Source organism: Papaver somniferum, unplaced genomic scaffold (assembly GCF_003573695.1).
Source record: "Papaver somniferum cultivar HN1 unplaced genomic scaffold, ASM357369v1 unplaced-scaffold_128, whole genome shotgun sequence".
Lineage (NCBI taxonomy): Eukaryota > Viridiplantae > Streptophyta > Magnoliopsida > Ranunculales > Papaveraceae > Papaver > Papaver somniferum.
Genome location: NW_020621936.1, coordinates 3,706,148 through 3,850,326, shown reverse-complemented (window position 1 = coordinate 3,850,326; position 144,179 = coordinate 3,706,148). Strand labels below are relative to the sequence as shown.

The following is a 144,179-nucleotide window of genomic DNA, read 5'->3' as shown; positions in this document are numbered from 1 at the left end:
ATGAAAACTCTTGAAATTCCCGGATGGATTGCTTATATATAGTCTTTTTCATGCAATTTTTCGCTTTTCCAATTCTTTAATTTTTTTGAACTTTTCTTTTCGTGAGATTTTGGCTTTATACCCACTCTTGTTTTCGTTTTTCTTTTGTTTTATTTATAGATTTTATTGGTTGAAAAAATATATAAGAGAAATGTCTGAAAAGCTTGTGAGAGAATTGCCGAGACTTCCGCTGCCTCAGACGGAATTAACTACATGAACTCTTGGGGTAAGTCATTCTCCCATTTATCCTTTTCAAAAGCATAATCTTCTTCATTGACCTTATGCAGATATTCTTGTCAAGGGATCGAATTGCAACCTAGACGAGACCGAAATCCGAAATTAACTACTCTCACTTTTCGTATACGTGATTAATTTTTTCTCACAAATGAAAAAAATATCAAACTATCCTTAGACTTAGTCCTATGGACTAGATATCTAGCTGCTAGATTGGCCATCCGCGTCAGCCTGAGCAACCTCCTAAGTCCTATAGTATTGCTAATCTAGTAGCGAAACGCTGAATAAAACAGCGCTAAACGCCGAATGGTTCGGCGCTACATAATTTTATTTTATTTTAAAACTAATCATTATCTCTCTCTCCACTTTTTCCTCTCTCTCCAATTTTTCTCTCTCTCTCCCTTTTTTCCTCCCTCCATCACCTTCTCCCTCTTTTTTCCCTCTCTCTCTCCCTCTTTTTCTTCTCTCTCCATCATATTATCTCTCAAAAATTAGTAAAATATACAGAGCGCCGAATGGTTCGGCGTTTATGTCACTTTTTGAGCGCCGAACGGTTCAGAGTTTCAATCTCGCTGATAGTTGGACTGCGAGCACTTGCTAGGTGAGAGAACTATCAACTATCACTGTTAACTTTTTTCTTGATTTGCAACACTTTTTGGCCGATCTAGCACTCCAATCTAGCCCATAGGGTTTAGCCTTAGATCCTACCATCATTCCTAATGGACGATGATTTAAGTCTAAAACCATTTATTCTCCAACATAAATTTGTATAGAAACCAATCTTTTTCCGGAGTTGCTCCAATTTTTTCCGAAGTTGCTAAAATCATTTTTTTTTCCGAAGTTGCCCCAAACCAATATGGTAGATCACTCGTTCTCGTCGTGGTTTATTTGCGTTTTGTATCTTTTTTTACACTTGTTTCGTGTTATGATGTACTTGTTTTCTTTTAAAATACATATGTAATCGTTTTTTTATGGAATGAAATGTTTATTTGGCAGCTCAAATCATCTCAGCCTGAAAAGATTCTTTAATGAGAGGGGCGAAAAGTCACGCGATTTTCTTGCGACGCTGACTAAAGTCAACAAAATTTAGTTCTTTGATTCTTCTTTTGATTATGATTTAATCTCAAAAGTTCATTAAAATTTTCTTATTCTCCAATTGATTTTAACTATTTCCCATAGTCTTAATTTTGGTTTTGGTTACAATTCATATGATTATTGAAAACTATCAAATGACCTAATTTCTTAGTTTTTGTTTACGATTTCTTACTCTTGTTAATCTTTATTGACTTTCCATGGATTTCCAATTAATTTAGCTTCCTGTGAATTTCTTAATCGATTTAACTTATTGTTGTTTGTCTTCTTCAACTAACCCTCCTTTCTCCTTGTTTTTATTATAGGTCATGAGCTATTGAAGGGGCAGACATAGTTTTCTTGGCTATCATCATGAGATTCTTAAGGCAACAAAGGCTAATGGAGAAGACAGTTCACATATGATAAAGGGTATGGTTTTAAATCTGGGTTTTCATTCAGAAATTTGAAGGTTTCTTTGGTTTTTTGTAATACTTCACACGGAAAGTTTGATAATTTCAATCAGTCTGTATTTTTCACTGAAGTGTTATAGAGATCCTACCTAGTGTAGGGATTTGGTGATGTTTATTAAGCAAGTGGGTATTCATTCGGAAACTTGAAGATTTACTTGGTTATTTGTAATACTTCACACAGGAAGTTTGATAAGTTCAATCAGTCTGTATTTTTCTCTGAAGTGTTATAGAGATCCTACCTAGAGTAGGGATTTGATGATGTTTATTAGGCAAGAGAGATGGTTTATCTCTGTTGTTAATGAGAATCAATTAAATTATCTGGTTGAAGTTTTATAATCAAATTAAAAATTATGTTTTTTTGGATAAGTGGGTTATTAAAGATGGAATGTTCATTGTTCTTTCTCTTAATGGATTTGATAGCAGAGGGGGATTAGCTGCTTCAATGCATAAAAAGTTTTGATTACATTTTTTAATCTTATATTAGTTTAGTTTTTTATTTAAAGCTGAAAATCGTGATTAGTAAGATTATGGAATCTTTGCAGAAGTATTGGTTAATTCAGTGTTTTTTTTACACTTGGCGTCTTCTCATCTCTGATAGTTAACTGAATGATCTCCTTCTGATACTTGAGAATAAACATTATTCACTGTTAATTTCTGACATTAATTGTTATATCTTAAAAATGGTGTTGTCAACTCTTAATTACAAGCATGCAGCCTTAGTTAATGTGCCTTTGACTTCTTACATTGAGAGCAGTGTTTAATCAATTAAAACTACTCAGTTGTCTACTATTAACTGTCATTCTCTCAATACAGTATTGTCACTTCAGGTTCTTGTTTTGTATTATCAATTTCTAGTTCTCTTGCTTTCCTTTGTTTAGTTTCTATTTATGATATACTTGAATCAATTTCTCCTCTCAGTATCTTCTGTTTCCTTTTATCACTATTTCTAGAATTTCTCTTCTGTGAGTGTTTCCCTGATGGCATTACCAGCTGAAAAAGTGAGAGTTCTTGACCTTGATGAAGATATAGAAGAATATCCTCATAGATTTTCTGCTCTTCTCTGTGATAATAGTCGTAATTACCATAAGTCCTCAGTTAAGCACCATCTTAATAGGATTTGGCCTATTACCTCAGCTGACTTCAAGCTTGCCAAACTTTATATTCAGGACATGGGTAATCTAAACTTATTTGTTGTCATGTTTAAGAAGAGTCAAGATAGAGATATTTCTTTCCTAGCAGGACCAAACTTTTTAGTTAGTAAGCTCTTTGCTGTCCAGCCTTTGGGTGATTTGGAATCGATTTTTGATCTTGTTTGGGAAGTTACTCTAATGCAAGTCCAGATACCCATTCACTCAGATCTAGTTAAGAAAGGCAAGGTTCGTCAAGTTTTCGACCAGATAGGTACCTTTGTTTCATCAGGACCCACTTCAGGTAATTGGTATGAGGCCAAGGTTATGGTGCCTTTGAAGACATCTATGACTAGGAAGGTTGTCATTAACACTTCTAAGAGAACTTATAACATGTCTTCTTTTTATCCTAGCTTACCTTATCGTTCTTGCAAGAAATGATTGGTTATGTATCATGATGATGTCAAATGCAAGGATATTCAGTCAAGGCTCCATGTTAGGGCTCTTCCAGCTCCTACTCCTCGGGCAACTCATGTGGAGGTTACCAGTGTTAAGGCACACTTTGAGGCGGGTGAAATATCCAGATCTACTATCCCTGTTAGTGGTCCTATCACTCTTGATCAATCCAAACCATCAGCCTTCTCGGCCAGCCTTCATCTGCTGGGTAATACTGGTAACAAGAGTTCTTCATTCTCTCCTCTTGTTTTGTCAACTGATTTGCCTGTTGTATCTGCTCTTACCATTGAGGAACCCTCAAACCCTCCGTTGTCTTTACTAAATGTTTCAAATACTGGTTTTACCTCGTCAGGTTTTGTTTCTCCATTTGAGAACTTTTCTTTCGGAGATATCGGGACATTGCATGATAGAAAAGGAAAGAGACCTAGAAAAGCTTTTGAGTCTGTGTATTTAGAAGCTAGCACCTTCTCATCGTTTACCATGATGTCGACGCCTCGTTGGCCTCCGGTTTCCTCGGTGCCTCCTTTTTCGCCTCCTACTGAATCTTTCAGTATTGGAAGTGTAGGAATTTCTTCTACTCAAGCTTCGGTTAGTAATGTTATTTGGGCTACCACTAGTCCGTCTCTCACTCAGACTGTTTTTTCGTCATCAAGTTTCTCTTGTAGCTCAATTTCAGATATGAGCTATTTATCTGAGGTTATAGTGCCACCAGTTTTTGAAGCTGAACTCTCTAATGCTCCATCTATGGCTGAAGAGCTTAAGGATGGTATTATTTTGGAGCATATGCCTTTAGCCTTTCTTCCACCAGAACCGGTTATCACTGATGAAGATTTCGAGAAGGAAGTGGATCTCATGATATTGGACCAAGATACTATGACTGATGCTCCTGACATGGCTCATGACCCAGTAAGTACATCTTATCTTTCTATTAATTTTATTTATTTTCTATTTCAAACTTCCCCCTGTTTTGTGCTTGTATTCCTCAGTTTTCTTGAGTCCTTTGCCACTTTCTTTAAATATGATGATATTGAGCTGGAATATTAATGGTTGTTGTTCTGATAAAAAATGGAGACACCTATTTAGTCTTGTAAGAAAACATAAACTGAATGCTGTTTGTTTATTAGAAACTATGGTTGGCGTGGAAACAGTTAGGAAATACACTCATCATTTACCTTTCGAAAAATGGATTATAATCCCTTCTGTAGGTAAGTCTGGTGGTCTTGCTTTTGGTTTCTTTGAAAAGTCATCCATTGAGATTCTAGGGCATTCTCATAATATGATTCATATCCTATGTGATGTCACACCTGCAATTAACAACTGTGTAATATATTTCATATATGGTTCCCTAAATCTGAGTGGTATGAAAGCTCAATGGAGCTTTCTTAGTGACATGCATGATAATAATAATAATCCTTGGATGCTTCTTGGAGATTTTAATTTTATTTTAACCGATTCTGATAAGCAAGGGGGTAACCCATCTGGCTCTTTCCCTCCTAAATTTGTAGTGGATAAACTTTTTGAGATGAATATGAATGAAGTATACTCCTTTGGTAATCGTTATACTTGGTGCAATAGAAGATTTAGAAATCCAAATGAACTGATATTTGAAAAGTTAGATAGGGCTTTTATGAATGATAAATGGGTCTTTGTGCTTCCACAAACTCGTGCCATCAACTTAGGGAGAATTTATTCGGATCATTGTCCTGTTTTGGTTAATTTGTTCCATGGAATGGGTAAAGTTAATATTCCTTTTAAGTTTCTCAAATGCTGGCAACTTAATCCGGAATTCAAAGAAGTTTTAAATAATTCTTGGACTAAAAGAGTCATTGGGTCTCCTTCTTTTTTTGTTGTTAATAAGCTCAAGACTGTGAAATCTGATCTTTGTAAATGGAACATCAATTCTTTTGGGCATATTAAGACTACGATAGCTAGGCTTAATTCTGAGATTGAAATATTACAAGCTCTACCTTATTCACCCAAAGTTGGTCAGTATATTCTTAATTATTCTACCCAACTTGATTACTGGTATGAAATAGAGCATTGCTTCCATAAGAACAAGTCTAGAATTAATTATTTTACTCAGTATGATAGGAGTCGGATTTCTTCCATAATTCGGTAAACCTAAGGAATATGTATAACACTATTCATACTTTGAAATATGATCAAGGCAATTGGCTTGAAGAGAGAACGCAGGTAGCTCAATTATGCTCAATTCATTTTAAGAAGATTTTCACTACATCTTGTCCTTTTAATTCTGATATTCAGGAAGCATTATTGCTAATTAAACCTGTTATTACTGATGAGGATAATGTTTCTTTAATTGCTATTCCCACTCCTCAAGAAGTTAAAGAAACTGTCTTTAACTTGGCTTCTTGGAGCTCTCCGGGTCCTGATGGTTTTCAGACAGGATTCTTTTCAAGTTAATTGGGATATAGTGCAAACTGAAGTTATTTCTCATGTGCAAATTTTTTTCAAAAATAGGTACTTACTTAAACAAACTAACTTTTCCTTTATCTCCTTAATTCCTAAAATTAAAAACCCTGCTTCCACTCATGAGTTTAGGCCTATTAGTCTATCGAATTGCATCTATAAGATTATCTCTAAGCTTTTAACTAATAGATTGAAACCTCTTATGAATTCTCTGGTGTCGCCATTTCAGTCTGCTTTTGTTGCTAACCGTCAAATTCATGACAATGTGGTAATAACTCATGAAATTATGCACTCTTTTAAAAGGAAAAAGAAGAATAATAAAAATGGTTTTCTTGCTATTAAGTTAGATCTATCAAAAGCTTTTGATAGGCTTGAATGGCCTTTCATTCTTGCTGTTTTTGAGAAACTAGGTTTCTCAAAAGAATGGTGTCAAATGATTTCTCAGTGTATTGTTACTGTGTCGTATTCAGTTTTAGTGAATGGTTCGCCTGGTGATGCTTTTTTCCCATCTCGTGGAATCAAGCAGGGGGATTGTCTTTCCCCTTACATCTTTATTCTCTGTATGGATGTTTTGTCAAAGTTACTCTTGAATGCTGAAGAGAATAATTTGATTCAAGGATTCAGGTTTAAAAAGGATAGTCCATCCAACTCGCATTTATTTTTCGTTGATGATTGTATGCTATTTCTAAAGGCTTCTGTTACTTATGCTAGAAATCTTCTTAAGGTCATAGATATTTTTTCTAAAGCTTCGGGCCAGGCCATAAATTTTGACAAGTCGGGTTTTATTACAAGTAAGAAGATGCATCATAAACATGTTAAACTTCTAGCCAGAACTCTTAAAATGAAATTTTTGTCTAATTCTGAAAAATATTTAGGATCTCTTCTTTTTGTTGGTAAGGACAAATCGAACTCTTTCAATTTCCTTGTTGATAATATTTACTCTAGATTAAGTACTACCAAGAAGACTAATCTTAATGTGGCAGGAAGGACTATTGTTACTAAGCATGTTCTTTCTAGTTTAGTTGTGTACCATATGGGTTGTTTTCCTCTTCCTAAGAAGATTACTTCGAAAATTGATTCAATACAGCGTTGTTTCTGGTGGTCTAAAAAGAACCCTAATAGAGCTGCTTATTTTAGGTCTTGGGGAGATACTGACAAATCTAAGTCTAATGATGGTTTAGGAATTAGAAATACTTATGCTTTGAATGGAGTTTTTATTTGTAAGCTTGGTTGGAGATTATTGAAAAATCCTCATATCTTGCTATCTATCTTCATGAAAGACAAGTATTTTCCGAATCAGAATTTACTAGAGATAGACAAAGCGGCTAACACCTCTTTTTGGATTTGGAAAGGGATAGTTAAGGGAATTCAGTTTATCAAAGCTAACACAGTGATTAAAATAAATGATGGGGCTTCGACTAGTATTTGGTCTTCTAACTGGATACCAGGGAATTTAAATCCTCCTGTATCCAGTCATGCTTCCTATACTGATTATGTTTTTGTTAATGATCTTATGGATTTAAATAACTGTTGTTAGAATGAAGGAGTTCTTTCCAATCTTTTTTCTGCAGATGAAGTCTCTATGATTAAGGCAATTAGAATTAACCTTAATCAGAGGGATTCCTTGATGTGGTCTCATACCGTAAACGGAGATTTCACAATAAAATCTGCTTACAGAGTTTATATGAAGGATTTTCCTTCTCCTGAGGATGCTTGTTTCTGGAGGAAAATCTGGGCAGTCGATTGTTTACCCAAAATAAAATAGTTTTTATGGAAAATCTTTGCTTATATGCTTCATGTTAATTCTCTAGTATGTTTTTACGATCCTGAAGTTGATGTTCGATGTCCTCTCTGTCATCAGTATGAAGAAACTGTTATCCATTTGTTCATACACTGTTCTGTTGCGAAACATATCTGGTTTGGACTGTCTCTACTGCACTTGGTTTCGGTAGACCTGGATTGGATTGATGACTATTTCTTGTACTGGCATGAAATTCATTTAGGTACTTCCCCCTTTAAGGTTAACTGGCCTAGTATTGGATCGATCGTTATGTGGTATATTTGGAAACTCAGATGTGATGTGCTGTTTAGGAATATTTCTATTGATTTGAACAAGGTCATTTTGGAAGTGCAGAGGATGATTAATACATATATCTCTCCTCGGCATTTTTCAAATGCTTCTCCTATTGTTGGTCTGAGCTCTAGAACTGAGGTTGAACATTTCATGTTCATTGATGGTTCTTACAAGGATTATAACATGGGTTTGCGTGTCATTTGGTGTGATATTGCAGGTAATGTAAAGGGTTTGCGTTCAGACTTTGGTTTGATGACAGATGCAGTAGGGGCTGAGGCTGCTGCTCTAATTTTGGCCACCTCTTGGGCAGAAAAGATGAATCTCTCCAAAGTTGCTTTCGTTAGTGACTGCCTTCAGCTTGTGCAGTACAGCAATGGAGACAATATCAGTTTACCTTGGAGAAGCAGTGATCTTGTCGAACATTGTCGGAGTTTTATTTTCAGTTCTTCGTCTTTTAAACTCTTGTATATAAAGCGTGCAAATAATCCCTTAGCTGATAGGCTTGCTCGTCATGCTAGGAAAGTTAGTCTTAAGGGTTCTTGGGTCACTATTCCTCCTTTTTCAAACTCCTTTATTAGGAATGTGAACCTAAATGTAATTTGTAACTCTTTCTTTGCTTAATATATGGTGTGTTTCTCAGTAAAAAAAAGAAAAAAATGTTTATAAATTATGAGGATATTTATTTACAATCATTTTTTGAATTATTATCCTGCTGATTTGTCAAGAATCAGGATAGAGTTGTTCTCTCTTGGCTTGGCAAGCAGTAGTGTAGATGTTACTAACTGCAGTACGTTGATACCTGATACTTCTTATGTTAAACAAATCATATAAACAAAAATCTAAACCTCAAAATGCACCAACTAGTTGTTGAGTTTTTTTTTCTCCTTATTTTTCTTCTTATTTTTGATCGAGTTGAGCTTGTTCTTGAATATATAGTATTTGTTTACATAAAATATCTAGTTTCTCCAAACAAAAATGTATACATTCATGATTCGTCGACATATAAGCCAAAGGAACACCTGTACTTGCTGCAATTCAATTCGTTAAAAAGAATCATACCAAATTAATAAGACACGAAATAATGTACAGGATATGAAATAACAATATGCCGCTAACAAGCATAATTTCAGATTGGAAAACAAAAGCATGGAACCAAATAAAGAAAAAACTAATCCATGAACCCGTGCCACCTTGCTGTCACTCTTAGCTAAAAGCATTTAGTTCGTTCTCAAGCTTGACTTCAGAGTTCTTATTTTTAGAATATTTTTATCGATGGTATACTGGTAGAACATAAAGATCTATTTTCAACCCCCAAAATCGGTATCAAATTTTTAGATTGAATTATTCTCCCAAATCAGTTCAAACATTACTTCACCAAAATATGGATGGTGCACAAACAATTGGTACTTTATTCCCAAATGCAAGGTCTAGTTCGGAATCCTTTTCCTTCTGATACCCATGCTTGCAATGTTGTCATGTTCATTTGTGACCCAAGAAGAGGCTGACTATATAAAAGAATGGTCAAAATCTATAAAAGAATGGTGAATCTTTTTGAAACCGGTGGATTCCCAGGAACAATGGATAATACGTAAACGGGTGAAACATTAGTGAAAGATTTTGGTGGAGAAGTTTTAGGGGCATGAAGCATTTTCCAAATCAGCCGGGTACAACGCTGCCTGCTGTACCAATTGCGGCAATTGCTCTCAAGGCAGTACCCACTTGGGTCCTTTTTCATGCAATTTGACTCATCGACTTGTAATGATCAAATGTTTAACTTGTAATGGTTTTATTCACCTACTTTCCACTTTCATGCATTGTCAGCGTTGATTCTTGATAGCCCCTCGAAGCTCATCAGTTCCTCCCTTGCAAACGTTTTCTTTAGGTTCAGCAATTGACTCGTGATAGTCGTCAGAAACTCATATTTTCCCAGGTCTGGATTTGTTTTAATCAATGAAATTGAGAGAGCAATTTTTCTTTGTGGGTATGCGTATGCCAGGAAGTTGTAATACTTGCACATTTTCATACTTTTTCCTCAAAAAAAGGACACCGACACAAATAGTTGCACAAATCGTACTTATAGTGAAGGGGATAAATCAAGATCGAAAGAGAAAACTGCACGTTTTAAATTCCACTAATTATCGTTATATCATATCAATCCAAATTTGATCGATCCTTGATATGTTGCTTCCTTTTTGGCTTTATTAGGTTCTTAAGTTCTTATGGTGCCTAACAAATAAAAATCTTCAAAAGCCATGACACTTTTTATTTCTTACCAAGGCATGTTGAGGCATGCCCAGAGCAAAAGAAAAGATCGTTAATATATGCCATTTGGGCAAAGAATCTCTCATTCATTTCTGCTGTACTATGTAGTAAAAAAAGAAGAGAATATATTACTATTTACCTCTATCTTCCTCTTTTTTCCTTTTCTTTTTTTAAATTTTTTTATAGAGAGGATCAAAGATTTTATCTACTTGGGGAGTATTTGATTCTTTTGTTAGACTTAGATAAAGGTTTTGACTATTCTATTTTGAACGGGTTGAGTTTTGATTCTTCTAGGAAGTAATACTGCGACTGTGAGTCTGTGAGACCAAATCTTGTTTTGCCTATTTTTTTTATTTTTTTTCTTATAAGAATAACAAGAAAGGAGAGGAGATTTAGAATTTTGTTTGCGCCGACATGCATCCTTGTTGATTGGTAAGATAAAACCCACCTCAAATTATTTGAAAAACAATATGTTTGTAAATTTTCATTGCTAGACCTTCTACTTCATCGGCAAACCTTAGAAAAATATGCGATATATAAATACAAATCTCTCTGGCCAGTAGTATACTAATCAAAAATGTCACTGTTAATTGAAAGGAAGGTTTATACATGATAGTGATCTTCCCACGGCGCACACGTAATTAGTATGACCCTGGGCTCGTATTGGTTAAAGCTTGCAAGGTTTCTATGCAAAAACCAAGACCAATAAGAAAACCCGGTGCTTGTAAAATATGTTGGATATTTTCAATATTGTTTGCCGCTGTGTGGGGTGTCCGGGGGTAGCCCCTCCCGGCTAGGTCAGGTCTTGGGGTTCTAGGGGGCAACGCCCCCTAACAGAGTGCGAGACAACGTCTCGTAGAAAATTTTCTTGGTTTTGAAATTCAAAATCTAAATCGGTTATCAGAATTTTTTACAGTCGCGTCTCTTTCCATTAATGGATGACGACCTTTGATAGCGTCTTTTGAAGATGAAACGACATCTCCAAAAGGCATGAAACCCTTTATAAATAGCGAAGGATTCTTCCCATTACAATGATCATCAAAAACTCTTTCTCTCTAAGCATCTTCAGAAACAAATACATTGTGCTCTTGGTTGGGTCAAGGGAGTACAACCTTTGAATCCAACAACGTTGTTACGGCTTCATTGTATCCTGACAGCAATATTTCGCTGACCGATTGTACTCGTCAATTTATTGGGAAGGGTCGAAATAATTGCTAAAAAGAATCGCAAGGCCTTGAAGCTCCAGTGATACAACATTCTTTTCTTTTCATTCTTGTTTTCATCCTCTATTACCCTGTTATTTTTCCAACAAAATACAGTACTGTACTATGGACCGATTACCATCTTCCAGGTAAATTTAGAGAATCCGAATGACAGGCAAGGGACGAGAGTGTGATCGCACGTAATTGACGGAGTATAAGTGAACGGAATGATAACATTAATGAGACCTGCAACTGACCTATATGGCGGTGTCAAATCAATATCATCATCCCTACTTAGTTTCCTTTATATGGTCCCAACCGCAGTTTTGGGCTTGTATGTTTGGACTTTATCAAGTGTTCAGTGCTCAATCAATTTTGAGTTAAGTTCATCGGGCTTTGGTGGTGTAGCAATGGGTTCGCAACTATCTTGAGTTGATCTATATTCTGACCCTAATAATAAAAAGAAGTGGTAACTATATAAACTAGATTAGTGTCCGTCCTATGCACCGAGCATTTTTTTTTATCTAGGAAAAATATTGCTTGGTCCTTTTTTATCTGCGATCACAACAGTTTGGTTCAGCGGGAAAAAACGTTTCATGTTTGGTCCATAATTATTTGAGAATATTTAAATGCACACAAATACCCTTTTGCGTCCTACTTATTTTTTTGTAGAAGTTCATTTTGTTTAATGAACTACAGTCTAACCTCGATAAACGACTGTTTGATAAATGAATAACCTCGCCAAATGAACAATTTTCTCCGGTCCCGATTGGGTCAAGGTGATAAATGAATAACCTCGCTTAATGCATTAATGAATTAAAAAAAATGGAATCCTTAAAGGCCCTATGAAAATATAAACGAATAATCGCTAAATTATATATAAGAATAAACCAAAATACATAATCAGTAAATTTTACATTAAAAATATATGTAGAAATAAGCTCAAAATAATTCATCTATGGTTGAGTGTTTTTTTTTCTTCCACCCAAACCAAAATGCACCGCATCCTTAATTTTATGCAATGGTTCCATAATTTATGGTATATTTTACTCGTGTTGTAGCAAGTAATTTTTTAAAGTGACCACCGCTTGAAAGGTATATTTAGATGACACATTTGGTACAATGACCATTCTACTGACCCACTAATTTCTTCGTCTGTTGGAGATTCCATAAATGCATCATTCTCGTTAGGGTAGTTTAAAAGATGTTCGACGTCAATCACATTTCTACAACGTAAATTAGAAATGACACCATTTAATCCTTGGATATGTTCTTTTAATTGACCATTTTCTGGTTCGAGAACATCAATATCTTCAGACTGAATCTTACAATGACGGAAACAATTTGCAAATGTTTTTGCCATCAGATTCTTCCTTTGTTGTTTGGAATACGATACAAAGGACTTGCTATTCACGCGCGTGACTCTAGAAGTCGAAGGCGTAGGGATACTAATGGAATTAATTATCTAGGGGTAGTCTGCTTGGTCTCAACTATACGAAGCTAGTATTTGATTTTGTATAGCGGCTTAATTCTAAGAGTATTCAAAACTGGACTAGGTCCCGGGGTTTTTCTGCATTTGCAGTTTCCTCGTTAACAAAATCTTGTTGTGCCATTTACTATACTTTTCTGCATTATAATTAAAGTAAATTGCACTTCACGTTAATTCCTAATCACTTGATATTGATCCTAAAGTAAATCGTTTTTGCACCGTAATATCAAGTGAATATCAAGTTCTCGTATTATCTCGACTTTGTCCATAAACGATCACACTCGAAATCGGACTTATAGGTTGAAATAAAAAGATAGTAGTGTATTTGGGTACCCTCGTCTTTTCACATGCCTCCAGGACTTGATCAGGCCTGGGAAGTCACGAAGGTTGGAGTCTCCCTTTGTTATTGTTGTCGCGCTAAGGCTGGAGCAAGAAATTGAATTGAATTTGAAGCCTTCGTTGGCCTCTGGGATCTTGAGTCATAACTGGTGTTGATGGGGAAAAACGATTTGCTGGTTTTTTAGGAAAGTGAAGAATCGAGCGTGTGGACAAGACTCCTCAACCGAGCAAACTGCTGAACCTCACACAGATGCACTGCAAAGGGAGTGCTTAGATTCGAGAGATCAATCTGTAGGACTCCGGCCTAAACCAAGTCAATGGCCGTTCCAGAATCAATTCGGTCACAAAGAGGGAGATGAGTTGATCTGTAGGAGGGAATCTGAGAATTGTGTGGGATCAATGATGATCAAGGATTGTGGATATGTTGAAGGTTTCTGCAAATTGATGAACTGTTGAAGTTGAGTTCTGTGAATAAGTTTTAATCTACTTGTTGACGAATGATGATTATATGTTGTCCTCGATTTGGACTTATTTATATTGCAAGAATGATGAACACACCGATCCCTGTAAGTGTGACGGTTTCTTGAGTGAAAGATTGGGAAAATGGAAGATCGTGGTGAAACCAGTTCCAGGTCGTGCAGAGACTTGGTTAACCGTCCACCCACTACTTTGCTAACTCCTTCAACCGTTGCACGATTTACTCACATTCTCATCGTGGATGAATCCACGTGCCGTAGGCTGCCAGACCAAAACCCTAATTGATATCCCCCATGTGACATGATTGATGTCTCACGAATCGTGGAGTCTGCATGACAGACGTGTATTTGATTAGTCACGTTGACTGATTAGACAATGAGTCTAGGTTTTGTTGAATTGAGCATGAATGACGAATTACTCAGTAGAACATTCGAGTAACTGAGTAAGTATTGCTCGACGAATTACTGGATATCGATGGTTTGGATCAATATTCGAGCAATTGAGCAAGTATCGCGAATTACTGAATATTGATAGTTGGGCAATTGAGCAAGTATTGCTTAATTCGACAAATTACTGAATATTGATAGTTGGATCAATATTCGAGCGACGAATTATTGAATATTGATAGTTGGATTAATATTCGAGCAATTGAGCAAGTATTACTCAATTCGACGAATTACTGATAAATTACTGAATATTGATAGTTGGATCAATATTCAAGCAATTGAGCAAGTATTGCTCAATTCGACGAATTACTGAATATTGATAGTTGGATCAATATTCGAGTAATTGAGCAAGTATTGCCCAATTCGACGAATTATTTATTGGTGTGTGACCCAATAAAATATTCATTAAAATATTGGTAGATTACCGAATATTATATAATTAATCCCCGTGTTATTTGCTGGATCAACATAAATTTATTTAGTGTTTGAACTTGCTCAGAATGATGATTTGTTAAGCGTTTGTTCGAAACCCTAATTTTTGATCAATTGCTCATTAATTGACGAATTGCTGAAAATAGGTCATGAGCGAAGGAGGGACCGACCACATGGGACTACGGACGTCCATGTGATGCCCAATTGCTCGAGCGTACACCAGGGTCCTGAGTTGACCGGTTGGTGAAGCAATGACGATTAAATGTCGGTTTCATCATTTATTGAAATAGTGCTCGATTCAACATTGAGTGATAAATCCAAAGTATGAAAATGAGGGACCGACCAAGAGAGCATGAGACTGGATCTTGGTGGTCACGGGACCAGCTGTTGGTCGTTTGAGCAATCCCCAGGTTAGTTTTAGAGAATTCGGGCCCAATATGAGCAATTGAGCAAATTAGGTCAGAATTATGAAAACGTGTGGGACTGGCTTTGTGCAAGCCCAAGGGATGACCCTGGTCGGTCAAGAAGGAATGCACATGTTACCATGGTGTCGTGTTTCCGTACTGAGAGTTTCAGTATTTTCTGATGTGCGTTCGAGCAACATTGTGAATTTTCAGAAGAGTTTCATCTTGACTGAAATTCTTGATTTTGTTGGAATAAGCATGTATGCTCAATTGATCAATATTTTGTGAATATTAAAATAAGAGTATTTTAACAATTAAAATCTCCATGAGAGGCTAGACGGTTGTGTGACCATGTTGGCTTTTGGTTTTTCATGATTCGGGCAGAATTTGAGAAATTACGACGAAATCATGATTTTTGCTCAAACCAAGGAGTTTCATGAATTGAGGAAAATAATAATTATAAAAGACTAGAGATTGAAAGTTGTGGGACCGGCCACGCTAGGGCATGGTCGGCCGGCTATGTTGCCCGGTCCCACAACACTTTCCCTAATTTTATTATTATTTTTCATGAAACCGTGATATTATGGAAAATCCATGAGTTTTGTTGAAATGGAGGAAATTCATGAAATTGGAAAATAATAATTATAAAAGGCTAGGGATTGTAAGGTGTTGGACCGGCCACGGCTTGGGCATAGCCGTCCGGCTAGGTTGCCCGATCCCGCACACCTTTCCCTATTTTATGTTATTATTATTTTTCATAAATCCGTGAAAACATGGAGAAACCGTGAGTTTTGCTCAGACAAGGAAAGTTGCTGGGATGGAGGAGTTTTCATGAGTTCATGAAAAATAACAAGATAAAGAAAAATGATGGGAGAGGCATGGGACCGTCCACGGCTAGGGCATTTCCGGACGGCCGGTGGACCCGGCCCATGGTGCCTCTTATTATTTTATTGTTATTTATTGTTTTCTCCTGTTTTGCGTGGGATTCCTCATCTGTCCATATTTTTGAATGCTCGTTTGTGCATCTGGGTGCTCAGTCGTGCATCATTGTCGAGTACACTTGCACCATTTTTGTGGGGCTTACTCAGTGATGGTTCAGATGCCCGGTTGTTGAGTATTTATTAATAGTTTATGATATTCAATGGAGAATAATTCATGAAACTGAGTAATAAAAGTGAGCAGTTGTTTATTATCAATCCATAGGATCAGCCGTGGATGCGACCATGAATTCAGAATAATAAAACGAGCATTACCATTCCATGGGATCGTGGATTCGACCATAGAATAAGAGTAATCATTGTTTATTACCATTCCATGAGATCAGTCGTGGATTCGATCATGAAATCAGAGTAATCTATTACCATTTCACGAGATCAGTCGTGGATTCGATTATGAAATCGGAGTAATAATTTATCTATCACCATTTCATGAGATCAGCCGTGGATTCGATCATGAAATTGGAGCAATGAGATAAAATAGATTATCTTCTAGGAATTCAGTGGTGAATGTCATGGTAGAATTAATCTATACAGAAGGGATATTAGCCAGTTAAAGCGTTATACCCGTTCTGAAAGGTGCATAGTCATGAGACAACGAGTGTTGTCGAAGTCCTGAAGGCGTTATTGCTCTCAATCTTACGGAGAACCTCCTGGATCTATACACGGTCTCTCAGCATAGTCAGGGAACAGTGAGTGTCACTGACGTCCTGAAGGCGTTATTGTTCTCAATCTTACGGAGAACCGCCCAATCGTTCTTCTATGTAGAGGGGGGGTCTCTCTCATGTATTCAGGGAACAGTGAGTATCACTGACGTCCTGAAGGCGTTAATTCTCTACATCTTACGGAGAACCTCCCAATTATGTTATTCTACATAGAGGGCATGATGAAATGCGAGGTATCGAACGCTCAGCTAGTGGAGGCCTTTCGAAAATAAATTCACCATGGATCGTAAAATATGAATCATCACATGCCTGAAAGACGTGTCAGAAACATGCAGTATCATGATTTTACGATTTTTTTCCTTTTTTGAAAATCCACCATCTACAACTGGGATGTTCTCCGACCTTGTGAGCATTGAATGAATGAAGTCGTGCATTATCCTGGTCCTTATACTCATAAGATTATTTTACTCTTTTGGGTGAGATGATGGGATGCTTGGAACATTCATAGGGACAAATTTCTCTGGAGATATCAAGGATGAAGATGACGAGATTGAGGTATCTCCTTGCTTCACCGGAACCGTGAGCGTCCTTAAGGAATATGTTTTTGTAAGCATATCTTGAGTTATCTTCTGAATATTTGATTGTTGTAGAAGATGGATTGCGGGGAGCAGTCCCCAGTCACACCTCCTTTTAGTTACTGGAATTGCGTTCTCTGAAGTGGGCTTCCGATACGTCTCAGCCTCGTCTAGGAGTTATAGGTGCCTATAATATATTAAGTAGTTGAGAGAGGTGAGAATATCCTTGCGATGTTCCTTTAAGGAATATATGACCTCATCAAGGTTGTCACTCTTTGGTTGACCGTCTCTTTGGGATGGAAAAGTTTTTTTTTTACAGTGAGGAGATTTCGTGTAAACCCTCAATCCACAAGTGTGGTTCACGTGATTCTATCATGTGTGATCAGTAAGCATTGACTGTCAGACAATTCTATGTCCCCGTCTTGTATCTATACTTCCACTAACTCTATAACCTCTTTCATGGGGAAAGTAGAATATGGGAAAACATGGGATGCCTTCAGATGTCGTGGTTATTCCTGTCATGAATCTTTGGATGGAGTATGAACAAGATCTTGTATTTCGGCTGGTGATTGGGTTAAAGATGGAGATAAAGCTGACCCTGATGCAAAGTGATTAGTTTGTGGGAGAGTCGAAAAACTTTCTCTTGAGTCCTTCGTTGATGACAACATCCATTGATGGTTGGACACTATATTGTTTGTTGACCAGACGCGTGTTGTCATGGGTATCTACAAGACTCTCTCATTTTACAGTCCTAGGCCTCTCCAATAGGGAGGGAGCGGTTATGGTTGGTTTCTTGGCGGCCTTATGAAGCTCAGAGAAGGTATGAAAACATAATTTTCTAACAAGGCATGATGGATTAGTAATCATATATTGATGCAGAGTTCCACCGACTCGAGTTCACTCATGACAGTCTAGAGCTTGAGTTCTGAGCTACTTCACATAATCGTTGTGGTGCTTATTGTTTATCTGAAATATTCTCCCCAAATGGTGTATATTCTCCCGATAAGAGACTTTGAGAATTCCTTGAGATGTAACACCTGATTACAATCGCGCTCTCCTAATGATTCCAAGTGTATAAGGAGGTTGGTGCTAGGGAAGTGGAGACAGACCCTCATTTCCAGGATTTAGCATGAGCCTTTTCAGATCTCCAATGGCGATGAAATTTTGTTGTTAACTCTTTTTTATAATATATTGTTCATCTCCTTGTCGTGAGCCCTTAAGGTGATAGCATATGGACAAATTTGGTGGTGTTTCCGTCTTGCTCCATATGATACTGGTGTTTCTCTGGTGATGATTACTCTGTTAGGGTCTTGAGATAAATAAGTATCTCCTTCTAAGTGGCTTCTGTATCGACTTGGCTTTTGACGAGAGTCTTCATTAAATTCAGAACACATGGTAGATATGGAATATTAAGATATTCTTTATGAGTTTGATTGGAAGAGAGTTGGTGGTGGTCGGAGTAACACCATGAGTGACGGAAAATGCTATCAGGAATAACCTTGGTGGTGTATTCGATATTGACAGACAAATAATTGGAAGTTTCTGAGCCTAACCTAATTTTAACCATTTTTATTTTGATTTTGCAACCGAGAGATTGATCTTCTACAGTGGTTGAAAATTATTTGTACCTAAATTTTGTTTCTTTGGTAAAACAATATAATGTAAAAGTACTTTAAATTTAATAGATCAAAATCGTACAAGGCTTTCCTAAACCAAGAGATGGTCATTCATACTTGCTCGGTCACAGAGGAATGAAAAGGGTTGATCTTATGGGAGGGAAGCAGATAAATTTAAGGAATCATCACGATGGTGATGTCTTTGCAGTGTGAAGTTGTTTAACTATTGTGTCTGATCACCTCTTCGCACAATAAAAGAATCCATCTATGTATAGTTGTAATGAGCATACATTGATTCCTCGTAAGTATTGGAGGTTGTGAAGGAGTCGAGAAGTCCATAAATAGAGGTAGTAGTGAAGTCATATATGTTATGTCAGGAAAGAGGGAAGACTGTATGACCACTGCTCTATCACTCTTCTATAAGTTCTCTTAACCGTCACCACAACTTTCTACTTTCTAATCATGGAGTGTTGTCACGCCGCATGTTGATGTAAACCGCCAGACCTATACCCTAGTTAGTATCCCTCATGTGACATTAGTAGAGTCATGGACTACCTCTTATTTTGGCCGAGTCATAGCCATGATATGCTGAGACTAGATGTCCGGAATTTAATAAATGAACTTGTGTCAAGTCTTATTGTAATTATAATAATGATATGTCTATGGTAGGTAGTCAATGTCGGTTGTAATGGCCAATATTACCGGTATTTATCAGGTATCGGGAAAAAAAAACCTTTACGATATAGAAAATATCGGCCATACAAAGACGAGATGATAAAATGCGTCTACCGTCCGACCGATATATCAGTTTCACTTGTGCGCTGATAATATCAGCTAATCTTATATGCATAATTCACTTACCGTTTAATAATTACCCAAATCTCATCAGTGTTTTCAATCCCATATCTTGCACTATAGCGTCGTGTTTCACTCCCAAATCTGCAGCCGAGAAGTAAGTACTAATTTGCCTCATATTTTCTTGTCATTCAAATTTGTGCTACGATGTAAGATCTAATTCAACTGGTAATTTTGCTATATTAATCATCTCTCGGTTCTTATCTTTGATTTTTGACTTAAGTATTGGATTCAACCAACTCTTCCTTAATATGTATGATAAGTCACAAATCAATCATAGTTATAATAGTAAATAACACCTAACTCGTATTTCATCTTGATTTTTGCATGCATGTTCACCCAAATAACATCTTGTTAGTATGTTATCTTGATTCAGAATCATAGTTTATATTGATATTTGATTGTTATTCAACTGCATGATCACCATCATAGTATATTTGGTTGAACTATAACATGTTTCTACATCTGCATGATCCTTGGATATTACTTCATGTCTTCTACTAAAGCTATTTCTAACTGAATTATGTAGTTTTTAATTTCAGGCTAGACATGGAAAATGATTTGTTACCCTTGGACATAGATCCTGAATCTTAGCCTGCCACTCAATCTCAGGCTCCCGCTCAAGATCAGAAGAAATATATTGGTTGGGAATGGGCTAAAGCAAAGGTCCTTATAAAAGAAACACTCTAACTTGTAAGTTATGTAAAAAAGTAATATATGGGGGAATCACTAGATTCAAGTCTCATATATTGAGTAGGCAATAGGAAGCTAAAGGATGTCCTAGAGTAATTATAGGAATTATTGCCAAGATTAGATATTTTGATATAATAAAGAAGAAGCAAAAGGTTCGTAAAAATCAGACTGATTTGATGTGTGCAACTGTTGATTAAACAGAGAATCTGGAGATGACGAAGATATTTAGGTAAAGGAGGTTAAAGCGGATGTCATTGTTAAAGGTGTAAGTAATTAAGGTGTCCTATTGTTTGTGGGTAAAAACTGTTTCTGCTGGTTTTGGTCAATTTGGGTGTGTGGATGAGAAACGAGCCTAAACCTTAAACAAATGCACTGCACGGGAGTACTTTAGATTCGAGAGATCAATCTGTACAATCCTGGCCTAAACCAAGAAATGGTCATTCCAGGCTTGCTTCGGTCACAAAGTGAAGGAGGAGGGTTGGTCTTAGGGAGGGAAGCGAAGAAGGTGTTGAGACCAGAATGGTTAATTCTGAAGGTGTGGCTATTTTATGACTTGTATCAGAATGTAGAACTGGCTTGTGGAATTTAAGCTATCAGTTCTTTGGTGTTTTCTGGATACTGTGTTGTTGTTAACCAAACTGTTTCCGTTTGGTTGAAATAGGCAGAACCTATTTATACAAGTCATATTGAACGCACCCTGATCTCGCAGAAAGTGGGAATGACTGAGTGATGGAGAAGTGGGGTCTTGTGTAAATGCCAGAAAACCAGTTCCTATTATGAAGGAGATGAGTTAGTTTACACCCACTACTTATTGCCGCCACAAACTGCCCTGCTTTCTGATACTTTCTTATAATGGGCGTGTTACACGCCGCACGCTGTAAACCGCCAGACCAATACCCTGATGAGTATCCCCCAGTTTGTGACATGTTTGATGTCTCGAGTGTTTTCGTGGAAAACGTGTAGCAGGTTGCTACGTGTGGCAAGTCAAAGTCAGGAGACTTGGCGAAGGAGAATAGCATCTGATGCTATTAGGCTTGTCTTGGCTGGTCGCCTAAGATTGCCACGGGTCTGTCAATTCTGTGGCGAATTTGGACGTCTAAGATTGTGACCCATTAGAAAGGGTCGCCAGTGATTATGGACACATTCTGTTGGCGCCTGATAATGACACAATGACGTGGTTGGCATAGTTTTTGCATGCCAGTGGCACGATGGTGCGACTAGCGCCCGGCGTAGCCATGGCCGCTAAATTTTGGAATATTGGTGTTAGAACCAAATATGGTTTGGCAACATTAGTTCTAGTTGGCACATCAATCCCAATGCTCTGAGTAGCATGATTTGGATTGGTTGGCGTAGAAACTTCGCCTAAATTAGGGTTTGGCATGTCGAAACCCTAATTAGTGTGTGTGGCATGCGGCCGCGGCATAGTGCTTTTTGTGCGAACGGCGCCATACTCATGCCAAAGGAACTATAGTAAGGCCATAATGTGGAAACGGTCACAAGAGCAAGAATTGCTATGAGTGACTATGATGTGGCGCCATTCCTAGGGTTTCCTGGGTTCCGCATGGCCCGTGGCATGTTGTGGGGCCCAAAGTGGCGTAACTTGAGCCACAACTGAAAATTAGGGTTTTTGTTAATGCGCCTAAAGCAGAGTCGTGCTTCTGACTAGAAACTCTAATTTAAGCACATCATGGCGTTGGCCACAAATAGGAGGTAGGTTAGCACGTAGGGAGCTATTTACAGCACGTTGGCATGTTTTGGCATGCTGCACGTTTGGTGTAGCGGAGTGGCATGTTGGCATGCCGTTCAGCCTATTGGCGCAACATGGCACGTTTGGCATGTTGGCGCGGTTTTTGGAAAACCAATGGCTTTGTGACTATTTGGCGTAGTTTGCCGCTTTTAACACTGTGGCAAGTTTGGAGCAACCTGATTAGTTAATATAAGAGAGGTCGGCCAAGCATGGGCGTGGCCACACTTCTGGTATGTGTGTGGCGGATTTAAAGCGACCTGATTGGTCGATGGGAAATAGGGCCGGCAAGTACGGGCCCAGCCAGCATGGGGCGGGTTTAAGGCGATCTGATTGGTTGAAGGAAAAAAGGGTCGGTTGGCCAACATGGGGCGTTCCTAAAGCATGGCCATACCTCCATTTGCTGTTGCTCCTATTCCGCGACTCCTTTCTGATTTTGGGTAGGATTTTGCACCTACTAATCCATGGCGGATTAATTGCTTAGTTCGCCTAAGCTTAATTTCGACCAACGGGGTCTAATATATTGCGCAAGGCAGAAAACCCTAATTTTTTCAATTTATTCAGGGTAATATTCGAATCTTGTGAATTATCATAAAATTGATTGAATTCTATGTGTTGACACAGATTTCCTTAAGTTTATTGCTAGAGAGAAGTATGCTTTTTGATTGAGTACTTTATGCAAGGACCTTAACCTTGATACTTGGAAATTCGTGTTACTCTGCTGCGAGTGAACACAAATTGTCATGCCATATCAATATTAAGGGTTCGACCGGGGAACATAGCACAGAAAGCATTCAAAGAAACTTATAATAAAGGGAAGGCAAGGTGCCGAAATTTACAGAATCTCTGGGATTGTTGCTACATGCACCATTCTGGATAAATTTCATATGAAAATATTGAATTGCTCAATAAATGCGCCAGTGAAGAGGTTGGATCACTCATCACTTTTATATGGCTCCGTTTCTTTGCAGAGTGACGGCATATTAAATGCAAGGTTTACAATTTTAACCCTGAACTAAAAACCACCATCAACATTAAGTCCCCTGCTTAGATCGTAACAGTGGCATTGTTGCGGGGTAAGCATGGGATGGTGACATACAAGGATAAAATCAAAAGGGCCAAAACATGCGGAGATTGCCGGGAAAAATTCGACTGACCTTTGACAAGAGGCATGGGTGGTCCATGATATTTGTGTTGGCGTACTTCTGGCTTGGCCACAGGGTACTGATGTTGGCGCTGCGACTTCGGCCACGGAGTGCTGATGCTGGTGCTGCAACTTTGGCCACGGAGTGATGATGCTGGCGCTGCAACTTTGGCCACGGAGCGTTGTAGGTTGAGCGGCTGCCTTGGCTACGAAGTATTGCAAGTTGAGCGGCTGGTGCCCCTCGTGCTGGCGCGTTGCTGGTTCGGTCATGTAGCTTCGTATCCTGGAGCATTGGCACTGATTTGGGTGTGGCTGAATCCAAAATGGATTCCTTTTCCTACCCGAACTCTCAAGGTTTCGTGCATTCAAAAGGGGTTACCCTCTCTTCTACTCTTGTTCTGTTGGCTTTGCTTCCGTAGCGGCGAGCTTCCTTCCATCAGCAACCCAGGTGAGCCAATTATCTCAGATAGATAAGTATCTAATCCAGTTGACATCCCGTATCCCGAGCCTTCATATACGGCAGGTGAAAGAGTTTATCCTTTTCAGGTTTTGTCAATCTTGACAAGAGGCATGAGTAGTTTATGATCTTTGCATTGACGGCTTTGCCACAAGGTGCTGGCGCTTGGTGTACCTCTACTTTGCTATGGTACTGGCGCCTGGAGTACTTCTGGCTTGGCCACATGATGCTGGTCTTGTGGAGCGTTACAAGTCTGAGTGGCTGGTGATCTTGGCACACTGCTAGTTAGGTCGTGGAGCGGAGATCTTCGTGCGCTGCTTGTTCGGCTATGGAGCGGTGATCTTGGCGCTGCTTTTTTGGCTATGGAGCATGAGTGTGGTGCCCCCAGTCATCTATTCCCGTTCATGGAGCAAGGAGGAATATTTCTTATGTTCAAACTCTATAAACTCCGTTCGTATGAAAAGGGGTATCGACCCTTGTTAATCGTGGCTCCCTCTGTCTTTTCAAGAAAAATGTTTCAGCTGCGTCTCTGGAGTTATCTCATGACTGCTTGATTGTTGTCGGGGATGGAACGTGGTGAGTAGTCCCCAGTCGCACTTCTCTTTGGTTACTGAAGTTGTTTTCTCTGAGTAGGCTTGGGATTCGGGCCTCGTAGAGTGTTGCAAGCGCCTTCTAGACGGAAAGGTGATGATATCCTTACATTACACCTTTGAAGAATAGATGACCTTGTCGTGGCTATGACTTTTGGGTTGATCGTGCCTCCCGAGCTTTGACAGTGAAGGGATTCTGTGTAGAGCCTCAGTCCCCAAGTTTGGTTTACATGTATCTATCTTGTATGGTCGGTGAGTTGACCATGATAAAGATATCATCTTGCATCCGTACTGGTGACTCTATTACTTATACCATGTGAAACTAAAATATGGAGAAGTATGGATTACCTTTGTAGTGGTTGTTGTTATGGTAAAGCTCTGGCTAGTATCAAAAAACGATCAACAACAGTTATTGGCAGCAGAAGAGACTACATTGTCGTGGGAACCCAAAATAGGTTGGCTGGAATTGCATGGGCATCCATGGAAGCAAAGGGATTGGCTGGATGCGTAGGCGAGTAAACTATCCACGACCACGAGCTTTGGCGAGATGGATCAAAAAGTGGACACAACTATGAACCTTGGTTGGTTGTGATCACGAACCTTGATATGGAGGAGTGTGGCGGCTACGGCACGATCCTTGGCAGGGAGGTGTGTGGCGGCTATGGAACGATCTTTGGCAGGGAGGAGTGTGGTGACTACAACACGATCCTTGGCAGGAAGGAGCAGCGACTTCTGGAGAGAACGTTGAAACGGAGCGGCTCCTGGAGCGAAACGTTGAAGTGGCCCCTAGAGCGAAACGTTGAAGCGGAGCGGCTCCTGGAGCGAAACGTTGAAGTGTCCCCTGGATCGAAACGTTGAAGCGGAGCGGCTCCTGGAGCGAAACTTTGAAGCGGCGCCTTCTGAGTTGTGGCCATGTCCGTCTGAGTTTTGGTAAGAACTTCCTGTCTCTCCATTAAATCGATAATCATAATGGGAAGGTTGGTTTCTATGGATCCTCCAGTCTCTCATCCTGACGAATAAGTGGTGGCAGTCCTGGTGATGATTGGAGGCAGTCCTGGTTAGGAGTAGCGGCGGCTCTGTCTCTGGTAATAAGAGGCGTCACGTCAGAGGGGATGCTTCCGGTGCTGCTGGTGTTGGTGGTAGAGGATGTAACGCCATGGGACGTGTTGAGTGCGCTTGCGGATGGTACATTGGTGTTGTCCATTCCCCTTTTGCTCTCATCCGATACAACCACATACTCTATTCTCTTAGGGGTCTCTCCACAAAACTGAATTTTCAGGTTGCAAATCCAAGTTTATTGTGTGACGCAATCCTGGTCGCGAGAAGTCCCCAGTGATCCTTTATTGTCTCTGTAACATCTCTATGTCGATCTGCGGCAAGGCGGAGAACCTCCAGTCCCCAGGCGTAATTCCCCTGAATCAATCTTTTCCTGGACAATGCGCTTCAGAGCGTTGCATTCGTTGGTAGGATGATGAATAAACCTGTGATAGTGGCAATATCTTGTATCTAGCATCTCATGATCAGTTGGTGGACACCCTACCGGGGGTAGTTGGACTACTCCCTCTCGTACCCAAATTTCCAGTAACTCTATAACTCTTCTGATAGGCAACGGGAAGCGTGGATATTTTGAGTCTGGCTTCTCCCGCATTAGTAGTTGCTGTGGCGGAAATTCTTGCAGGCCATGGCATGAAGCTCTCTTTGAGGGTGGAACTGACGCTTGAGCGATCATTGATTCATGAGCGGACCGTTTACTTCTACCGTATTGTTGAAAGGTAATTTCTCTTGAGGGGTCTGGGTCAGCGACGGCGACACGTGGTGTCTGAGATGGATATTTTTCATTGGCGCAATGTTCGTTTCCATAAGCGTCTTGGTATTTTTCCCCCTCTTCAGGTGCTTCTCTTTTCAACAAAGCAGTCGTGGTTGCGGACTGTTGGACAACTCTTTGAACTTTTGCGAGGGTTTGGAGATAAATGTTTTCCAACAAGGCTTCATAGGAAGGCTCTTTACCTTTTTCTTTCAGATGTTGTGGCGCACCTGGCAAGTCTCCTCCCCCGGTCTTGTGAAATTGTCCTGGCTCTCTGTGTTGGCAGAATTCAATTGGCCGCTCTTCTGCCGCTCCTTTATGATGTGGCTACGTGCTCCGTCAGCATCCTCATTGGTAGAGTCGCAGGCTTTAGACAAATATTTAACATACGTCGTATTACTCTTGAAATTGGCGGGATCCTTCAGATAAGCTTTTGTTGATTCTTCCCACAATCGGCTTATTATACTCTTCAGGATACGAAGCGTCTCGTTTTGCCGCCTGATAATATCGACTTGGCTGGCAACCATATCCTCCAGCATTTTTGTCATGTCTTCCATGGTAGTTGGCTTCCATCTATTCATTGCTTCTACAAGGTTCGAATGACCCGAATACATCTGGAAAGAATCTTTGACTGAAATGGGTTTCAACTAACGATTGAATTGGGCCTAAGACCAATTGGGATGGAAATGAAATTGAAAATTGAAATTTGCAACCGAGAGATTTAGTCTCCCACTGTGGTGGCCATTTGTTTGTGAGTAAAAACTGTTTCTGTTGGTTTTGGTCAATTTGGGTGAGTGGATGAGAAACGAGTCTAAACCTTAAACAAATGCACTGCACGGGGTCACTACACCAAATTCAGGGTTTAGCAACTCAGATTCGCAACAGTTTTATCGCGGTTGCGAATTTTCTGTTGCTAATTTTAGTTGCCAAATTTTAGCAACAGCTTTATTCTGTTTCGAAAATCGCAACTCCCAATGTTCTGTTGCGACTAGCAACAACCAGGAGTATAAGCATGCGAGTCACATGCATAGCAGGGAACACTTCTAACCCTATTTCCACCCATATGTTGGAACGATTTCAGATCGTGTTGTTATTTCACCCCTTTGACCAGTTGACTTCTTGACTTTGGAGAACAATTTCAGATCGGGTTGCTTCATTTGTATCCACAAATTCCTCTTCTTTACTCTCTCCTTTATCCTCTCCATTTCACCCCTTCATCTAGATATGAAGAAACAACTCTGCTGCCGTTAATCTCTTCTACTACCTAATAACTATTTCGACGGTGATAATGAATACCCTGCCATCTATTTTTTATTTTTTTGCCCACATACAGCTTCTCTTCTTCTTTACTCTCTTTTTCTTCTTCTACGATAACTCCACAGCCACAACCCACAATCCTTATGCTTGAGCACCACTACCATCACTGATTCAACCGCCACTAGGATTACCTTCTTCTTCTTCTTCTTCTTCTTCTTCTTCTTCTTCTTCTTAGATTCCGATCTCTTGTTGAATTTTTTTTAGTAGAAGCCGTGGATCCAGTATTTCTGTTTGTTATCTAGGGTTTCATTTATAAAGATGAGCAAGAGATCGCTTTGATTGATCTACATGAGGATTCAAATTGAAAAACACATTTAATTAGCAAACCATTTCCCAATTTAAAGTCGTTCTTAATCAGGTGATGTTTCATTGTTGTGTTTATTTTTTCTTATAAACTTTGTTTCATTCCTGGGTTTTGAGTTTTCTTTTTAGAGAGGAGAGATTGGATTTTGATGTTAGGTTTTAATCTATTTTGTTTTTGATGTATCAATTGATAGAAGACTTTCAGGTTCAGTGGCTTAAATTTGTATCCATTGTTCTTATTTTTCAAATTTAATTTCAGATGCAGGAAATCCCATAGGTATTTAAATTTGTGAACCTTCTCCCTTTGCGTGAGTGTTTATTTCACTTAAGTTAGCTCCTTCTAATTGTAGTTATACCATCATTTGTTATTTTCTTTAAGATTTCAATGGACCCATAAAACACCAAAAGTATTATTAGCGAGTCGATCTGTATTGAGAATTTTGGTGATTGCATTATTACTAAGTGCAATATGTTTGACATTCACAGCTCAGCAAATTGTAGAGTTTTTGATGAGATTTTTGCGGAAGTATATCTACTCACCGTTGCTGAAAGCTTTGAGTTTAAGGACAGAGTTAAGAACATTGGTGCCAGCCTTGTACAGCAAGTAGCGAATGCCACCAACAATGTAGCTGGTGATGGTAAGGCTTTATCATTCATTACTTTGAAATGTTTCGTTTAAGATTGTAATGTGATGTTTCGATCTATTTGATATAATAAGTAGTATGGGGATTTGTATTAGTAAGGAATGGGTACCGGATATGAGCTAATTCTAAGCTGATGGTGGTGGTGACTTGTGGTAGTATGGGGATGATACTGGAGATAGTGGTGGTGAATTGTATTAAGGTGGTGATACTGGAAATGGTGGTGGTGACTTGTAATAGTTTTGGCTTGGTACTAGTGGTGACTTGTAGTAAAAAGTAGGTTCTAGAGATGGAGGAAGTGGTGATTTGTAGATGTGGCAGGTGTAAGAGGTGGTGGTGGTGACTTGTAGTACAATGAAGTTGGTACCGCAGATGTTATGAGTTTTGGTATCTTGTGACCAGGACACGTATGTATGCTGTATTGACATGTAAACTGAGTATCTTGATCATTTTCTCCCTTGCTAGCTCCCTTCTTTAGGGGTAAAAGATGGATTGTATTCTTCTTTTATTCCTACCCATCTGTAGACTGTGTTATATGTGCAGGTTTGTTGTGACCTTCATTACATCATTTGTCAATGTCTTTGTTGGTAATTAAGAGTATAGTTCTGACTTTGTACCAATTATTGAAGGAAACTACACTATTGCAACTCAGAAGCTGAAATGGATGACAACATCAGAAAAACCAGTTTACAAATATTGAAGGAAGCTACACTGCTTCATTCCTGTCATTGTTAACAATCTCTGTGTCAATGCCCTTACTCTGCAGAGGAAGATGCTGACATCGACTTCTAACAAACTCCCCTTAACAAACTACAGTCTGAATTCAATCACTACATCTTACTTCCTTTGGTTGACAAGTAAAACTTGCATCGAGTCTGTGATTTTTTTCATACCACATCTTACTTCCTTTGGTTATGAATATGAAGTTGATATAATGGTTTTAATATTTTATTAATTTGTTTTTGATGTTGCAGTTGTGTAGAAGACCTTAAGAATCAGTTGCTTGAATTTGTGAACAATTTGAAGCCTTATCCATTGTTCTTATGCCGGGTTTGTTTGAGGTACTTCTATACTAGCTTCCTTTTGTATCAGTTTTTGTGTTGGACTAAATTAGTTAAATAGTTAAAGTTGGAATGAACCATAGACAAGCCTTAGTATGTTAGAAAAACACTGGCACTGGCATTTCATCATCCATCTTGGGGAGGTTCCAACTGTAGTTGATGTACGCTTCAGTTGTGCTTATGTCTGTTTAGGGGGTCGGGGGAAAATATTAAACCCCAAGGGATGTGGCATTTGGACAGAGTAGTAGCATTAGGTCTTTGATTCGAAAGTAGTTACATATTTGTTTATTTATAGTCGTATTTGTAGCTTCACTTGGCCTTCTTCGTTTGACCAGCAAAGATAAAAGGCAGGAACATTGAACATTCTTGATTGGCTAAGGGCCTATATATACAATCAGATATACCAAAGGAATTATATATAATTTAGTGGCTAGTCTCTGTTAAAAGCATTAACTTCTTATCCACGATGGTGTTTGCAGTAAGACAATGTTAGGAATCATAGGGAACGGAAGCCTTGCAAATAGTCATATACGGCAGGTACCCAAGCTTAATCCCCTTAACAAGGTATATGAATTTTTTCCTACTCACATGGTTAGCGTTGCAATGGTGAAGTTTTGACCTAGCTTGGTGATGTGAGCATAATGCTTCGAATTTGGTCTAATATCCATATAAACTTTGTTATTTAACGAGTATGGTTATGTATCTTACCCATGTTTCTGTCTTACATGGTTATAAGTCGTGTGTGATTCACAAGAAACACCCAAAAGTTCTGTTACGGAGTTTCAATATTGACTTTTGGGAAAAATGTATATGTTGAGTTACTATACTAAATTTCTATTGGCCCACACATATTTCAGAGACTCACTGATTTTCATTTATGTTCACAGGCTCTTTAGATCTCCACATTCATCAGTACCAAATCTTGTGTGTTACTTTGTTGTCTTATGAAATTCAATAGGATCAAATGTTTTGTATTATGTCAATACGGGATGCGGAAGTTTGCGAAACTCTATTCCTAAATCCATTGTTTATTGTTATATCCATTGGCTTCTTGATTACAGTTACCAGGATTGCTGAACAAGGACCTAGCAATGATAGAACGTCGAACTGCTTTAGAGTTATACAGAAGTGCACAAGCAGATATTGAATTAGCTAAGAAGCAAATGGATTCAGGTAATCATATTACTGCTGGTACTCTTAGATTTTTTTTGTATCAACACCGTCCTATCTATATATTTCTTCATTCTCGCGTTGAAGCTTGCTAAGGAAAATGGCACCGCAGAACAAGCTTCAACTTTATGTAGGTTTCTAAATTTGGTTATTGTGAAGTCTGCTTTCAAGAGATTAGTAAATTCTAAGCAATTTATGTTGAAATTTACTGCATTGGAAAGTGACAAAATCAAGATAGCCTGAATTCTGTTTAACTTGTATCTATGTGAAATCGTTTGATATTTGATCATCTTTCATTATTCTGGCTCTATAATAAGTGAAAGTTGCATTAAAAACCGAAATCGGCGTATCTGATTTTACTTGAAATATTTTCATTGTTAGTTAAAGAAGACACCGAAAAGATGGGAGGCGCAAAAGTTGTTCAATGGACTTTGCTGGTGAAGCCCTATGATAATTTGGTTTGGTTCAACCTGTGGGTAAGCACTCTGATAAGACTAGTAGATAGAAAGTTCTTCACTTGGAATTCTTTAGTTTTCTAACTACTGAGTTTAGTTTCAAAATCTTTTCTTTCTTCCATACTTTCAACTGGATGCACTATGTACTTTCATATGTAAATATTTAAGATTTATCGAGTTTGAGTCAACTGAGGTTTTTACTTATAGTTGGAGTGTTTCGCTTGTATGTGTAATTTCAAGTTTGTGTTGTTGTAACTGAATGTAATTGTTGCCAAATGTAGGTGGCGAAGATTGTCGCACACTGTATGCGTAATTATCTGCTATTTGAGCACTTGTTGCAAGTTCATATTGTTCCAACAGAGAAAGTCCATCCTAAACTGTAAGCAATTCTTTTGATTTATATAAGTATTGTATGCAACAGACATAGTTGCACCAACACAATGTAAGAAACAACAACATATATAAGAACATATTTACATATTCTTCTACCTCTGAATTCTTTCAGTTGTGCTCTGTTTTAGTACATTTTACACCTGATTTCTTAATACAACTCACACCCGTCCCTGCTTTATTGTCTTTGGTTCCCTTCCTGTGTAGAATGTCTTAATGTTTAAACTTGTAACATGGAACATGTAAATGCTGAGAATTTCAGCACATGTTGCTGCATTTTTTTCTTGTTTAAATTTTTAGATGTGTGGGAATGTAGAGTATGAGAACTATAAGATTGAATTACTGGATATAGGATGAATCAGGGTTTTGCAGCATAAACTGGGGGGAATCAATTTTGACTAGGTCAACGAAGACTTTGACTTTCTTTTGTGTTGCTAAAATTTAGCAACGAAGTAAACCTGTTGCTAAATCTGAACCAGAACAACTATATCCTATTCTAATAAAAACTATCCCGGAATAACTCGAAAATTAGAGACAGAGTAGCAACAGATTATTTCTGTTTCTAAATTTTTGTTTCGCAACAGGTGCTTTCTCTTGCGACTTCCGTTGCTGACCGAAATTAGCAACAGAGCTAAAGCTGTTGCGAAAAACTGCGACAGGGTGTTTAGCAACGGCAAAATGAATCTGTTGCAAGCCCAGTCAGTAACATATCTCAGCTGTTGCTAAACGTTAAATTTGGTGTAGTGAGTACTTTAGATTCGAGAGATCAATCTGTACAATCCTGGCCTAAACCAAGAAATGGCCGTTCCAGGCTTGCTTCGGTCACAAAGTGAAGGAGAAGGGTTGGTCTTAGGGAGGGAATCTAAGAAGGTGTTGAGACCAGAATAGTTAATTTTGAAGGTGTGGCTATTTTATGACTTGTATCAGAATGTGGAACTGGCTTGTGGAATATAAGCTATTAGTTCTTTGGTGTTTTCTGGATACTATGTTGTTGTTAACCAAACTGTTGTCGTTTGGTTGAAATAGGTAGAACCTATTTATACAAGTCATATTGAACGCACCCTGATCTCGTAGAATGTGGGAATGATTGAGTTATCGAGAAGTGGGGTCGTGTGTAAATGCCAGAAAACCACGTTCCCATTATGAAGGAGACGAGTTAGTTTACACCCACTACTTCTTGTCGCCACTAACTGCCCTGCTTTCTGACACTTTCTTATAATGGGCGTGTTGCACGCCGCACGCTGTAAACCGCCAGACCAATACCCTGGGATGGATGGATGAAATATGTGGTCGACAATGATCATGTCAGGGCTAATATTGGATATTGTGGTTGCGTTGTTGGTCCATCCTTGACTTTAGGTTATTTGGTGCCAGAACTTTCTGATTGCGATGATGATCTGTTGCGGATGTTTGTATGGTCGAAATCTTCCGGAGCCATTGGGTGAAATAGATGAGTTGAGAGGCGTTTCGTTGTCGATGTGCTGCTATCAAGTCTTCAAGGACTTCGTTCCAAGCGACATCCTTTGAACCATTTTCTGAATCTTGGACTATTGTATGGAATGAGATACGATGAGCAGTCCCCAGTTATACTTCCGTCTGGTCATAGATCCGATGGTATAGCCGGATATGTGAATATCTCTGTGGCGTGCTTTTGCAGTCTTTGATGCACGTGTACGGCTTCATGTTGAGATGTGATGTTGGGATGCTTATAACATCACATGGACGAAACATTTTGGACAATGAAGAGGTAGAAGTGACAGAGTTATGTCGTTAATCGTGACTCCCTCTGTCTTTTCAAGAAAAATGTTTCAGCCGCGTCTCTGGAGTTATCTCATGAATGCTTGATTGTTGTCGGGGATGGACCGCAGTGAGCAGTCCCCAGTCGCACTTGTCTTTGGTTACTGAAGTTGTTTTCTCTGAGTAGGTTTGGGATCCGGACCTCGTAAAGTGTTGCAGGCGCCTTCTAGACGGAGAGGTGCTGATATCCTTACGTTACACCTTTGAAGAATAGATGACCTTGTCGTGGCTATGACTTTTGGGTTGACCGTGCCTCCCGAGCTTTGACAGTGAAGGGATTCCGTGTAGAGCCTCAGTCCCCAAGTTTGGTTTACATGGTTTTATCTTGTATGGTCAGTGAGTTGACCATGATAAAGATATCATCTTGAATCCGTAATGGTGACTCTATTACTTCTTCCATGTGAAACTAAAATATGGAGAAGTATGGATTACCTTTGTAGTGGTTGTTGCTATGGTAAAGCTCTGGCTGGTATCAACAAACGAACAACAACAGTTCTTGGCAGCAGAAGAGACTACATTATCGTGGGAACCCAAAATAGGTTGGATGGAATTGCATGGGCGTCCATGGAAGCAAAGGGATTGGCTGGATGCGTAGGCGAGTAAATTATCCACGACCACGAGCTTTGGCGATATGGATCAAAAAGTGGCCACAACTACGAACCTTAGCTGGTTGTGATCACGAACCTTGACAGGGAGGAGCGTGGCGGCTACGACACGATCCTTGGCAGGGAGGAGTGTGGCGGCTACGACACGATCTTTGGCAGGGAGGAGTGTGGCGGCTACAACACGATCCTTGGCAGGAAGGAGCAGCGACTTCTGGAGAGAACGTTGAAACGGAGCGGCTCCTGGAGCGAAACGTTGAAGCGGCCCCTGGAGCGAAACGTTGAAGCGGAGCGGCTTCTGGAGCGAAACGTTGAAGCGGAGCGGCTCCTAGAGCGAAACATTAAAGCGGAGCGGCTCTTGCAGAGAAACGTTGAAGCGGAGCGGCTCTTGGAGCGAAACGTTGAAGCGGCCCCTTCTGAGTTGTGGCCATGTCCGTCTGATTTTTGGAAAGAACTTCTTGTCTCTCCATTAAATCGATAATGATAATGGGAAGGTTGGTTTCCTTTGGCTCCTCCAGTCTCTCGTCCTGACGAAGAAGTGGTGGCAGTCCTAGTGATGATTGGAGGCATCATGCTCAAAGAAATATTAGGAGTAGCGGTGGCTCTGTCTCTGGTAATAAGAGGCGTCACGTCAGAGGGGATGCTTCCAGTGCTGCTGGTGTTGGTGGTAGAGGATGTAACACCATGGGACGTGTTGACTTCGATTGCGGATGGTACATTGGTGTTGGCCATTCCCCTTTTGCTCTCATCCGATACGGCCACATAATCTATTCGCTTAGGGGTCTCTCCACAAAACTGAATTTTCAGGTTGCAAATCCGAGTTTATTGTGTGACGCAATCCTGGCCGCGAGAAGTCCCCATTCATCCTTTATTGTCTCTGTAACATCTTTATGTCGATCCGCGGCAAGGAGGAGAACCTCCAGTCCCCAGGAGTAATTCCACTGAATCAATCTTTTCTTGGACAATGCGCTTCAGAGCGTTGCATTCGTTGGTAGGATGATGAATAAACCTGTTATAGTGGCAATATCTTGAATCTACCATCTCCTGATCAGTTGGTGAACGCCCTACCGGGGGTAGTGGGACTACTCCCTCTCGTACCCAAATTTCCAGTAACTCTATAACTCTTCTGATAGGCAACGGGAAGCGTGGATATTTTGAGTCTGGCTTCTCCTGCATCAGTAGTTTCTGTGGCGGAAATTCTTGCAGGCTTTGGCATGAAGCTCTCTTTGAGGGAGGAACTGACGCTTGAGAGATCATTGATTCATGAGCGGACCGTTTACTTCTACCGTATTGCTGAAAGGTAATTTCTCTTGAGGGTTCTGCGTCAGCGACGGCGACACGTGGTGTCTGAGTTGGATATTATTCATTGGTGCAGTGTTCGTGTCCATAAGTGTCTTGGTAGTTTTCCCTCTCTTTAGGTGTTTCTCTTTTCAGCAAAGCAGTCGTGGTTGCAGACTGTTGGACAACTCTTTGAACTTATGCGAGGGTTTGGAGATAAATGTTTTCCAGCAAGGCTTCATAGGAAGGCTATTTACCCTTGTCTTGTAGATGTTGTGGCGTACCTGGCAAGTCTCCTCCCCCGGTCTTGTGAAATTGTCCTGGCTCTCTGTGTTGGCAGAATCCAATTGGCCGCTCTTTTACTGCTCCTTTATGATGTGTCTATGTGCTCCGTCAGCATCCTCATTGGGAGAGTCGCAGGCTTTAGCCAAATATTTAACGCGTCGTATTACTCTTGAAATTGGCGGGATCCTTCGGATAAGCCTTTGGTGATTCTTCCCACAATCGGCTTATTATACTCTTCAGGATACGAAGCGTCTCGTTTTTCCGCCTGATAATATCGACTTGGCTGGCAACCATATCCTCCAGCATTTTTGTCATGTCTTCCATGGTAGTTGGATTCCATCTATTCATTGCTTTTGCAATGTTCGAATGACCCGAATACATCTGGAAAGAATCTTTGACTGAAATGGGTTACAATTAACCATTTAATTGGGCCTAAGACCAATTGGGATGGAAATGAAATTGAGAATTAAATTTGCAATCGAGAGATTTAATCTCCCACTGTGGTCGCCAATTGTTTGTGGGTAAAAATTATTTCTGCTGGTTTTGGTCAATTTGGGTGTGTGGATGAGAAACGAGCCTAAACCTTAAAAAAATGCACTGCATGGGAGTACTTTAGATTCGAGAGATCAATATGTACAATCCTGGACTAAACCAAGAAATGACTGCTTCAGGCTTGCTTCGGTCACAAAGTGAAGGAGAAGGGTTGGTTATAGGGAGGGAAACGAAGAGGTGTTGAGACCAAAATGGTTAATTCTGAAGGTGTGGCTATTTTATGACTTGTATCAGAATGTGGAACTGGCTTGTGGAATGTAAGCTATCAGTTGTTTGGTGTTTTCTGGATACTATGTTGTTCTTAACCAAACTGTTGTCGTTTGGTTGAAATAGGTAGAACCTATTTATACAAGTCATATTGAACGCACCCTGATCTCGTAGAAAGTGGGAATGATTGAGTGATGGAGAAGTGGGGTCGTGTGTAAATGCCAGAAAACCACGTTCCCATTATGAAGGAGACGAGTTAGTTTACACCCACTACTTCTTGCTGCCACTAACTGCCCAGCTTTCTGACACTCTCGTAGAAAACGTGTAGCAGGTTTCTATGTGTGTCAAGTCAAAGTCAGGAGACTTGCCACAGGAGAATAGCATGTGATGCTATTAGGCTTTTCTTGGCTGGTCGCCTAAGACTTTCCACAGGCCTGTCAATTTTGTGGCGAATTTGAACGGCTAAGATTGTGACCCATGAGAAAGGGTGGCCATTGATTATGGCCACATTCTGTTGGCGCCTGATAATGACACAATAGCGTGGTTGGCATAGTTTGTGCATGCCAGTGGCAAGGTGGTGCGAGTAGCGCCTGGCGTAGCCATGGCCGCTAGATTTTGGCATATTGGTGTTAGACCCAAATATGGTTTGACAACATTAGTTCTAGTTGCCACATCAATCCCAATGCTTTGGGTAGCATGATTTGGCTTGGTTGGCGTAGGAACTTCGCCTAAATTAAGGTTTGGCATGCCGAAACCCTAATTAGTGCGTGTGGCATGCGTCCGCGGCATGGTAACGCTTTTTGTGCAAACGGCACCATAGTCATGCCAAAGGAACTATAGTAAGGCCATAATGTGGAAACGACCACAGGAGCAAGAATTGCTATGAGTGACTATGATATGGCGCCATTCCTAGGGTTTCCTGGGTCCCGCATGACTCGTGGCATGTTAGCGAAACAAGATATTGTGGAATCACAAACGATGAGACGAACATTTTGTGACCACTTTTTATCTTGCTTATCGGAGATTAAATCTCGAGAAAATCTTAGAGAAGATAATACTCAATCACGATAGAAAATAGCAAGATCAGAACACGCAACTACAGAGAAAATAGTTGGGTCTGGCTTCAAAATCCCAATGAAGTCTTTAAGTCGTTAACCTACGAGGTTTTGAAAAAACCTAAGGTTAAAGGAGAATCGACTCTAGTCGCAACTAGTATCACACGAGATGTGTGGGGATTAGGTTTCCAGTTGCTAGAGTTCTCCTTTATATAGTCTTCAAATCAAGGTTTGCTATCAATGTTACCTTGGTAACAAAGCATTCAATAATCATCGTTAGATGAAAACATGATTAAACTCAAGCTAATATCTTTCAACCGTTAGATCGAACTTAGCTTGTTACACACAATTGAAAAGTGACTTCATTTAGATATGAGTAGCCGTACCTAAACGTGTACAACTTTGTTGGCTCAACAATAGTTAACTGAAGTTATTCATATGAACACTTTCATATCAACCTCATTCTTCTTAACCATAACTAGTTCAAATGACTTAAATGAAACTTGAAAAAGTGGGGGGTACAACAACCTCACCCAATATTTCGATTAGCAGTCTGTATGGACAAACTCCAGTATACTTTCAAGAGAATCAACTAGACTCAATCTTAATAAAGTATATCAAAGAGTTCTAATATCTCTATTTCACAATGTAATCAGCAAATCGAACAGATAGAAATCCGTGAGCCTGATTATTATGTGAAATAACTTGAACGGTACCAAAGACCAATGTTCAAGTATCAATCAATGTAAATCAACAACCAAAGGTTGGATATTCTAATTGGTTGATCTTAACGCACAACTTGTGATATTTCAATTATATAAAAAAATATAATGCGGAAAAGAAATAACACAGACACCATAATTTTGTTAACGAGGAAACCGCAAATGCAGAAAATCCCCCGGACCTAGTCCAGATTAAACACACACTGTATTAAGCCGCTACAGACACTAGCCTGCTACAAAATAACTTCGGTCTGGACTGTAGTTGAACTCCAATCAATCTCACACTGATCCAAGGTACAGTTGTGCTCCTTACATCTCTGATCCCAGATTAAACACACACTGTATTAATACTGCAAAAATCATTTTTGCCCTTTGAAGGTAGAATCAATATTTTTCGCACGGATTTACACCAAGAGTGGTTACCAAAGGTGTATAAAAATATTTTCTTAACAAAGAATAACATACAAAGTCATTAAAGACCATGCATCATAGTTCACATAAGATGATTGTGAACATTCAAGAATCCCATATCAATGCGTACTACTGCCTATTCTTGAACTTTCTTCTTTGTGATTCACCAACATCATTCTTGTAAAAGCTACAAATGAGCTTATAAGAGAATTATTCCAAGAATCCAAGTGCCCAAGTACAACAGAAGTAGAACAAATGCGACGAAACGGAGCAAATTACTCAAAAATAAGATACGGGACAAAGACCAGCCTCAACTCATTAAAATTTAGGATTTTTCATCATCATTTTGAATAGAATTAAAAGAGGAAGAGAATTCAAAAAGAATGAGGTCATTCCGAGTTCGGACGAAGAAGTTACAGCCAAAACAAATTTACCGAATATCGACGTCAAGTATGCATACAGGTTTGGAAACGAAATTTCGTATCCTGGAGCAGTATGCAAGCGGGTATGCGTACTTAAACCCCTGGATTTTGATTTTAAATGATGTTATGCATACCTGGTATGTGTACCATGTAGTCCAAACATCCCGAACTATTATTTTCAAACCTAAACATTTAAGAACCTTAACACAGATCAATTTAGGTAGAAATGAACAATAAGCAAGGTACATGGATAATTATAAGTACTCTAAGAAAATAAAAACACAAATCTTGCTCAGGTTTATAGACATACCTTTTTAGAAGAATCCAGTCGAATTCTACAACCTTACCGAAGATAATCTATGTGCCCCAGTAATCGTGTTTCCCTCACCGTATACATAGCAGGGCTTTCCTTGGTGAGGATGCACTTACAACACAATCAAGTTTTGTTGGGGTGAACAATGTCTTTCTCACCACAAGTGACCTTTGGATTATCATGAAAGAGATCGCTTTTAAAAACTTTCACATCCAATTCCATTTTTCCAAAAAACTTGTTAAGTTCCAACATCATGGTAACTGCCTTCTCCATGGTCATGGAATTTTCTGGAAGATCATTCCTTTTCACACTCATAGCATCATTGGCTTTCTTTGGTATCCACTTTCCAGTGCATTTAGGAACGACCGGAACCTTCTTCCTGTTACTCTCTTCTAGATTTTTGGGAAGAGAATTGGATTGGCTATTCTTTTGTAAGTTAGCCTTTATCCAATTGGGAGCATCAGATCTTGTCTTCATCTTTGAGAAGTTATCCTTTTGATAACCATTACGATTGTGAAAAGGATTCGTATGACGTTTATAGGAAAATCTAGGCTTATCATAGCACTGATTTCTTTGCCTAAAGGTAGGACATTTACAACCTGTAACGTTAAGGGGATTAGTCTTAACATATGATCTTGGTTTCACAACTTCTTGTGATGCAAAAATAAGAACATCATGAAGTTTCCCATTCCTTATACGTAAACGACATCTCCTTTCCAGGTGACCTTTATTTCCGCAATAGTGGCAAACATAAGGAATGTTCTTACCTCGATCCGTGTGTGCTGACTTTGGAGGTTGGTATACTTTGCTCTTTTGAACCTTAACTGCCGATGAAAGTATTTCACTTTTGTCATCAGTGGAAACCTTTTGTTGAGAAGAATTACTAGCCTTGACAAATTTTACCTCTTTGCTAATACTTGGAGCATCTATTCCCTAATAGCCCAATCCCCGTGTATCACGATGATTTTTACTTGCTCCTAGCATAGTGGTTAACTTGCTTGAATTTGTATTGAACTTTTTCAAGTCATCTTCCAACATCTTGACTTTATCAAGAGCAGCAGCTAAATCAGCCTCAAGACGTTTTTCTCGAGCGAGAAAAGCGCCTTCTCTGTCATCAAAACTAACTTGTTGAGAGTTAATCCTTGCTTCAGATTCTGCAAGTTTCTCTTCCAAGGAAAAGCACTTTTGATAAATATTATCACATTCAAATGACTTTATACATATGTTTTCCTCAGAATCCTTGAGGATCGATTCGTTAGAACGATTCGAAACATAAACACATGTGTAACATCTTCTCAACTGCTTGTTTTTTCGACTGATAGGAGTCATAAGAGGTGTGACATGAGAAGTTGTCATCTTCTTCTTTTCCAACGAATTCAAAATCTTAACATACTCTGAGACTTCCTCATCAACCTCTCTATCAACATACTCTGAGACTTCTTTTTTAGGATTGTTTCCCAGTTATCAACAATTTTTACATTAAGAGAATGTTTAGATATTGACATAGATGTGATAGTTCTCTCAGGTGAATCCAAGCTTTGAAAAACATCTGGTAATTTCTGACCTTGTACGTTATTAGAGATAGACTCGTCCATAATCAGATTGCTACAAACACAAACTTATAAGGTCTTTAAATGTGTTTGCCTGCTTTGATACCAATTGAAAAAGTGGGGGGTACAACAACCTCACCCAATATTTCAATTAGCAATCTGTATGGACAAACTCCAATATACTTTCAAGAGAATCAACTAGACTCAATCTTAATAAATTATATCAAAGAGTTCTAATATCTTTATTTCACAATATAATCAGCAAATCGAACAGATAAAAATCCGTGAGCCTGATTATTATGTGAAATAACTTGAACGGTACCAAAGACCAATGTTCAAGTGTCAATCAATGTAAATCAACAGCTAAAGGTTGGATATTCTAATTGATTGATCTTAACGCACAACCTGTGATATTTCAATTATATAACAAAATATAATGCGGAAAAGAAATAACACAGACACCAGAATTTTGTTAACGAGGAAACCGCAAATGCAGAAAAATCTCGGGACCTAATCCAGATTAAATACACATTGTATTAAGCCGCTACAGACACTAGCCTACTACAAACTTACTTCGGTCTGGATTGTAGTTGAACCCCAATCAATCTCACACTGATCCAAGGTACAGTTGCGCTCCTTACGTCTCTGATCCCAGCAGGATACTACGCACTTGATTCCCTTAGCTGATCTCACCCACAACTAAGAGTTACTAAGACCCAAAGTCGAAGAATTTAATAAACAAATATGTATCACACAGAAAAGTATACGATAATAGATAAATCTGTCTCCCACAGAAATACCTACAAGTTTTGTTCCGTCTTTTGATAAATCAAGGTGAACAAGAACCAATTGATAAACCGGACTTATATTCCCGAAGAACATCCTGGTATTATCAATCACCTCACAATAATCTTAATCGACGCGGCGAAAGAAGATATTGTAGAATCACAAACGATGAGACGAAGATGTTTGTGACTACTTTTATATCTTGCCTATCGGAGATATTAATCTCAATCCAATCATTATGATTGTATTCAACACGATAGAATTAGCAAGATCAGATCACACAACTACAAGAAAGTAGTATCAGTCTGGCTTCACAATCCCAATGAAGTCTTCAAGTCGTTAACCTACAGGGTCTTGATAAGAAACCTAAGGTTAAAGGAGAATTGACTCTAGGTAATGCAACTAGTATCACACAGGAGGTGTGGGGATTAGGTTTCCCAGTTGCTAGAGTTCTCCCTTATATAGTGTTTCAAATCAGGGTTTGTAATCAATGTTAGCTTAGTAACAAAGCATTCAATATTCACCATTAGATGAAAACCTTATTAGATTCAAGCTAATATCTTTCAACCGTTGGATCGAAAACTTAGCTTGTTACACACAAATGAAATGCACGATTTTAGGTTTGTGTAACCGTACCCAAACATGTACATTTGTTGGTTCAACAATAGTTAACCAAATGGTTAGATATATGAGCACTTTCATATCAACCATATTTTTCTTCACCATAACTAGTTCAAATGACTCAAATGAACTAGTTAGAGAGTTGTTCAATTGTATGAATCTTACAGAAGTATACAAGACACAATTGAAGCAAAAACGATTTGATTCACTCGAATCGATTCATGAACTTTATAACCACAGTTTGCAAATTGCATTCCTTAGTTAATATAAATATAAGTTCACAAATAATGGTCTTTAGATATAACCAACTCAAGTACGCGGACTTAGTTCGCGGACTTAAGTTCCCAAAAGGAGTTCACAAACTCCAACAGATATTCTCGGAATGAGAACCTCCGCCAGTTCGTGGACTGAGTTCACAGCTCTTGTTCCGGTTTTCCTGATCAACAAAGTACGCATACTTTAGTTCAAGGAATAAGGACTTATACATATATGTGTTACCACACAATGCTTATATCCAACAATGGTTATATATTCTAAACTCTCATTTCAATCATTGAAACATTCTTAGAGGACGTTATATAGTTGTTATTCACAAACCATTTTTCGTCAAAGCAATTTTCAAAGTGATTGAAACATAACATGACTTTCGTCACTAGGTAAAGACGAACTTGGCCAAAGCGAAAGCTTACCAACACATATTTCGAGGAATAGATAAGCGAGATAAACTCGGCTCGAAATAGCAAATGTGTATAATCAAAGTCTATATAGCAAAATGATTTTTGTCTCAAGATAGGAGATAAAGTAGATAAACTTTTAAGTGATAGATAAGTTCAAGTCTCCACATACCTTTTAGTCGATGAAGTTCCACCAGTTCCTTGAGTAGTTCTTCGTGTTGTATGATGATTTCCATGGAGTTCTTGAGCTCAACTACACTTACTATCCTAGTCCGAGACTTAGCTATAGTAGACTAGAAATCAAGACTTATAGTTTTGATCACTAACATTGACAAACATGCTTGAGATAGCAACGCATGCGAGTTTGACCGAGCAGTGCTCTAACAAAACTAGTTCTAGAGTTGTTCAATTGTTTATATTCTCATAGAAGTATACAAGAAACAATTGAAACAAAATCGATTTTGATTCACTCGAATTAATTCATGAACATTATAGCCACGGCTTGCAAAGATTGCATTCCTTATTATATATATATAAATGTATTAGTTCATGAACAAACCGATTTAGAATATTATCCACTCAAGTATGCAAACGGGTACGCATACCTTAGTGGTCGGATTTAGTTTGGGTTCGCCAGTATGCGAACGGGTACGCATACCTTCCAAATTCAGCAGAAATTCCTGGAATTGGACCTCACGCCAGTATGCGTACAAGGTTCCTGGACTTTCACTAAACCAACCAGTATGCATACGGGTATGCGTACCATGGTTCCCAGACTTGGACTACATATATGCAAGTATGCATACTATGCTTATATCCAATTGTTATAAATTCTCATTTCAACCATTGAAACATTCTTGGAAGACGAAAATTGTTGTCTCACACAAACTATTAGCTTTAAAGCAATTTTCAAGTGATCGAATGATCAATACGAAACATTCTGAGTCCACATCAAATGACTGCCTCACACAAATGATGTAAGATGTTACCAGGCGATTTTCACATGATCATCTTTTGACTTTCGTCAAGAATATAAGATGAACTTGGTTAAAACGAAAGCTTACCAACACATATTTCGAGAAATATGTAAGCGAGTTAAACTCATCTCGAAATATCAAATGTGCATATTTGAAGTCTATATAACTATACGAATTTTGTCTCAAATAGGAGATAGAGTAAATAGACTTTAAAGTGATAGATGAGTTCAAATCTCCACATACCTTTTGTTAATGAAGTTCCACAAGCTCCCCTTAGTAGTTCTTCGTCTTCAATCGATGAAACCCATGAAGTGTAATGCTCAACTACACTTTCTTTCCTAATCCGAGACTTAGCTATAAGTAGACTAGAAATCAAAACTTATAGTTTTGGAAACTAAACTTGACAAACAAGCTTGAGATAGCAACGCTTGAGAGTTCGACCTAGCAGTGCTCTAACAACATCTTCCTCACGCATTACTCTCATTCTATGTCTAAGATCTTCTAAATATCTGTGTTTTCCGACCGGACCAGCAATTTTTTGTCGGCTACTAGAGGCACCACGGGAGTCAGGAATGAAAGGCTCTGATTGTTTTACCATTGGAAAGGGGGTGAGATCAACGATAACCGATTTATTACGGTAATCATAGGGGTTCCATGTGTCCCCCACAACCGGTGTGTTTGTTGCGAATTCCATTGAACTTTGATGACTAACGTCCGAGTAAGTATCTAACACCGTTGCAAGCTCGTCTTCATCAAAACCTTCCCAAGAATCAGCATCGCCCATATGTTGAGGATGAATATGGTATTACTAATCCAAAAAAAATGAGTGAAAATATTTCTTATTTGGGACTTTTTGTCATTGGAAGCAGTTGTGATTCTCATTGTCGACGAGTTTGGCTATTTATAACCAAAAAAGAAAAGATAGGTAATGTAGACATTGATGAAGATTCTGTTAGAGCACTGCTCGGTCGAACTCGCATGCATTGCTATATCAAGCATGTTTGTCAATGTTAGTGATCAAAACTATAAGTTTTGATTTCTAGCCTATTTATAGATGTCTCAGACTAGGACATAGATAGTGTAGTTGAGCTTAGATTTCACAGAGTTCATCATTTGAAGACAAAGAACTACTAAGGGGAGCTTGTGGAACTTCTTCGACAAAATCTATGTGGATACTTGAACTCATTTATCACTTAGAAAGTCTATTTCTACTATCTCCTATATTGAGACATAAGTCGTGTTAAGATATAGTTTTCTCTATACACATTTGAGATTTCGAGCCGAGTATATCTCGCTTACATATTTCTCGAAATATGTGTTGGTAAGCTTTTGTTTCGACCAAGTTCATCTTATATCATGAGAAAATTGTCGTGTAACATCTTACATGGTTTGTGTGATACAATCATTTGATGTAGGCTTGGAATATTTCGATAATGATTATTTCAATATCCTGAAAATGGCTTTGATGCTAATAGTGTGTGAAAATGGCTATTGTCATTATAGAAGAATGTTTCAATGATTGAAATAAAGAGTTGAGAATGTAACCATGTTCGGATATAAGCATATATAGTGTGTTCGCACATTAGTGTACCCTAATATTTCACACTAAGAATGGGCTTACTTGGGATTGATATGCTCCTCTTATTAGCCAAGTATGGCTAACTAGGCCTCACAAACACCTTACATAGAAGCCCATGTGCCTAGATCCAAGTCAAGGCAAGGAGGGACCAAATCAGCACTGCCATGTCAGCACCACACTGTCACGTCAGCTTGCCATGTCAGCACCACACTACCATGTCAGCTTGCCACGTCAGCGATGTATTGCCACGTTATCTCGCCACGACAGCAATTGAGTGTGCCATTTCAGCATTGGCTTGTGACACGTCAGCAGAACAATGCCATGTCAGCTGGCAGTCCAGTCAGCAAATCCTGTTGCTGTTGAGAATATTCTATTATCGTCAGAATATTCCGTTACCGTCAGCATATTCATAACGGCGTCAACATATTCCCTTACGAGGTCATTATTGCGTCACCATACCGGCGTGTTCTTCATCTCCGGCGACGGCGACAACAACATCAACAGCAGATTTCCGGCGGCGGCGGCACCCGACAGCCAAATCCGGCCGGCATAGTGATATGCTCCTGTACTTCGCGGCTTACTTTACTTCAATATCCCCTGATATTTACGCCCATCTAAGTTATACTGCAGGATTTTTGCGCCCCACTGAGCCAAGACGAGTTGGCTCAGCCAACTGAGATTCTAGCCAAACCGAGCCAATGGCTCATCAGATGTTTCCACCCCATACTGATTTGTCTTGCGGATATATACACCCACTATGGTCTTGAGCATACCTTTCCTCTTGGGATTGACATTTGAACACCTTATTGTTTGGGCCAATCCTTTGCACCTTTTGGTTTAGTCAATCCCACAACCCTAGAGGAAGTTTCTGGAAACATGCAGGGCAAGTCAATGTAATTTATGCCAAGGAGTCATGCAGGGAAAATAATTACTGGGAGGCATGCAGGGAAAATAATTACAGGGAGGCATGCAGGAAAAATTATGTCATGTACCTAAGGGTTATTGTGTTGAGTGCCTCTACTTGAAATAAACTGGTGGATAGCCCTGAATAATTAGCATGAGGTAGTTAGTATTCTTATCATCCTTCAGTAGGATTACTACACGTGTCTAACACAGATTGGTCCTTGTCTTGACCAATATTTCTTCTTCTTTAAATGTGTAAGAACATACCCTAATTGGAGGAGCTTAATGAATGTATCTGAGTGTTGATGTCTACCAATTTTGGATAGTTTCTCATAACTAGAGGGCTCAAATCGTGAGGTTTGAGAATTTATCCTTTCATTTCATGTTTGATTAAGTAAGAACATAACAATTGGTATCTAGAGCCATTTCTTTCCCGATTCACCATGAGAGGAAGTGGAAATCCAACCTGCAAGGAATTACAAGATAAGTATGATACACAGCAACGACATACCGTTACGATTCAATCTGATTTACGTTCAATCAAGGAAGCAATGATAACTAAAGAATATTTGAAAGCACAGATTGAGGTTTTTGCAGAATTTTTTTTTCAGCTTACAAAAATCAAGACGATCCAAATCGAGCAGAGTCTTCTCACCAAAGACATTCCAATGAGGATGATCGATCTACGTTTGGCGTACACTATGGACATCGAGATTTTCATCCTTCACCTCGTTTGCCTAACCTTTATTTTCCGTGCTTTAATGGTGAAAACCCACGGGGATGGATTTAGAAGTGTAATCATTATTTTCAACTTCATGACATCAGGGATGAGACACAGAAAATCAAAATGAGGTCTATGCACTTCGAGGGTAAGGCTGAAAAATGGCTCTATAACCTTCACTTTTTCGTACTGTTATGACTTGGTTTGAACTCAGTGAACATGCTTGCATCCTATTTGAAAATCCTGCTAATGAGAATATAGTTGGTAATTTCAATAAATTGTTGGATAAAACTACTGTTGATGAATTTTTTGAGGAATTTGAATATGATAAAGATCTTTTACTCAGCATACACCCTGATCTACCTGAGAGCTTTTTTATCAAAAGTTTTATTGGTGCTCTCAAGGAAGACATTCAACATTCTGTGCTGATGTTCCACCCAACTACCCTGATGAGAGCTTTCTCCCTAGCAAAGATGCAGGAACAAAATTTTTTGGCCCAACAAAAACTTTATAATCCTACACCCAAGCCTTACTATAACAATTATTCTTCATCTAAGACTCTCAATTCTCCACAAGCTCCAAAACAGTCCACCAGTACTCCCTCCTCAATTAAACAATCTTCAATCCCACCACCATCTAAACCAAACAATTCCTCTTTTCCACCCATCACTAGACTTACTCCTGAGAAAGTCAGAAAGAGGAGAGAACAACGTCTTTGTTATAATTGTGATACAATTTATAGGCCAGGCCACATTTGTACTACACAACAGCTTTTCATGGTTGATACTGCACCACAACTAGACCATGAGGAAATTTTTGAAGACCATCCTTCTGAAGATATTGTTTCTCCAGTAGAGTCTGATATGGAGATTTCACTGAATGCTCTCATTGGACAAGTTAATGGGGAAACTATCAGGATTCCAGGCCTTCTCAACAAGCACTCCATCTCAGTTCTCATTGACACTGGCAGCACTCACAGTTTCCTTAATAGTGATCTGGCCAAGAAACTACAATGCTCAGTTGAACCCACAACACACATGTTGGTCACTATGGTCAATGGAGACAAAACCATTAGTTCTGGTGTTTGTTCTAAGTTGAGCTAGACTATGCAGGGTTACAAATTTAGCGCTCCACTGAGACTCTTACCACTTGGGGGCTGTGACATGGTGCTGGGAGCAGACTGGCTCAAACAACTAGGTGATGTTGTGTTCAATTTCTCTAAACTTACCATTTTTTTAAACACAATGGGAAGAAAATTACATTCTCTGGGTCTCATGGAAAATCTTCTTTATCTATGATGAGTGGTAGTGCTCTAAAGTCATTTTTCACTAAGCATTCACATGGTCTTTTTGGTCAACTTTTTTCTATTTCCTCATTTTTATCTCCCACCCCAGTACCACCTCAGATATCAGCAATTTTAGTGCAATTTCAAGATATGTTCTCAGAACCCACTAAGCGTCCACCTTAAAGGAGTTTAGATCATACTATCCCTCTTAAACCTAATTCTGAACCACCAAATCTTAGACCCTATAAATGCCCCTATGTTCAAAAGGCTGTGGTAGAGGACTTGATCAAAGACATGTTGCAATCTGGTATCATACAACATAGCCACAACCCCTTTTCTGCTCCTATCCTATTGGTCAAAAAGAAATACAATTCTTCGAGGTTTTGTGTAGACTATAGAAGGCTCAATAGCATCACTATTAAAGACAAATTTCCTATTCCTGTTATAGATGAACTTCTAGATGAACTCAAGGGTGTTCTCTGGTTTACAAAAATTGATTTAAGGTCTGGGTACCATCAAATCAGGGTCTACTTTAAGGATATTTACAAGACAACTTTTAGAACACACCAGGGCCATTATGAGTTTAAAGTAATGCCTTTTGGACTCACAAATGCACCAGCCACTTTTCAAGCTCTCATGAATGACATATTTAAAAGTCACTTGAGGAAGTTCATCCTTGTGTTCTTTGATGATATATTGGTTTTTAGTTCCAGCTTGGAGGATCATATCAAACATTTGGAAATCACTTTGAGCATTATGAGGACTCGTCAGCTATTTGCCAACCTCTCCAAATTTTGTTTTGCCCAACAAGAATTGGAATATTTGGGTCATATCATCTCTTCTGAAGGTGTCAAAGCTGATCCTGCCAAAGTTTCAGCAATGACCACATGGCCTACACCTTCAAATATCAAGGAGTTAAGGGGTTTTCTTAGCTTGACTGGCTACTACAGGAAATTTGTCCAACACTATGGGATTATCAGTAGACCTTTAACTAACTTACTCAAGAAAAATGCATTTCAGTGGACTCCAGCTGCTACTCTTGCTTTTCAGCACCTCAAGACAACAATGCCTACTACTCCAGTGCTGGCTCTCCCTGACTTCACAAAGGAGTTCATTCTTGAGGCTGATGCTTGTGATAATAGAATTGGTGTTGTCTTATTACAAGAATGCAACAAACCAATTGCTTTTTTCAGCCAACCTTTGGGTCCCAAAGCAAGTGCTCTATCCACATATGAGAAAGAAATGATTGCCATTGCTCAAGCTGTAACTAAATGAAGGAATTACTTACAAGGCCATCACTTTTTCTGGCCTAACATGAAACAAGATGTTTTGCTTTTTGTCTCCTCTTGTGACATTTGCCAAAGACACAAAGGGGAGCATACATCACATGCTGGCTTGCTGCAACCTATCCCAATTCCTGACTCAGCATGGCAACACATATCCATGGACTTCATTGAAGGATTACCTGCAAGTGAGAGAAGAACTGTCATCCTGGTGGTAGTTGACAGACTGACTAAATATGCCCATTTCATTGCCCTGATTCACCCATACACAACCATTACAGTGGAAAAAGAACTTATCAACCAGATTTCCAGGTTGCATGGCTTACCTGCTTCAATTGTCTCTGATATACACAAGGTTTTTACCAGTTTATTTTGGCAAGATCTTTTCAAAGCTCTCAGCACCAGCCTCAACCTTAGCACAACTTATCATCCTCAATCTGATGGCCAACAGAGAGAGTTAATGCTTTCTTAGAGAATTATTTGAGATGCATGACTGGTCATAAACCCAAGAACTGGTTTAGGTGGCTTCCACTAGTTGAATGGTGTCATAACACTAACTTCCACACCAGCATCAAGATGTGCCCCTTCAAGGCTTTGTATGGCTATGATCCACCTCATCTTGCTTTCCCCTCAACAGCCACCACATCTGTCAAAGTTGTTGAATATTACTTGAAGCAGAGATATTCTACTTTGGATATTCTCAAGGAGTCACTACACAAGGCTCAAGAACGGATGGTGCACTATGCCAATGAAAAGAGGATTGATAGGTCTTTCCAAGTAGGTGATGCAGTCTACCTCAAACTCCAACCCTACAGACAATCTTCAATAGCACTTAGAAAAAATTTGAAGCTCTCTGCCAAATACTATGGCCCATTCTTGGTCATTTAGAAGATAGGTGCAGTGACTTACAAGCTTCAACTGCCTCTTAGCTCCAGGATACATCCTGTTTTTCATGTCTCCCAGCTGAAGAAGTGCATCAGCAAGACACACACTCCTTCCACTGAGTTACCAGTTTTGGATGATGCATGCCAGATTCTTCTTCATCCAGCTGCTATCCTTGACACTAGAAGCATCACCAGACATGGCAGACTTGTGGAATAATAACTCATACAGTGGAAAAATTCTTCAGCTGAAGATGCTACTTGGGAGGATTCTACAAATGTCCATGCTCATTTTCCTGATTTTAATCCTTGAGGACAAGGATTTGGTAGAGGGGGTGGTATTGTCATGTACCTAAGGGTTATTGTGTTGAGTGCCTCTACTTGAAATAAGATGGTGGATAGCCCTGAGTAATTAGCATGGGGTAGTTAGTATTCTTGTCATCCTTCAGTAGGATTACTACACGTGTCTAACACAGATTGGTCCTTGTCTTGACCAATATTTCTTCTTCTTTAAATGTGTAAGAACAGACCTAATTGGAGGAGCTTAATGAATGTATCTGAGTGTTGATGTCTACCAATTTTGGCTAGTTTCTCATAACTAGAGGGCTCAAATCGTGAGGTTTGAGAATTTATCCTTTCATTTCATGTTTGATTAAGTAAGAACATAACAAATTATTACAGGGAAACATGCAGGGGAATTGATACAATTTATATCTCGAAATTAGGGTAAGACCCTAATTAGAGACATATAAATACAAGGGTTCGCAACCCTAAGATGTAAGATATATTCTCTACACAAACCCATGTGAAAAACTCTAGCTAACTTAAGCATCAGAGGGTTTTTTGCAGGTACTCCCCCCCCCAACATTGTTCACGTACAAGAGAAAGGCAGTGGTTTGATCATCAACAAAATCACCATCGGATTCGTGTTTGGGGTAGAAATATTTTACCTTACAAACATTGGCGCCGACTAAGAGGAATCGAGAAAAGATAATCGTGTTTTCCCAAATCGAGCTATGGCAGTAGTCAAACAAAATGCGTGAAGGATTGATTCAGTTAGCAATCCTCGACATCACAGGAGCCGCGAAGCTGAAAGCCATGAGATTGAGGTTCAGTCAGCACCGGTAGTACCAACTGGAACACTACACCATTTTTCCAAAATAGCAACTAAAATTTGCAACAACGCTTACGCAGTTGCGAATTCGCAACTGATTTTGCAACTGCTCTAAAATTCGCAAAAGCTTACTGCAGTTGCGAAATTTGCAACTGCTCAACAGCTGTTGCAATTCGCAACTGCTGAGAAAACCACATGTGCTGCCTGTTTGTGTGCCAGGTAACACCAGAACTTCCCGTGTGCGACCTGGTTGTGTGCCTGGTAACACCTAAATTTTACACGTGTATTTAGGTGTCTAAATCTCCGCTGTAGATACAGTTTTTAGAATAAAATCTAAACCATTAAATTAAACCCTAACCCATATACACTTACCTCGCTTCATCTTCCCTCTTCACTTCACACTTCTTCTTTCTCTAGCCGACTTCTGTTTTCCAGTCCAAAAAACTCTGAAGTTTTCATTCCCTCTCAGTCTGAAAACTCGATTAACAACTCAATCTTTAGACAAAATCTCGATTCATTTTAAGTGAAGAAGATTTCTCGATTAAATCAAGCAAACTATTTCGTTTTAGGTGAAGAAGATTACAGTGTTCGCTTAATCTAGGGTTCTTAGAAAAATTTCTTTGTTTTGTGAGATTTTTTCTATAATGGAGAGACTTTACCTATGGGTTTTATTTAATTTTTGTTTTGCTTCTTAGATATGGGTTTTAGAGTTCTCTGATGATGATTCCTTGATGTTCTCCCTTAACAGAAATACCCAGAAAACCCAGGTTAGGGTTTCTTCAAATCAAGACCTCGTTCCGTTCATTTGTATTAAGGTTTCTGGTTATTTATTTTTTTTTGTTTTAATTTCGGTTTGTATTTTAATTTTAGCCAACTATGTCCCCACCATGTAAAGGTAATTTTATTAGACTTTAGGGTTTCTGTTAGATTGGTAGTTCGAATTTTGATTTGTTTGTTGGGGGTTTCAGTACCCATCCCTCAATTTCTTCACTCTCTGTATTAGTAATTGACTAATGAATGTCCATGATGATCTATTGTTGTGTAGGTATGAAGGAACAAGATGATTTAGCTCATAGAAAAGTGTATGTTGCTCAAAAGGGGCTTGTCAAGTATCTTCAGTGGTTACAGGTATGAGGACTAAATGGTACACTCAATTTGTTGTTGTGGTTGATATGAGTGTTTAAAGGGTTAGGAATTATGGGTTTGTTTTCAATTCGTGAGTAGTTGTAGGGAAGGAGATGAGACAGGGGTTAGAAGAATACACTCAATTCATCTTTGCAAACAGAAAGTCGTGCGCACAACATGTTTGAGGAAATGCCTGAGTGCTAGCTGAAGTTGTTATTACTATGAATAATGGATTGAAAGTTTTATTTAATGAAATGGTCTTTCTGCAAGCTATTGTAGGGGTATATGGATTGCAGTGGAGGAACTGGTGATTGATGTTGGCTAGAAATGGGGAAGATGCAAGCGCAATGGCTATGAATTCATAGCAATTCAACTGGTCTGGTCACTTCTCCCTGCCTTTTCTGTTGTATGTTTTGATCAATTAATAGTCATTTTACCACAGTTCTTTGAGACTCGTCAATTCAGATTAACAGGTTCCTGGTGATGAACTAAAATGGGTCAAAATCTGCACAGATGATGGCCTTGTCGCAGTTGCCTCTTTAAAGAATTGGACAACCAAACTCGTACTTTCTAATCCATTTTATCGTAATTGTTCGGTGTGTTTTATTTTTATATTGATTTTACATTTCCTTAAACTTCCTTTCTTTTATTAAAGTGTTAGATTGTTTGTTTACTTTCTATGGTGATCGAATTCTAATTGGACATGATCCTAATGCTCCAATTTCACGCATCAATCTAAACGTCATTTCTTTTGGTTAGCCTATTACGAACCAGAAGCCTAATTTCTAATTTTCAATGTCCCCAATTCCTATGAACTGGTTAAGAGCTATTACTAATGTGATTTTGGCTTTACAGATGCCAAGCGTTTGATTGGTAGGAGCTTCTGTGACACCGCTGTCCAAGGTGGTATCAAGAACTGGCCATTCAATGTTCTATCTGGTCCAGCTGACAATCCCATGATTGAGGTCTCATACAAGGGAGAAGAGAAGCAGTTCGCCGCTAAGGAAATCTCATCCATGGACTTGATTAAGATGCATGAGATTGTTGAGGCATACCTTGGTTCTATAGTTAAGAACTTTGTCGTTACAATCCCTGCATACTTCAACGAATCTCAGCGTCAAGCTATAAAGGATGCTAGGTCGTTGCTGGTCTTAATGTTATGGGTATCATCAATGAGCCTACGGCTGCTGCCATTGCCTGGTACTGTTGATGGTGGATTTTCAACAAAGGGCAAAACCGTAAAATCATGAGGTATATTTTTGACACGGCTTTCAGGCATGCAACGATTCATATTTTACGAAGCGATGATGAATATGTTTTCGAAAAACCCCACCAGCTGAGCAATTCGATCCCTGGTATTTCATCATGACCTCTATGCAGAATAACATAATTGGGCGGTTCTCCGTAGATTGAGAGCTTAACGCCTTCAGGACGTCGGTGACACTCATTGTTCCCTGACTGCATGAGAGAGACCCACCTCCACATAGAAGAATAGTTGGGCGGCGGACTCCTTCAGGACGTCGGTGACACTCACCATTCCCTGACTATGTGGAGAGACCGTGTATAGATTAAGGCGATTCTCCGTAGATTGAGAGCACTAACGCCTTCAGGTCGTAAACAACACCGTGACTCCCTGACTATACACCATTCAGAACGGATGTGATGCCTTAACTGGATAATATTCTTCTGCAATAGGTTAATTCTGCCGTGACATCCACTACTGAATTCCCAGAATAATCTATTATTGCTCCTATTCCATGGTCGAATTCACGTCCTGATCCCATTGAATGGCAATAACAACTGATTCGATTCTATGATCGAATCCACGGCTTGATCTCATAGAATGGCAATAAAACAACTGTACTATCTCATTTTTCCGATTTCATGATCGAATCCACTGGTCTCATGAAATGGTAATAGATAGTCTTAATTACTTTGATTCTATGGTCGAATCTACGATCCCATAGCGTGGTAATGCTTGTTTTATTATTCTGAATTCGTAGTCGAATCCACAGTTGATCCTATGAATTAATAATGAACAATTATTCATTTTATTACTCAGTTTCGTGAACTATTCTCCACTGAATTTCATAAATTAGTAATAAATACTCAACAACCGGGCATCTGGACCATCACTGAGTAAGCCCCACAAAAATGGTGTGAGTGTACTCGACAATGATGCACAACTGAGCACCCATATGCACGAACGAGCATCCAAAAATGTGAAACAACGAGGAATCCTTCACAAAACAGGAGAAAATATTAAATAATAGTAAAATAATAAGAGCGCTCAGGGTGGGCCCACCGGCCGGCCGGCCGACCGTGCCCTAGCCATGGTCGGTCCATGCCTCTCCCATTATTTTTCTTATTTTTTTGTTATTTCATGAACTCATGAAAACTCCTTGGTTTTAGCAACTTTCCTTGTTTTTGCAAAACGTGAATTCTCCATAACTTCGTGGATTCACGAAATAATATTATAATATAAGGAAAGATGTACGGGATCGGGCAACCCAGCCGGTCGGCCATGCCCGAGCCGTGGTCGGTCCCACACATCACAATCCTTATCTTTTATAATTACTATTCCCTAATTTCATGAAACTCCTCTGTTTCAACAAAAACTCGTGGATTCTCCATAACTTCAAGGATTCATGAAAAATAATATTATAAAATAGGAAAAGGTGTGCAGGACCGCGCAACCTAGCCGGACGGCCATGCCCTAGCCGTGGTCGGTCCCACAACTCGCAATCCCTAATCTTTCATAATTATTATTTTCCTCAATTCATGAAACTCCTAGGTTTGAGCAAAATTCATGATTTCTTCATATTTTCTCAAATTTTGCTCAAATAATGAAAAACCAAAAGCCAACATGGTCACACGACTGGCTAGCCTCTCACGACAATTTTAAATATTAAAACACTTTTATTTTAATATTTTCAAAAATATTGATGAATTGTGCATACATGCTCATTCCCACGAAAAATCGAGAATTCTCAGTCAAGATGAAACTCTTCTGAAAATTCACGATGTTGCTCGAACGCGCATCAGAAAATACTGAAACTCTCAGTATGGAAACACAGACACCACGGCAACACGTGCATGCCTTCATGACCAACCATAGTCATTCCTAGGGCCTGCACAAAGTCGGTCCCACATGTTTTCATAATTCTGACCTAATTTGCTCAATTGCTCATACTGGGCCCGAACTCTCTCCAACCAACTGGTGAATCCTTCAAATGACAAACAACTGGTCCCGTGATCACCAAGAACCGGTCCCATGCTCTCTTGTCGGCCCCTATCTCTCATCTATAGTTTTTACCATCTAATGCTGAATCCAGCAATATTTCAATAAATGATGAAACCGGCATTTAATCATCGTTCTACCACCAACCCTCAAACTGACTGAGAACCCTAGTGCGTGCTCACTCGAGCACTGGTCACCACATGGACGCTTATCATCCCATGTGGTCGGTCCCTCTTCACTCATGACCAATTTTTAGCAATTCACCAATTGTAAAAGGATTGATCAAAAATTAGGGTTTCGAACAAACACTCCACGAATCACCATTCTGAGCAAGTTCAAACAAAAAATTATGTTGATTCAGCAATCAACATCCAAATTAATAATATTCGGTAATTCACCAATATTTTTGATTAATATTTTATTGGGTCACGACACCATTAAATAATTCATCGAATTGAGCAATACTTGCTCAGTTGATCGAATATTCATCCAACCATCAATATTCAGTAATTCATCAGTAGTTTTTCGAATTGAGCAACACTTGCTCAATTGCACGTCAAATTACCAATATTCAATATTTTGTTGAATTGAGCAACACCTGCTCAGTTGCACGTCAAAATTATCAAATTCGTCGAATTGAGCAATACTTGCTCAGTTGCTCATCAAACTCTTAATATTCAGCAATTCGTCGAGTTGAGCAATACTTTCTCGGTCGCTCTGGTCAGTAATTCATTGACATCTCAGAGAATTACATGTTCAATCCATGAATCGCTAAGCATTCACCACTTATGCTCGATTCAACAAACCTAGACCCATTGCCTAATTAGTCAACAACTGACTAACTAATACACATCTGCCTTGCATACTCCACGATTCGTGAGAAATCAATCACGCCACAAATGGGGGATATCACTTAGGGTTTTGGTTTGGCGGTCTACGGCACGTGGATTCATCCACAATGAGAAATGTGCGTAAGTCGTGTAAACGGTTGAATGAGTTAGCAAAGTAGTGGGTGCACGATCAGTCAAGTCTCCACACGACGTGGAACTGACTTTACCACGATCTCCCACTTTCCCACTCTTTCACTCAAGAAACCGTCACACTTATAGGGATCAGGGGTACATCATTGTTGCAATATAAATAAGTCTAAATCGAGGACATCAGGATATGATCGATTGTCATCTGTCAACAACTCGATAAAACTTATTCACAGAACTCAACTTCAGCAGTTCACCAATATTGCAGAAACCTTCAACACACCCACAATCCTCGATCATCATTGATCCCACACAATTCTCAGCTTCCCTCCTACAGATCAACCCATCTTCCTCTTTGCAACCGAATTGACTCTGGAAAGGCAATTTTCTTGGTTTAGGGCGGAGTCCTACAGATTGATTTACTGAATCTAAGCACCCCCTTTGCAGCGGTGCATATGTGTGAGGTTCAGCAGTTTGCTCGGTCAAGGAGTCTCGACAGCACGCTCGACTCTCCACTTTCCTAGAAAACCAGCAAACCGTTTTTCCCCATCCACAGATTGGCGACCACAGTGGGAGATTAATCTCTCGGTTGCAATCTCACATTCTCGCAAAATGGCTGGTCTTAGGTCTGGGTTAATTACAAATGCAAACGATACTAGCACTAGCAACAACGATAACAATAAAGATATTCCGGAAAACATTCTCGCTTCCAACAACGATGGTGGTGACACTACTCCTCCTCACACCAACAACGAAAATCATCCTCTCTTCAGCCGGCGTCCTGAGGAAGTCAGGGAGAATCCGCCTACCGTAGCTGATCCCATGAAGGTGCAAGAAACCCTTGCCAAAAATCAGACCGACATGGCTGCAACACAGAAGGAGCTGTTCAATTTTCTCAAGACTCTCACTGACAAGATTTCAGAGAAAACTCAAGAGAAAGAAAAGTCCAAAGAAACATCTTCGACTGATGATCCTGAAGCCACTCGGATCCATGTAGTAGACGATGATGAAGTCCACAAGGCTGCAGACAATCCACCAACGAAGGAACCTGCAGGCTTCATCACCCGTGAAGTCCTGGAACGCTTTCTAGAGGATCAATGAAAATACAAGACACCGATTCATCGTCATCAACTTCCATATCCTGCTGCTACGCAGAATATTCCTCTTCCGAAGAGCTACACTTCCCCAACGTCCACACTACAACGGAATAGGGAACGCTCGAGAACACGTCTGTCGATTAATGGAGGCATTAGGAGAGCATGAACATAACAGAATGATCCCAATCTAAAGAGTCTTGCTGAGAATCTGCGATTCCATACTTTCTCAGAACTTCATGAAGCAGCCAAGCAATCAGTAACTACCGCGCATGCTTTACTGGAAAGAGAAAGACCTAGACTGAGAACCTCGTGATACTCAGCGTCTCTTCAACATACAATACAACCTCCAACCTTCCATGAACGTTGTTGCTGAAGCATACTTTTCCAATCTCCCAGGATCCTTCGGAAGCGCAAAGAAAGGATAACCAATCCTGAAATGCACAAACCTCAACCCTGCATCAACAAACAAGGAAATGATCAGAAAGACTCAAACTTCTCTCTTGTCATTGAAGAAGTGATCGAATTACTAAAAGTCTGGATTCAAGATGGTGCAACCAAATTGACATTCATCAGGAGACAACCAACTGAAGAAGAAATGAATAATCCCAGGGGAAAGACATGTTCAAAGCACCAAATTACATTGTGTCAGACGTCCGTCCATCTCGAAAATACTCCTTGAACCTTCATCCACAAACAAGGAGATGAACAACTGGGGACTGCTTACCAGTCCATCTCAGAGGAAATGAATTCAAAATAATATTGATCGATATTGACACCGTCATCAACATCGTTCCACTGAAAACCCTGAGAGCCGCTGGCAAACTTTGACGAGGTTGAAGCAAGAACCTGCGAAAGATGCATAGACATTCATCAAGAGGTTCCACACTCAGGAAAGTCTCATTCCTTCCATGTTTATGCCATTTATTTCCTCACATGTTATCCTAGCATGGGGACTCAATTCTGTTAGCAACTCTGCAATACGTCATGAATTGTAGCTTCACCGCATTAGTATTTCACCAAGTGGTTGAATCTGACACCGCTTCGAATCGAGCATCTCACGGAGACATTCACTACTGAGAGATGACGGAAGCATCGAAAAGAACACTTTGGGCATTTCTCCACAGACTTGTAGGAATGTCCACGCGTATCAGAAATCTCTGATGTCTTCACAAGTGTTGAATCCCGCTATCGCAGCGGAATGCAGAATCAACAGAATATACACGGGCCGAGACGATCAAGCCTAAGACATTGGACACTTCAGCGCTCAAGCATCTAAGAAGCCTTCGAATTGTACTCCCAATCAAAGAGTACACCTTCGATAATAACGCCTCTAACTTCAGCACAGTATCTCAACGTGACACACTGGTTCGACATGATCAAAGTATAAGTGAATTACAATCGATAAGCCTTCACTATCCCATGATAATACTTCTGAAGAAGATGCAACATCATTCATCAATGGATGCTACAAACTCCGCTAAGTGAATGAGGGATGCACTGGAGACTTGATTTTATTAGAAATATCAATTCAATATATTTCAATAAATGTTATCCACATAACAAGTCATTGCAACCTAATTCCATGAAACATCGTCAAACGGAGCCTCTCTACATCACATGCCCCTGCACGACCGGGAACTTCCTCTCTTCACCAATCATATCCAGAATGAAGACTGTTGCTGCTATCTACCGCGCAACAACATCGATTCCATGACGAAGACACTTCATAGTAAAGTCATATCAGGAGAATTTGGGTTGAAATCCTAATACACCTCATCTTAGGAATGCTCAACTCACCAATTAGTTTGTGCATGTAAATGCTCACCGGATGGAAGAGCAAAGACTATCATCTTCGGTCTTTGTATCAATTCAAATCATAGTATCAACATCAACATGTGTAAGAACTCTATTTATGGTCTCAGAATCAACAAGAATTTATGGAGAAAATTCAATTGTGGTCTCATCAGCCTCAGACACAACATCCGGCTTCATCAACTATCCATTCTCTGAAGCGTTAATCTATGGATCGTACTTCTTCAAGCTCTAATGATTCATATCAAGATGTTTATACCTGAAAATATGGTAACATGAACGTCTTCCCAAAGCTTACACGACAGACGGGAATAAACCAAAGTCTTCTACAAGATGTTCTCATCGCCTCCACAAAAGAGATACAACACATTTCAGGCCATGGGTTTACAAAAACGTACCAGTGGGTGAGTAATGGGACGATGCTTCCTGAACGAAAGATGTTTGCATATGTCTCTTATATAACATACCAAAAGGGCGCATCAATCGTACATACGAGCTGAAATATATGGCCTTTACCGTCAGGTCTACAAAATCTGAAAATTTTGTACGGGATTACAAATTACAAATGTGCACGCTTCGTTGGCTGACCTCTGCAACTCCAAATTGAGTGATTATTTGCTCATGTGATGACTCAGCCTCTTAGCTTAAAAATTTGGGGTTAATCATCGAATTCTGACGCCGGATGAGGTTCCTACATCTTCCAGAGCATACAACATGCAAGCAGCAATTCTCAGACGGGATTCATAACTTCCACAGTCGATCGGTGTTCACCAGGTCTTTCCGCTAAGTCCTTCATCAAGGTACCTCCAACTTCGACCACCTAGGTCTTTAAATCAGTTTTTCTACCTGAGTCCTCTATCTAGGTCTCGCCAGAAGAAGGGAAAACGAAAAGGAGAGATTTGACAAAATACTAGGGATTGACGGTTCACTGATCATGCCGATTAGTTTCACAGTCCAAAACCCGTGGCAGCAGAATCTCATGTGCTGATCATTCATCATAAAAGTAATTCTACCACCGGTACATGCAACCATGGTCATTACATCACCCTCTCTTGGGAGCAACCTCAGTTATGGTCCCGTGACCAGGGTTTCAGAAGCGATGTTTCTACGACTGAGAGAAACAAGATGGCACTACAAGCACCATGTATCAATCAAGGTTTCCTGATCTCAAATGAACCAATGACATTATAATCCTTCACCAACCGTTCAAGACACAAGCGAATGGTCCAAAGACACAATATGAGTGTTTTGCGACAAATCCGTCTGAAGTAATTTTACACTGCCCTGTACAAAGCGACGAGCTGGGAGCAATCGGTGAAGAATATAGGGATGGGTCATATACCGTTCTCTTTGTAGGTATGTCCTCTACAACATATCCAAAATTCACAGCAATTGTAGAAACGAGCAAAGAGATGTGGCCAAAACATTGGACTACATGCCAGCTGAAAAATTTCTGGAAGTCTCCTGGAAGTTTATTGTTTCGCCTTTTTCATGCCCTAAACATGCTCAAAACTCAAAAATCTTCTTACACAAAGCTTGGAATTTTTCTGGGCTTGAAGATACATATGCAGATCGCGAAAATCCGACTTCGAACGAAGATTCTACGGTGTTTTGGTTAAAAGGCTGAAGTCTGAAATTTTCTGGTGACGTATTTCAGCAAAATTACTCGTATGCTCACATGGATTCTCATTCATTCATTAACAAATCAGCAATTTCATACTCTATGAAGAGATTACAGGAGATATGCTTACTAGGGGAGTCTCTAAATCATTTGAAGGCTCGGCAATGCCGGAATCTCCATTGGCAACGCCGCTATCTCCATTCGGTTCTGGATTTCGGGAATTCTCCATATTCCCATAGACCAAAGAAGAGCACGCTTCATCAATGTGGTTCTTATCTACAATAATTTCTTCCTGAATTCATCAACAACAATTAGTATTATTTCATTCAAGGAGATGCCACAATCACCTGCACGTAAGAGATACTTACATCGATTTCTTCATCAGATTCCTAAATTGTTTGGCCGGGAACAAGTTGAAGACCGTAAATCGATGGAGCAAAAGTGTGAAAAGAAATAAAAAACCTTGGTCTCGTGATCCTAATTGCACGGTCAAAGTCATGACACAAGGAGCGGTAACAACTCACCAAAGAAACGGCTGGGGACTGCACGTCATTTACTAACCTCCTGTAGTCCTTACTTCTGGGTTCTCCGCTCCCATAGACGTTCTTCCTCCGTGGAGTCTACATTGATCCAGGATCTCACTATACGATCATCCTGGGGTAAAGCTAATGAAATAACCAGAAGTACAACTCAGTATGAAGGATCTCTCACCATCACTCAGAGGTCCCAGGGGTACCATTTCTTAAAGTTTCATCCATAGAGATGTCATCTTTGGAAACACCATCTTTGGAAGTATCATCCTGGGAACCAGTCATTCTTGCAAAGTGGCTATTTCAGCACATCGTTCATACAAAGCGCAGGATTCGACAAAACAATGAATCAGGGAATAAAAGTGCTCACAAACACGCAATAAAAATGGTAATCCTCAACTCTTACCCATTTACGGTTTCACGAACTTAGTGATAATAACGTAAAAACCTCAAAAAACTTGCTCGCTTCTTCAAACTTTCCAAGACAAGCAAAGTTCATTATTTAAAGTCAACACCTGACTTTTCATGAAACTATAAATAATTCACATAACCTTTCATGTGAACATTCGCTGATTTTCTACATGTGTGCATACACTATAAAATCGCCAAACTCATACATACATTATGTCATCACGTATACAATTATTTGCTTTCAACAATTGCTCAAAAATCATAAATTGATTTTCATAAAACCGTGAACAACCCACGTAAAATTTTTACTGAGTGAACATCCACTGGTTTTCCGAAAATTGGACAGACGTCCATTCTACAATTGCGAAAACTCACATACATATATTATTTCACCGTGAATAATTGTCTACTTTCAATAGTTGTTCAAAATCAAAACATTGATTTTACAAAAATATATAACGTGAAACTCACGTAACTTTGAAAATATGTATTTTCTTGGTCCCTCTCGTGAGCATCCGTCTTTGAAACGAGAGTATATTTTCAAAAATAAAATTTTCCATGAAAGCTCATAGACAAAATTTTATTACTAACAGACGCACGTCTATTAAAAAAAACAACTTTTCTCTCGTACGAGCATCCACCTTTGAAATGAGGGTTTATACACTTTGTGAAATCTCACATATTTAAAAAATAAAATTTTAGTTTTCATGAAAGCTCATAGACAAAATTTTATATCATTAGACTAAGGTCTATTTGGTTTGTTTCTTAAACTAACGAACGAACGCTTGTTCTTAAAACAAGGATTTCCTTTTTGGGGTCGAGCCCGTAAACGCTAAACTGACCAAAACTGAACGTCCGACCGACCAAATCAAATCAACAGTGCCTCATCTCTCCGTGCTCATGGGATGACAATCTATGTAGCGGACTGGTGAATTTTTCCTTCTAACGGGCTAGATTTCAACCCGTCCAGCAAGGCCAAATCCCAGTCACGCCACTCAGAAAAATAAAAATAAATAAAATGCAAATGAGGAAGACAAATAATTCACACTAACTCTAGATTTTTGATAAATATAGTTCAATTAAGTTCCAAATTTCAAGTATGAACAAAGAAGTTCAACTAAGGTTACCAAACTAAAAATTCCGTCATATTGAATACTGAATAATAGTACAAAGGATTCAAATTCTAGAAACACAATACTTAAAATACGAGAGTGAGCGTGCATGAAGACATTTACAAATTTTCTCACCAACTAGAGAAAATGAATTAGAATACTTCCAAGAAATCACCAGCACATACAGTTGAGGGAGTAGAGGTTTTGGCTTGATGCAAAAAAAAAAAGAGTAGGTAAGGTCATTCAAAAGAAAGTAAGAAAAATGATAAGGGAACAATCATTTCATGTCATGACTGAAATGTGCACTTCTTTATTTCAAAAATCAAACATAACCAAATTAATTAAACCACATGGTTTTAAACATATGTATATACAGTACTCCCATAAAAGTTCCAACAAAGTCTGATATACATGGAAACATCTTGAGTTCATTGTATGGGACATTTTAAGTACCCAGTTCATAAGAAAAAATAAAAAAAGAGTATAATGCATTAAATCAATACGTGATTCGCATGGGAGTTGCAAATTTGGGAAACGCAAGGCAGAAAACTAAAGAGAGTAACGTGTGAAAGAAACTAGACAGCTATGTTAGACAACAAGAAATTCCCAGCAGAAAGATATATATACATTAAGAACTGCATGTATCCAGATATGATGATAAAAAGGTTTTAGATGCAGTCTAATAAAAACATCCAAAACCAGAGCTTACATACCAGACCATAGCTGATGTATTTACACAACAAAAATAAGTAAAGCATAAGTTAAATACCGATACTTAACTATCCAGATACCCCTGTGATATACGATATCATAAGCTTACAAAATACTAACTTTCAAGTGCTAACAGCTTTCCGTAAGCTCTGCCCGGCTTACTGCTGCAACTTCTCTTCGTACTCTGAGGGGAGGAAAAACAAAACAAAACAGGGTGAGCGAATGCCCAGTAGAGGGTATAACAACAAAACGTAGTGCAAGTTCAAACATGAATAAATAGACAAGAGAAACGGCTAATTCAAAATGCAGAAATGTAAGTCTTTCGCAAACATAACTCATAAAAATATTCAGAGCCGCAAATAATTTACTCTACTATTTTCATGGCCAGTGCCACCGTCAGGATAGTTCTGGTTACCAGCCATTGTTGCCGCAACGATCTTCCGAGTTGTCACCGAGGTGGTGGGGTGCCACTTAGGCCCGACGTTCCTAAAGTAGAGTTCTCTAGTTTACGAATCCAATTACCACAAAGGAAATATCACAACCAAGTTTCTGAAGAACCTCATTAATCCAAAACTGAAAAACTTACTTACAAGTATTGTCAATATTCACGAAATTAGTAAACAAGTTCTTCTGAATCACAAAAACTCAACACGAGAACGAAACTAACTTACCGGAGAGTACAATAATCCATTTACATTGGCAAGAAAATAAATTAGCAGAAATGGTAGGTAATCCAAAATGCCACACAATACTCAAAGCAAGGAGTAAAAGGAACTTCATAAATATAACAACATACATATTTTAGGTTGGAGTAAAAAAATAGATCTGTTAAGTTTCCGATCAAGTCCTAATTGCCGAGAGAGGGAGAGTTATCAGTGAAATGGCATGGGAAAAATACTCAAGTGGGTGTAAGTAAATTAAAGAGAAATTCCGCAAAGATCTGAAACTAACTTGTTGATCAGCAAATTTTAAAACCAAATACCCAACCAGTTAAAGTTCATTTGTATTAGAACAACGAAATCTTAAAGTGAGATTTAGTGTATGTAGTGTCCAAAATAAATAACAAAGAAGGAGGCTAAAACTGAAAGTGGCTTTTTGATTTCAAAACATTTCTACTGACCAAAAATCAAATTCAAGGTTTAAAGCAAGAAACCAAAATTAAGTAAGGAGCATAAACTAAACGGTAAAGCTACGGGTCTATTTTATAAGGCCGTACATTTCCTTCAAGTCGAAGAACAACATGGATTTTAAAATCTCAAGTTAGCAATACAGGAATAATCAATGGCTTAGAACTTGAAGTTTCAAGGTGGGAATAAAAAACAATCCAATAAATGAGTTTCAATTTCTCGTCCATCGGTGGAGTTTAAATGCGAAGTCCATTGAATCATTTTAGCAAACTGAAACAGGGCAAATATAAAAATTCAGTATAAGGCTCAACTTATGAAGAAAACTAGTACTTGCATGGCTACAAATCATTTCTTATTTCCCAAAAGAAAACCTCATCTAAAACATTCAAACCGTACACAGTTCAGTAAGCAAGGGTTATCATGGAAAAAGGGTGGGATATAAAAGCAATAACGTTCAGTCATTTTAAGAGAGCAATGAATTCACAAACTACAAAATCTGTAGCCTGAAATTGAGCAAAATTTTGTTAGAAAATACCCAATCCTACTCCCTCGGCAGATTATTAAATACCCATTTAGTAAATTTCATAAATCATGCAAAACATCATATGACGAGGTCAACCAAAATCAGTTTGATTAGTATAATTAAAACAAGAAATTTAAGGCAAAGAAAAACCCCCTACGAAAAATATACGTGTCGTTACACTCTATCACACTATCAGAGTCCTCACCCGAACATTTGCTCGTCCATGACACCATTTGGGCAAATTGAGGATTCTGAAAACACCTTTGTAGACTGAGTTCAACCACTGATCTCATCGACTGATAATCACCATTTAATGCTTACTACGGAACATGACTATCCCTCACTAAGCAGGGGACTTAATGTTCATGGTGGATTTTCAACAAATGGCAAAACCGTAAAATCATGAGGCATGTTTTCGACACGGCTTTCAGGCATGCAACGATTCATATTTTACGAAGCCATGATGAATATGTTTTCGAAAAACTCCACCAGCTGAGCAATTCGATCCCTGGCATTTCATCATGACCTCTATGCAGAATAACATAATTGGGCGGTTCTCCGTAGATTGAGAGCTTAACTCCTTCAGGACGTCGGTGACACTCACTGTTCCCTGACTGCATGAGAGAGACTCACCTCCACATAGAAGAATAGTTGGGCGGCGGACGCCTTCAGGACGTCGGTGACACTCACCGTTCCCTGACTATGTGGAGAGACCGTATATAGATTCAGGCGGTTCTCCGTAGATTTAGAGCACTAACGCCTTCAGGTCGTAAACAACACCATGACTCCCTGACTATACACCATTCAGAACGGATGTGACGGCTTAACTGGATAATATTCTTTCTGCAATAGGTTAATTCTGCCGTGACATTCACTACTGAATTCCCAGAATAATCTATTATTGCTCCTATTCCATGGTCGAGTCCACGGCCTGATCCCATGGAATGGCAATGATAATTGCTTCGATTCTATGATCGAATCCACGGCTTGATCTCATAGAATGGCAATAAAACAACTGTACTATCTCATTATTCCGATTTCATGATCGAATCCACTGGTCTCATGAAATGGTAATAGATAGTCTTAATTACTCTGATTCTATGGTCGAATCTACGATCCCATAGGGTGGTAATGCTTGTTTTATTATTCTGAATTCGTAGTCGAATCCACAGCTGGTCCTATGAATTAATAATGAACAACTATTCATTTTATTACTCAGTTTCATGAACTATTCTCCACCTAATTTCATAAATTAGTAATAAATACTAAACAACCGGGCATCTGGACCATCACTGAGTAAGCCCCACAAAAATGATGGGAGTGTACTCGACAATGATGCACAACTGAGCACCCAGATGCACGAACGAGCATCCAAAAATGTGAAACAACGAGGAATCCTTCACAAAATAGGAGAAAACATTAAATAATAATAAAATAATAAGAACGCTCAGGGTGGGCCCACCGTCGGCCGGCCGACCGTGCCCTAGCCATGGTCGGTCCATGACTCTCCCATTATTTTTCTTATTTTTTTGTTATTTCATGAACTCATGAAAACTCCTTGGTTTTAGCAACTTTCCTTGTTTTTGCAAAATGTGAATTCTCCAAAACTTCGTGGATTCACGAAATAATATTATAAAATAAGGAAAGATGTGCGGGATCGGGCAACCCAACCGGCCGGCCATGCCCGAACCGTGATCGGTCCCATACCTCACAATCCTTAGCTTTTATAATTATTATTCCCTAATTTCATGAAACTCCTCCGTTTCAACAAAACCTCGTGGATTCTCCATAACTTCAAGGATTCTCCATAACTTCAAGGATTCATGAAAAATAATATTATAAAATAGGGAATGGTATGCGGGACCTGACAACCTAGCCGGACGGCCATGCCCTAGCCGTGGTCGGTTCCACAACTCGCAATCCCTAATCTTTCATAATTATTATTTTCCTCAATTCATGAAACTTCTGGGTTTGAGCAAAATTCATGATTTCTTCATATTTTCTCAAATTTTGCTCAAATCATGAAAAACCAAAAGCCAACATGGTCATACGACTGGCTATCCTCTCACGGTAATTTTAAATATTAAAACACTTTTATTTTACTATTTTCAAAATATTGATGAATTGAGCATACATGCTCATTCCAACAAAAAATCGAGAATTCCCAGTCAAGATGAAACTCTTCTGAAAATTCACGATGTTGCTCGAACGCGCATCAGAAAATACTGAAACTCTCAGTATGGAAACACGGATACCACGGAAACACGTGCATGCCTTCATGACCGACCAAAGTCATTCCTAGGGCCTGCACAAAGCCGGTCCCACATGTTTTCATAATTCTGACCTAATTTGCTTAATTGCTCATATTGGGCCCGAACTCTCTCCAACCAACTGGGGAATCCTTCAAATGACCAACAACTGGTCCCATGATCACCAAGAACCGGTCCCATGCTCCCTTGGTCGGCCCCTATCTCCCATCTCTAGTTTTTACCATCTAATGCTGAATCCAACAGTATTTCAATAAATGATGAAACCGACATTTAATCATCGTTCTTCCACCAACCCTCAAACTGACTGAGAACCCTGGTGTGTGCTCACTCGAGCACTGGGAACCACATGGACGCTCATCATCCCATGTGGTCGGTCCCTCTTCATTCATTACCAATTTTCAGCAATTCACCAATTGTTGAAGGATTGATCAAAAATTAGGGTTTCGAACAAACGCTCCACGAATCACCATTCTGAGCATGTTCAAACACAAAATTATGTTGATTCAGCAATAAACATCCAAATTAATAATATTCACCAATATTTTTGATTAATATTTTATTGGGTCACGGCACCATTAAATAATTCATCGAATTGAGCAATACTTGCTCAGTATTGATCCAACCATCAATATTCAGTAATTCATCAGTAGTTTGTCGAATTGAGCAACACTTGCTCAATTGCACGTCAAATTACCAATATTCAGTATTTTGTTGAATTGAGCAACACCTGCTCAGTTGCACGTCAAAATTATCAATTCGTCGAATTGAGCAATACTTGCTCAGTTAATCATCAAACTCTTAATATTCAACAATTTTTCGAGTTGAGCAATACTTGCTCGATCGCTCTGGTCAGTAATTCATTGACATCTCAGAGAATTACATGTTTAATCCATGAATCGCTGAGCATTCACCACTTATGCTCGATCCAACAAACCTAGACCCATTGTCTAATTAGTCAACAACTGACCAACTAATACACATCTGCCTTGCAGACTCCACGATTCGTGAGAAATCAATCACGTCACAAATGGGGGATATCACTTAGGGTTTTGGTCTGGCGGTCTACGACACGTGGATTCATCCACAACGAGAAATGTGCGTAAGTTAATCGCAGTCGTATGCATCAAAAATAATTTCACTTTCTTACTTAACTAAAATAAATAAAGTATGTGATAAGAAAGAGTTCGTTTCCACAGAGAGGCAATTGTTGTTTTGCAATTTTCAGATTCTTAAGTAACCAAGGGGGGATTTTTGTTTATCAATGCAATAAAAATAATTGGAGGCAAAGTTAATAATTGGAATAATTAATGGAAGAAGATATTGGTCAAGGGATAGTATCATTCACAAATATGTATTTTCATCAATGACTAGAATTGAAATTTTAATCTCTCATTTACAAAAAGTCCTAGGATACCTTGATCGCAAGTATATCCCGTTAATTCCCTGATTTTATCACAACCACATTAAAAGATGTATATATGAATTCTTCCTAGAAAGCAACCTAAAGTGTAAAAGCATAATTAAGTTTAACTCCCTAAAAGCACTAAGTTCTATGGAATAAGACTAATCAAGGCAATCAAACGTGTAAAAGCACTAATTCGATATAACCAAGGTTATGATTCATATGTGACTAGTAGGATATATCACTACAAGTACTACTCACATTTATGCTACTTGTAATCAGGAATTTATCACTTTTTCGTATAATAAAACCTAATCTAGCAATAGATATGAAGACCAATCTAATTGATTCCAGACTCAATCAAACTAGCACTCAAATCATGCAACAATATTAACAATGAATCAAAAAAAATAAAGTATTGAGACAAAACTAATTCATTGAATTAAATAACATGTTGGATATCAACTTTATCCCATAACTAATAATATGTGTTTAGCAACTCATAGCTTTTGAGTTCATCATAATCATGATCAAAAATAAATTGAAGAAGATGAAAAATAAACGAAAGCAAACCCTAGTCTCCGCTATCCTCCAAACTTCCAAGCAGAAAAATACGTGATTCCCCAAAAAAGTAGAAACTTTCTCCTTTTGTAGCTTTTCATCTTTCCAAAACTAGGTCTTCAAAGCCCAATACAAAGATGTCCACCAAGCCCATATGTGAAAACACCCATGTAGAAAATATGTCCCAAAGGCGGTCGCCGAAAACTGGTAAGATGGCCGAAAGAGCGTCCGGAAAAGTGTCTCAGGTGACCGGCAAAGTCCACCCGGTCACCGAGTCAACTCGGTCAAGCTCAGTGAGTCACACCGAGTCAACCAGGTTAAGTGAGTCAGAGAGTTAGACAATGAGTCAACAGAGATCTTTAGGCTGAATAGCTTAGGCCTGAGCCATTTGCGCAGGCCAAAGTTGTGTCGCACCATCATTGCACTTCACCAGTTCATATCCAGCCATGATGGCTTATCATTCTTCACAGCTGCAGTTTCAGCTCTTCCACTGCCAAAGTCATTCATTCATCATCAGTTGTAAACCACAGTCCCGTTTTCATCGACTCGAGCTCAATTTCCTTCGCCAATTCTTCCATCCATTTCTATTTCCACCAGGAGTCAGCCTTTAGTAACACAACAACTTACTTCCCTGCAACCGCAGACAACTCCATCTCAGTTCTTTGCCAATAAAACATCCTCAGCATCTCTAATTGCACAACTGCACCATTTGTAGTTGTAGATGGGGAAAAACGATTTGCTGGTTTTTAAGGAATTGAGGAGACGACCGTACGGAGGAGACTCCTCTAACCGAGCGAAATGTTAAACCTCACACAGATGCACCGCTGCAAAGGGGGTGCTTTAGATTCGAGAGATCAATCTGTAGTACTCCGGCCTAAATCAAGACAATGACCGTTCCAGAGTAAATTCGGTCACAAGAGAGGATGGGTTGATCTGTAGGAGGGAAGCTGAGAAATGTGTGGAATCAATGGTAATCGAAGATTGTGGGTGTGTGAATTCTGAATACGATAAGCTCTGAGTGACTGAAATTGCTCAATTGATGAGTTGATGATCTCGTGTTGTCAGTTTGACGTGAGATTGATGATAATGATGATGATTTAATCATGATTCAGAGACTTATTTATATTGCTGGAATTGTAGACACCGTGATTCCATGAAGTGTGACAGTTGATGGAATCAAGGAGTGGGGAAGTGGAGATCGTGTTTGAAACCAGTTGCTCAACGTGTGGAGACTTGGTCGATTTTCCACCCACTACCTCGTGAATTCCTTCAACGGATTGCACGACTTGCTCACATTCCATCGTGTGTTTGAACACACGTGTCGTAGACCGACAGACCAAAACCCTAAGTGATATCCCCCCAAATGAAACGATTGACGTCTCGTGGTTTGTTAGTCAATTGATGACTTCGTGGTTTGATGGGACGATGAGTCCATGTAGTCGTTGAGTTGAACATGATGTTCTGAAACTCATGGATTGAACATGTCATGAGACAGAGGTATAGTTCTTACGATGAAGTGAGCAAGTATTTCTCATTTAATAGATCGTTGAATATTGATTGTTGAACCAATATTGAGCAAATATTCCTCATCTGACCAAGTGCTGCTCATGTGATGAATTGTTGAATATTTGATCGTCTGAGCATGTGTTGCTCATCTGATGGATTATTGGCAGCGTACCAAAAATATTAATTAGAATACTGGTCGTTGAACCGAGCATAATTAAAAAAATTAATGACCATGAGGCCGTCGTAAAATTATTAAGGTTGGAATCTGGAATGATGATCCTTGGATTCAGAAACCCTAATTTGATCAATTGATGATCAATTCATGGTTGTCAGAATTTCAACCATGGGACGAAGGAGGGAGCGACTACATGGGACCGTGGATCAACCATGTAGTGTCCATATGCTCACGTGAGCAAATACGAAGAACTCCTGAAGAGTTGACGATTTGTTGGTGGAAGAAGAATTAAATACTGGTTTAATCATTTATTAAAAAATGCTCGTCTGAGCCTTAAGTGAGAAAACCTAATTAATTATGACGAGGCGAGGGACTGACCATAGAGTCATGAAACTGGCCCTGGGTTGTCTCGTGACCGCCTGATGATCACTTCATGAAAATCCAAAGTGTTTGGGAGAGTTTTGGACCTAATACGAGCAATTGTGCGAATTAGGTCAAAATTGTGAAAATTGATGGGACCGGCTTCCGTGAACCAAAGAGCCAATATTGGTCGGTCAAGATAGCATACTCGTGTCCCCAAGGCGTCCGCGTCTCAGTCCTGAGAATTTTGATATTTTCTGGCGTGCAATTGAGCATCCATTCAAGAAAATATGCCAAAATTAGGGTTTCGACGAAACTGAGGAAAACACCATGAGATGATGAAAACTAATTATAAAATAAGGGATGAGGAGGCGTGGGACCGCCGTGGTCAAGGCATGGTCAGTCGGTCATGACCACGGTCCCGTGGTGCCTTTTCCTTAATTTTATAATATTTGATGATTTTATGAAAAATTCATGAATTTTGAGAAATTTGATGAATTTTGGGAGTTTCCATGAATTGAAGGAGTTTTCATGAGTTCAAGAATCAAAAGATATTAAAATAATAAAACAAGGGCGTGTGGGACCGTGGAAGGCATGGACGGCCGGCTAGGGCCCGGTCCCACAAGTTTCCCTAATTTTATAATGATTTTATGAAAAATTCATGAATTTTGAGAAATTTGATGAATTTAGGGAGTTTCCATGAACTGAAGGAGTTTTCATGAGTTCAGGGAAGCAAAAAATATTAAAATAATAAAAACAAGGGCGTGTGGGACCGTGGAGGCATGACCGGACGGCTTGGGCCCGGTCCCACAAGTTTTCATAATTTTTTTAATATTTTTAGGTATTTTTGATGATTTGAGGGAATGTTTCCTCATTTGAGAGAAATACCATGAAATCAAGGAATTTGATGAATTCAAGGAAAACTAATAATAAAATAATAAAACAAAGGGGCGTGTGGGACTGCCTAGGGCATGGCCGCCCGGTCAAGGCCCGGTCCCACAAGTTTTTATAATTTTTTTTATTTTATTATTATTTGATGATTTGTGCAAAAATACCATGAAATCAAGGAGTTTTTTCATGAAATTAGAGAAATAATAATAATAATAAAATAATAAGGAACCGTGGGTGTGGGGCCGGTTGGGACCAAGGCATGGCCGGTTGGCCAATGGTCACGCCCCACACTCCTTTCCTTAATTTTATATTATTTTTTATGGATTTATGGAAGTACCATGAAACCGAGGAGTTTCCTCGAGACGAAGGAGATTTGATAAAATGAGAGGATTTTCATCAAATCATGGAAAATAATAAAAATGCATTAAAAATAAAAAAACTGACGTGGGATTGACCAGGACACGGTCGGTCGGTCGTGTGTCCGTGCTCCCAGCATCCTGGTCAATATTTTTAATTATTTGTTATTTTCTTCTCTATTTTGCATAGGTTCATCGTTTCGTTGTATTTTTGAAATACTCGTTCGTGCGGTGACTGTTAGTGTATCATCGTTGAATACACCTTCACCATTTGAATCGGGGCTTACTTAGAGGTAGCTCAGACGCCTGGTTGTTGATTATTCATTACTAATTGTGGAATTCGGTGGAGAATAATTCATAAAACTGAGTAATAAAATGTTTATTATTAATTCATAGGATCAGCTGAGGATTCGACTATGAATTCAGAATAATAAAGTGAGCATTACCATTCCATGGGATCGTAGATTCGACCATAGAATCGGAGTAATTAAGATTTATCTATTACCATTTATGAGACCAGATGTGGATTCGATCATGAAATCGGAGTAATGAGATAATATAGTTATTGTTATTCTATGAGATCAATTGGTGGATTCGATCATAGAATCAGAAAAATTGTTATTGCCATTCCAGGGGACCAGTCGTGGATTCGACCATGGAATAGGAGCAATTGTTATTGTCATTCCATGGGACCAGTCGTGGATTCGACCATGGAATAGGAGCAATAATAGATTATTCTGGGAATCAGTAGTGAATGTCACGGCAGAATCAATCTTAATTAGGAATAATTAACTTTGTGGCTCTATACTAGCAGAGCGAGCTGTCTAGGAGCATTAATTATCCCTATATGAGCTTGTCGGTAAGTCATATCCTTTATATAGTCAGGGTAAACTCGTTGTTTGTTCCTGAAGATTTTATCGCTCTATACTAGCAGAGCAAGCTGTCTAGGAGCTGTCCATCTCGTGATGCTATATAGAAATAATCACTGAAAGTATTTAGTATTCATGAGATATGCCGTTGTCCAGTCGTGAGACTACATATCTACATGTACTCTGAGAGAAAGTACTCTCTGTTGAGAATTCGATGAGAGACTCGTGTCTCGATACTCACGTACGATTGTTGAATCAGAGTTTCGTATAATTATGAGTTTACGAATTTAGTCTTTGTCAAAAATCCACCATCTACATTAAGTCCCCTTCTTACTGAGGAAAGCTGTGTTCCTCAGTCAGCATTAAATGGTGATTTTCCGGCCATAAATAATAATACCAGTAATTGAACTTAGTCGTAAGTTGAGACGTTACCAGATTTAGAGAGCATGAGAAAACCACGACTTGATGAAGGCTTCAATGTCATGATTGGAGCATCGTTTGATGAGCATAAATTGGTGTTGAACCGCTGGTTTGGATGACGAGTCCGTGGTCGGTTAGGATTCGCGGGTCGGGCCCAATAAGGAAATCCTTAGAAAATTAGGTTTTGGAAATAAAATTGATATAAAAGGGATTAATCCTTTTTTTCCTCACGCACGACCAGCTCTCCACCATCTCAACACCTTCACGCCAGCAGCAGGAGAAGACCGTCGGGCGCCGCCGTTGTCAGTCGTCGTCCGTTCGCCGCCGGCCAAATTCCGGCCGACCAGGTACGTGTATTATTATTATTATTTATTTTATTTTTTTGCTGATGTTTATGATCCTCATGAGTTGTTCATGCTTTGATCACGATGAAGTTATATACATGTGTGTATATTAGTGTGAGTTTTATGAAAAACCCTCGTTTTTTGAAAACGTATGTTTGTTCGATAGTTAGTTTTGAAAACTAACTATAATCCCTGATTTAGGAGAGACTTTTTTTTTTTAAGTATATGAACCTAGGTTCAGTGATAAAACTTAGTTTATGAGCTTTCATGTGTACCAAGGTTCTATCATAAAAGAAGTGAATTTTCATGAAATCGGAATAATCCTTCGTTTTAAAGACAAATAACGATGACACGAAGGAAAATATGTATGATGAACTTGTGTCCAGTGATAAAATTTTGCTCATGAGATTTCATGTAAATACAAAACTTTATCATATGCATGAGATGTGAGCTTTCACAATATTTTTTGAAATAAACCTTCGTTTTAATGACAAATAATGACGATACGAAGGAAAAATAGTTTGTTTTTTTATATATATATGCATCCGTGACATATATTGTGTAAAATATGATGGTATATTTTATTTGCATGAATTTGTTTTCATTAGATAAAATTCTTGAGAATTCATGTAAGCAATGTTGCATTAATTGCTGTTTTTTCGAAAAATCAGAAACGTGGGTTTTGAGGAACCTTCGAAGATAGACAATATATTTATGATGAAATATTTTATTGTTATGAACTTCATAGGTCATTTGTATGAATGATCGCATTATGAAAATTGTGTCCGTGATTTTATGAAAAATCAGTTTCGAAATTAATAAAGCTTCGTTCGTTTTTTGCAGTTTTCGAAGAGACGGACAATTTTGAGGTGTTAACTCTAGCATTACTATCACTATTGTTAGTGGAAGTATAAAAGGTAAGAGTTAAGAGTTACCGTTTTTTGTTGATGTTGGTTTGTTTACATAGTAGTAATCTTTGATCTTCCGGTTCCAGAAAATGTCGACCAACAATAACAAAAATTATGATTACTGGTATTCCTCTTCTTCCTCTGGCTCTTATGATGAGGATTCCGACGCTCCTGTAGCGAAATCGAAGGCTAGGGTTACCCAGGAAGGGGCGAAGACTAATGTTCCTTTGGGTGAGCGAAGAGTCCCTTTTGCTGAACTCGAAAAGAAAAGAGCTGAAGACAAACAGGAGGAGGCCCGTCAACGTGAAAAAGATCGCACCCGGCGTAAAAGACAGAGGGTTGAGGAGAAGATTCAATTCTTGGATGGGGTGCCTTCTGATTCCAATGATGATGCTTCCGAAGGAGAGATCACATGGGAACCATCCGAGCGTTACATTAAGCCTGATCGATATGAAAGAGAGCATCGGAGGACGATGAAGAAAATTGAAGTTGAAGCTGCAGCAGAAGATAATTCGGATTCAGATGATGATGATGTTATCTTCCGTCCACCGGACTTCACCAATGATCCTGACAGTGACTCTAAAGAAGATGATTCCGAGAAGGGCAGTGATGATGAAGCTGACAATTCGGATGAGTCCGACGAGTAATTTTACTTCCATCTTATTGTAGATGGTAGAGCATTCCCCTTTTAGTCTTCATAGTGGTTATCTCGCTTTTGACTGTTTAAACGACTTTACTTCAATTAGACTTTTCTTCTGAATGATGAACATTTTGTTAGTGTCGATTTCTTCTAATCCATGACATAGACCAATGTCCATATATCCAAATTCATCATGTCTCGTAGATTTTTATGAGAAGAATCACAACACACGGCTGAGAATTCATGACGTGTACAAGGCCACGTGGCCTATCCTCTGACCCGTGACGTTCAGTCCCCAGTGTGTTATTTTCCTCCGCGTCTTCGGTATCGATCTTTGAAGCCTAGGGTTCCAGTGAAACTCGTAACACAGTTGACTATATGACTATCGCCTGATATATATATCCTCAAGACTCCAAATCTATGATCCACACAAAAATTTCTTCCATTCTTGAGTCAGTTTCATCGTGCAGAGAAGTTTTGATCCTACCCTCTCGCCGTCATGTCGAGTAATAGCATTTCTTCTCAATATGATCTTCAGTCGAAGCGTCAAATAGCAACGTCTATCTCAGTAAGTTGGACACTTCTTCTTCTTCTCCTTTCTTGTCTCTGTTCAATCGAGATTGATGATCACAAGAGAATGACTTGTCGTAGGACTGTAATAAGAATGCTACTCCTCATAATGCAAGGCCTAAGCGGACTGTTAGAGCTCCTGCCCGGTATGGATCGGCTCATGCTGAAGCTGGACCGTCTGTAAGTAAACCTATGACTCTTGAGATTGTATTGAGTCCCGGGATTAACACTTCTTCGTTTCATCGTAGGCGGATGTCCGTGTCGTCGTTGATGCTAGACGAAGAAAGAATGGAAAGTCCCTGACTGTGGTTGAGGTTAAGGAAAGCAGTAACCATGCATGTGAAGATTCTGTAGGATCCGTGGAGACTGGAGACGGTGTCCATGCTCGTGAATACCCAACCTCTGGGCTTTTATTCGAAGCCCCATTGACTAATACATTCCCAGACAATGAAATGGTCGGCGGATTCGTGATTCCCAAATGTCATGCGTCTCTGTACACCAAGATATGGAAGAAGTATGGTCACATTGCTATCACAGAAGTGTGGAAAGGTTTTCTTCCAACCCTTTTAACCACGGTAGCGGGGCTATTGCCGATCATCGAGGAAATGAATCAGATGCACTTGCGAGACGTCAAAAACCATGAACTGCACCAATGGGATGAAATGATCTCGAATTGTGAGGTATTGTGATTCAATGTAAGCTGGCTCTGTCGTCGTCTTGAGATAATCAAGGTTCATAAGGCGACAGAGGATGGTGATGCAATTTCCATGAATGCAGCTTTACTGGATGAGGAGAGGATACTGGCTCTGGAGTCAGCAAGGGTTGAGAAAGCGGTCGAAGACTTGAAGGCAAAGACCAAGATTTTTCAGAAGAAGCTTGACGAGGCTTCTTACAGGGATTATCCGTTGCTGGATGGTTTGCTCTGAGTGAGCATTTGTGGTTGTTGTTTTTGATAAATCTGAGTTTCTAGTTAGGTGAAACAGTTGATCATGGTATGAACGAATTTTGCTCATTTATGAAATGTTTAATGAACAAAGGAGCATTCGCATGCTCTTTGGAGGAATGAAATTACATTTTTGAAAATGCTTGAAATGATGAAGAGGTAGTTTGTTTCATGGATCAGGCATAATAAGCTTTGAGCCATTTGCCATTGATGATGTTTCCTTCCTTTCCTCCATTGATTGCTAAAATTTTGTAGTATCCGCTAGACACTGCTTTGATAACAACATACGGCCCTTCCCATTTAGGAGAGAACTTAGGAGCGGACATGTCTTGTTGAATGTGCTTTGCCGTCTTTAATACCAAATCTCCTACTTGAAATGTTCGAGGTCTTACCATTTTGTTGTAGGCTCTGGAGATCCTCTGTTTGTAAGCTTCCACATATTTTTCCACCTTGGTTCTCCTTGATTCAGCATATCTAGCTCAGCGATTCTTGATCTGGAGATTTCGGCCTCATCCCATTGTACACCACTGGATGCTGCAATCCTGGCTGAGGGAACTTTGATTTCTGCTGGAAGTATGGCGTCGGCTCCATAGACAAGGGAATATGGCGAAGTACCGATCGAGCTCCTTGGTGCAGTTCTGTAAGCCCATAGAGCCATGGGTAATTGCTCATGCCATGATCGAGGATTGTCATGAATCGTCCGACTGATAATCCTGACCAAAGTCTTGTTGGTACTTTCTGCTTGACCATTTCCTTGTGGATAGTAAGGCGTGGAGAAGATTTGTTTGATCCCATATTTATTGAGCAGCTTCTCAACATCTTGATTGGCAAAAGGAGTTCCGTTATCTGTGATGATATGCTTAGGAACTCCGAATCTGCATATTATGTGCTCTTTGATGAAGGCGGCAATCGTAACTCCAGTGGTGCTTCGAAGAGGAATAGCTTCGACCCACTTGGTGAAGTACTCTGTCGCAGTGATGATGTATTCATGTTGTTTTGAAGATGCTGGATTGATCTTCCCAATGATATCTAGTCCCCAGCTGTAGAAAGGCCACAGACTATTCACAGAATTCAACGGGAGACAAGGAGTGGATGAGATTACCATGGGTTTGGCATTGGTGACACCTCTGAACGTGTGCGGCTGCATCATCTTCCATGGTTGGCCAATAATATTTCTCATGAATTTGAAGAAATAGTTTCCTCTTTCCTTGATGTTCTCCATCATGTACTTCCTTCAGGATTGTAGGGATTTCATGTTCGGCTAAGCACCTCAGTAAATTTCCACCAAAGCTTTTGCGGTATAAGATCCCATCGAGACGAATCTCTTAGCTTTCTGAATGAGTTTGACTGCTTGCTTTTTCCAGTGGTAGTTCGTTGTCCCGGAGGTATTTGATGTAAGGCCCTCCAGTCCCCAGTGTGGTGGACCGTCAAAACCTCCAAGTGATGAGGAGTTTGGCAATCAGGACAAGATCCTTGTAAAGCTCTTGACTGAGTCTCCATGGATGGCCAGTAGTACCCCATTCTTTGAAGCTTTCTGTAAAGTGTTACCACTAACGTTTGCCCACATACTTCCTCATGTATGCGCTTGAGCTGTTCCTCCGCTTCGTCGTTCCCAATACATCGTGATAGAGATCCATCAGGGTTTCGATAGTATAGCCCTTCATGAAGCAGGAAGTAGTTCTTCAATTCCTTGAGGCTGACTTGGCCTTCTGAGATAGAGATGCTCAATTCATGAATGATGGGTGCTCGCCAATCGTTCGCTGGAATGTCTTCGATCTGAGTGAGCCAAGTCGAGGATACTGTACGCCTCTGTATAGTGATCGTTTTTTGTGCTCCTTCGAATTGCAGCTTGGAGGCAATATTCCGTCCAGTATGCACGATCGTTGCGTCAGCAAAATAGGTCAACAGTCGCTGAGCTTCGGTTCTGAATGGAGCAAGTGTAATTTCTTTGAGAGAATACATTCTATTCATCTGGTTGACCAATAATTTTGAATCCCCCCTTATCTCGAGGTGTGTTGCTTCTGCTTGCTTGGCCAAGGATAATCCTAATAGGAAGGCTTCATATTCTGCTGAGTTGATGGAGACACCAGCACTATGCCCGCTCCTCCGGTGTCACTACTAGGGGTGGCAGATCCATCAAAGTATAGAATCCATGTTTCTTCCTTGATGACCAAGATGTCTGGGAACTCGCCGGGCACTTCTTCATGTAGTGTTGTTGTGTCTTCCCCTGGAAAAGCGGCGAGCAAGTCTGCGACCGCTTGACCTTTTATGGATTTAGGTGGCGTGCAAGCTATGTCATATTCTGACATCTGGAGTAGCCACTTCGCTGGTCTTCCTATCAAGGCTGGCTTTGATAGCAAGAACTTTATGGGATCAGCTTTGGAGATAAGTATGACCCTGTTAGATAGTAAGTAATGTCTGAACTTATGGATTGCATGTACCAATGCCAGGCATGCTCTTTCGTCCTTTGTATATCGGAGTTGAACATCTCTCATTGTGCGGCTGAAGTAGTAAATCGGTCGTTCGACGCCTTCGTCGTCTTCCTGAGCGAGGAGTGCGCCAACGACGACGTCACTGGAGGCTGTGTAAAGAATCAGGGGTCGTCCCTGCACTGGAGACTTCATGACGTCCGGTGACAATAATATATGTTGTATTTTATGGAAAGCTTTTTGTTGAACAGCTGTCCAGGTGAAGCTTGCTCCTTTCTTCAGCAGAGGTGTGAACGAAGCAATGAGTTGAGCTAATCCAGGAATGAAGCGTCGAATGTAATTTACCTTGCCCATAAAGCTCTGTAGTTCTTTCACGGTACGTGGAGGAGGCATGGTGGTAATAGCTTTTGCCTTGTCTGGGTCGACTTTGATCCCTTCAGCCGTGACCAGGAATCCTAAGAATTTTTCGGAAGAAACTACGAATGCGCACTTTAGAGGATCCATTTTTAATTTGTATTCTCTGCACCTTTCAAACACCTTCCTTAGAACTTCGAGATGAGATGCTCGAGTCTTCGATTTTACCACCACATCATCAACATAGTCTTCTACTTGTTGTGCATCATGTCGTGAAATATGGCAGTCATGGCTCGTTGATAGGTAGCACCAGCATTCTTTAATCCAAAGGGCATCACAGTGTAGTGAAAATTCCCAATGGGAGTACGGAACGCAGTCTTGTTGGCGTCATGTTCATACATCTTGATCTGGTTGTACCAACTATAGCCATCCATGAATGAGAACATACCGTGACCACTGGTTGCATCGACGATCATGTCAATGTTGGGTAGAGGAAAATCATCCTTTGGACAACACTTATTCAAGTTCCTGAAGTCTACACAACATCTGATTTGACCATTTTTCTTCTTAACAGGTACCACATTCGCTAGCCACGTTGGATGAAGAATAGGCTTGATGAACCATGCTGCCAACAGTTTCTGGATTTCGTCCTTGATTTGCTCCTCGACTTCGTGTCTAAAATTGCTTGGGCGGTTGTTTGACAACTTTGGAACCAGGGACGATGTGCAGGTGATGGGTGACGAGTTTGTCATCTAAACCCGACATTTCTTCGTACGTCCAGGCGAAGACATCTTGATATTCTTTCAATAATTTTACCAGCTCGGCCCGCTCCTCTGGTGATAGCGCTGAACTGATCAGGATTGGCCTTGGATCGTCTTCAGTCCCAATGTTGATTGTTTCGAGATCGTCAGTGGTAGAGTCAGTGTCGTCCTGTAGTTTTCGTGGGGCATCTTGGAATTCTTCTTTAAGTGATAGTTCACTCTGACACGATTCTTCATGGTGGGGAGACTTTTCATCGTTCTCCCCGATTAATTGCTAATCTTTCCGTCGGCGATAAATGACTCTCCCTTCTACGTCTCGATTGGTCATGAAGTTTGTCCATGGAGTTGAGACTTGATCATTATGGCGTTTAGTCGGTGTAGTAGGTGACTTGATCATTTTAGCAGCTGAGGATGACGGATCGTTATCAGCCTTCTCGATAGTCTTCCATCTTTGATGAAACCAATGACGTACAATGCTCGGTTGTGTCCTTCATCCGTCATGCGATCTTTTTCTCCAAAAGAGATGTTGTCGATCGAATGTCCAGGCACTAGGGAGACTTCTTCAACTGATGGTGTTGGTGGCGTTATTTGTACGCTGGATGATATCTGGTTAAGTGATGAAAATGTGTCTATGCGCTGATCCCTGGAGAAGTGCAGGAGTTCGCATAGATTTTCAATCAAATGTGTGACCTCTTGTTCCACCGGCTTCTCGTATGTGTTGAAGCTGTTAATTTGAGGGTCAGATGACGTCTCAGTCCCCGGTGTTGAGGCTTCTGAAGCGGAGATACTGCCTAACTCGAATGTCAATCTGATGAGAAAGTCGAGGATGTGGCTTATCGTTTCCTTCATCAGGTCCATGTTCCTGGTATGGAACTCTAAGATTTGAGTCAACTCTGCCAAAGTCAGGATCCCTCTGCCCTCCATGCCGCTAGGTGTAACATGAGGAATGTTGTCGTTTGAAATATTCTGATCTGAATTAGTTGAATTATTCCTAAGACCAACCATCTTGTGAGTTTGTTAGATTGCAACCGAGAGAATAATCTCCCACTGTGGTCGCCAATCTGTAGATGGGGAAAAACGATTTGCTGGTTTTTAAGAAATTGAGGAGACGACCGTACGGAGGAGACTCCTCGAACCGAGTGAAATGTTAAACCTCACACAGATGCACCGCTGCAAAGGGGGTGTTTTAGATTCGAGAGATCAATCTGTAGTACTCCGGCCTAAATCAAGACAATGATCGTTCCAGAGTAAATTCGGTCACAAGAGATGACGGGTTGATCTGTAGGAGGGAAGCTGAGAAATGTGTGGAATCAATGGTAATCAAAGATTGTGGGTGTGTGAATTCTGAATACGATAAGCTCTGAGTGATTGAAATTGCTCAATTGAGAGTAGTTGCTCAATTGATGAGTTGATGATCTCGTGTTGTCAGTTTGACGTGAGATTGATGATACTGATGATGATTCAATCATGATTCAGAGACTTATTTATATTGCTGGAATTGTAGACACCATGATTCCATGAAGTGTGACAGTTGATGGAATCAAGGAGTGGGGAAGTAGAGATCGTGTTTGAAACCAGTTCCTCAACGTGTGTAGACTTGGTCGATTTTCCACCCACTACCTCGTGAATTCCTTCAACTGATTGCACGACTTTCTCACATTCCATCGTGTGTTTGAACACACGTGCCGTAGACCGCCAGACCAAAACCCTAAGTGATATCCCCCCAAGTGACACGATTGATGTCTCGTGGTTTGTTAGTCAATTGATGACTTCGTGGTTTGATGGGACGATGAGTCCATGTAGTTGTTGAGTTGAACATGATGTTCTGAAACTCATGGATTGAACATGTCATGACACAGAGGTATAGTTCTTACGATGAAGTGAGCAAGTATTGCTCATTTAATAGATCGTTGAATATTGATTGTTGAACCAATATTGAGCAAATATTCCTCATCTGACCAAGTGCTGCTCATGTGATGAATTGTTGAATATTTGATCGTCTGAGCATGTGTTGCTCATCTGATGGATTATTGGCAGCGTACCAAAAATATTAATTAGAATACTGGTCGTTGAAACGAGCATAATTAAAAAAATTAATGACCATGAGGCCGTCGTAAAATTATTAAGGTTGGAATCTGGAATGATGATCCTTGGATTCAGAAACCCTAATTTGATCAATTGATGATCAATTCATGGTTGTCAGAATTTCAACCATGGGACGAAGAAGAGAGCGACTACATGGGACCGTGGATCAACCATGTAGTGTCCATATGCTCACGTGAGAAAATACGAAGAACTCCTGAAGAGTTGACGATTTGTTGGTGGAAGAATGATTAAATGCTGGTTTAATCATTTATTCAAAAATGCTCGTCTGAGCCTTAGGTGAGAAAACCTAATTAATTATGACGAGGCGAGGGACTGACCATGGAGTCATGAAACCGGCCCTGGGTTGTCCCGTGACCGCCTGACGATCACTTCATGAAAATCCAAAGTGTTTGGGAGAGTTTTGGACCTAATACGAGCAATTGTGCGAATTAGGTCAAAACTGTGAAAATTGATGGGACCGGCTTCCGTGAGCCAAAGAGCCAATCTTGGTCGGTTAAGATAGCGTGCTCGTGTCCCCAAGACATCCGTGTCACAGTCCTGAGAATTTTGATACTTTCTGGCGTGCAATTGAGCATCCATTCAAGAAAATATGCCAAAATTAGGGTTTCGACGAAACTGAGGAAAACACCATGAGATGATGAAAACTAATTATAAAATAAGGAATAAGGAGGCGTGGGACCGCCGTGGTCAAGGCATGGTCGTCCAGTCATGACCATGGTCTCGTGGTGCCTTTTCCTTAATTTTATAATATTTGATGATTTTATGAAAAATTCATGAATTTTGAGAAATTTGATGAATTTTGGGAGTTTCATGAATTGAAGGAGTTTTCATGAGTTCAAGAAGAAAAATATATTACAATAATAAAACAAGGGCGTGGGACCGTGGAGGCATGGCGGCCGGCTAGGGCCCGGTCCCACGAGTTTTCCTAATTTATATGATTTTATGAAAAATTCATGAATTTTGAGAAATTTGATGAATTTAGGGAGTTTCCATGAACTGAAGGAGTTTTCATGAGTTCAAGGAAGCAAAAATATTAAAATAATAAAAACAAGGGCGTGTGGGACCGTGGAGGCATGACCGCCGGCTTGGGCCGGTCCCACGAGTTAGTTTTTTTTTAATATTTTTAGGTATTTTGATGATTTGAGGGAATTTTTCCTAATTTGAGAGAAATACCATGAAATCAAGGAATTTGATGAATTCAAGGAAAACTAATAATAAAATAATAAAACAAAGGGGCGTGTGGGACCGGCTAGGGCATGGCGGCCGGCCAAGGCCCGGTCCCACAAGTTTTCATAATTTTATTTTATTATTATTGATGATTTGTGCAAAAATACCATGAAATCAAGGATTTTTTCATGAAATTAGATAAAATAATAATAATAATAATAAATAATAAGGAACCGTGGGTGTGGGGCGGTTGGGACCAAGGCATGGCCGGTTGGCCAATGGTCACCCCCACTCCTTTCCTTAATTTTATATTATTTTTTATGGATTTATGGAAGTACCATGAAACCGAGGAGTTTCCTCGAGACGAAGGAGATTTGATAAAATGAGAGATTTTCATCAAATCATGGAAAATAATAAAAATGCATTAAAAATAAAAAACTGGCGTGGGATTGACCACGACACGGTCGGTCGGTCGTGTGTCCGTGCTCCCAGTACCCTGGTCAATATTTTTAATTATTTGTTATTTTCTTCTCTATTTTGCATAGGTTCATCGTTTCATTGTATTTTTGAAATACTCGTTCGTACGGTGACTGTTAGTGTATCATCGTTGAATACACCTTCACCATTTGAATCAGGGCTTACTTAGAGGTAGCTCAGACGCCCGGTTGTTGATTATTTATTACTAATTGTGGAATTCGGTGGAGAATAATTCACAAAACTGAGTAATAAAATGTTTATTATTAATTCATAGGATCATCTGAGGATTCGACTATGAATTCAGAATAATAAAGTGAGCATTACCATTCCATGGGATCGTAGATTCGACCATAGAATCGGAGTAATTAAGATTTATCTATTACCATTTATGAGACCAGTTGTGGATTCGATCATGAAATCGGAGTAATGAGATAATATAGTTATTGTTATTCTATGAGATCAAGTGGTGGATTCGATCATAGAATCAGAAAAATTGTTATTGCCATTCTAGAGGACCAGTCGTGGATTCGACCATGGAATATGAGCAATTGTTATTGCCATTCCATGGGACTAGTCGTGGATTCGACCATGGAATAGTAGCAATAATAGATTATTCTGGGAATTCAGTAGTGAATGTCACGGCAGAATCAATCTTAATTAGGAATAATTAACTTTGTGGCTCTATACTAGCAGAGCAAGCTTTCTAGGAGCATTAATTATCCCGATATGAGCTTGTCAGTAAGTCATATCCTTTATATAGTCAGGATAAACTCATTGTTTGTTCCTGGAGATGTTATCGCTCTATACTAGTAGAGCAAGCTGTCTAGGAGCTGTCCATCTCATGATGCTATATAGAAATAATCACTGAAAGTATTCAGTATATATGAGATATGTCGTTATCCAGTCGTGAGACTACATATCTACATGTACTCTGAGAGAAAGTACTCTCTGTTGAGAATTCGATGAGAGACTCGTGTCTCGATACTCACGTCCGATTGCTGAATCAGAGTTTCATATAATTATGAGTTTACGAATTTAGCCTTTGTCGAAAATCCACCATCTACAGTAGATGCAAACACACAACTGCAACCCACAAGTTCCGACCCAATCCATCTCACTGCAGCCTCAGCTCAAAACCACAATTTCTTGTAACGCATGCATACTGCAACACCACGATTCCATTCCTTCAAGCCTTCCCTTCTGCTCTTGACTGCAATCCCAGTTCGACATCAAGCTTAAAACCGCCAGCAACTGCCCATACATTCAACACACATTCCATTTCCATCAGACTCACTGCCATTCAAGCTCCCCTGCACAACAACAATATCACTGCACTTGGTTCCTGCACCTAAGCATTCATCTTGTTATAAATCTGCTCAACTGCATAACTTGCACCTAAATCATATGCATCTTCCTGGTCACAAACCATCATCTCATCAACACTAAACTGCAGCTGCAAAACCCATTCAATTCCAGGCTCTCTTGTTCTTTCTCCATTGCCACCACCTGCAACTCATGTGCAACACCATCCATACCTGCTTGCACCCTTCTTCTTCTTTGAACATCACTATCTCCAACAACATCGGATTTCTTTCTTCCATGTATCTCCAGTCATGTAGCTTCTCCACTCTCTCAGTAACCCTTTCCATTCACCACTGATGCAACAACATCCCTGCAATGATCTTGAACCACAACATCCACCTGAAATTCATCTTCTAACTCCATTCATAATGTTTCCACCAACACATCACCATCAACACCTCAAACACCAACCTCATGCTTCATATTGCAGCACAAATCCCACCAAATGTAGCTTTTCCTCCATTCCATACCTGAGCACTACCAGTTCCCGGCTACAATGCCAACTCAGATTCCACATACATGAATCCTGAACACCTGCAATTGCTCATCAAGTCAGCTACTGGAACTTAACCACCTGAACTGCATCCACACTGCAGTATTACCACCTACAATGAGCTCAGTCTCCATAAACCTCAGCTGTACCTATACCTAGCCAGCAAACCATTGCATCAGTCCTTGTAACCTTCAAATCCAGCTTGGTCTTTCTGCTCCATTGCAGTTGCTTTTAACTGCACAAAAGCACCACCATTACTGTGAACTAACTTCAAGTCCTGTGCAATCACTCAATTCAGTCGACACAATGCACCATTCATTTGTAAGACAGCCACTGCACCTGCAATGCCATCAACCTTCTGCATCTCAATTTCACCCTGTAACAGCATCTCAATGGAAGCAGCAGCTCACCAGTTCACTCAATTGATTTCCCTTCTCAGCTCAACCAATTCTGTACCAACTCAATCTTAAAATCAGACGCAAACCCGTCTCTAATTCATTAGTATCTTCTAACATTTCAAGCACAACCATCTCTGAATCAATCAAACGCAACCATCGATTTCATCCATTGTCTATCAGTCTCAACGATCCAAACCCATCTTCTGGATGTATTCATGGTATCAAAATCCAGACGAAACCCTTACCAGCTTCACTCATACATCAACAGCAACCGCATCTTCCTCAGCTCAAATTCTTCATTTTTATCACAGAATCGAACATCCAACACAAACCCTAGTTTCTCTGATTTTAAACCACAGTACCAGATTCAACAGCTTCTCCATTCCCTTGAGTTACTCTCCAAATTTCACCATTAACAGCGCCTCCATAACCTCTCTCAATCTCCACCAATTTCTCCGAGAAACTGCGCCTCTTTTTCCTCATCTCTCTCGATTTCAGATGGACTCAATAATGAAGAGAATCTCTAGATTTAGGGAAGTGTAGGAAGTGAAATAGATGTAGGCACCCCCAACGACTTGGATAAGGGCCACCTAGTTCATATGGCTTGTCGTTTCCAAATAAACGACATCTTAACTCTCTTGCTTAACTGTCAGTTTTGAGAAACTGACAGTTCGTTCATCACCTCTTTCTTGCACAACCTAGCCTGCTCCAAATATATTTCGGTCGCCAATTGATCTTTTTTGCTCTTTTCGCTCCAAATAGATGATTTATCCTTCTTTTACTCCCAAGGACTCCATTGCACCTAATAAACTCAAAAGCAAACATAAGATACATAATTTACAAGAAAACTCGCAGAGAAAGCATAAACAATAGATAAATATCAAGGTGTTTTAGACACCTATCATAAGTCGTGTAAACGGTTGAAGGAGTTAGCAAAGTAGTGGGTGCGCGATCAATCAAGTCTCCACACGACGTGGAACTGACTTTACCACGATCTCCTACTTTCCCACTCTTTCACTCAAGAAACCGTCACACTTACAGGGATCAGTGGTACATCATTCTTACAATATAAATAAGTCTAAATCGAGGACATCAGGATATGATCGATTATCATCGCCATCTGTCAACAACTCGATAAAACTTATTCACAAAACTCAACTTCAGCAGTTCACCAATATTGCAGAAACCTTCAACACACCCAAAATCCTCGATCATCATTGATCCCACACAATTCTCAGCTTCCCTCCTACAGATCAACCCATCTCCCTCTTTGCGACCGAATTGACTCTGGAACGGCCATTGTCTTGGTTTAGGCCGGAGTCCTACAGATTGATTTCCCGAATCTAAGCACCCCCTTTGCAGCGGTGCATCTGTGCGAGGTTCAGCAGTTTGCTCGGTCGAGGAGTCTCGACAGCACGCTCGACTCTCCACTTTTCTATAAAACCAGCAAACCGTTTTTCCCCATCCACAGAAACTAGTCCTTTTTAATTTTTCATGTTTATTACTGACTAATACTAGTTTTTTTATATGGATGGACTTCGCAAAATGAATTGAGAATTCAGACTAATTCAAACTAATACTAGTTTGTTTACTGACTAATACTAGTTTGTTTATATGTATGGACTTTGCAAAATGAATTGATAATTCAGAAGAAGATTACCAGTTCACTAAGGAAAGATATCAGGTAATGATGGAGGATTTGATACTAACTGTAACATTAGCTATATGTAATGCTTGCTCTTTCTCAATGAGTGGATATTTATTACATGGGTATGGTTTTTTTTTATTATATTCTTTTTGTTGTTATATAAATAATAGTAAAATCTAAGTACTAAACTTATTTATAATAAACAGGTTGATGCCCTTCAGTGCTATCTTTCCAACTGAGATACAGGTTCGTCTTTGCCACTTTTTTATCTGGTTGATAAAATGATTCTATTCCAGTAAGTATGAGAATAAGTAACTTTCTTACTCTATTTGGTTTGTTGTTTCAGACGATGGATTATGATTTTCTTATTTTGATGGAGTTGATAGTGGTGTCATTGTGCCATCTGAGATTGTACACTCAATTGACATTCATCCTTCGCGAAAGCATGCCTGCGGTAAGATGCCTTCTCCAATTCTCACTTCTCCTAGTCCTGTAATTTCATGCCTTCTCCCCTCTAGCTTCCTGGTCTTTTCTTTGTTATTAAAATGTTGACATTTAGCTTCCTGCTCACTTAATCATGTGATAGGTTTTGAACCTTGGAAGAACATTATCCGTTTCACCAGTTGCACTAATTTTCTCAAACATTCTATTTGGTTCAGGCACAAATACTGAAGAAAATGTTTATGCGAATCATGTCACTCAGGTATTTGTTTGTCTGTTAATTTTGTTTTTAACGTACTTTCATCACTTGAGCAAGTTCACGTAAGTAGCATAATGTGCATTACTAATTCGTTACTTATGATTTTTAGGCGCTCAATAGGATATAATCCAAGATAATTGGCTCTATGGTGTTAAACACAATCATGATTCACAATTAAATATGGTATGTCCAGATTTTTCAAGACTGCAGCGTGTTCAGATTACTAATAGGTTACCAATTTATCCAGAATGTCAGGGATATATCGTCGTCACAAGTATAATGATTTTTGCAATAATATATTTATTCTTTCATATGTATCTGGAGTTTGCTATTTCTTCTCTAACTTAGGTTTATAAATGCAGTCACCTGATCAAGAAATTCTAATGTTCTTTTACAACATGAGTTATGCATGTCTTAATAAGTTATGTTTTGTATGCTTTCAGTGTTTCTGACTGAATATTAGATTGTTAGGGTGATTCTGATATGTTCTCAGTGTTGTGGCCTGGATTTTGGCCTGAAAATGTTGCAGGGCCTGAATTTTAGAAACTGAACTTCATTGGGTGTATTGATTGTATGTTATTGGCATGAATAAATTGTTCAAATGGAAGACTTTGTTGTTTAGTGCGCACTAAATGTGTCTCTCAGTAGTGTGTGGCCTGGATTTGGCCTGAATTTGTTACAGGGAACTCTTGACTAAATCAACGACTAGTTGACTTGACTCTTTTTTTATGTTGCAAAAAATTAGCAACGGCCGAGAACTGTTGCTAAATTTAGAACCAGAACAATAAAACCGGTTCCGGATAAGTTTAGCCGTTCTAAGTTTTTTTGGTTCTAAATTTCGCAACTGCTACGGAGCAGTTGCGAATTTTCTATTTCGCAACAGCAGCCAGCAGTTGCTAAAACTTTTCGCAACAGCCAAAGCCGTTGCAAAGTCGGGTAATAAAACACCTGGGTGAACCGAAAACCGTTGCGAAAAAAATTTCGCAACGGCTTGTTGTTGCAAGTCCCTTTTGCAACTGCATGCAGCTGTTGCTATTCCGAAAAAATGGTGTAGTGGAAACAAACAGGCACGAGTTCGTGTTCGTGACAGAACCACAGATCGTGGTCAGGATCGAGATCATGTTCGTGACAGAACCCCAGATCTGAAAAATCGGAGAAGCAAAAAAAGACCGATGATCGAAGACGAAGGAATGGATGTTGACTCCATACTTGATGGAGAAAACTCAAGAGTTCGATCAAATAGAGGGTTTGTATTTGGCAACCCGTCAAGGAGGAATAACGATCGACATGACCTGCGAGATGGACGAACAACGACTCCTAGTACGGAGGAAGAACTGTTGCGCCGTCAGCTGGACGAGGTGGAGAAAGAGAACACTCTCATGAGATTAGAGCGTGAGAACCAGTCTCGACCAAGGACTGGTAATCTAAACAACCAGAAGGTTCGATCTGTATGGGAGCATCTTGGAAGTCGAGTTAGCCAGCGGGATGTAGACCAAAACAGATAAGTGATCGATCTTGATAGACCAGACAAAAATCTGTTGGTCACTGGAGACCTACCTAGACGAAGGCGTGTACAAGACCGGCGAGCAGGTACCGGAGCACGGCCAACTACAACTCAGCAGAGTACGGCCAGAACTACCACCCGCTCAAAACGTCTCAAGAATGACGAAGATGAGGTTCGAGATCGGCACAATGAGAGAGAATTTTTGCACGATTACTATGCTCGTTCGGAGCAAGGCAGAGTTGGAAAAAGAATAAGATCCAAAGTTGATATTCCATAGGATCGGGACTATGAGCAGGAAGACAGTTCCTATGATGGCGACATAAGCGCAATAACGGATGCTCGCCTCTGCAAGATGATCGAGAAAATAATGTCGAAAAAACGCTCCAGAGAGGAAAGTATAGACAGGTTGCATCGAGCCGCAGGAGCTCCTTTCAAACTGAATATCAGAGAATTCCTGGCGCCAATGAATTTTCAAGTTCCCAAGCTGCCAGAATTCGATGAGAAAACAGATGATCCAGATCAGCATGTTTTACACTATGAAACTGCCATGATTCTGTGGCAGTACAGCGATGAGTTTATGTCCAAAATGTTTCCAAAGTCACTGACTGGTGGAGCAATAACGTGGTTCAATCATCTCCCGGCACAGTCGATCGGGACTTACCATAGACTGGTTGACAAATTCTGCTCTCATTATAAATACAACAGACGTGATCGGAAGGGATACCATGCACTGTTCCTTTTAGGAATTCGGAAGGAGGAAAGTATCAGACAGTTTACTCGACGCTTCAAGCAAGAATTGTCCGATGTAGATGGTGCCAACGATCAAGTCGTCATCGCAGCTTACAAACAGGCATACCAGTATGATCAAAGAGGTGTGTACAGTTCTTTGGTAAAGAGACCACCAAAGACTCTGGAAGAACTGTATGATTGAGTAGAAGCATACGCTCGAGTGGAGGATGATTCTAAATCTCGAGAGACAAGAGAAGTTAACAGATCATCCAATCATCCAAATGATGGGAAGAAAGACAAGTCAAAGAACCGTTCGAGTGGACGACATAACGATCGAGGTGAAGTTCGAGAGAAAAATCAAGGGGAACGAATGGAAACTGGATATCAGAAATATCATGATATGAAGCTGACACCATTGAACATATGGCTTACAGAGTTGTATCAAAAAATAAGCAAGGATTTGAGCCCCCCACGGCCTTTGCCAGTGGAGACACGTGATAAATGTGATAAGAGCAAATACTGCAATTATCATCAAGATCATGGTCAAAAGACTGAGAATTTTCGCTCTTTACAGATCGAAGTCCAGCGAATGATAAACGCTGGAATAGTACGTCAAAAAGGATTTTGGGAAAGGTCCGGGACAGTTTGGCGCAGAACATGTGATTAATGTCAGTCATGTCAGGATCCATTCAATGACCAGACGGGCATCCGAAGATGAGACCAGGAGAAAGTTCAGGCAATTAAAGGAATAATACGTGACAAATCACATCGATTTTGTCGGTGGAAATGGAGCAGAAATTCTGGAGCTTGGATGCATAAAGATCGAATTTTCTGAAGCAGACATGATAGGTGTATATTCTCCCCACAATGATGCTATTGTTATAACATCTTGGATTGGCATGTTCCGTGTACACCGTATTCTAGTGGATACGGGAAGCTCAGTGAGCGTGCTGTTTTCAGAAGCCTATTCCTGTATGAATCTCTCGCATGACTTAATCGAGGAGGACGAAAATCAAATTATCGGATTCAGTGATGAAACTATAAAGGCGATTAGGAAAGTAAAGATGCCTATAACAGTGGCTGACAAGTCCGTTCTAGGCAGTTTCTTGTTGCTGGATTGTCGAGATTTAGACCAACACTAGTGTTTGGTCTAATATTTGTCCAACGTTAGGGGTTGGTACCTGGACCAGACGTGGAACTACGTTGATTTTTTACGACCTGACTTTAATTAATTTTATAAAATTAAAAATACTCTAAAATTATGAGGTTACAAGTATACCCTCGATCCATCATACTTGCCATTTCTATCGTCTTACATCAATGATCCAGCTCTTCCGGATCATAATGGACTTGTTCTAAACTGTTTTAGACTCGAGTTCTTTTCCTTCATCATCAAACTCCAACCATGAAACAACATCATCAGTCTCCTCTGAGTTCCCCCATCAACACCTTCCAGTGATCAATGGATTGTTGTGTTAAAATCCATTTCAATCGAAACAAAATCTTCACCAACAATTATGACCAATCCTGATTTCAGTAACCCTTGTTTTTCTTTAACGCCATATATATGGAAGTTGCAGTCGCAAGAACCCAAATCTCACAGCAGCATCAACTTTATTTCTTTCCCCGATTTTTGGTTCTTGACAGAAACCACAAATCCCCAAATCTTCACTGACCACAACAAAACCATTTCTTCCCGGCTTCAAGATCTCTTCCCAAAATTCCATGGATTCAATCATTCCCTTGTCTTCTCGAAAGCATCATCGGTTCCTCAGTCGTAATAGAACCCTAGTCTCTGTTTCTCCTCCCTCATCTTTTAATTCCACCAACAATCATCTGAGACTCCAATCAACAGAAAATTAAACCAGCAAATTAAACAATCATCTCAAATTACCGCCATAAATTTGATCAAAAATTCAATACCCCGTAGAAAAAACCCAGACCCAGATTAACGAAATTCTTGACTGGTATATCTTCATCTTCAACCAAAGATTGGCAAATTTCTTTCTGAAATTTTACCATATAAGTATAAATTCTATTGTAAATCTGATTTAAAAGCTTAATTTCAATCCTTTTATCCCAAAATTTAGATCTGTTACAATTGAAAGAATGTGAAATCATATAGAAAGAATGTTACAAATCATCAAACACACACACTGCTTCTCCAAGTGATTTCTTGCATAAAACCCATAACAGATTCACGTTCTTCGCCGACTGTCCTTGCATATAACCCATCAATAGATTCAATCTCAGCAACAACAAAAAAAAGAAAAAAAAAACATATCAAAAACCTAAATGTATCGATTCTGTCGTGTTGTTTGATTTTGATTGTGTTGGTGATTGCATTGGCAGTGTCGAAGAGATGAAAAGTGGAGATAGAACCGTGGTGGTGGTGGTGAAGGTTCAGAAAAGGAAGAGGCTTCGTGTATTTAATCTTGGAATTTGGTAAATATTAAGAAATTGGAGGGTGCGATAGTAAATTGGTGTAATAATTACATTTTGTATGAATTTTTAATAATAACTAAGCAGAAATTAAAACTTAACCTAGTCAACGAGGGTCCACGTCTGGTCCAGGTACCAAGCCCTAACGTTGGACAAATGTTAGACCAAACACTAGTGTTGGTCTAAACCGGAGTACCAAGCACCAATTATCCCTTCTTATAATGCGATCGTAGGACGAGACTGGCTGCATGCGATCGGCGCAGTCACATCCTCGTATCATCAATGCCTGAAGTTTATTACCCCTGAAGGGGTCATGAAGGTTAGAAGTGACCAGATGGCCGCCCACAAGTGTCACGGGAATGCTATGGATGAATACAGTAAATCAGAAGTTAGTGGGCACCATATTCTGCAAGTCGAACAAAAATAGCAATTACAGAATCCTCTCCGTCCAGAATCATATGTGGGAGAGGACGCGGCTGAACCCCCAATAGTAGAGAAACTGATCGAGGTCTAGATTGGTGATGAGAAGCACAAAACCACGTTCGTAGGGGCATATCTACCCGCGCACGAACGCAATGGTTTGATTACATTGTTAAGAGCAAACGTTGACGTTTTCGACTGGAGTTTTGCTGAAATGCCTGGGATTGACCCGAACGTAGCCTACCACATGCTAAATATCGATGGCGCAAAGCAAAAAAGATGGAGTTGTTGCAGAAGTCGAGAAGCTGTTGGAAGCAGGCTTTATACGACCGGTACAATATCCACGATGGTTGTCCAATGTCGTCCCGGTTCCAAAGAAGAATGGTAAAATTCGTGTCTGTACCGATTTTACTGATTTGAATAAATCATGTCTGAGTGATCCGTACCCACTTCCATGGATCAGAGATTTGGTGGATGCAACCTCAGGGTATGGAAGACTGTCATTCATGGACGGTTTTTCGGGGTATAACCAAATACCTTTGTTCGAGGGAGGTCAAGAGCATACTGCCTTTGTGACTGACAGAGGAGTTTACTGCTATACTGTAATGTCGTTCGGGCTAAAGAACGCAGGGGCGACCTACCAACATTTGGTAGATCATATGTTCAAAGATTTGATTGGGAATACGATGGAAGATATCGACAATATGGAAGTGAAATTTAAGCAAAAAGAGTCTCACTTTCTCAATCTACAGAAGACGTTCGATATCTTGAAGAGATACTGTATGAAGCTCAATCCAGCAAAATGTTCATTCGGGCTATCCTCGGGAAAATTCCTTGGGTACTTGATGACGCACAGAGGTGTCGAGGCAAATCCGGAGCAAATCAGAGACATCAGAGAGATTTCATCCCCAAGAACAAAGAAGGAGGTCTAGAAACTAGCGGGACGATTAGCAGCTTTAAATCGTTTCATTTCACGCTCGTCAGATCGATTCAAACCATTCTTTGACGTTTTGAAGAAAGCAGTGAATTTTGGTTGGACGGATGAATGCGAAAGAGATTTCAATTAAATCAAACAATATTTGTCAACTCCCCCGGTATTGGTGAGTCCAAAAACTGGGCAACCTGTCGGAGTTTATTTGGCTGCAACGGAGAACACTGTAAGTGCAGTGCTGTTTGTTATGCCACATGAAAAGCATGTTTACTTCGTCAGTAAATCTTTGACGGGGGCAGAAACACGGTACAAAAAAATTGAAAAGATAACACTTGCACTGTTGCATGCATCTCGTCGCCTCAAACCATATTTCCAAGGGAGACAGATCGTAGTCTACTCTGAATATCCGCTGAAGAGAATCCTGGAACGTGCTAATGATTCCAGCCGACTAGCCATATGGTCGAATTTTCTGGAGGCGTATGAAATCAAGTACGAAACCAGAACTGCAGAGAAGGGACACGCTCTGGCTGCACTGTTAGCAGATTTCCCTGTGGACGACATAGAAACAGTTACCGAAGAAGAAGAGTTGTTGAACAAACCCATAGAGTCAACCACTAATCAGACTGGGGAGAGTCCGCAATGGATATTGATACACCTGAGCCATTATGGACTGTGTTTACTGATGGGTCATAAAATGTTGGTGGAGCTGGAGTTGGATGTGTCATCCTTACTCCCGAAGGTTCGAGGATCGAGAAAGCGACTAGATTAGGCTTTCGAGCATCAAACAATGAAGTTGAATATGAAGCAGTAATTATTGGTTTAAAAGTTTTCAAACAGTTAGATGCGAAGAACGTGAAGCTGGTAACTGATTCGATGCTAGTATTTTTTTTAACTCGGTCAATAAAATTAAAAAAGCGAAAACTGTACATGGACTAGGATAGACTAGTAACTAGCCGTGAGGCCATCCACCAGTCTAACCTATTTGAAACGAAAATAAACCTCTCCAAGCCATTCTACAAATAGAAAAAAACCTGGCCTACCCTCATAAAACTCACAAATATCTTCGGACAGCAAACAAACTTTCTTGGCCAAATCATCATCTGAAAAATTAACTTCCCTATAGCTATGGATATAGCGTATGTTGGTGTATAAATTCCTCGCCATTCTCCACTTCTGCATTAGATGCCAAGGCAGCTCACCCTTTTGAAAATCTTGGATGCAACTCATCGAATCTGAACGAATGCAAATATTTTTAACATTCCACCTCTTGGCTAACATCGCACCATAAATAACCGCACACACTTCTGCATAATAGTTAGTCTGCCAGCCAAGGCCAAAACAAAGAACGCCAAGCACCGCTGAGTTGGCATCACGAAAAGTAACACCCGAACCAGCCTGGCCTGGGTTACCAAGTGACGCACCATTACAACAAATCATGATTCCATCTTGATTAGGAGGAGACCAACTAACCTCAATTGAAAGTAGAAATTTTGCATGATCTATGTCGCACCTTGAAATAATTCAATAAGCACAACTCTTAAAAGTTGTTGTACATATGGCCCTTCATTTTAATTGAGTTATCACGAATTAACTGATAGACCCTCCCTTTAAAACCAAGCCATTGAACTGCCTTATCCTCAAAATAAGCCTTGTTGCAAAGCTTCCATAATTCCGTGACAATTGCAAGATTTGCAACAAGCCACATGTCCTTTATCATCCTGCTACGCTCCTTAGCATCCTTGTAAGAGGCCACCAGATCTTCATTAAGTTGCAGATTAAAAATTCCAGCCGCCCAATCCCAAATCCTCCTAGCAACTCTGCATTGCCAAGTGATATGGCTAATAGTTTCGCAACTCTTCATTCACAAGCGACACATAGTAGGCATGCTCCTGCCAGTCTTCTTAATAATGTTGTCTTCACTAGAAAAACATTGATTTTCCCAAATCTTCCAGTATTGCACACTCAAGGTAGGGTGCACAACCTGCCTACTGAAAAGAGCCGCACTAGGAAGAACTTCAGCAGGCGCTTTAATGCTTTAGCAGACTTGACCGAAAAACGCCTTTACTATCTAGGTCCCAAATTTTGTAATCTTCACCACCAGCAATAAGAGGCAAATTGTCAACATCAATTTTGCAGTGTAACATCAAATCTGTTGTTCTCTGAGGTATGGCCCAAGTGCCATCAACAATAATATCACTAACCTTAGCCGTAAAATCATTAGGGCCTTTGGAAGTGATTTCAAGCCTTTTCGCAATCGAAAAATCCCCACACAAATTATCAAAGAATAAGGAAGTATTAGCACCATCACCTATAATCTAGCTTGTATGCTTCTGCACAAAATTGTAAACCAGTCTGATTCTTGGAAAAACCGATGCTAGTAGTTAACCAGTTTCTGGGGACCTACAGAGCCAAGGAAGAGAGGATAACCCTATATTTAGATCGTATGAGAGAGCTATTAAATGAATTCGACCAATTCTCTATTGGGAAGCGCCGCGGTTGGAAAACAGGCACGCAGACGCTTTCGTATATCTGTCTTCCGCAGTCGAAACTGACACCACCCGTTTCGTTGTAGTGGATTTCTGATGTAGTTTTGAAAGTGGTAGTAAAGTTCGTTCAACTCGGATTGTGTAAAGGTTTGTTTTAAGAACTAATAATAAAAATACTAAAAATATATTCACAAGGTTGTCACGAATATCGAGAGAGACTGAGACTCAGGATTCCACCAAATTCCATTCATGTGATTCAAAAAGTAGATTTTTGAAAAGTAATGATTGTAAATCAAAAGCATGATGTATCAAAAATAGATAGACCAAGCATACACCATCAAACGAAATCACACCCATTCAATAAAAATCATAAATCGATTAAAAATCAATGCAAATAGTCATAAAAGAATTATTAGAATTACCACATGCGTAAAATAGAGCTTCCTCCGTCATCCCAGTGTTGGGGTTTAGCTCCTCATATTAATCACTTGCTCAAAATACATGTTTATAGCCCAAAAGTTGATTAAAAGAGTGAAAAGAATAAAATCAGTGAATCTGCGACCCACAGAAGGCGTCCAGAAAAGAACGATAAAACTGAAGTGTTGTTTCTGTTGTTTTAAGACTGCCGAGCGTCTTTCCTTTTCACTGTATAAGAACGACTGTCTTTGCAAGTATGTTCTTCGTGTTCTTCGTGCTCTTCAATGGCAGCAGCAGCAGCAGAGACGTAACTTCCTGCAACTCTGATTCTCGCCTCCTGAGCTCTCCTCTCGACCCCAAACCTCTCTGTTCCTTTTCTTAGGACTCTCAACAACCTATTTATACACCACAAGGCGATTAAATCTCTCCCAAACCGCTTCGAAATATCTTCTTTCCTTCCTTGGCAGTCACGGCAATAATTCCTTCCAGAAATTGTTTTACGCGTTTCTGAGCTCTCCCACTTATATCAAACTCTTCCTTAGATAGAATATGTACCTTTGGAACGAATTTTAGGTCTTTATTCTCTCTGAATTTCCTAAAACAAATCCACATAGCCGTATTTCCTTATTCACCTTTGTTTCCCTTTTCCGGCCATTCCAGCCCAATTCGATCGATCCAATTGATTCTAGTAAACTTGTATAGCCATGAGAAGTCCAGCCCAATCAATTTCCGGTGTTGAATCTCTTTAAAACTGCCCAAAGCTTCACGTCCAAAATCTGCAGACGTGAAGTCTCTTTTCCCGCCAATATTTCTAATTTGAAACGTGAAGAAGGTGGGTGTCCCCATATCCTGTGCTGTTCTCTCTTTAGCAGCTGCCTGGAAATAGGTCACCCCTTAGTAATTAGGTTACCCCTTATCCAAAATGAGAGTCCGTATAGTAATTTTCTCCCACGAGCACAAAAACCGCTTTTCGAGCCAATTTCGCCGCAAAAGCTTATTTCTCCAAAATACCTACAGGGACATAAAAAGCCATAATAAATATAAAATCGAGCACTAATAATATATACAATTGAGATTATATAAGACATAAAAATGTGCCTATCAATTTCCAAGAGTTACATAGCATCTCTGACAACCACTTTGTTCCGGCTCTCGAACACGCTAGTGGGGGTGAGAGGGTAATTATATAGCGCAAGAACATGTCGAAAACGTTGACAACAATATGGATGTTGACATTCCAGTGATACAAGATTCAGGCAATCCTGCTGAAAACGCTTCAGACTGGCGTCAACCTTATATTCGGTATTTGATAACCAGTGAACTCCCAAAAGATGAGCAACTCGCTTCAAAAGTGAAAAAGAGTGCATGAAGATATTCAATGATCGAGGGACAGTTATACCGCAAACCTGTAGCTTTGGAGCCATTCTTGCGATGCATATCAGCCGAGGAAGGACAATAGATATTGGTAGAGGCTCATGAAGGAATATGTGGCAACCATTCTGGAGGGCGCAGTCTGGCGCACAGAATACTTACCCAGGGGTACTTCTGGCCATACCTGCAGAAAGATGCTAAAAAATACGCGCAGAAATTAGTGCCATGCCAAGAGCACGCTCCAATTCCTAAAAGACCCGCCAACGAATTGAAACCAGTTTTTAGTCCCTGGTCGTTCGATAAGTAGGGACTAGACATCGTCGGACCACTACCCCGAGCTCCTGGAGGAGTGAAATATGTATTGGCTGCAACTGATTATTTTTCAAAATGGGTTGAGGCAGTGGCATTGGTACATGTTACCAAATACGACGTAAAAAGGTTCATATGGGAGAACATCGTCTGCAGATTTGAAATCCCACACGAGCTGGTGTCAGACAATGGAAAGCAGTTCGATTCCGGAGTGATCAAAGAATTCTGTGAGGACCTGAACATTCGCCATAACTTTTCTGCTCTATATTATGCTCAAAGCAATGGGCAGGCGGAAGCAACAAATTGCGTTATTATGGATAATCTCAAGAAATAGCTAGAAAAGGCGAAGGAAAAGTGGACAGAGGAGTTCCCTGGAGTCTTATGGTCTTACCGGACAACCCCAAAAAGATCCAATGGATTCTCCCCTTTCACATTGGCTTATGGAACAAAGGCAGTCATACCCACTGAGGTACACCTGAAAATTACCAAAACCCGTGCTGTTGAATTTGGAAACAATGAAAGCGTACTGGCTTTAGATAAAGAGTTGCTGGAAGAACAAAGAGAAACAACCTTGCAGCAATTGGTTCGATATCAGCAGGCAATCAAGCTGAGTTACGACCGAAAGGTGAAAGAACGAGCGTTTAAGCCAGGGGAATATGTCTTGAAGAAAAATCGAGCAGCCACAATGGAACCAAACTGTGGAAAACTCGGAGCAAACTGGGAAGGTCCATACATAGTGGACAGGCCAGCATCTCATGGCTCCTACTACCTAAGGAACCTCGATGGTACTCAAGATTCAAAACCATGGAAGCCATGGAATTCGTCCCACTTGAAGAAGTTTTATCACTAGCTACATTCGCATAGGAGTAGGTTCGTTCAAATCCTGCTGTGCTGCATTCTTTTTCCTTTATGATGGTTTTATCCCACTGGATTTTCCACACAAAGGTTTTAACGAGGCAGCTGTTGTTGGACAGTAGGTACTTATCTTGTTATTCCTTTTCAGATATTTAATTCAACATTAATTTGGTACTCCGTATTCTGTCAAAATTGTTTATGTTTAGTTATAAGCTGTTGCGGACGGTTCGAATCTGCAGTCAGTCCCTAACGGCAAAGCATAACACTTCGAGCTTGCTATCAACAACATCTCCAACACCTTGCAAATAGGGAAAATGCACAGTTCGAGCATTTTTATCCTGTTCCAAATGTACCCCCATCATATGGACATCAGCAAATGTGGCGAACATTTTCACCTATTCAGGCATGTGAAAATGTACACATCTCAACTCTGCGCGCATCTTGAATAGTAGGATTGGCCCCCTAGACGAATTCAAGATAGCATAAAAACTAAACTTCTCATTTCATGCGCGAGCAAAATGCAGCAGGGAAGTGCACCCTTGCGCGAGCATTGAGCAGCATGACACAGACTACAAACTAGGAGCGAGTTACATATCACCTCAGTCACTTGGGGGAGAGATATGCAACACCTCAGCACAAATATACTATTAGTTGGGGGCGAGCTGCATAACACTCTAACAACACGCTTGGTGGCGAGTTATTTAGCACTCAAAACGCAAAGTTCAGCCGCAAACGGATTTAGGGAACCCGAACTTCTTAACCTATAACAAGCCGAGTTGGCTCAGCCGACTGAGATTCTAGCCAAACTGAGCCAATGGCTCATCAGATGTTTCCACCCCATACTGATTTGTCTTGCGGATTTATACACCCACTGTGGGCTTGAGCATACCTTTCTTCTTGGGCTTGACAGTTGAACACCTAATTGTTTGGGGCAATCCTTTGCACCTTTTGGTTTAGCCAATTCCATGCAGGGAAAATAATTACAGGGAGGCATGCAGGAAAAAATATTACTGGGAGGCATGAAGGGGAATTAATATAATTTATATCTCGAAATTAGGGTAAGACCCTAATATGCGACATATAAATACAAGGGTTCGCAACCCTAAGAGGTAAGCTATCTTCTCTACACAAACCCCTGTGAAAAACTCTACCTAACTTAAGCATCAGAGGGTTTTTAAGTATGCGTACCCGTACGCATACCGCGGAAGTTTTCGAACCGAAAATTTCTGCTGAGTTTGGTTTTGACAAACTCTTAACTAGTCGAAAACTTCTGCAGAGTTTGGAAACTTAACAAACTCAAATCCGGTTGCTTAAGTACGCATGCCTGTACGCATACTTAATCTACTTTGTCAAATCGGTTTGTTCATGAACTTAAACATTTAAATCATAAGGAATGCAATCTTTGCAAACCGTGGCTATAATGTTCATGATTGATTCAAGTGAATCAAACCGATTTGGTTTCAATTGTGTTTTTTATAGCAATTGAACAACTCTTTAACTAGTTTCATTTGAGTCATCTGAACTAGTTATGGTTAAGATGAATAAGGTTGATATGAGAGTAATCATATGGCTAACCTCAGTTAACTATTTGTGAACCAACATGTTGTACACGTTTAGGTACGGTTACATAAACCTAAATGAGGGTACATTTCATTTGTGTGTAACAAGCTAAGTTCGATCTAATGGTTGAATGATATTAGCTTGGTTGAATCAGGTTTTTCATCTAACGGTGAATATTGAATGCTTTCTTACCAAGGTGTTGAAGGTGGATTTTAGTTCAGGGCTAAAATTGTAAAACCAAATTTAATGCGCTGACATCCTGCAAAGGGTAAAGCCGTTTGATAATGCGCTGACATCCTGCAAAGGGTAAAGTCGTTTGATAAGTGATGAGTACCTCTTCACTTTATTTATTCGAAGCAATTCAATAAATACACAAAATTCACCCATAATGGTGCATGCAGCAACAATCCCAAATATTCTGTGAATTTTAGCATTATTAATTAATGCATGATTTGCCTAGTATTTCCTGTGTTGTTCCTAGCCGAACTCTCATTATTAGCATGTCATGACGACTGAGTGTTCACTCTCAGCAGAGTAACATGAATCTCCAAGTTCCAATTTTGGGACATGCACGAAATACCCGTACAAGCTGCATCACTCTCTGACAAAGAGAATTTCGAGTCGATGCGAAACAGCTCGATCGAATGTATTTAATTTCCTTAAAGGAAATCTAGACTGTCCGTATCAGTCTCAGAAACAATCACGGCCTCGCAAGTTGGCCACATGATTTAACCAGTCTAGCCAAACCCTAGCAGGAGCATGCGTTCACCGTGATGACCGCCGGCGGGCAAACTTATGCCCCAGCCAGTCAAACACCACGCCATACTTCCCAGAAAACGCCATCCCAAAAATAAGGTGGCCGCGCTGCTGTGGAAGAAAGCTCGATCGAGCATGGAATTTCCAAAACAGGCTTAAAACAATCACGATCGTCCAACTTCGCCAGCCTAGTTGGACGGATTAGATCATCCCATGAATGATCATAGAAGCGCTAACACACACGTTAGCGGGCCCACTTCTCCATCACCCGATCAGTTTTCTCATGACAAGGTCGTGGAGCAATGAAACGATTTCTCAAACTACGATGGGCGTGATCCTTCTTAGGGTCGCGTAAATTCCACTAATATCTTAAATCGATCACAACCATCCAACTTAGCCAGCATGTTTGGATGGCTTAGATCATACCTAGGACCATCAGGGAGGTGCACATATGTTCACCATCAGCCAAACGTGGGCCCCGCACGATCAGTTTCTCCAAAGGAGAAGCATAGCTCGCCAAACCGTTTGGCCAAAGTCACGTATAGGTGACTGTTTCAAAACCTTAATTAGGGTTTGCGGCGTTGCATATCTGTCATAGTTCGATCACGACCATCCATCTTCCCCAGCCTGGATGGAGGGTGTAGATATAGACTTAAGAGGTCCCAAGAGTGTCAACGTGATCACAGTGGGACCACATTTGCATGTAGCCGGTCGGCCTAGGCAGACTAGGATTCGACACTTCGAAACGTGCGCCCCAAAGTGGAATGTCACGCAGCCTTTAATCCTTTGCGGCAATGGATTTCTGTCGCAAATCGATCACGACCACTCATATTTGCCAGTCAAATTGAGTGGCCTAGATCAAGCCTTCACGGTACGGAGAGGTATAGGCGTGCACAACAACGAGCCGTCTCCACGCATGACCGGTCGGTCCCACCAAAATCGGCGCCCATGTGTGGATTCGGTCAAGCCAAAGAGGGATGTTTGCGCACCTCCTAAAACCCTAAAATTCCATCAACTGTCACGAATATATACCGTAAACCATCTCGTACGTCCAACTTTGCCAGCTTGGTCGGACAACCTAGGTTAAAGACTAGGCAACCAATGAAGCATCTCGATGATCACTGTCCGCCACTCTGCCACAGGGAGTGATCGACCGAGGGATGGCTCACCCGTGTGGCCTCCAAACGATCACTCGAAGATGGTTGGACGTGATGATGTTTTAAGACGCTTAATCCGTGACTTATTCGGTTAAGCTTTAAACCAATGATGCTTCATAGATATTAATTGTTTTCGATGCATTACATGCATCGAGCATACACGATATTTCATAAATATCGATTCCTTAAATAACTTAGTTATTTAACTCAATAGCACCGTATGTTATTTCCTGCAGTGGGTCCCACGATACGCTCATTCGAGACATCAAGCATGTCACAAACTGGGGGATACTTACTGGGGTATTGGTCTGGCGGTTTACAACGTGCAGCGTGCAACGCGCCATTACAAGAACATGTCAGGAAAAGGTGGACGGTTAACAGTGATGAGGAAAGTGGGAAAAGGTGTGATCGTGTGATAATCACCACTCCTACACGACCTCACTACTCCATCACTTCACCTCCTCCACTTCCTACGAGATGAGGGTTGCGCTCAATGACTTGTATAAATAGGTCCTTGACCTATTTCCAAACAACACAGAAAAACCAAGTGTTGTCATCAGTATCCAGAAAACACCCATAACTGATAGCTTTCATTGTGCAAGCCAGTTCATCATTCTGATACAAGTCATAAACAGCCAACACCTTCACAATCACAACACCTTCTTCGCTTCCCTCCCTAAGATCAACCCCATCTCCTTCACTTTATGACCAAAGCAAGTCTGGAACGGTCATTTCTTGGTTTAGGACAGAATTTTATAGACTGATCTCTGGAATCAAAAGCACTCCCGTGCAGTGCATTTGTTTAGGGTTTAGATTCATTTCTCATCCACACACCCAAAATTACCAAAACCAGCAGAAATAGTTTTCACCCATAAACAACTGGCGACCACAGTGGGAGATTAATCTCTCGGTTGCGAAGTCAATTTCTTCAATACCCAATCCCATTTGGTTGATTTCAAGATGGTATTAGGACTCCCCCAACAATTTCAAATCCCGGTCGAAGTTCCCCCAATGAAGATACTCCTCTTCCCAACGGTGTATCTGATGGTGTAACCGGAAGAATCCCAACATTGATCGAGTTAGCACGGGTGCAGGAGATTCACACGAAGAACATGAACCTGATCAAAGAAATAATAAACGACATACTCGATCTCCTCATCAAGATGACATCAGATATGAGAGGTTCTCCTGTCACGGAGATTTATACATTGGGGACTGATCCTCGCAACGATCCTCCTCAAGTCAATAGTTTCACTATGAACCAGAGGTCGGTGGATCAGGAAGCGACTTCTCTAGTGGAAAGTTTATGCGAACTTTTACACCTCTCGAAGAATCAGCGGACGGAGACGTTTGCTGCAATCAACCAGATTGCCATGGACGTGCATTTAACTCCTTTGCGTCCAGAAGCCTCAAAAACACTAGAGATGTTTGTGAATAATGTTACATTTACAGAAGAAGACATGATACCGGAAGAAGGTCACAACCGGGCCCTACACGTTACTGCACGCATCAAGGATTCAGAGTTCAAGAGAGCCCTCATCTACACGAGAGCGTCTTCGAATGTGATTACTCTCAAAACACTCAGGACGGCCAAGGTTCGCCCAAGCAAGATCGTGCGACAGCCTACCACGATGACAGACTTTGAAGGAAACCAAACCAACACGTACGGGTATGTCAATTTATCTGTAGGACCCGTCCAATCAAAGGTGAAATTCAAAGTCATAGAAAAGGAGCCAACTACCATATGATACTGGGAAGACTATGGTTTCATGACAATAAAATCATCCCCTCGACGTATCACCAATGCCTGAAGATTATGTTGAATAAAGAAGTCGTTCGTATTCCTGCATCATTGTCTCCTTACGCACCAATATGTGGAGTGGAATTTTTTGAACCAAGAGAAGCTCCGCGCGAAGAATCAGACAAAGTTCATTGCATCCCACTCCCCATGTGGGCGTCAATCCAGGAGGAGGACCGACTTGCATCATTGAAGGCTAAGCCCCACGATGCATCTTTGATGACAAGGCGTCCCAATTCTTCTTCATCATGTGAAGTCACGACCCACGCTCACACTAAGAGGGAACGGACTTTTGTGGCAAGCCGTGACCAGAAAGGGAAAACCGTGTACCGACGCTGCTGTTAGCATTTAGTAGGGAGACTGTTACCAGTCTCTCCGCCCAACGGAATGCTACAAGAACGACGGGCCACAAGAAGAAGTGCTAGATGCTCCACGACAGCTGCAGGATGGCAGTAACTCCACAACTGATGAGCTCGAAATCGTTAACATCGGGAATGAGGAATCTCTTAGGCCTATCTCCATTAGCTCAACCTTGTGTACGGATGAACGCACTAAACCCGTGGAACTTCTCAAAGAGTACCAGGACATATTCGCTTGGAAGTATGAAGAAATGCTCGGTTTAGATGAAAAATTGGTCACCCATCATCTACATGTCATACCTGGATCCAATCCGGTTAAACAGTCTCCGAGGCAGTTCATACACGAGGTAGAAGAGCAAATCAAGACTGAGATTCAGAAGCTGCTAGCCGCTGGCTTCATCAAACCCATTCATCATCTAACCTGGTTGGCTAATGTGGTTCCGGTAAAAAAGAAAAATGGACATATCAGGTGTTGCGTGGATTTCAGAGACTTGAACAGATGCTGCCCCAAAGATGATTTTACTCTACCTAACATCGACATGTTAGTGGATGCCACCATCAGACACGGCGTGTTCTCCTTAATGGATGGATATAACGGCTACAATCAAATAAGGATGTATGAGCATGACGCGAGTAAGACAGCTTTTCGAACTCCTCTCGAATTTTTTTATTATACTGTAATGCCATTCGGTTAATGTCGGTGCAACGTATCAACGCGCTATGACGACAATCTTCCACGACATGATGCATAAGCAAGTTGAAGACTACGTGGATGATATAATAGTCAAAACAAAATCTCGGGTGGCCCACACAGGAGTCTTACGACAAGTGTTCGAAAGGTGACTGCTAAGGGAATCAAAGTGGACCCATCCAAGACCCAATCTATCCTCACAATGCTGCCTCTGCGAACTGTGAAGGAACTCCAAAGCTTCATGGGAAAGGTGAACTACATTTTTATACCTGGTTTAGCCCAGCTTGTTGCTTCATTCACCCCCTTGCTGAAGAAAGGAGCAGGTTTCATCTGGACCGCACTACAACAGGAAGCGTTTCGGAAGACTCGACGAATATTGTCATCTCCAAATCATCATAAAGGGTTCGCCTATTATGTCAGCCCGGACGAGAGCGAGCCCGGGACATCTTCAGATCTACTGGAGCTGACACCTCAAGGGAGCAACCTCAAGAAGATAACGATGTACACATCATCATGTCGAGAAAGAATCCGCGTCTTGGGAGAATCACTCTGTCAGACTTAAGAGGAATGCTTCAGCGAAACAGCGAACATCAAAATGATTATGTCAGGTGGTCCCGAATTCAGGCACTGGAGGGTCACGATCCAAATGTGACTGAACAACAAGTAGTGTAATTGTGCATCAATAGATGGTACCTGTCTATCGTGCTTTGTCTAAGAACCTGCGCTTTCAGACATCCTATGAACTCTGTGAAGATGCTAAACGCTTAGTTGCGACAGCACCTGCCCTGCTAGAAATAACAAGCCTGCCAGTAATGAAGAGCCTCATGATGTTCGTGGAAGCATACATCTCACCAACAGGCAATACAACCTTCAGCCTTCTGTAAGCAGTTTCGCTGAAGCAGCAAGAGGAAAACCACCGAGATACAACATCTTGTGCGTCCAAAATCACCAACTCCAACTCCAGTACCACATGCACGACTGCCACAATGATGAAACAACGTCCAAGATATTCCATATCTGTATCGACGGCAGAAACATCAATGAGAGGCGCTTTCAGAATTTCGTCCCCCGTAGAAGAAGTAGTTGTGTTACCAAAGGACATTGCACCTGGGACTTAAGAGGTACATACAGATTCTCCATGAAAATAGCTTCATCATTCGCAGAACCTATTAGTTAAGTCATGAAAGAACTTCCATACTCCTCAAAGACACGATCCAAAGATGATAATAGCAAAAGAGTGTGACTGGGGACTGCTTAGCACTTCCCATCTCAAAGATGGTGACTTTAGAGAGATGCAAACACACTATCATTATGATTCTAAGATGTCCAAAGATGAGGATATACTCAAGAGAGCAGACGTATTGTCAAAGACCAGTGATATTCCTTGACGTCTATAAAACGCAACGCAGATGTAAAGACGGCCTCATGAACCCAGCGTGACAACGTCCATCAATTCGAAGGCTCAGTGGATACTCGTAGGCAGGGGACTGTCTCCCTTTTTTTCATTCCATGAGGCAACATCAAGGAAGCTATCGGTTCCATCATTAGCTTCTCCCTCGAGACAAGCTCTACCACTATATGAAGACCGCTAAGTTCGTTCCCGTAGATATCACGCCTCTTCCTACCAGTCGCTTCTGATCACAGCTGCAACTAAGAACCGTTGTTCGTTTGTTGATACCAGTGCCCGAGCTTCACCATAACAACAACCACTACATACAGAGGTAATCTGAACTTCTGCATATTTTATTTTCCCACAGAGAAGTAATAGAGTCACGGAGGAGAGATGGCGATATCTTTATTATGGTAAACTCACCGACCATACAAGATAAAACCATATAAATCACGCTTGGGGACTGGAGGCTCAACATGAAATTCCTTCGTCGTCAGTCAAGAACTTCTTCAACACAAGAGAGATGGTCAATCAAGGAGCATGTAATTCGCAAGGGAAAATTAAATTGAAGAAGAAGCCGCTTCAACGCTCTCTCCAGGAACCGCGTCGACGTTCGCTCCAGAAGATGCTTCAACACTCTCTCCGGGACCCGCTTCGACGTTCGCTCCAGAAGCTGCTTCAACGTTCTCTTCAGGAGCCGCCTCGACGTTCGCTTCAGAAGCCGCTTCAACACGCTTTACGGAAGCTGCATCACCGTTCTCTTTGGGGCTGCTTCAACATCTTTTTTCAGAAATTTCTTCAGCAGCCTTTTAAGGATATTACTCATGATAGGGCTCGTCCTCATCAGAGTCGGGGATTATGACATCGTCATGAATAATTTAGAATCCAACCAACCATATGCCTAATCTACCTGGGGCCAACAGACATCATGCTAGGGGAACGCTCACCTGGACGCCTCTTGAACGTGACATGCTCCAAGGACAGGACGACCCATCTCTCCTGGTAACATCTAACTTTGTCTCATAAGTTTTATCTTTATTTGTCACCATCTAATGCCTACCCCATAATAGTGCAACCATTGCGTGATAGGCAGAGACCTAATGTTGATGGTGGATTTTAGTTCAGGGCTAAAATTGTAAAACCAAATTTAATGCGCTGACATCCTGCAAAGGGTAAAGCCGTTTGATAATGCGCTGACATCCTGCAAAGAGTAAAGCCGTTTGATAAGTGATGAGTACCTCTTCACTTTATTTATTCGAAGCAATTCAATAAATACACAAAATTCACCCAGAATAGTGCATGCAACAACAATCCCAAATATTCTGTGAATTTTAGCATTATTAATTGATGCATGATTTGCCTAGTATTTCCTGTGTTGTTCCCAGCCGAACTCTCATTATTAGCATGGCATGACGACTGAGTGTTCACTCTCAGCAGAGTAACATGAATCTCCAAGCGCCAATTTTGGGACATGTACGAAATACCCGTACATGCTGCATCACTCTCTGACAAAGAGAATTTCGAATCGACGCGAAACAGCTCGATCGAATGTATTTAATTTCCTTAAAGGAAATCCTGATTGTCCGTATCAGTCTCAGAAACAATCACGGACGCGCAAGTTGGCCACATGATTTAACCAGCCTAGCCAAACCCTAGTAGGAGCAGGCGTTCACCGTGATGACCGCCAGCGGGCCAACTTATGCCCCAGCCGGTCGAACACCACACCATACTTCCCAGTGCACCAAATGCCAACCCTAAAATAAGGTGGCCGCACTATTGTGGAAGAAAGCTCGATCGAGCATGGACTGTCCAAAACAGTCTTAAAACAATCACGACCGTCCAACTTCGCCAGCCTAGTTGGACGGACTAGATCATCCCATGAATGATCATAGAAGCGCTAATGCACACGTTAGTGGGCCCACTTCTCCCTCACCCGATCGGTTTTCTCACGGCAAGGCCGTGGAGCAATGAAACGATTGCTCAAACCACGACGCGCGTGAAGTTTCTAAGGGTCGCGGAAATTCCACTAATGTCTTAAATCGATCACAACCATCCAACTTAGCCAGCATGTTTGGATGGCTTAGATCATCCCTAGGACCATCAGGGAGGTGCACGTATGTTCACCATAAGCCCAACGTAAGCCCCGCACGATTGGTCTCTCCAAAGGAGAAGCATAGCTCTCCAAACCGTTTGGTCAAAGTCACGTATACGTGACTGTTTCAAAACCCTAATTAGGGTTTGCAGCGTTGCATATCTGTCGTATTCGATCACGACCATCCATCTTCGCCAGCCTGTATGGAGGGTGTAGATATAGACTTAAGAGTTCCCAAGAGTGTCAACGTGATCACTGTTGGACCACCTTTGCATGTAGCCGGTCGGCCTAGGAAGACTAGGACTCGGCATCTCGAAACGCGCGCCCCAAATTGGCATGTCACGCAGCCTTTAATCCTTTGCGGCAATGGATTTCTGTCACAAATCGATCACGACCACTCATCTTTGCCAGTCAAATTGAGTGGCCTAGATCAAGCCTTCACGGGACGGAGAGGTATAGGCGTGCACAACAACGAGCCGTCTCCATGCATGACCGGTCGATCCCACCAAAATCGACGCCCATGTGTGGATTCAGTCAAGCCAAAGAGGGATGCTTGCGCACCTCCTAAAACCCTAAAATTCCATCAACTGTCACGAATATATACCGTAAACCATCTCGTCCGTCCAACTTTGCCAGCTTGGTCGGACAACCTAGGTTAAAGACTAGGCAGCCAATGAAACATCTCGATGATCACTGTCAGCCACTCTGCCACATGGAGTGATCGACCGGGGGATGGCTCACCCGTGTGGCCTCCAAACGATCACTCGAAGATGGTTGGACGTGATGCTGTTTTAAGACGCTTAATCCGCGACTTATTCGGGTAAGCTTTAAAACAATGATGCTTCATACATATTACTTGTTTTTGATGCATTACATGCATCGAGCATACATGATATTTCATAAATATCGATTCCTTAAATAACTTAGTTATTTAACTCAATAGCACCGTATGTTATTTCCTGCTGTGGGTCCCACGATCCGCTCATTCAAGACATCAAGCATGTCACAAACTGGGAGATACTTACTGGGATATTGGTCTGGCGGTTTACAGCGTGCAGCGTGCAACGCGCCATTACAAGAACGTGTCAGGAAAAGGTGGATGGTTAACAGTGATGAGGAAAGTGGGCAAAGGTGTGATCGTGTGACAATCACCACTCCTACACGACCTCACTACTCCATCACTTCACCTCCTCCACTTCCTACGAGATGAGGGTTGCGCTCAATGACTTGTATAAATAGGTCCTTCACCTATTTCCAAACAACACAGAAAAACCAAGTGTTGTCATCAGTATCCAGAAAACACCCAGAACTGATAGCTTTCATTTTTCAAGCTAGTTCATCATTCTGATACAAGTCATAAACAACCAACACCTTCTTCGCTTCCCTCCCTAAGATCAACCCCATCTCCTTCACTTTGTGACCGAAGCAAGTCTGGAACGACCATTTCTTGGTTTAGGACAGAATTGTATAGATTGATCTATCGAAACAAAAGCACTCCCGTGTAGTAATTTGTTTAGGGTTTAGATTCATTTCTCATCCACACACACCCAAAATTATCAAAACCAGCAAAAATAGTTTTCACCCATAAACACAAGGTAACTTGGATTCCAAACCCTGATTTGAAAACTATATAAAGGAGAACTCTAGCAACTGGGAAACCTAATCCCCACACCTCCTGTGTGTTACTAGTTGCATAATTAGAGTCGATTCTCCTTTAACCTTAGGTTTCTTCTCGAGACCCTGTAGGTTAACGACTTGAAGACTTCATTGGGATTGTGAAGCCAGACCCAACTATTATCTTTGTAGTTGCATGATATGATCTTGTTGTTTCTATCGTGCTGAGTACAATTGAAATAATTGGCTCGATATTTTTTTATCTCCGATAGGCAAGATAGAAAAGTAACCACAAACAGTTCGTCTCATCGTTTGTGATTCCACAATAACTTGTTTCACTAGTCGATTAAGTTTATTGTGAAGTGATTGATAATTCTAGGATGTTATTCGGGAATATAAGTCCGGGTTATCAATTGGTTCCTGTTCACCTTGATTTATCAAAAGACGGAATAAAAACTCTTAGGTATTTCTGTGGGAGACAAATTTATTCAATCCTATAAATTTTCTGTGTGAGACAGATTTGTCTATCAAGTCTTCGACTTTGGGTCATAGCAACTCTTGGTTGTGGGTGAGATCAACTAAGGGAATCAAGTGCGTAGTATCCTGCTGGGATCAGAGACGTAAGGAGCGCAACTGTACCTTGAATCAGTGTGAGATTGATTAGGGTTCAATTACAGTCCAGTCCGAAGTTAATTGGTAGTAGGGTAGTGTCTGTAGCGGCTTAATACAATATGGTGTTCAATCTGGACTAGGACCCGGGGTTTTCTGCATTTGCGGTTTCCTCATTAACAAAATTCTGGTGTCTGTGTTATTTCTTTTCCGCATTATATTTTGTTATATAATTAAAATATCACAGGTTGTGCGTTAAGATTAATCAATTAGAATATCCAACCTTGGGTTGTTGATTTACATTGATTGATACTTGAATATTGATCTTTGGTACCGTTCAAGTTACTCCTCTTATTCAATCGGGCTCGCAGATTTTTATTTGCTGATTGCGGATTAAATTAAGAGTTAGAGATATTAAACTCTTTGATATACTTTACTCTAGATTGAGTCTGACTGTCTAGTTGATTCGCTAGAAAGTGTATTGGATTAAGTCCTCTCATATTGCCAAATGAATTGTTGGGTTTGGTTGTTAGACCCCCGTCTTTTCAGATTCCCAAACACATATCGACCGTCAAGATTAAAAAAAATCCGTGATAAGAAATTATCATCCACTTGTTCGAGACGTTGATAGATGAGACAAGACTTGACAAAACCATGTTTGAAAACTCAAAATGAGTATGTGAGGTCTGCAGAAGTACCTTTAGTTACGTAACGTCCTGAAAAATATATTATCGGTTACACATTCGATATCTATTTAAAAAAAGGTCATTGTTACCATAACGTCAAACAGTTTAACTGTAACGTCTCACTCGCATCTTATAAAACCACATTAAACCATGTGAGATTTTTTTATTAAACTTACATCTCACTCAAACATAATTTTCTAGCAAAAACCTCAACCATGTTCACAAGTCGCAAAGGGAAGCAGATTGTGTATGTTGAAGCAAAAGAGATATGTCCGCTATGTTTCATGGATACCCATGGTTTCCTTCAGTGTCTGCGGTTGTATTCAAAATGTCCACAAAGAGGGTGTTTCAGTATTAAAATGGTAATTGAAATAGAACCAGCAAAAATCAGGTATTTACGATGTATGTATGAGAACTGCCGCGAAGAACCGATGTTGCTGGCTGATGCAATGAAAGCGAAAGAAGCAAAAAATGTTGAAGAATTGTGCAAAGACTTTAAGAAAAATGGAAAAATTAAGATTGAATCCGGAAAAAAAGCTTCTTGCTCAACCCCAGATTGTCATTATTTTATGAGTCTGCACCGTTCCAGTGGTAGCAGCACTTATGGTAAACGATTCTGGAAATGTTCTGGGTGTGATTTGATAGAGTGGGCTAAGTAGGTATCGTTCAGCCGTTTTAGTGCAACAAAACGGTGTTTAAGATTCTATGTTTTCTTTTGTGTTCATAATCATTTTTGTTTGTTTTTTATCCTTTTTTTTAAAAATTTGTTTTTAATCTTTTTATGTTTGAGTTTATTCTGTCGCTTGAACTTGTGTGAGTTTATTCGGAATATGATTTATTGTGTTTTTACCTTTAAAGTTTATAATGTCATGGGTGTGAAATGGCAGGTCCGGAAAGGCGTATAAATTTGGTGCAATGGAAACGGGCCTACAGTAATACCGCAAGTGCACGGTCGTCGGTTGTAGCTCGTGCAAGTACGGGTCGATCCACAGAGATCGGGTGTGTTTCGGAAGTGTTTTAGCTAATTGGGTTCCTAGATTTGCTTTGGGCTTAGAAGCCCTTTGGAAGTGTTGGGCTTAATGTACTATTGGGTTTGAATGCCCTTTGAATGGATTGGGCTTAGTGGGTTTGTTAAACATAAAATGAACTGAGCCTGGGCTCAGTTATATTTAAAGTGCAAATGGGCTTTGGTTCTTTGTTTAAGCTTTGGGCTCAATCTCACCTGAACAGTGAAATGGCCTTTTACAGTAATTGGGCTTGGTATTTGAGAGTTGGGCTTTGTTTCAGTGAGCTGATTTGAGCTTTGGGCTCAGCAGTTCAACTATGAGTTGGGCTTAACAGAGAACTAGGCTTTGGCCTTGACTATGAATTTGACTTGGGGCCTTACTGAACTGGGCTTTGATTTTGGTCTTACAGTTGGGCTCAGATTGTGCTCTGGGCTTTTGGAAGTGAGCTGTGGAGAGCAAAGCAATCAGCAGCAATGCAACAGCCCAGAGAAGTGGATTGGCAGCAGCAGCTGCAGAGAGGCAAGAAGCAGTGCAGCAGGCACCAGCAGCAGCAACCTGGTAGAGTAACAGGCACCAGCAGCAGCACACCAGAAGAAGTGGCAGCAGCACAGAAAATGCACAGCAGTGCAGTAACAACAGAGCTGCAGCAGCAGCTGCAGCTGCTCAAGCAGTGAACAAAAAGCAAAGCAGGGGTGCAACAGAGTTGCAGGGCAGGGGGAACAATCAAGGTAAAAGCAAAACAAAGCAAGAACAAAGCTAAACTAAACAGTTGAAGAATGAATTGTGGTTGAGAATGAAGTAGATTATGGATGGGAACTAGGGGTTGAATTCACTCTAATTTTTACTGTGTATTCTCCTATAGAAAGTTAAACACAACTATGGTATTATTTCCAAAGCACTAATTGTCTTTCTACAGCACAACTAGTCAAGGGATTATGAATTCAGCTTGAGTTGCAGCTTATCAGCAGCTCATGAACCTAACTACAAAGCATACTTGGCATACATTGTGAAAGTGAGGTGATGATGAGCTAAGTTCAAGTTTTTCCTAAACTTGTTTAGCCTTCTAGAGCAATATATTCAGTGTACTACACAATAAGACATTAGAGATTCATCAAGTCCCTAGCATGGTGGTTTAGAACATGACAAACATCATAACAGTGAGTAACAATGAATAGAAAGTCTAACATGAACACACACAAACAAACATTGAACTGAAATTAACATGTGAACACAAACATCTAACACACTAACAGGATGCAAATACAATTATAACAAGAACACAAGCATTACAGGAATATCACACATTTAGACATTAACAGTGCAATTTGACATTGGAATTAACCTAACCCAAATTGGGTGGAAACTTGGCTAGTCCAAGAACAGTTTTTACATCTCACATCACTTCCCTTTTATAGCTTACAAAATATCCAAATTTTCAGAAACCCTAAATTGGAAACCCTAATTTTTAAATTGGAAATTAAACTCACTCTCTGATGCAAATAGCCTCGACCCATGCTTGTACTTCTCCTCCTCTGCTAATCCTTTACTCGAACGCTGCTCCAATTTCCTTCTTCTCTCCACTGTGAAACCCTAGCTATGTTTGTCTTCTTGGTAGCATCAAAAATTAATGCTAAGAACAAGACAGACACGACTAGGGAAGAGGTAGGTGATGGTGGTGGCGTCCTTGTGGTCGTGGTGGAGATGGAGACGGCGGAGCAGACATGGCAGGGTCTGCCATGGTCGGGGGAAGAGAAGAAATTTGGGGGAAATGAGTTTTGGGGAAGAAGAAGGTGGGTGTTTGTTTTGGGTCGATGGGTTTGATGCTTAGGGTGTTGAGCGGGTTCATCAAACTTTGATGTTTGGCGAGCTGAGATGTTGGATCATTGGATCTGAGTGGAATCGAACGGATAGATGGAAGGATGTGTGAAGCGACCGTCGGATTCTGAGGTGCAACGAAGTTAACGGCACCAGATGGAGTTAGGTACTGTAGTGTAAGGGAATCATCGGGAGTTGATGCACAGGCATAGGATCGACCGTTGGATTCAACTACCATCTAATCTGAAGGCTTGGAATTTCAGCGCTGTGGTGCTTGGCAGAGACTTCCGATTTTGATGATCTATGAAGGAGCGACCGTCGGATGCTCCTGAGAACTGATCTGATGGCTGAGAACGGAGGCGCTTTTGTGTGTAGAAAATGAGGTTGTGCGCACCATTCTTCGCGGCTTCCTTGCGTAATTTCTCCCGGCTTTTCACTACTTTTCTGCTCTTTTCGCTCCGCGACTCATCCGAACTTTATTTATTACCTAAAAATGCAAAATTAATTAATAAAAATATTTATTCTTGAAAACAATGAAAATACAGAATATGGGATAAAATGTAGAATTAATGCGCAAAAGATGAGTTAAATGCCAACAAAAAGGGATAAATATATACAATATTTGGCACTCATCAAATACCCCCAAACCTGAATTTTACTTGTCCTCAAGTAAAACAAAACTAAGGAAATCCTAACTATACCACTGTCGCTGGTCTCTCGAATGCATTTAGCGTATGCACTAAGCCTTTTAAACCACTAAGTGTCCCTAGTGGACGAGTTGAAGTCTCGTGAAGGTTTACCAGAGGTGTGCCTACAAAACCTAAGGACAAAAATAAGCTCATATTCCATCAAACGTGACATGTGCAAAACAGTTTAAGCTCACAGCAAAATGGAGATGTCAATCTAGCTATCAAGGCACAATCCTAGCACTGATAACAAATAAGGACATGTGATAAGAGTGTAAAGTGTATCTACACATGTGTAAAGAAAGATCTGAAGTTATGACTACTAATCACCAAGAGATAGTTTCTCAGGCTAAGAACTGAGGTCGAAATCTAGCTAGCTGTCCGGACTTTACGAGAATTGTGAATGAGTTGGAGGTATTTCACAATTACTCGCGTTGTACATCAATGGCATACACCCTCCTTGCTTATTACAATGAAACAACAAAGATGACTATTTACATGACTCTTATTTACATTGACTATTCTCTTTTATTTTTGGAACAAGAGATGATGGAATTGATAAATACTTGAATTTTTTTTTTTTTTTTTTTTTTTTTTTTTTTTTGTATTTTCTGATTTTTTTTTTTTTTTTTTTTTTTTTTTTTTTTTTTTTTTTTTTTTTTTTTTTTTTGAAGGAAACACTTTTGATACATAACAAAAGAAACAAAAGATTACATGACACTTTGCAAGAGGTAGCCCTTTTTGATGCACCCAGTTAAATTCGATGGTTGTCTTTCTTAATGTAACCTCCACCTTCTATCCCAACCAACCAAAGAACAAGCTAGTCAAGTTTCGTTCAGTATTCTAAAGTGATTGGCAATCGTAACTTCCTATCCAACACCTTGAAGATCGAGGCCATACATGTATTGGTAGATCGTGCGCGTGCAAATTTCTTATCACTATGTGAATTGTGCTAGAATCAGGGTGCCTAAATATCTAGACTAAGACTCCTAATAAAAATACATATTTGCACAAGAGTCAACATTTCAAGGTAAATGAGCTCCATTTTTATGATTTTTCATTTTTTTAATTTTTTTGTTTTTTGATTTTTAATTTTTTTGGAATTTTTCAATTTTTCAAAAGAAGAAGGAGTTCGTTTTCAATTATAAATTATCATGGTATCTACTCTATACCCCCAAACCTAAACTAAACATTGTCCTCAATGTTTCAAAATATGGAAAGAATTAAAATGCAACATATGGAAAGGGACATGCTGAGTAGAGTAAAAGGAGAGAGAATACCCGATTTCGGCGAAAGCAGAATTAAAACTCCGTTATTCAAGGCAAAAATCCAACATATTTCAGCCGAGATCATATTGGATTAGCAAAATATATACAAAAGGAACAAAAGGTTTTTAAAATTTTATCTACTGGATTATATAAAAAAAATTCACCATACACTAACAATCTAAAGAGTTGAGGATCAACCCAAAAGACAAAGTGTAGAGACAAAAAGTTTCAAAACACTAAAATTGGACTTAAATGGGAGTGAGAGTGAAAAACCGAATGAATACCCCTAAACCAAAATTTTCAACAGGTTTACTTTTAAGCACAAAATCTATTAATTTTAGGGGTTCAGGATTCAAAAGGTCTAACTCATAATGGACTGTTTTCGGGTGGGCAAAGAAATGCATTCCAACTGTGGCTCTTTAAAAGTGTTATATTTTGAAGCAAAATAGTCCAAGAGGACTTGGGAAGCACACAGTTCCAATCCTAGATTAGGAATTTTCAGAAAAATTGGTTTGACAATATGGGTACAAACCAAATCTAGGTTGGGTGGAAGGCCATCAGATTGTGACTTAGGTAGAAGAATAGGCATATCATTATCAATCAAATCAAAATCTTCTAACTCATCTACACATGTCACATCATGCTCACAATCATCAATCAAATTGGCAAGATTACAATCAGAATTATCAACATCATCAACAGATTTATTCTCGTGTATCGGCACATCAGGGGAAACATCACATGGAATACTAGAAGAAATATCATGCATTAAGGTCGGGGCAGAGAAGCCTAATGTATTTGAACCCAAAGGTTCCATAACATTTTCAGTATAGACATGTTCTTCTAACATAACATCATAATCATCATCATCATCATGTAGGACATTTTGCAATCTAGGATAATTTTCAATCCTAAGGTCGGAGCTATTACAAGAATAAAACTCTAATTCATGGGGATGATTCATATCATGTGGTGTTGTTCCTGTTTCCCTAACGGATTCCCATTGATGGGTTTTTTCTGCAATCTCGGCTAAAAAATTCCATGCATCATCCACAGATTTATCAATAAATTCACCATTACACATAGATTCAACCATGGTTCGAGATTTAAAGTCTAGTCCCTCATAGAGGATGACGACAAGTCTCCACTTCTCAATTCCATGGTGCGGACATTCACTCAACAAATCATTAAAACGTTCAAAATAGTGAAAAACAGTTTCCTCATCCAATTGGACAAAACAATTGATATTTTGACGAATAGCGATGGTCCTATGGTGTGGAAAAATTTTGGAAAAATTGATTAGTGAGTTGTTCCCAAGTGGTGATTGATTGTGGTCTCAAACCGTAAAACCATGTTTTGGCCCTTTCCTTTTAAAGAAAATGTAAACAAACGCAATTTCAGAGAGTCTTCGGACAAATGATCAGGTTGCATAGTCCGACAAATTTGTTCAAACTCCCTCACATGAGTATAGGGGTTCTCAGAATCGAACCCTCGAAATATAGGAAGTATTTGTATCATGCTTGCATTTATTTTAAAAGGGTTATTGGTTTGAGGTAAGACAATACATGATAATGGAATTTGTATTGATGGATACATGTATTCATGGAGAGCACGAGGTTGGCCCATTTTGAAATGACACAAAGCCCACTATTTGGTTTTAATGGGTTTTAAAAAAATTTGGTTTTTGATGGGTTTGGATTTTTGGGAAAAATTTGGTTTTGGTGGGATATAAAAGAAATTTGGTTTAAAATTGGGAGCAAAAGATTTTTTTTTTTTTTTTTTTTTTTTTTTTTTTTTAAGAAAATAAAATTTGGTTTTTGAATGGGAGCAAGCCCACTGTGCAAGCCTCTAATGAAATGGAAGGAAGGCTGCGGCCCACAATCGGTTATCAGCTGGGTTTAAACCCAGAGTCCAAAATACAAGTCCAATGGAAAAATTTAAACAAGCCCACACAAAATAAATACAAGCCCACAAATTAAACAACAAGCCCAAAAATAAATTATTACAAACCCAAAATAGAAAAATAAAAAGCCCAAAAAAATTGGGTTAATTATTACAAGCCCAAAATAAAAATTGGAAGCCCACAGGTTGGGTTCTCTCAATGAATGGGTTTAGGCTTACCTTTTTAGCACAGCCCAGCTGCTCTGATATTGTTGCAAAAACCCAGTTGGGTTTTGGTTCTTTTCCTTGGTGGCGTCCCAGCAGAGGAAAAACAGGTTCAGAACAGCATGTCCAACAGCAAATGAAGTGAAGCAGATGCAGATGCAAATGCTATGAAATGAAATACAAAATAGCTAAAGAAAAACACAAGAAAAACACAGCACCAATCCCCGGCAGCGGCGCCAAAAACTTGGCAGGTCCGGAAAGGCGTATAAATTTGGTGCAATGGAAACGGGCCTACAGTAATACCGCAAGTGCACGGTCGTCGGTTGTAGCTCGTGCAAGTACGGGTCGATCCACAGAGATCGGGTGTGTTTCGGAAGTGTTTTAGCTAATTGGGTTCCTAGATTTGCTTTGGGCTTAGAAGCCCTTTGGAAGTGTTGGGCTTAATGTACTATTGGGTTTGAATGCCCTTTGAATGGATTGGGCTTAGTGGGTTTGTTAAACATAAAATGAACTGAGCCTGGGCTCAGTTATATTTAAAGTGCAAATGGGCTTTGGTTCTTTGTTTAAGCTTTGGGCTCAATCTCACCTGAACAGTGAAATGGCCTTTTACAGTAATTGGGCTTGGTATTTGAGAGTTGGGCTTTGTTTCAGTGAGCTGATTTGAGCTTTGGGCTCAGCAGTTCAACTATGAGTTGGGCTTAACAGAGAACTAGGCTTTGGCCTTGACTATGAATTTGACTTGGGGCCTTACTGAACTGGGCTTTGATTTTGGTCTTACAGTTGGGCTCAGATTGTGCTCTGGGCTTTTGGAAGTGAGCTGTGGAGAGCAAAGCAATCAGCAGCAATGCAACAGCCCAGAGAAGTGGATTGGCAGCAGCAGCTGCAGAGAGGCAAGAAGCAGTGCAGCAGGCACCAGCAGCAGCAACCTGGTAGAGTAACAGGCACCAGCAGCAGCACACCAGAAGAAGTGGCAGCAGCACAGAAAATGCACAGCAGTGCAGTAACAACAGAGCTGCAGCAGCAGCTGCAGCTGCTCAAGCAGTGAACAAAAAGCAAAGCAGGGGTGCAACAGAGTTGCAGGGCAGGGGGGAACAATCAAGGTAAAAGCAAAACAAAGCAAGAACAAAGCTAAACTAAACAGTTGAAGAATGAATTGTGGTTGAGAATGAAGTAGATTATGGATGGGAACTAGGGGTTGAATTCACTCTAATTTTTACTGTGTATTCTCCTATAGAAAGTTAAACACAACTATGGTATTATTTCCAAAGCACTAATTGTCTTTCTACAGCACAACTAGTCAAGGGATTATGAATTCAGCTTGAGTTGCAGCTTATCAGCAGCTCATGAACCTAACTACAAAGCATACTTGGCATACATTGTGAAAGTGAGGTGATGATGAGCTAAGTTCAAGTTTTTCCTAAACTTGTTTAGCCTTCTAGAGCAATATATTCAGTGTACTACACAATAAGACATTAGAGATTCATCAAGTCCCTAGCATGGTGGTTTAGAACATGACAAACATCATAACAGTGAGTAACAATGAATAGAAAGTCTAACATGAACACACACAAACAAACATTGAACTGAAATTAACATGTGAAACAAACATCTAACACACTAACAGGATGCAAATACAATTATAACAAGAACACAAGCATTACAGGAATATCACACATTTAGACATTAACAGTGCAATTTGACATTGGAATTAACCTAACCCAAATTGGGTGGAAACTTGGCTAGTCCAAGAACAGTTTTTACATCTCACATCACTTCCCTTTTATAGCTTACAAAATATCCAAATTTTCAGAAACCCTAAATTGGAAACCCTAATTTTTAAATTGGAAATTAAACTCACTCTCTGATGCAAATAGCCTCGACCCATGCTTGTACTTCTCCTCCTCTGCTAATCCTTTACTCGAACGCTGCTCCAATTTCCTTCTTCTCTCCACTGTGAAACCCTAGCTATGTTTGTCTTCTTGGTAGCATCAAAAATTAATGCTAAGAACAAGACAGACACGACTAGGGAAGAGGTAGGTGATGGTGGTGGCGTCCTTGTGGTCGTGGTGGAGATGGAGACGGCGGAGCAGACATGGCAGGGTCTGCCATGGTCGGGGGAAGAGAAGAAATTTGGGGGAAATGAGTTTTGGGGAAGAAGAAGGTGGGTGTTTGTTTTGGGTCGATGGGTTTGATGCTTAGGGTGTTGAGCGGGTTCATCAAACTTTGATGTTTGGCGAGCTGAGATGTTGGATCATTGGATCTGAGTGGAATCGAACGGATAGATGGAAGGATGTGTGAAGCGACCGTCGGATTCTGAGGTGCAACGAAGTTAACGGCACCAGATGGAGTTAGGTACTGTAGTGTAAGGAGGAATCATCGGGAGTTGATGCACAGGCATAGGATCGACCGTTGGATTCAACTACCATCTAATCTGAAGGCTTGGAATTTCAGCGCTGTGGTGCTTGGCAGAGACTTCCGATTTTGATGATCTATGAAGGAGCGACCGTCGGATGCTCCTGAGAACTGATCTGATGGCTGAGAACGGAGGCGCTTTTGTGTGTAGAAAATGAGGTTGTGCGCACCATTCTTCGCGGCTTCCTTGCGTAATTTCTCCCGGCTTTTCACTACTTTTCTGCTCTTTTCGCTCCGCGACTCATCCGAACTTTATTTATTACCTAAAAATGCAAAATTAATTAATAAAAATATTTATTCTTGAAAACAATGAAAATACAGAATATGGGATAAAATGTAGAATTAATGCGCAAAAGATGAGTTAAATGCCAACAAAAAGGGATAAATATATACAATATTTGGCACTCATCATGAAATTATTTAGATGAAAAAAAGTACAATAATTGCAGCATATACAATCAAATGACCATTATATCGTAGGAAATAATGATGTCGGCTCCAGTTGGGTATAAACAAAGGTTTCTGCAATCTGACTAGGAGCAGGTATGTTTGAAATGAAACGAGAGCTTCCGATGTGACCAAGACCAACCTCTTCATGGTTCTGCACACGTATCAAATCTGGCAACAAAAGTCCCATGCTCCTAGATTTCCTAAAAGCACAATACTCAGTCTCATTTGCTATCAAGTAATGCACCCTTTCAACAACATCCTCCGTTTTAGTGTTGGAAAAATCAGGAGGTGGTCAAGGATTTGTAATCATACCTAACACCTCCTCAAACATCTCTCCCAAGATAAAGTGCCTCATCTTTCTTATAGACTATTGTCGGGAAATATATTCTCTTTCCACTAACCTCTCGTGCTAAAACTACATCCTGATCTCCATAGTGTGCATTGCTGACTCATGGTTTCCAAACAACTACTCCAGGTGACACTCTCAAATCCATCTGTCTTTTAGCGTAGTTCACAGAATGTTTGCCATCGTCTGTTTGTTGCACGCCCTCTTTATTCTGTGATTTAAACATATTAATCGCAGGGTACATGTCTTCTGGTACAATGTTGAGTAATGATTGACAATTACAGAAGTAAATATAATACCAATACTCTAATATCATCCACATTGCTCTCATGTTATTATCATCCCCACTACTAACCTTGTCCAAGTAGTTTAACAATCTACCATAAATAAATGAAACCCAATCATACCTGGCAAGGTTTTCTAAGCTTTCAGAATCTCCCAAAACAAGCAACCATGCTTTTGAAACGTTAGACGGAGTCGTTCCGGTGAATACTTGACCAATAACCCAAAGGAGAAAAATCCTTGTCAATTCCTGCCAGTTCTCAGAGTTGTCCAAATCCTTCCTACCGCTTATATAAGATGAAAGGTGAGAGATACATACAACTGAGGATTTACTATCCCAAGGTCTTTTAGATGCTAACCTATCTTCGGTGGGACGTTGGGCATCATCTTCAGAATTTGCAGATTGACGTTGTAGGTTGGCGATCACACCACTGAAGCATAAATCATCTAAACTTTCACAAACTTCTCTAGGTAACCTCCTCGGTAAAGTGATAGACTCACCTTTACGTATGGGAATTCTAGTTGATATTACAAAGTCTAAAGGTGTGAATCCTATTTCAAAGCCCGGGAAATAGAAAGTCTTAGTTGTATGCCACCATCTAGCTCCCAGAGCATTTGTGAGTTGCACATCCGAATTCTTAAAATTAAATGAAAATATCGAGGAAAACCCACAATTATCTAGTACCTGAAGTGCGCAAGGATTATTCTTAACAAAGATTTTGTAATAAGCATTTAAGGTTCCTCAACTAGTGCTCGTTTTCATCTTCGGTGCTTCTTGACCCGATATATGGCCATTTCTACCTTTTTCGGACAATTTTAGATATGTGGGGTACTTCATCATTATCTAATCCACCAAACAAACAATTATAACGTTTGAATATAATTGTTTGAACAACACCAAACATATGTCAAGCTTTTGGAGCAAAAACTTAAATTGATACTCAAAACCATGTCTTTCCAACAAATTAGGCTTCCAACATTATAAACAATTGTGAATTATCAAAATTACAAGACATGCAACATTATTAGGTTATTTACATATCAATGTCACTACAAATCAACCATTTCATCAATAACTAACCAAAACTTATCATGTTAAACAAATTAAACAAACACAAAGCAATAACCAATAGTCGTTGCATTCAATTTATGTTATTCAGCTCTAAATTTAACAAAATTAATCTCAATTGAAAAGAAAAATGAAAACTAGGGTTTAAGGTTTCATTGGATTACCTTTGCTGATTGAGTTAATAAAACGCCTTAAAATCAAGTGCAACTACAAATTCAATGGTTCTTAGACAAACCCAAGCAACAATTTGAGATGAAATAGTGGGGAGGCAATAGTTTTGGGATTAAGGGAAGAGGTTGTGAGAAAAATATAAAAATGGAGGAGAAGAACTGGACTCTGTCAAGTAATCTAGATGTTTTTAGGCCAAATTTGAAAACGGCCAATGGTTAGCCGGTTCAATTAGGGTGAACTAGTCAAGATAAGTAAAACGGCTAATAACCGTTTAGTTTAAAACGGTTAATGAGTACCCATTCTGAAGAGAGCGGTTGATAGCTTTCCATTTTTTGTTTTTTGCTTAGAACGTCTAACCATTAGCCGTCCCTTGGTTAGTCGTCCCTTTGTTAGCCGTCGCTTGATTTTTCAGGGAATTGTCGCTAATGCTAGGCCTTTCCCAGAGTGATGTGTAAAGACATTTGGGAAGAGGCTGGGAACCTCCACAAGACCCAGTCTTTTTTTTAATAGGAAAGAAGATGCATTAAGAAACTTAAACTAGATTTACATAAGAGGAGTATTTCATAAGATATCCAAAACTCGTGAGCAGTGACTCGATCCGCCGACCTCCTGACCCAATCTTTTTTTTTAATAGGAAAGAAGATGCATTAAGAAACTTAAACTAGATTTACATGAGAGGAGTATTTCATAAGATATCCAAAACTCTTGAGCAGTGACTCGGTCCGCTGACCTCCTACTTGAGAATCAGACTCCTGGCCAACTGGACTAACCCCAAATGGTTCACAAGACCCGGTCTAAAAGAGTCTAAACACACGCCAAGAAAATGAGTCTAAACACACGCCGAGAAGAAGCCTACAAAATCAAAGCAGCCGTCATTTTGTCTCGTAGGACATGGGGAGACTGGTACTTTGAGTACTGTTAAGTCACAGCCGATCACAAGTGGATTCTCGTCATTTTACCCCGAAAAATCTTGCATTATAACACTACCCGAAAAAACAGGAAAAACACACGGCCCAAACGTTTTCTTTCTTACTTTCCTATATTGATGAACCTTAATTTTACAGATCAACAACCATAGAACCAAATACAGAACAGAAACAGCATTCACCCATTAACAGACAAATAAATTAATCCCAGAAACAAAGAAAGAAACCAAGACAAAGAAAGAAGCTTCTTTTGAGAGAGAAGAGAAGAGGGAAGAAACCAATTCAATCTCTCTCCTTCTCTTTCTCTCTGTATATTGTTTGTCTTCTCTTTGGGTATTTTCTCTCCTGAAAAGATGTTTTCGAAGCTAAGAAAATTAGATGCACACCCAAAAATAAATGAGGATTTCTACAGTACAACTCTTTCTGGTGGTGTTATTACCATTGTTTCCTCCGTTGTTATGCTCTTGTTATTCCTCTCCGAGCTAAGTATGTAACGTTTCTTTTTCTTTTTCTTTTTTAGGGTTCTTTCTTCGTCTTCTTCTTCTTGTTGTTTTTACTTTCCCTTCTAATTTAGGGCTTCGTTTTATTCATGAATCTTTATTACTATGTGGTCAATTGAATGTACTTTTTATACTAGTTTTAGTTTCTATGGGTAGCAGTAATTTCTTCTGTTTTGTTGGGGAATATTCTTCACTTCCGAGAAAACATAAAGACTATGAATTGCATCCAAATTAAACAAAACAAGAGCAGAAAAACATTACTTTTAGGGGAAAGAAAGTGTCAATTTGACGTACCCAAATGGGAATTACCTTTTCTTATGTTTAGGGTTTGATTCACTGAAGTAGGAAAGACAAGAAATAGGTTTGTGGGACGTATGGATGGTTAAGTGTGAAATTGGACAATCTTGACTGGAATTGTTATGGTAAACATAGGGGTTGTCATTTAGAATGGGTGGGCAAGAAACACATTCCTTGTTGGTGAGCGTATTCTTTTCCTTCACCATTTAACTTTCTTTCCACCCTTGGAGATTTCTTGTTTTTGGCGGCACTTCACATAGCAGACTTGATTTTTTTCCTGAAATTTTTGTTGTCTAACCTACTATACTACCAATGGATTGCAGGATTATATCTTAGAGCAACTGCTGAAACAAAGCTTGTTGTAGATACATCCAGAGGAGAAACTCTTCGAATCAATGTAACAATATTTTCCCACTTGGGTTGTCAGACGTCTACCTAAATTAAGGCTTGTTTTTATAAAAACTTGCTTCAGTAGTTTCTAGTGGGTTGTTTTTGCAACCGAACGTTTTGATATATACTTCGTTTGGATTACTTTATGTAGTACATTTAGCATCATAAATTGATCTGTTTCCCATTTTATTTCTCTTTCTGAAAATGCAGTTCGATGTTACTTTTCCTTCCTTGGCATGTTCCATGCTCAGTGTTGACGCGATGGATATTAGTGGAGAGCAACATCTCGATATAGTACGTATCCATTAACTTAATGATTACCTCTTTTAGTAGAGGGATCATATTTCTAAACCTTTCAACATCAAGTATGCGTTCTGCTGTTTTTCTTATATATGTTTCTTATTCTTATTTCTATTGCAGAGACATGATATAATTAAGAAAAGAATAGATTCCCATGGCAATGTTATCGAGTCCAGGCAAGATGGAATTGGTGCTCCAAAGGTTAATCTATTTCTCAGCCCTTTCATCTCTATTTAGAAAGAGAAGATTGTACAACTTCTTAAGTATAGTTAGGTCATTATTTGTATATAAAAGATGTGAACTTTTTCTCTTTCATGTAAGTTTAGTGTTCGTTTGTCTATATCATAGAACAGAGTATGGCTAAGTTAGCCTAGATAGTGACGGTCCAGATTTGTCCTTGCAAAAAGATAAATCTACTGCTATGGTTGTTCATATATTATGAAGCACATTATTTATCTGGTGTGGTCACGATGACACCATCTAATCTGAACGTTGATTGTTGGTTTGCCATGTTGTTCGTGAGGGATAGAATTTATAAATGTTTTGCCTCGGCATTCTTCTAGATCAACTGTGTTTGTCCACTGGTTGAATTTTTCTTTGGTTTTGAAATTATTGCCCTTTGCTGATGTTGCAAGATTACAAGTGCATTGTTTACGAATTCAATCTTATAAGCTAGACCATTTGTTTAAACCTTTGCAAGAGGTTGCATCTTCAATCTTCTTTTGATACAAACTGTTTCTTTTTGTTGTTTCATACAGATTGAAAAGCCTTTACAAAGACATGGAGGCAGGCTGGAACACAATGAAACATATTGTGGTTCATGCTATGGAGCAGAAGTGGTATGCTTACTGTTTTCTTTTGAATATAGATATATAGCTGTCTTTTATCATGAAAGCTATAAACATTTAAGCTTGCACTTATAAAAGTAATAGATCTGATTATACAGCTGTTGAATTTTGTAATTCGTGAACCTGAAAAAGATAATAGCGGCAATGATTTCCGTATCCACTGTATGTACATCTTGGGCAAATTTGGTGGCAATAACTCAAATGTCAATAGTGTCGCGGAATGTTTTTAATCCCGTGACATGATACTTGTGTAAAGTATCCTTGCATAAGATCTGGTGTTGGCTTTCTTGCTGGACTTAATAAAACAAAGGAGATGGCTTCTCTGCATTATCATACATAAAGTTATTGTTTACTATGTCCATTTGAAAAGCTTTTGTTTGATCATCTGGGAGCCTTTTTCTTCTTTACTTGCTGACTATTAATGGCTCCCTTTAGTGTTACTGCTGAGCTAATGATGCTTGCATTTCAACATAAAATACATTAACAAAACTAAGCATGTTTGTTGTGTTAATCTCAAGCATCTGAGTACTTCATTCCTTTTGCAGTCAGACGAAGATTGTTGCAACTCATGTGAAGAAGTCCGTGAAGCATACAGGAAGAAAGGTTGGGGCCTCGGCAATCCTGAATTAATTGACCAGGTTTGTCTGGTTGAACTTCTTTTCTGTTTCCACTACTCGACGAAGTATTATAATATCCTAATTACGTACTGACGAATAATTAAGTTATGCACAATTGACATGTTAAAGCTAAAGTGACATTTTAATAAGATAACTACCATTTAGTTTGCTATTTGTAAGAGATTACTGTCCAGTTTAAAAAGATGAGTCTATTCTCTTTGTCAACAGGTTCAATAACTATTTTGTCAAGGGGTTCGATAAATATAGATTACTTGCATTCATGTCAACTTGTGCAATGTGTGGCTCCTGGATATCTTTGTTTTAGTACATATGTAGTTGAACTCATGACCTCATTGAGTATTTCTGAACTTCTCCCAACTTTCGATATTTATGTAGTGCAAAAGAGAAGGTTTCTTCCAGCAGATAAAAGATGAAGAAGGTGAAGGATGCAATATCTATGGGTTCTTGGAAGTAAATAAAGTAGCCGGGAATTTTCACTTTGCTCCTGGGAAAAGCTTCCATCAGTCAAATGTCCATGTGCAAGATTTGCTGGCTTTCCAGAAGGACAGTTACAATGTAAGTTGTGAACCTCTACATGAAAATTTGTATTTCTCCGTGAACAGAAAATTGTTTATATCTTCTCTATTTTCATATCAACTTTGTCATATCTATCGAAGCATTTGTCTTATAAGTTACTTGGGTGTAATTAGATAAGTCACAAAATCAACAAATTGTCTTTTGGAGAGTACTTCCCTGGAGCTGTGAATCCTCTTGATGGGTAACTGTCTTTACCCCATCTTCCTAATGCGTTTGATAAATGAAACTGTTATCCTATATCTTGATGGGTTATGTGAACGTTGTATGCATTGTTTTGCTCTTCCCCGCTGACACTATCTTTCAGGGTGCAATGGATGCAAGAAGTGCCGAATGGAATGTATCAGTATTTCATTAAGGTTGGTATTCGTAATGACTTCACCTCTTCATTTATTTTGTTTACGGATCTTGGTTGGTCTTTGAAAACTCAGTTATGAAAACGTGTGCAATTTGTGTTTTGAACTACTATTGGAAAGAGTTGCTGATTAGCAGTATCTTCGGGAAGTAGTGTAGGATTATTATAATTAAATTCTTGACAAAGAAAATTGTTTGTCCGGAACTGAGACTTTCAGGTTTTCTGTTTGTTTTTCAGGTGGTTCCTACTGTATACACTGATATAAGCGGTCACACCATCCAGTCAAATCAGGTAACAGTGATTACTTTGAAGTTTCATTATTTATGTCTCTGAATTGTGTTTTATTTGGTGGTTGTTGATGAAAATGCACTTCACTGGTTTACACAGTTTTCGGTAACAGAGCACTTTAGGGGCGCTGCGTATGGTCAGTCTCGGTCTATTCCTGGAGTTTTCTTTTTTTATGACCTGTCTCCAATTAAGGTACCTATTGTTTCTTGAAGCTATATTTATATATTGGCGTTGTGCTTTAAGAAGTTCAAGTAATTGTTGTTATCCTCAACAAATCTTGCATGTTGCAGGTGACGTTTACCGAGGGTCACGTGTCATTCTTACACTTCCTGACAAATGTGTGTGCTATAGTTGGAGGTTTGTAACACACCCATCCTTTAACTACAGTGACTGTGTTTCTCTGATACTCAATTATTACTATGTTTTTCTTCAGGACAAAAAAATTAAAAAAAAATGAACTACTGTCATTTGTGAAGCAATTTTGTATGCGTACATAAGCTGTTCACCACAGCTAATACACTTGAAGTCCATTTCTAGTTTCAGAACTTCCAGTTTTGAGATCCCATATGATTGTTTCCCCTAGAAAATATACCCCTTGCAGATTCTGTTGCAAATATTAAGATATATTGATTGCCTCGATCATTATTTTTTTTGTGGTCTTATGTGTGCAGGCGTCTTTACAGTTTCTGGGATAGTTGATTCGTTCATATATCATGGTCAAAAGGCGATCAAGAAGAAGATGGAAATCGGAAAATTCAGCTAAGATCATACCATCCCTCCGAATCTGCATATATTTGGCTCAACTTTTATTGCCAGTCAAAGGCCTCTGGTTGAACGCTCGAAGGGTGGGAGCACAAAATGATACATAGATACATCCTTCGTAAAAACGGTGGGCTAATTTATTCACAGCTAAACTTAAAAAGTTCTAAAGATTGACAGATGAGTTGAGAAAAACTCACTTTTTTTGCTGTTTACAGACCACACTTCAGTTTTACCAGTTGTAATTCAATAGTTGAGGATGATCTGTTTAAAAAGGTAACAAGGAAGTTTTCAAATCGCCTAGAGGTTCTCATAACATGCAATCATATAGTCACAGATGTTTAATTATGTTGCTGTACCAATCTCTTTGTTGTGCTGCAATCTGGATGCTTTAAATCCCAACCCATTTGCAGTTCATGTGAGATTTAAATCCCCAAGTCATGGTCCTACCTTTTGATCGTGTGGAGATTATGACCTCACTCTTGTACTGCTCATAGTTCGTGTTTAGGCCATGAACTTGTAGACTGAACATTGGTTGCGATAGCACATTCAAGTTTAGAACGATTTTTTGGGGACCATGGTTTTTTGGGGGACCATGATTTTATTTTGGGTAAAGACATTAGGAGTAAATCTAGGTCACCCCTTATTTGGATATTTATATTAATACCTAAATTACCCTCCTGATTAATTTTGGGTGACGATTAGTTAGTGTTAATAATAGTTAGTATAATGATTAGTGAGATGATTAAGTTAAAGATAATTAGTGAGATTAAAAAATCAGATGGTTTTTTTTTTTAAAGAAGTAGAATTATTGAGAGAGTAAAGTTAGAGAAGATGAAGAAGGAAAACATGAAAAACGATGAATTTTACCAACCACAATCGGAGGAAGGGTATTTGGATACCCAGGTGTGCTTCAAACTTAGATAATGTTGGTTGAATTGCTCCAAACTTTCAAAAAAAATGAAAAATTTTATGTAGATTTGGGTCAGTTCGGTTACCATATGTCAAGAACATGTAACCGAACACACCTGAAAGTGCAGTTCGGTTACGTTTTCCAAACACGCAGGTTACCGAACTCGCTCGTTAATGGAGGTTTTGGTGCAATGTTCGGTTACCTAGGATAAAATAGTAGGTAACCAAACTTTGAACTTAACAATTTATTTGTGTACATCTTGTGTGTTCGGTTAGTTCACAAACTTCAACGCAACCAAGTTCCCAACCGAACTGCAGGTTAAAAGTAACCTAGTGTTAGAAGTTCGGTTGGTTCGCAAACTTCAACATATTTTGCGAATCAACCGAACTAGGCTTATATATGCATATATGCAATTAGGCAAACGTTCGGTTACTACGAAATTTATTTCTTGGCGAATTAGGTAGAGTTCGGTTACGAAGTTTCAAAGGTAGAGTTCGGTTACAAAGAAAACTTAACATTTTTGCGAACGAACCGAACTTGTGGACTTCTCATTATTTTCGTAAACTAAAGTTCGGTGATATCCTTATTTTGCGAAGGAACCGAACTTATGGACTTCTGTTGTTCTAATACAAGGAGTTCGGTTAAAAGTATTTTTTGCGAATCAACCGAACTCTATTGGCTAAGTTCGGTTACTTTGTAGTTTTAAAATTTTTTGCGAAAAAACCGAACTCTATTGGCTAAGTTCGGTTATTTTGGAACTCAAGATAGTGGCCACAACAACACAGTTCGGTTAGACTGGATTTGTTTTTTTTCGGTTCTAAGGATGGAGTTCGGTTACTTTGTAGTTTTAAAATTTTTTGCGAAACAACCGAACAGAGAGTTCGGTGACTTAGTTTTAAATCCAATAGAACCGAACTGTTCTTCGTGTTCTTCATTTTCAAGAAGTTCGGTTAGTAAACTAGGGTTTTTTGGAAAATCGGCCTAACCGAACATGGCTCTGTAACTCCTACAAAAACCCTATTTTGATGATTTCTATTCGATTGAAGCAATCAAAATCAAATTAAAGTGAAGGGTTTGTTGGAAAATACCTCCGAAATGGTCCCATGGCAGAATCAGGTTGCGGCTGGCGTCTTTTATACTCGATAAAATTATCATGTAACAGAACTTAATTGTGATTGCATTGATGTTGTTACATTTCTTAAATAGGCAGTGGCGGTGGTGGGAGGAGGAGGTGGTGGTGATAATCGGAGGTGGTGGTGGTGGTAATCGGCGGTGGTGGGCGGTGGTGGTGGTAATCGGTGGTTGGTGGTGGTGATAATCAGAGGTGGTGGTGGTGGTAATCGACGGTGGTGGACGGTGGTGGTGGGAGGAGGTGGTGGTTATATATATAGATGGTTATTAGGTTGGTTTCAAATTAAATTAGGTTAAGGGCAGGTTAGTCATTTCAAGGTTTAGGACACCCGTTATCACTATAAGGAAGGTGGCCTAATAAAATCATGGTCCCCTCAAAAAAACTATGATCCCTAAAAAATCATTCCAAATTTACCGTCGAGAGTGTAGCCTTTTTGGTTCCATTTGCGATATGGGCCTCGATGATACCAAAACATACATCTTAGGGAAAACAGTTCAGAGTTTGGAATATTTTGGGGAAGCTTTTTAATGTCAAACAAGTTTAGCATCTTAGAGAAGATTAAAAGGTGCATTCCACATCACTTGTTGAACTAAAACCTTATCATGATAACCAAAAAAAAAAAAAGGCGAAGTAAGTGGATGTGGTAGTTAGCTTCACGAAGCTTCAAATTTTATGCTCGTTTCTTGGTGAATTTGGCTTCTTCGGACTTTCACTATCAACACTAACCACATACGTAAACATGTTCATCATCACTAATTATCTTCATAATTTTTATTTGTATATATGCGACTATGAAAAGCCTTGGTTTCTCAATTGGCCTAGTTTATGTAACTCTCATCCCAATATTGTCTATATTATCTGCATTTTTTCTACATTGTCGACATTTTATTGCTTCCATTTAGTAATAAAATATCAGAAGAACTACAAATGATGAGAAGCAATATCTCCAATTTGCATAAATTTATTTGTACTATAGAAGCAATGTGTCAAATCCTGCATAAATCATTTGTACCATTGCATCCCTACCACCCTATTTAGGCGAGGTTTTGTTTAGAGCCATACAATCAGTACAAGTTTTTGCGAGTAGAAATTCAATTTTAAAATTTTCATCATATTCCCACTGTTCTACAGAAAAAGGTCTTTCAACTTTCTCGAACAGTCGAGACATTTGGGAGAGGACATGAAATCACTCTCATTCAATAGTTAAAATCTCCTCACATGGGATGTCCGACTCCAATGCTCTTAAAGTTCGAGTCGTTCAGATTTTTCTTTCATTTTTTTTCTTGCTGGTTTTGGTACTTCGGCCATTCATTTAAGTATGTTTTGCAAGATTTGTTGAAGTATTTTTGACATGAGTGCTGAGAATTCACAACTTCTTTGAAGTTTCAAACACCATAACATGTCCATGTTTTCTACCAAAACTAAAAGCAATGAAAAAACCATAGATTCTTAGACGGAAATTACAATTACAATTACAAAACAGAGGTCTTTTTTTCTTACAATCCAGCTGATCGATGCAAGGAAAAAACAAGCAGATCAACTAAAGAAGAGGAGGAATGATACCTCCTTTTACATATTAACATAACCCTGATTAACAATCTACAATGATAAATAAACTGAACAACTAAATAGTCTAAAAAAAACTCTCTGCAAATGTCAAAAACCCATTGCAGTAGAGACTATTTGAAACTGAATTACAAACAAATTAATCATGAAAGGATGGCTTCCCAATCAAAATCCCATGATGGATATTTCTTCAAATTGACATTCTCCGATTGCTGTTGATGCATAAACTCGGGGAATTTAATATCAGATTCAGGTGATGATGATGATAAAGAACTTGCAGATTCATCACTCTCCAAAAACATTGGTGATGATAATGAAGTCTCTTCCACCTTACAATAACCATGATTCTGAAACCCTAATGTTTGATGGTTTTCAACTACCATATTTGGTTTCCAAGAACCCTCCTCCTCTATTTGATTCTTAGAGGGAAGTTTCTTCTTGCCCAAAGTCTTCTTCCTCCCCTGTTTCTTTTGATCAGCTAAGCTTTCACAAATAGCTTGAAGCTTCAAATCAACAAGAGAATTAAGAGGTTTTCTGTCATCATGAGAATGGGGAAGATGAGGGAAATTAAGTCTAGCAAATTCACCCCTCAACTTATAAGCAGCACTATCATAAGCTAAAGCTGCTTCTTCAGCAGTATCAAAAGTACCAAGCCATAACCTAGTTCTATTCTTAGGTAAACGGATTTCTGCAACCCATTTTCCCCAATGCCTTTGTCTAACACCTCTATAAAGCTTTGTAGGTTTTCCTAAACCTATTTGTTGCTTCATTGGGATTGATTTAGGACTTAAGTAACTTAGGCTAGTTTTCTGTGGTTGGTGTTGTTGGGTCCATTCATGTTGATACTGATTCTGAATTGAATCAATCCCAGATTTAGAAAGACCCATGAATTGATGCTGCTGCTGTTGTGGTTGTTGAAGGTGAATTTGTACCTGAATCTGTTGGATTTGAAGCTGGGTAAGTTGATTTAAACCTAATAAACCAGATTGTTCATCATGACCAAAAATATTTGGACTAGACCCCCCTGGATAAAACATCTGGGGTGTGTTTGATGTTGAACAAAATTCCGGAGTGTAAAAATCAGATTGAGAAGTTGGGAAAGGAGAGAAAGAAGTAGAAGGAAAAGGAGAGGTAGAAAAAGAAAAGGGATTAGGGGTTGAGGAAAAAGAAGAAGAGTTAGAGGAAGAAAATGGAGATGGAGAGTCTGGAGAAGATGATGAAGCACCTTTGATAAAAGGTTCCAGTGCTTTCATTAATTCACCTCCTCCTGTAAATAAATCTGAAAAATCATTACTACTACTTCTATTACAACCACTGTAGATATCTAATGCTGTTGCCATGATATATAATGTTGATGATAAACTAAAGAAAAGAAAAAAGAAAAATTATAAGAAAATGTGAAAATCTAACCTGGTTCTTAACAAAATTAAAGAACAGGTTATAGTTTTACATATAAAGAAAACTGATTACAAAATGAAAAGGTACCTGAAAGAGAAAATAAAGTATAAATTCTTTATACTAATGAAACTAAGAACAACTTCAGAGATATAAAAAGAAATCTCTGCAAGTTGATTTATCAAAGCTAAGAACAAACTGAAAAAATTAATTAATAACTTTCAAAAAAAAACAACACTGAATCTCTATTCTGATAACCACCTGAAAATTCTGAAGAAAGCCATTTTACAAGTTTGATTTTTCTTTTTTTTTTTTAAATTTTGAAAGAAGGAACCAAAACAAACCGAGAATCAAGTTTTCGTAGAAACTAACAGATGAAATTACAGAATGGGATACAGAGAAGCGGGATTGCTAGAAATGGGGGGGAGGGAAGCTGAAGAAAATCACTCACAAATTTTTTTTTTAAAAAGAAATTAGAATTTTTTCCTCACAATCGCTCTTTTTCTGAACACTCAAACTCACCTTCACTCTGTTTTGAAACGCTAGTTTACAACTTCTTTATATACACAACAACACAAAGGGCATCAAGTGGTAGAGTAATTTGCTCAATTAATTAAGAAGTTAATTACGCAATTACATCTCACTCCTCATTTAAGTCAAACCTTTTATTTATTATTACGTACTACTAATCCTAAAAAATTGTTCAATTTAATACAACCAGTTGTAATGTTACTTACACTGCAACGGTACCTTAATTCAGAAAGTCAAAGGGTTGAGTGGTGTGAGATTTATGTTGTTTCATGATTTGTAGTTAATCAAGATGTCATCTAGTGGTCGAGATTTAATACAGGTTGGATTACATTCAGTTCAATGGAATTAAGTTTGCGTAATTAATTGAAGTTTTGATATTGGTGGAGATCTTACCGTCGTGCTATCACATCTCAAGCACACATGCTTCTCGTAATCGCAACTAATTTTAACTTTTAAGCTGTTTTATTAATTAAACAAGCAAGACAAAATATCAAATCACGTGGCGCTAGAAACAAGATACATGTGACGCTACATATGCTTTTTGATTAGCATCCCAGGTAAAAGTTTACCGCTAAGCTGTGGCCAAAGTGTAAAGTTGTTAACGATGCAGATGGTGCTCTGTCTAGTTCTGAATCGCGCTAATTAACATACACCGGATGAGTTCAAATTTGTATTTGGAATTTTGGTGGAAACATGAAAATATATTTGTAGGAATTAACTATTGAGTGATTCCACGAAGGTATGTCATGCTCAAAGTGTCGTTTATTACAATTTGATTAGGGAAATAAGGGATTGGAGGGTCTCAAAAAGTTGTCGAGAGGTTTTCAGCTTAATTCCCATCTGCCGCATAGTTTGACAGCCCATCCGCAACCTGATTTCCTTTTTTATAGTTGTGTTGGATAACTCATTGAGAAATTTAGCGCATTCTCTATTTCACAAATTATTCATGTTATATATAATGGCGGTTCTAAATTAGATTTTAGGAATCAAAGCAGGTTTGTTGAGTCTGTTTGAATTGAACTTTCATCAAATTCTATTATGATGTTCTTGACACTATCAACATGGCCCACGTCTCAGGTTCAGGATTCTAACAGTTATTAGAAGGGTAGTCCATGCTATCAAAAAAATTGTTGTAGCATTAACTTAACAAATCTATTCTTGCCTCTGAGTTCCTGCATATGAATTCTGCTCCAGCAATTCCCCAGTGTCCTCTAGCTTCCCCATCCATATTGATCTTGATCTAATCCAGGTTGGGATTGATCCAGCCTACCGAGATGGTTGTTGTTGATCTTATGTTGTTTGACGCTTTTGTCGTTAGAAGCATCCTAAGTAAGACAGGAGGTAAGATCTTTTTAGCCCAAGTGAATCCCCGCTGGAGTTTGAATGTCATTTGTATTATATTTTCTGGATTTGGTTGCTTTTGGAGATATATTAGCTCATTCCTAAAGCAGAATGAAGTAATAATCGAGGGATGGGCATTTGTTTGTAAAAGTTGTGGGATTTTTGCTTGGGGGAATATATTGTTGGATTCCGGGGGCGAATTTAAACACCTAATTCGAATTTTTAGTTCAAATTTGAACAGAAGCATCTCCTCCCATAATCCACCGTTGTTACATTTTGGAGGTGTCTTTTAGAGATAAAAAGGCATCTTCAATAGACACGAATTCCCTTATAACTTTATAACTAGTAAATATGTTATCTCATTCAAGACACATCAAAATCTCTGCATTTTAATTTCTCTCTAAGAATCATCAGAAATATAATGTGTGTTTGGTTAGATCAAGGTGTACAAACCTTGAATTCAGTTACGTTGTTAGGGTTTCGTCGCATCCTGAAGATAATATTTCATTGGCATGTTTTACTCGCCAATTAATTCAGAATGGTCGAAATATTGTCGAAATGAATCGAAAGGTATTGAAGTCAGCGCTACAACAATTTTTTGTTTGTTTTTCATCCCTCTTTTAAGTATAAATTTTCCAACAAATAATCGGAGGAAAATGGGTGGTACTTGATTGGGTTGAGAGGCGGGTTAGAAGGGTGCCCCATGAAGTTGCAGCGACTTGACATTGTAAAAGAATGTGTATGGTAGTTTCTGGATCATTATTGCAACGTAGGCAAAGGTTAGAGCTGGTGAGTTGGATACAATTTAGAGTAATGAAGGTTTGTTGTCCTTCATTAATTGCTTTTCAAAAGAAAAACTGAACTTTTTGTGGGAAATGGTAGTGTCCATAAAAAGTTGGTGGCATTTATATCCTGAAGTTATGGTGTATCTTCCAGAGTTGGTGTGCAGCCATATAGTTTAATTTGGATATTGGATAGTATCTGAAGTCACCGAAAAATCAGAAGAAAAAAATATGTATTTTTAAAAAACTTGATAGTACATATTCCCTCTGTCTTTAATTAACAGTCTTAATTGACTTTGTCAAAATATTAAGGAAATCATATAAAATGTCATGACTAATCTTTGACTATCCCTATTTAATGTTATGATATTACCAAAACTAGAATTAATATATTAAAAATTATAAATTGGATAATATTTTAAGAAAATAAAAACAAACTTATACTGCTTTTATTATAGAATCCACAATTAAAAGGTTATGTAAGAATACGTAGAAGTTTATTAAGAACTTTATAACTATCCATAAATGTTTTTATTTAAAAATGTAATGATGATTAGTACAAAGATATTGAATGGATTTTTTCCTTATATATGGTGATTATATTTAAGATATTGAATTAAGTTTATATAAAAAATAATTTTATGATTATAAAAAATAAAGGGTATATTTGATAGTTTAAGGTAAAAATATGTCTATAGACAGAGCGGAGAGATAAAAAAGACAGACCAAAGTGAAAATTAGGACAGATAAAAAAAGACAAAGGAAGTATAATAAATAGACTAGGTCAACAATTTATGAATGATTTTTTTTTTTTTGCAGAATCTAGTTGGCTGCAAGTTGGGGAAAAATAGACGAGAAAAATGTGGAGATTTTTTGTGACTGCAACAATGTGGTAAACTATATCAATAACAAGCTTAACTCTTATTCTTGAGAAGCTACTAATATCTTGAAGGACATTATGACAGTTATTTAATCTTGAATCAGTCAAAGTGTTATATGTAATTGTGACTCCCCAAATCTTAAACCTGCTTAATCACTAGGATTATGACCTAGCCGGAAGTATCAAATCTAGATTATCGATTTTAACAATCATAATTACATAAAGCAGATCAAAATAAAACCTTAAACTCTTTGATACATTTTAAATCAAAATCTCCCAAGTGATATATACTACTTTGTTATTTTATAGATAAATAAAGAATACTTTTATATAAAAGAAACATTACGTTCTTAATTTGCTAAAGCTTTAAACTATGGAAATGAATATCTTCAAGCGCACCATCTCCTCTGATAACTGAAAAACACTGAAGTGGGAATGAGTAAGCATATCATCCCGAAAAGGGTGGCCAGTGGAAACCAATAATTCTCAAGTGATCATTAACATGCATCACATTACTAACATAATAATAAAATCAAAATACAACATAGAAAAACCGTATAACATTTTATAGCACTCAGCACAACATCATAATAAGACATTCATGAAATAATGTTATTCTAGTTCCACCTCCCCGGGTATTGCGACCATAGTAATAATATCTGTAAAAGATCACCACCAGATGATTTACAGAAATGACGCTATAACAACTACAAGTATGTCATTCAGACCTCGCCAAATTCATTGGAGACTCTAATAAAAACGCTATCCACACGAAACGCACATCCATCCGGTGCTTTAGGAAACTACCATCAATGGTTCCAAAGGTTTTACAATAAAACATGATACGTACACAAGCGACTTTCCAAAAATAATATAATATATAATTTCAAAACGGGAGATGAGGGGTCTGCCATCCTACTAATAATATTTAACTGAGAGATGTCATCCTACTAAATAAAATAATAATATTCAACCTGGGGGATGACGACCTACTAGATAAAAGAATATAAAATAATAATAATATTCAATCGAGAGAATGGCAACCTACAAATAATATTCAACTTGGGGGCTGCCACCTACTCAATATATTCAACATCTGTGTAGGTGGCAGCCCTCATATAAGCCAGCATTCCCCTGGTCAACTAACGGTCAACAGTTAAATTAACAATAAAGTTAACGGTCAACCTCCAGGTCCAGTCAAGTCAGGGTTAGGTCAAAGTCCAACTTGGTCAAGTGATCCAAATAGGTTAGATCAGTGAGTCATGTCAGGTTCTACTGAGTTAAATCGGCTTCACCGGCTCAACACAGAGTCTACTCAGTCAGATTGAGTGAGTCAGATGAATCAATCGAAACAGATCAACTGAAATGAATTTGGCCAAGGCTATTGCTCAGGCCAATTGGTTCTGTTGTGCCATCATGGCGCACGCAGAACATGCGTGAAATAAAATGCATTACCAGCATTGATGGCTGCATTGCTAGCTTCAATTACAAAACAGCACCGCAACCACACCACCTGAAATATTTTTATCACATCCAACTCATCCCATAATATTTAGGGCTGTCAATGGGTACCCATTACCCGGAACCGTATCTGGTAGATTCAGGTCTGGTTCCGAGTCCTAAAGTTGGACCCATTAACAACTTAGGATCCGACGGGTAATTACCCGATTGGACCCCGAATCTTAACGGATCCAAACGGATAATACCCGTCGGGTACCTGATTACTCATTCTTTTATTCATCTTTTTAGAAAAATTATAAGTATTTTGCTAGTCTTGGCTTTGATTTTTTTTCATTTTTCATTTTTTCCTTACATTTAATCTTTATTTAGTACATTGATAAATAAATGATAATAAACTTTTATAAAAATAATTAGATTCAATCCAAAAAGAGAAAGATATTAAGTTTTTTAGATTTTTTTAAGTTTTCTTAATACCCAACGGGTACCCGGGATTTTTAACGGGTCCGGTTCCGGGTCCAAAAATTTAGGAATTGGACCAGACTTTTATAATTAGGGCCCGATTTCAGGTCCAGTGGCACCCGGGAGAACCCGCACCCATTGATAGCCCTACCATAAATAATGCAATTCAACACCATACCATATCAACTAATTCATGCATTCTACAATACTCTGACACCATCACAACTACTTGCACAATACTTAGCTTTTAATACAATCATCACTACCAATTTTGCATTACCTCCACAACAATTTCTGAATTGCAAATATTTTACGAAACTTAACCGAAACTCTCTAATTTCCATTCCTTTGATCAAAGTTACGAAATATCTAAATCACAACTAATGCAGTAAATACTTGAATCCATTGATAACAATCACCACCATGTTTTCTAAGAACATAACAAAATTTAGATGAATAATGAAGAGTTTACCTTGGATTGAAATCCTTAAGTGAAGCAGATGGTTCTGATTTCTTTGCTTTAATTAAACAACAAACAATTCAACCCATAAACAACCACGTCATCTTCTTAATAAAAAAACCCTAAATTTCTATTTTGTGGAAGAACATGAACCCTAATTTCCAATTTGTCTGATTGTGTTCTCTTTTAAAATCAAATCTCCAAATCAACCTATCAATCCTCTTCTTCGTAATTTATTTCTAAAACCCATCTTCAATTATTTAATTTTTTTTCATAATCAATCAATCATCAGCTCACATAAACGCTAACCTTAATTCTATGATTCATCACCAAATCATCTTCAGAACTTCAATTAAATATCAATCCTTTTCTATTCATCTAGGGACGGAGTCACAAGTGAGGTGGGTGGATCCCTGATCCCACCCATTTTTTTTTCTTTATTCGTGATCAATTTGTAACTCATGTAAGTGTTACTAAAAGGTTTACACACTATATATATATGTATGTCAGAGATTCTTGTGACAATTATAAACGTTATTAACTGTTGCGTAACATAACTGTTAGAGAAAAAAATCTATCAAAATCAATAATCAATTTGTGATTACCCAACTAATATTAATTTTCACCCATCCAATCAAAATTTCTTGCTCCGTCACTGTCGTCATCTAACAACAACTCCAAATCTTAAGAGCATTAATCAAATCTATAAATCCTAATTTTGATTCTCTCTGATTAACTACCTCCATCCCTAATCGCTTTTTTTTCGAAATCCACCACTTCATCATCTACACCTCTTACTCAACTAATTCACTTTAATAATCCTCACACATAACCTGCAGAAATTCAACAGAATAACACAGAGAAAGGGAAGGAGGAGAAGAAGATAAGGAAGAAGAAAAGAGAAATTTGATTCTCTCTTCAATTTGGTTGAAGGTAAACCAAATGGAAATTGTTACAGCACGCATACATTTGGATATAGGCAACCGAAAGAAACAAAAATACCTTTTAATGATAATGGTTGCCCTGAGTAGATAGTTTGGTTGCCTTAATAGCATTTGTCGGTAAAATGACTAAATTACCTTCCACACACTTCCTATGATTTCTTCTTCGTATGATATCCGAATAATATGTCCAAGTAGTCAATTTTGCATAAATTTTCGAAACCCATGTCCAAATTATTGTTAATATTTAATTAATCAAATCTTCAATGGCTAAAACGTCTCTTGGCCGGCCTTATATAGCGTTGACGAATTTATGGGTCCTTACTGTAAACAGAAACGTAACTAAGTATGCAAATTTAATGGCAAAATATGCTAGAAAGTAAAAAATTAGTTGTATAGATAAACAAGGTCACTTGGTTTATAGTAAATAGTAGATTGTAGGCTGCTTAAAATTAGGTCATATAAGTTTTCGGGGTTGATCTTAATATAATATCATGTTTATTAAGAAAAACCTATACATTTTTTGATATATAAAATTAGGACACATATAATTAATTTGTAAGCAGATACTTTTTTGTATGTGATTTTTGGATAAAAAATAAGATGAATCGAATTACATTTTTGGGTAATATTTAAATATTTTTAATACGAATTTGCAAAAAAGATCGGTATTTTCGGAGATTCATGGACTGTCGCCCTTAGTTGTAGCAAAATCAACAATTAATGTTGTTTGAGTTGGGTTAATTCTTTATCATGCGCATCTATTAAAAAATTAATAAAATAGTTACATTTTTTACCCTGTTAAAATAATAAC

The 144,179-nt window shown here is 39.3% G+C and overlaps 4 protein-coding genes and 1 long non-coding RNA gene across 8 annotated transcripts; 4 read left to right on the top strand and 1 right to left on the bottom strand.

Annotated features, from left to right (window-relative positions):
• Positions 1-27,295: 27,295 nt before the first annotated feature.
• On the top strand, positions 27,296-31,525 carry LOC113331805. 4 transcript variants are annotated; one of them, XM_026578446.1, is made up of 9 exons: positions 27,296-27,765; positions 27,970-27,987; positions 28,197-28,348; positions 28,981-29,224; positions 29,326-29,412; positions 29,892-29,976; positions 30,474-30,585; positions 30,964-31,058; positions 31,319-31,525. In XM_026578446.1, the coding sequence occupies exons 4-9, from the start codon at positions 29,124-29,126 to the stop codon at positions 31,418-31,420; spliced, it is 582 nt and encodes a 193-aa protein (XP_026434231.1). In that variant the 5' UTR covers positions 27,296-27,765; positions 27,970-27,987; positions 28,197-28,348; positions 28,981-29,123; the 3' UTR covers positions 31,421-31,525. The 4 variants fall into 4 exon arrangements, with proteins under 4 accessions (XP_026434231.1, XP_026434230.1, XP_026434232.1 ...); XM_026578445.1 differs by having other exon boundaries at positions 27,970-28,018; XM_026578447.1 differs by lacking the exon at positions 27,970-27,987 and having other exon boundaries at positions 29,892-29,949.
• An 18,414-nt stretch (positions 31,526-49,939) lies between these two features.
• LOC113332128 lies at positions 49,940-50,338 on the top strand. The gene has a single exon (XM_026578804.1). The coding sequence runs from the start codon at positions 49,940-49,942 to the stop codon at positions 50,336-50,338; it is 399 nt and encodes a 132-aa protein (XP_026434589.1).
• Positions 50,339-52,143: 1,805 nt separating this feature from the next.
• LOC113332126 lies at positions 52,144-89,827 on the top strand. Its single transcript, XR_003351344.1, has 6 exons — positions 52,144-52,212; positions 52,491-52,573; positions 52,850-53,133; positions 53,426-53,770; positions 89,489-89,596; positions 89,802-89,827. It is a non-coding gene; the product is annotated as an uncharacterized LOC113332126 (long non-coding RNA).
• A 36,868-nt stretch (positions 89,828-126,695) lies between these two features.
• Positions 126,696-131,866, top strand: LOC113332011 (endoplasmic reticulum-Golgi intermediate compartment protein 3-like). Its single transcript, XM_026578663.1, has 13 exons — positions 126,696-127,042; positions 127,677-127,750; positions 127,954-128,037; positions 128,164-128,244; positions 128,802-128,882; positions 129,437-129,529; positions 129,905-130,084; positions 130,219-130,286; positions 130,410-130,461; positions 130,695-130,748; positions 130,845-130,937; positions 131,036-131,102; positions 131,417-131,866. The coding sequence occupies exons 1-13, from the start codon at positions 126,910-126,912 to the stop codon at positions 131,506-131,508; spliced, it is 1,152 nt and encodes a 383-aa protein (XP_026434448.1). The 5' UTR covers positions 126,696-126,909; the 3' UTR covers positions 131,509-131,866.
• Positions 131,867-134,971: 3,105 nt separating this feature from the next.
• LOC113332001 (ethylene-responsive transcription factor RAP2-4-like) lies at positions 134,972-137,055 on the bottom strand. Its single transcript, XM_026578654.1, has one exon. The coding sequence runs from the start codon at positions 136,453-136,455 to the stop codon at positions 135,259-135,261; it is 1,197 nt and encodes a 398-aa protein (XP_026434439.1). The 5' UTR covers positions 136,456-137,055; the 3' UTR covers positions 134,972-135,258.
• Between the last annotated feature and the right edge of the window lie 7,124 nt (positions 137,056-144,179).

Coding starts and splice junctions, on each gene's coding strand:
- LOC113332128 (XM_026578804.1), top strand. CDS start 49,940: ATGACTGGTCATAAACCCAAGAACTGGTTTAGGTGGCTTCCACTAGTT.
- LOC113332011 (XM_026578663.1), top strand. CDS start 126,910: ATGTTTTCGAAGCTAAGAAAATTAGATGCACACCCAAAAATAAATGAG. Junction 127,043..127,676: donor GTTATTCCTCTCCGAGCTAA/GTATGTAACGTT, acceptor AATGGATTGCAG/GATTATATCTTAGAGCAACT. Junction 128,038..128,163: donor GAGAGCAACATCTCGATATA/GTACGTATCCAT, acceptor TTTCTATTGCAG/AGACATGATATAATTAAGAA.
- LOC113331805 (XM_026578443.1), top strand. CDS start 29,124: ATGCTGACATCGACTTCTAACAAACTCCCCTTAACAAACTACAGTCTG. Junction 29,225..29,325: donor ACAAGTAAAACTTGCATCGA/GTCTGTGATTTT, acceptor TTGATGTTGCAG/TTGTGTAGAAGACCTTAAGA. Junction 30,586..30,963: donor TAAGAAGCAAATGGATTCAG/GTAATCATATTA, acceptor TTTCATTGTTAG/TTAAAGAAGACACCGAAAAG.
- LOC113332001 (XM_026578654.1), bottom strand. CDS start 136,455: ATGGCAACAGCATTAGATATCTACAGTGGTTGTAATAGAAGTAGTAGT.